Raw genomic sequence first — 114,578 nt, 5'->3', positions numbered from 1 at the left:
GGTCTCTTGGTAGAAGTTAGGAAATACCTCCTTCCAGGCACAGATTCAATCTTGGTCAACAATTCTTCTTTTAAAGTCTTTTTATTACAAAGTCAAGTGTCCATTAAGCATTCAAAATTTTGCTTCGCTTATGCTTAAATATTATTGATGTATCATACTTTTCAAATTCTGGATTTGCCTATGGTGTTGTGTTACTGTATTAGTTTATTGATTGGTTTGTGATTGTATAATAATCAATCAAATCAAATCACTAGTTAAATATTTTTTCTCGATTTACGATTTAGGGTGATTTTAAATTTTAATTAGTTGAGGCCTAGTTAAAAAATAATAGCTTTGTGACTTAAATTTTTGCAGTTGACTGAAACTTAGTAATCGTTTGGAGTGGCGACTTATCTTGTACCACAAAACATATACTCCAATTACACTATAACTGTACAAGTCAAATGTGAACAATTTTAATTTGTTAGCTAAGTGCTTACGTAGGTTATCAATGCCTTTGAACAATTTTTATAAGCATTTCTCTTTCCCAAGTCTTGTACAATATTTTAACCTTCAACCACTCCCTCAAATTTTCCTTCTATAAAAGAAGATCATGATACAAGACACAAACCACCACTAAAATTTCCTTTTAACATAGTAGTAAATTAGCAAACAATTAGAACCAAAGTTGTGATATGGCACAAGTGAAGTTGCTAGGTTTTTGGTATAGCCCATTTACTCACAGGGTTGAGTGGGCTCTAAAGATTAAGGGAGTCAAATATGAATATATAGAAGAAGATCGATATAACAAGAGCCCTTTACTTCTTGAATCGAACCCTATTTACAAGAAAGTCCCAGTGCTCATTCACAATGGCAAGCCCATTTGTGATTCTATAGTCATTCTTGAGTACATAGACGAGATATTTGAAGGCCCTTCCATCTTGCCTAAAGACCCTCATGAGAGAGCTTTAGCTCGTTTTTGGGCTAAGTTCCTTGATGACAAGGTAAATTCATGTTCATTCAATATATTCTTATTTGCATATAAAAGTAGTCGGTTCTGACTTATTTAAGATTGAGGTGTTGTAACATTATACTTTGTAGGTGGGAGCGGTGGTAAATACATTTTTACGCAAAGGAGAGGAGCAAGAGAAAGGTAAAAAGGAAGTTTGTGAGATGTTGAAAGTTCTTGATAATGAGCTCAAGGACAAGAAGTTGTTTGTTGGTGACAAACTTGGTTTTGCTGATATGGTTGCAAATTTGGTGGGACTTTGGATGAGCGTTTTCGAAGAAGCATCTGAAGTTGTATTAGCAACAAATGAAAATTTTCCAAATTTTTGTGCTTGGAGAAATACGTATATTAGTTGCAATCAAGTCAAAGAATATCTACCCTTAAGAATTGATGAGCTACTTGCTTTTTATCAAGATCGTGTTCGCGCTCTGGCTACAACTTTAGCTACTCCTCAAAAATAAATGAATACTCTTATATGTGTTGGATTGTATTGGAATAAGATTGTGATTCTAGGAAGACTCTCGTAGATTCAATTATGTATAAGTGTGCAAATAAAGAAAAGAAATTAAAATGTGTGTTTGTATAAGACTGTGCAAATAAAGAAAAGAAATTGAAATGTGTGTTTGTATAAGATTAAGAAACTACCTAATAAAATTATTTGTTAGAAAAAGCTAGCTTAGCCAACTAGTAACACACCAAGAAGTGATAAACATGGAATACGTGCACTGGTCAAAGTGTTTCACTCTTAATTAAAGGTCTCGAATTTGAGTATTGAGTATGGAGAAAATTCAGTTGGAAGCGCTACCACAGATAGGCCCTGCAATGTGCAATCCAAATTTAGTCAGAACTCCAATGTGAACTCAAAACACTAGATGTAGATAATAAAATAAGGCTAAATAATAAAATTTTATTAAATTATTTAACTATATTAAATTTGAACAATTTGAAATATAAACATGGGTGTACATAATACAATAAGTCACAACTCACAAGACTTATGATACGTGCCAATTGGAAAATTCAATGAACCCTTCAAATTTTTGACTAAAAATAAAGTAGAAAAAGAATCAATTCTTTTAATATGTATCAATTCTTTTAATATGTTGCCTACCCACACTTTATAAACGGAAGACATTAATCAACAAACATTTAAATAGATAATGATAATCACGAAAATTCGATGAAGCCTTCAAGTTTTTGGCTAAAAAAAAAAAGGGTAAAAGGAGAATCAATTCTTTTAATATTTTGACTACCCACATTTTATAAACAAATGACATTAATCAGCAAACATTTAAATAGATAATGATTATCCTGGCTTCACCGGTTTGAGTTTTCGATCATTTTTTATTTTTTCAAAATAATATTTCAAATTACTTCAGTATGTTAAAAAATAATATATATTTTTTATTTATTTAAAATGAGCGACGATAATTTGATTTCAGAACCTTTAATTGTTTCAATATTATGATGAAACGTATAATCATCTTATCTAGCCACTAAGAAAAAATATTTTTTATTATTTAATTATAATCTCGATAATAACGCTACTTTTTGTTTGTTAAAAGTAAAATATTACAAGAATTTCTTTTTAAAAAATAAATAAGAACCTTTCAACCACTCCCTCAATTTTTCCTTCTATAAAAAATGAAAGAAGATTATAATTCAACACATAACTATAACTATGTACCTTCAAGAATCGATGAGTTGCTTGCGTTTTACCAAGCTTAAGCACGACTTCTGCTACTCCTTAAAAATAAACCCCATACTCATATAAGTTTTGAATTATGTATCAAAATAAAATTGTGAATCGAGAACAAATCTTAATAAGTGTGTAGTTCTAAAATAATGACTCTAGATTTTGTGTTTTTCTTCCTAATAAAATTATTTGTTAGACGCTAAGCTAACACAGCCAACTAGTAACACACCAGTCACCACGAAGTGTATTGTTTTACTGTTCTAATGTATTGATTAGTTAGTGATTCTACATGTATAATTAATCAAATCATGAATATCCTCATTGAATCGGAAAAGAAAAAGGGAAAAAAAGAAAAGTATGGCACATTGTTTGATGAAATAGTGAGTGGCATAAGTCAAGAAATATTTAACCTATCAAATCATGACTTATAATATAATATGTGTAAGCCACTACGAAAATATATATAATTCATATGTAGTTCAAGTAAATGTCCAAAAAAAAAAAATCATTCTTTTCTTGTTTGACTCTATAGATACGAACATCATTTAATTTCTACAAATTCTCAAAAAGGCAAGACTATATATATATAAAAAACGAAAAAGGATCAAAAATATCCTTAAACTATCAGAAATAGCTTATATATACCCTTGAAGTATATTTCGGCTTAAATATATCTTACCGCTAAACTAGGGTCAAAAATACCCTTCTCATTAACAGAATAGATTAAATGCCATGTGGATGTCACATGGCATGCCACATAAGCCAATATAGTTTCATTTATGTCACGTAGACTAATAAACTTACCCCTAATTTCTCTCAATTTTCTCCATTTTTCGTAGAATTTAGAAACGATTTCACTAAAGAACATAGAACCCCTTTTCCTCATTTCTCCATTTCCTTAGAACGATTTCACAAAATAAATAAGTTCTAAGGGAAAGGGGTTCTATGTTCTTCAATAAAATCGTTTCTAAATTCTCAGGGAAATAGAAAAAATTGGGGGAAATTAGGGATAAGTTTATTTTCTACATGGCATGAGTGGAACTTTATTGAATTATGTGGCATGCCATGTGGTATCCACATGACATTTAAGTGGCATTTAACAGATCCTGTTAATGAGAAGGGTATTTTTAATCCTATAGTTTGAAGGAAAGGGTATATTTGAGCCGAAATATAGTTCAAGAGTATATTTGAGCTATTTCGAATAGTTCAAGGATATTTTTGACCCTTTTCCGCATATAAAATAAAAATAGATTCTAAGTCGTATACATAGGAATCTTAAAATTCTATGACTTTTATGTTACACAACAAAGACCTCAATTCAAGATAACTATACTCCTTGAGCGGTTCTAAAAATTGTTCTGAATATTACCTAATGATCATACGTAATAGGAGCTTAGTGCTTTAAGATGTTTTGATAATTTCCTCACAAGTCCAGGGACCTGATCCTTTGCAGAGTATGAAACTAGTCCTAACTGTCAAAAGTGTTGGACAGTTATAAATGTTGTTTGCGTCAGGAAGGTTGGTGAACCGCATAGTACTACACCAATCAGAAATGACTAGGTTGTTTGTTTGATAATAATAATCTTTCATGGTATATATATCAAACAAAGACAACAACATTACTCATTCATTCAAAAAGGGAAAATTTTTCAAGCTTCAACAACAACAAGAGAACTAGTTAAAGTGTATTTAGTGCTTTTTGTGTTTGTTGTATTTTGTTTGCTTGTAATTATTCTTATATTGTAGGATTCATTTCAGTTGTAGTAGAAACGTTTCAACCTTGGGTTAATCATTGTAAGGGCTTGGGTTACGGATAACTTAGACTTTTACTTCAAGTCTATATTAATCAAGTAGGATTAGTATAGAGAATAGTGTTGTATCTGCTCATTCTCAACTAAGTGATAGGGTGTATTACTTAGTGTGTAGATTAGCAGGTTAATCTTTTATTTTGTAACCGACTTTTACTTTTACTTGTTGAAGAATAGTGAAAGTGGTTTTGGAAATTCCTGTTGAGAACATGTCGTGGTTTTCCTCCCTTGAGCAAGGAGATTTTCACGTAAGTGATTGTCATCTTTACTTTTCTGCAAATTGTTCTTTACTGACTGCGGGTTAATCTATTGAGGACCTGGTCCCATCTAAGTAAGTGAACGCAGACATTCCAACAATACGTAAGCATAATGAGGTAGCTCACCACTACGCCAAGTGTGGATAATTTACCTAATTTGTTCACATTTTGCAACAAGGATGGTTAGATTGAAATTTTATGTAGTTCGGGAGCTCCAATTAAGTGTGTTATTGCAAAAACTATATGCGTTTTTAAGTTTCAATTTTAATTTTAACATTCGTCCAAAATTAGCTCAATTTTTCATTTTTACTAGTAGAGGGTGTACATGACCAAGTCAGTTCGGGTTTTTTAAATATCAAATCAAACTATTCGTGAAAAATTTTATAAATCAAACTAATAAAATTTGGATTTTTTTGGGTTTTTCAATCTCGGGTTGGTTCGGTTTTTTCAAATACCAAATCAAACATTGTGTCGAATTTTTAAATTTATAAATCAAACCAAACTAATAAACCTCAAATTTTTTTAGATTTTTAAATTTTTTTCAGTAAAATTTGAATACAAACATAATTAACTTGTGGTCCAGATATTTCTTTACTCCAATCAACATACAATTATCTAAGATATTTCTTAAAAAAATATTAACACAAAATATGAGATGAGTATACTAATGACACAATAATATTCAATAAAATAATAATGAAATCATCATATAAAATAAATGATATTGTAAAGTCATAATGAAAATTATCAATTTTAAAAGTACTAGATCATGCCAAAATAAGATTAGTAAGTATTAGTTACATTACTAAATATTTAAGAAAAATTAAAATTAGATTATGTATTTTAATTGTCTAAACCAATGTAAAATTAAAAAACAAATATTCAATATAATTGTCATTCTTAGTGTTTGATTGATTTTCTTTTGCATTAGCATTAATTTGATTTTGATTTAAGTCATATCATAGTTATCAACATCTATAACTATAATCTTTATTAGACCATTCCGAATTATAAGTTTTAAACTTGAAATAATACATTAAAAGATAAAAATATGAAATAGTATAAGAAATATTTTAAAATTATATCAAAATAAATATTACTATATAAAAAGAAATTAAATTACATATATAATTGAGTTTTTTTTTTTAATATCAAACCAAATCAAATCAAATCACAAGTCAATTTTTTTTTAATTTAACTCAATTTACGATTTAATTTATTTTTTGATTCGATTTGATACACCCTATTTTGCAGGATGCATTTACAACATTCAATTTTTGGTTAAAGCTGAAGTAAAAAGATAGGAAAAATCAATTTTTTAAATATTTTGATTACCACATTTTATAAAACAAAATACATTATCCTGGCATAGTTTTGACTTTTCAATCATTTATATTCTAAACAAGTTTCAAATTAATTTAATATCTTAACAATACTTAGACTATAATTCAGTAATCGTTTGCAGTGACGACATATCTTGAACAACAAGATATATACTCCTATTACAATATTTACAAGTCAAAAGTACTTAGTTTAAACACATGAAATTTCTTTTGATCTTATTATATATTCTCTCTATTCAACAATACTTATTCACTTTAAAAAAATTGTTCACTTTAAAAAAATTATAAGTAGATGGATAATTTTACTATATCATCTTTTAAATATAATAAATACAATATCTTACAAAATATAATAAGGAAATGATTGTAATCAATAATAAGGATAAATCAAAAACTAAATATGAAATTATCCAATTTAATTTATAAAGTAGATAATATTGTTGGACAATCACAGAGAATGTTATAGTTTGTCTTGACACGGAGTTTAAGAAAATAAAGAAGATTTTTTATCACGTGATCCTAAATTAAAGTTATATTAATTGTATAAAATTGTCCTTTAATCTTGTGATTTAAACATGTCACATGAAAAGTTATTACCATAAAAAAAGTTATTTTTTTTCCAAACACACTAAAAAGAAAAGGATATATATATGGAGAGAGAGTATTATTTATTTGTTAACTAAGTGCTTACGAAAGTTGTTCCATGCATTTGAACTAATTTAATGTAACCATTTCTCTTTCCAAAGTCTTGCACAAGTTTTGATTCGAGGTAAGAGAAAATATAATATTATAAGAAGAATTAAGAATAAGAAAAAAAAAAAAGAGGAAAAATTAGGAACCTTCAACCATTCCCTTAATTTTTCCTTCTATAAAAGAAAACCATAATTCAATAGAGAATCATCCCTAAAAATATCCTTTAACATAGTAGTAAATCAGCAAACAATTATAATCAAAGTTGTGATATGGAACAAGTGAAGTTGCTAGGTTTTTGGTATAGCCCATTTACTAATAGGGTTGAGTGGCTCTAAAGCTTAAAGGAGTCAAATATGAATATATAGAAGAAGATCGATATAACAAGAGCTCTTTACTTCTTGAATCGAATCCTATTTACAAGAAAGTCCCAGTGCTCATTCACAATGACAAGCCCATTTGTGATTCTATGGTCATTCTTGAGTACATTGACGAGACATTTGAAGGCCCTTCCATCTTGCCTAAAGACCCTTATGATCGTGCTTTAGCTCGTTTCTGGGCTAAGTTCCTTGATGACAAGGTAAATTCATTTTCATTCAATATATTCCTATTTGAATAATTTAGTCATATTAGTACATTTACTTTAGATCTTATTGTATAGAAAATATAGAGATTTTAAAACACTTTTGATAATTTTGTATTATGTGGATTAATGAGAATTTATATAATTAATAGTCGACTCTGACTTACTTGAGATTGAGACGTAATATCATTGTACTTTGTGTAGGTGGTTACGGTGGTAAATGCATTCTTAGGCAAAGGAGAGGAGAATGAGAAAGCTAAAGAGGAAGTTTATGAGATGTTGAAAATTCTTGATAATGAACTCAAAAACAAGAAGTTTTTTGTGGGTGACAAATTTGGAATTGCTGATATTGTTGCAAATTTGGTTGGACTTTGGCTTGGAGTTTTCCAAGAAGGCTCTGGAGTCGAATTAGTAACAAGCGAAAAATTTCCAAATTTCTGTAGTTGGAGAGATGAGTACGTTAATTGCAGTCAAGTCAAGGAGTATCTGCCTCGAAGAGATGATTTGCTTGCTTTTTTCCAAGCTTTCACTCGTGCTCAAGCTGCAGCTTCTGCTTCTACTCAAAAATAAAACATATTTGTACTTTATTAATGTTGTTCCAAATTATGTGTCTTGAATAAAATTGTGAATCTTCATTGATTTCAATTATGTATTGGTATGCAAAAGAAAAAAAATAAAATATTGCCCCCACTTACTTTACTTCTCACCGGTATGGATCTTTATTTATTGCTCCTATTAAAAAAAAAATTGCCACTGGGCATACTGTTTAGCGGCACGCGAAAAAATGAAAAAATTACACAACTATTGTAAAATGGCTCTTAAATGCCTAAATCTATAGTGGATCATAGTGAGGCTATACCTACTTCTCCCACAATTCATTATGGTGCATTTTATTTTTTTAAAAAAAATTGATTATAAGTCGTTTCATCAATTATTTATGGACTAATTCATACAGAAAATTAAAAAAATCGTCTAATTCTTTTAAAATGGCTTCTAAATATGTAAAAATTTCATGGATAGTGAGGCTATGCATACTGCTCACCCAACTCATTACGGAAATGTTTTTCAAAAATATTGATCATATGTCATTTTACTAAATATTCATAAACTAACCCACACGAAAATTTAAAAAAAAATCGTTAAATTTGAAGATGGTGTTATGTTTGATTTAAAGTGCCTAAGATAAGTTTTTTAATTAATTAATAAATAGAAACAGAAAACTCGAATAGAGGGTTAGATCTTATCTTACTAATTTTAATGAGGTAACAAATCTTTACTAAGTAACAAGCATGAAAAAAAGATATTCTATAATTATCACAAAATTCAAAATATAGTACCTAAATATAACGATATCACCAATAAAAATGTTTATGGAATGAATACAAGTATGTAAAACTGGAAATGTACCTAATTAATACAACTTTAAAAATGAAAAATGAGTTAAAAAATGCAACTTGTGTTTGTGTACTACAATATATGTGGAAGTCAAAAGTCATATAGTACTTCTTTTTGGTTTATGTAAGGAAGTTTCTAAAGTAGGCATCACGCATAGGACAATCAACAAATATGATATATAGCTATAAAATTATTAGTTATGATATTAAATTCGTTATTAATTATTTGTTTTTAGTGATAAAATTTATTTTTCGTGCTTAAATATATGAGACACATATTTTTAGTGATGAAATATAAAAATTCGTAATTTTTGTCCATATAAATTTCCAATCAAAAAATTATTTGGCGACATTTTGTTAAGTGGTGTTAGTCACGAATTTAAAGTTATTGGTGACGTATTGTTTCGTCACTAGTAGTGTATGTAATTCATGACAAACTACGACATCAAGTTTGTCACTAATTATTCTCTTTTAGTGACAAAATTTACTTTTCGTGCATAAATATATGAGACACATACTTTTACTGACGAAATATAAGAATCCGTAGCAATGTTTTGTCCACTAAAGTTTCCTACAAAAAAAATCAATTGGCATCATTTGTTAAGTAGTATTAGTCACGAATTTAAGGTTATCAGTTGACACATTATTTCGTCATTAATAATGTATCTAATTTATGACAAAATATTTTTTGTCTATAATTTATTAAATTTTGAACACAAAAAGATTTCATCTATAAAAATATGTTGTTACAAACTTACAATAACCACAAATTAGAGTTCGTAGTTAAATATTATAAATTTTAGCTATGAAAATTTATATTTTATTATGATATTTATTTCGTCACTAATAATATAAATAATAGGTGACAAATATTTTATTGTCTCTAATCAATATATGATTTAGTGACAACAAAAAAATTGTCACAAAATATGTAAGGTGTTAAATATCGAAGACTTAAATTTTTTAGTGAATAATTAAATTATTTGCTACGAAAAAAATGTATAGCTAAATACAATATTTTTTGCTACAATTGTTCATAATTACAAATGACAACTTATAAAATGAATAATACAAGTGCTTCATAAGAAGCAGACATAGTCCATTCGTTAACTGACAAGTGAAAATATTAAAATCAATGAATTTGGTCGATTTTGTAAAAACGAAAAAGTTCAAACTCATCTGTTTTCTTAAATTACACAATTATAAAATGCATCATTTGCAAATACAATCCGGGTTATAAATATTGTGAGTAGGCACGGTTCTACTTATAGATCACTGATATTTGTTAGTCTAACACTTTAGTTTTTTATTTGACACACTTTTATTGATAAGCACGATAAAAAAATAATTTGTCAAGTCTTTGTGCGAATTTTTTTGCATGTCTATTGATTTATTATTAGTAAACTACATAGATTAAGTCGATCTATATGCTTTTGTCTATAAATATGTACATGTTTAATAGTAATTGCACACTCGTATGTAGAGTAACTATATCGAGATAACATCAACTTACAAACTGACTCTATTAATTTTTTCCATCAGTATGAAAATTGAAATAAACTAAAAAATGAAAGCACATATAAAAGAAATGAAATAGTGAGGATTTCAAATATATTATGATGAAGTACTATAGTTATTGGTATCGATGTTCAACTTGAACTGATTATTCATTTTTTTTAAATAAAATCAAAAGTAGATTTTAAATAAATTTATTATCGTACTAAATAATATTTAAAATTTACAAAAATAAATAAATAAAATGAGAAAATTGTACAGAATATATTTAAAGATATTTAAAAAATATACAGTTTAATTAAAATATAATCTACATTTGAATGAATTGTGGGTGGTAAATTTCATGCATTTGCTTATAATGTAAAATTTTATCATATATACATTAAAAATAAAATGATTTTAGCTTATATCATTAGTGACGAAATTAAATTTTTTTCAGCTACAAAATATATACAACTTTAGATACAATTGATTTCGTCACTGATTGAAGTAAAATAATTAGCGATGATATAATTTTGTCGGTAGTAATAACCTTTTTAGTGACAAAACATACTATTAATTACAAAAAATATATTTTTTATAACAAGTAAATTTGTCACAAATGATTAAGCATTTGGTGACGATTTTTCTTTTTGTAGTTAATATAATACTTTTAGCGACGAAAGACTAAATCGTCTTTGTATACTTTTAGAGACACACATTTAAAAATGATTAAGTGTCAAATTATTTGTCCCTGGTAATCGAATTTGTTATAGTGATCTTTGAGTGAATGATGAGTCAAAAAGTAACGGTTAAATGCTTTCATATTTCTTTCTTTCCACTTGGGGTTGTTTATTGCAGTCCAAAAAGTTATATAAGTTCAAAACTTTAATTCATGACTTTTAGCTTATTTTTATTTGTTTTGGCTTGAAATTTATTGAGATTGATTTTTAAAAAGTAGCTTTTTAAATATATACGTTATATTTGGTTAAATTGAAATGATTTTTAAGTCGAAAAATAAAAATTAGGGCGAGTCTTATTTAGGATAGGTTTAAATTATCAACAATCTCAAAAGTTAAAAGAAACTTAAAAATAAATTTAATCAACTTTTAAATCAATCCAAACATGATATTAGGATTAGGACAATAGAGTAAAGACGAATTAGTATCCGGTGTAATTATTGAACTTGATTCATTGTAAGTAACAAAGGAAAGGGGACAAATATATGTTCGTTAACTTTACAAAAAGAATCTGACTGAATTAAGATTTGTATAGAGAAGTCTCACGCTGAGATAAGCACTTCCTATCAAAGGTGAATTCGTATTCAAGCTAAGGGAGCTTGAACCAAAAAAATTAAAAATAATATTTACTGCTCCACCGTAACAATTCATTGATATTGTTAATAATATTACGGAAACTAAAAGAGAATAAGAACTAAGTAAATACATGACTAAAGAATTTGGTAAATTGTTAGCTAAGTGGTTACGTAGATGCCATTAAATATCTTGAACAAACATGAATTAACTTAATAAGCATTTGTTTAAGAGTATTACGCAATTAACGTTTGATCCCAAGTAAAGGCAGATGAAATATATATTAAGATTTTCTTGAATTGAAAAATAGGAAATTTAGGAATTCTCAACCACTACCTCAATAGATTTTTTCATTTTATAAAAGACCATAATGCAAGACAGAACCATAGTAAATTAGAATAATAATCAAAGTTGTGACATGGCACAAGTGAAGTTGCTAGGTTTTTGGTATGGAAATTTTTTCAAAATGTCAATATTTTGATAGGATTCATTGTCAATATTTTTAATATTTAGTGAAAATGTCAAAAAAGAAATAATTATTAAAAACAGAAAGGAGAAATTAAGGGGAGAGAAAAATATTAAAAAGAAAAAATTGTTATCAGTTAAAAAAATTCAAAAATAAAGAACTAATTGACAATTTTATCAAAATACACCAACTTTCATCTCTTTCTTCTTCTTTCACCATGTTCTAAAAAACGCGCCTATCACCATTGTTCTAAAAATTCAACATTCAATTTTTTTGAAGCAGTTTATTCTACTAAGACATATTTTGACGTTATGAAATCATAATTTATCTTTAAAAATGTCTGAAATTTTATGAAGTTATTTGGCTATCATGTTAAGGTTATGAAGTTTATGTATCTCATTTTAAGAAATTTTTCAGTATTCTAAATACAATACTCATGTATTCATGATATATGTATTCATCCATCTTACATATGTATTTTATTTTGCTTATTTTCAATATTATTTTGTATACCAAATAGTTTGTATTTAGATTTAATTTTGTATTCGTCCTAATGTATACCATAAAATTTGTATTTAGATTTGACTTCGTATTCGTCCTAATGTATATCATAAAGTTTTGTATTTATATTTTGATTTCGTATTCATTCTCAACTTTATATAGGCAAAATACAATTTATTTATGTGTTCATTATATATGTAATTCATCCTAATTGCATCAGTCAAATAGTTTTTATTTTATTTTGCTCATTATATGTTTATACCAATTAGTTTATTTTTGATTTCGTATTCATTCACAATTTTTTAATAATCAAAATACAGGTTTGTATTTAGATTATCACTTTGTAAACATAAATTTGACTACAAACTACAGAACATTCAAAATACTTTCAAATACTTTTGCGAAACAACTAAATACCTAAAAAGTGCTAATGTGGATTCTACTAAATTTGAATTATAAAAACATATCATAAAAAAAGATCGACAAAAATTATTTTAAATATTAAAATTTGAAATACATAAATATTTGATGAGTAAATTAACAAACTCACATAAATTTTTTTTTAAAAAATGACGAAAAATCCTCAATACATATCCAAAAATTCAACATAATGTGTAATTTTGAAAATAAAATCTGGGAAAATAAATGATAATTCAAAAATACTTTTATCAATTGAGAGATTTCTTGATTAATTGATAGATCTGAACAACTTATACGAACTTGAATAATTAGTTCTTCAACAATGAAGAGAATAATGGTGAATTTTGATGAAAGAAAAAAAAAGTGAAGATAGGAATGGTGAAAACTGAAAGTTGATGAAAGAGAAAAAAAAGTGAAAAGTGAAAGATGAAAAATAAATTTAATGGTATTAAAACAAAAACGTAAATGGGTAATGGAGGTAGAAATTGATTCAAAGTTGGACTGTTTTGAGAAATAAATTTGAATACAAATTATTTTCTAAAATATTGACATTTTGACATTTTCAATAATTATTTAAAAAGTATAGTTACTTTTACTAATTAAGTTAGAAATTGTGACTAGTTTGATAATTTTTCCTTTTATGGGTATATTTTTTACTATCAATAAAAATAATTTGTACCTGTAATTCAGAATTAATGACTCTAGATTCTGCATTTTCTTCCTAATAAAACTATTAGTACTTGTTAAATTAGATAGCATAGCCAACTAGTCACAAACCACAGTATATAAAGTTGACCGATTGATCGAATTTATATCATAAATTTTTTTAATAATTTTTTTATCGTTTGATTTATCATCCACGTGGATTACGTTATTAGCTTCCTCATGTTATTTCGATTTCTTCAATTGTATTGAGAAAAAAAAAACAATAGAAGTAAGCCACATAATTATTTGATGAAATAGGAAGTGACATACATATAAGTTAATCTTATTATTCTGGGGATTAAATTTTTTATTTACTATCAATATAAAGTACTGGAGATAATGGTTCAAAACATATCTTAAGTGTCATATTTTATGTATTTATATCTAAATTATTTTACGTAAATTTTTATCTGAAATATCACTAACTATTTATCAAAACACACTTCAATTAGTATATGATGTTCCATAGTGTATACTCTCTCAACTCTTTATCTTATTTCGTGAAACACCACTTATTTTTAACTAAACTAAAAAATATAAAAACACCCACTTGTCGAGTACCAATCAATTTTATTTTAAGTCATCGCCTAAACTGAAAGCATTATTAAATTACGAAACTATATAGTAAAACAGGAAACATTAATGTATTTGCTAAGGAACTTCCATGTTTTTTCTCTATAAAAGAAGACTAGACCTCAAGGGAGATCACAAACACATAACATTACCTCAATTAGTAAAGCAAAAACATAGTAAACCAAAGTTGAGAGATGGCAGATGTTAAGTTGCTTGGTCTATGGTATAGCTTTTTTAGTCATAGAGTTGAATGGGCTCTAAAGATTAAGGGAGTCAAATATGAAATAATAGAAGAAGATCTACAAAATAAGAGCCCTTTACTTCTTCAATCAAATCCAATTCACAAGAAAATTCCAGTGCTAATTCACAATGGCAAGTCCATTTGTGAGTCTATGATCATTCTCGAGTACATAGATGAGACATTTGAAGGCCCTTACATCTTGCCTAAAGATCCTTACGATCGTGCTTTAGCTCGTTTTTGGGCTAAGTTCCTTGATGATAAGGTAAATTCACCTTCATGTTATACATTGCTATCTCCATAATTTTGTAAACCCTTTTGAGACTACTCTAATTTTCGATGTCATTATATGACATAGATAGTGAAAAACAAGATCTATGTAGGAGGTTAATGAAAAATTAATTAGCTCATGAAAATATGATCGATCCAATTGAGAGTGTTTGTGAATCATTTTTAATATGTTAAAGAGTACTATTTAAATCCTTGGGTTTTGTGTCTCAAAATAGAGTTAGCTAAGTGCTTACGTATATGTCATATAATAATGCATTTTAACAAACATGAATTAATTTAATAAGCATTTGCCTTCTCAAGATTTGCACAACGTTTGGTCCCATGTAAAGGCAAATAAACTATAAAAAGAATATATTTTTTTCCAACTATACTCCCTCTTTTAGTACTTTAATTTTTTGTCACCACTAGAATATCCTTTAACATAGTAGACTACGAAACAATTATAACCAAAGTTGTAATATGGCACAAGTGATGTTGCTAGGTTTTTAGTATAGCCCATTTAGTCTCAAAGTTAGAGTGGGTGACTCTAAATGTTAATTAAGGGAGTGAAATATGAATATATTGAAGAATATATATATATATAAATAATCAATACTGACTTGCTTGAAATTGAGACGTAGTAACTGTACTTTGTAGGTGGGAGCGGTGGTAAGTACTTTCATACGTAAAGGAGAGGAACGAGAGAAAGGTAAAGAGGAAGCTTGTGAGATGTTGAAAGTTCTTGATAATGAGTTGAAGGATAAGAAGTTTTTTGTGGGTGACAAATTTGGATTTGCTGATATTGCTGCTAATTTGGTGGGATATTGGCTAGGAATTTTTCAAGAAGCCTCTGGAGTTGAACTAGTAACAAGTGAAAAATATCCAAATTTTTGTGCTTGGAGAGATGAATATATGAATTGCAGTCAAGTCAAGGAATATCTACCTCCGAGAAATGATGAGTTGCTTGCTTTTTTCCAAGGTTGCGCTGCTGCGGCTTCTGCTTCTACTCAAAATTAAATATATTTGTATTCATCTTATAAAGTTTCGAATTATGTATTGGGATAGAATTGTGAATCTAGAACGAATTCAATTATGTATTTGTATGCGAAAGAAACGAATTGAAATATTGCCCTACTTACTTGTGCTTCTCACCAATGAGGATTTCTATTATTACAATTAATAAACTAATAAAAATTGCTACTAATAAGCACTCTATTTGTTATGAACTAGCATTGGCCCAATGTAGGTATTTATACGGATGTCACATAACTAGTTATTGAGTCAAGAAGAAGCAATAAAATTAGAAGGTCTTTCATTGAAAAGGTTTGGGATCCAGGCCCAATTAACAATTAAATAAAAGGACGATGGATGAAAAAGTGTGTTTTATGCGGATTGTTTAGAAAAATGTCTAGTCCTCTTATCCCTCTATTTGAGTATATGATTATCATCTCTCTTATAGTTATCTTCTACAATAGTTCTCTTTGTTAGTTCCATTTTTCGTTGTAACTTCAAGTTTAGTAATTATGATGTTTGAATGTTTTTGTAGTGATATTGGAGGTTGTTACACTATTTAATGGCATATTTACTTTTTTTTGCATAAGTGATTCTAGATTTTGCATTTTCTGATTAATAAAAGTTTGAGTGTCTACTTGTAAAGGCTGATTTGGGATTCAGGTCCAATTAATATCTAAGTAAAAGTATGACAGATGAGAAAGAGCGATTTATGCTTGTTGAGAAAAATGTCTAGTCCTCTCATCCCTTTCTTTGAGTTTATGCTTGTCATCTCTCTTAGCTTCTAGTTATCTTCTACAATTGTTCTCTTTTAGTTTCATTTTTCGTTGTAACTTCGAGTTTAGTGATTATAATATTTGAATGTTTTTGTAGTAATATTGGAGTTGTTACACTATTTAATGACATATTCACTTTTTTAGAATTAGTGATTCTAGATTTTGTATTTGCTGTTTAATAATAATTTGACCGCCTATTTGTGCACATCCTAAATTAAAGTGCATAGATGTCAGTTGAAGTCAAGTTAAAAAGTATATTTATACATTATATTTTTTTTATCGATTGATTTATCATAGTCTTAACTTACAATTGTTAATTTTCGCGAAATATCATATCATTTTGATCTTATTACTTTGTATCGGAAAAAATAGTAGAGTAAGCCAAGTAATTTGATGAAAAGTAAAAATAAGAAATAATGGTCAAAACCTATCTAAAAAATTTCAGTAAGCTAGTTTCATTTAATATTTGTGTTCGATCTGAAATATCATCAATTATATATTAAAATACAAACTCCACTAGTATTTAATAATGTAGTCTCAACTATTTATCTTATTATGCGATACACCACCTATTTTGAAAAGGAAAAAAATGACACTTTGTTATGATAGGAGTTAGGATACTATAATAAAAATAATTTTTAGTGGTATTAAATATTAATATTAATAAAAAATGCTAAAAATTTTATCGATATTTGCTAAGTGTCAAAGGCTTTAGAAACAGCATATATAAAGAATGTTAATTATCGCTAAAAATACATATATTAATTACCGCTAATGATCATATTTGTTGTAATGGAACAGAGTACCAATAGTATTCATTTTTAAATCTCCTGTCAATGTGGAAGCAGAAGCATTATTTAAATTACAAAAATAAATAGTCAAATATTAATGCATTTGGTGTATTTCTAAGAAACTTCCCTATTTTTTCCTCTATAAAAAGAAGACTAGACCACAAGGGAGAATAACCACATAAATTAGTATAGCAAAAAAAACAATTAATCAAAGTTGGGAGATGGTAGATGTGAAGTTGCTTGGTCTATGGTATAGCCCTGCTAGTCATAAAGTTGAGTGGGCTCTCAAATTAAAGGGAGTGAAATATGAATTTATAGAAGAAAATCTTCAAAACAAGAGCCCTCTACTTCTAGAATCAAATCCTGTTCACAAAAAAATTCCTATTCTCATTCACAATGGCAAGCCCATTTGTGAGTCTATGATCATTCTTGAATACATCGACGAGACATTTGAAGGCCCTTCCATTTTACCTAAAGATCCTTATGATCGAGCTTTAGCTCGTTTTTGGGCTAAATTTCTCGATGATAAGGTAAATTCGTCTTCATGCTATATACACCATAATTTAGTCATGTTAGTAATATATTTACTTAAATAATACTTTTTATAATTTTGTATAGTCAATTCTGACTTGCTTGAAATTAAGACATAGTATTTATCATGATTGTGGTAGGTGGGAGCAATGGTAAATACTTTTTTACTCAAAGGAGAGGAGCAAGAGAAAGGTAAAAAGGAAGTTTGTGAAATGTTGAATGTTCTTGATAATGAGCTAAAGGGTAAAAAGTTCTTTGTGGGTGACAAATTTGGATATGCTGATATGGCTGCGAATTTTGTTGGATATTGGCTAGGAGTTTTTCAAGAAGCCTCTGGAGTTGTATTAGTAACGAGTGAAAAATTTTCAAATTTTTGTGTTTGGAGAGACGAATATGTTAATTGCAGTCAAGTCAAGGAATATCTACCTCCAAGAAATGATTTGCTTGCTTTTGTCGAAGCTCGGACTCAAGCTTCTGCTTCTAAAGCATAAATACCTCCTCGTTCATCTTATGAAGTTTCGGATTATGTATTGCAATAAACTTATAAGTATATATGTGAGTTACTTTTGAAACGAATGATATATCAAGTATATGTTATTATCTTATTGTTCTTTAAGATCAGATTGTATTCATTGTTACAATAAAGAACTATATATTTAAAAACTATCAAATATCGAATATCTACCGGTAAGCCTTTAGTTAATGAAGGCGTAATATATAAATATGTTTTTTTTAATTTGGCTCTATTTGATATCTATGTCCTTTAACTTTGTATGCACACAAGTAAACACCTAATTGTATAGAGTTGAACAGATAGGAATACACGTTCAACGACTTGACGTCCCTACATAGTGATTCGCATTCTATGTACACGATATTCTATGTAACATTTTACATATATCATATCACATAGGATAATATACTTTTTCAATATAACATAAATTTAATTAATTATTTATGTACATTTAAAATTGAAAGGTACAGATCTCAACTAAATTTAAGTTAAAAATAATATTATGCCATTAATGAAGTTTGTCTACTTTTGTAGTTTTGTTTTGACTATAAATAAATGGACAATATTAAAGAAGCTATCCAAGTGCTTACTTGTTTCTTTCTTTCCACATCAGTGACATGGTTGGAAATTAAATAATCTCATAAATTCCAATAAATGATCTGACAAAGAGGATGAAAGCAAGAAACATTAATTTGACTAAGTATTACTTTGGGATTCATTTGAAAAGTGTATAAAGATAGTACCGACTATAATGTATTTTCTAGTTAATATAACATTTCAAGCTCATAGATAATGATTCGTGAAATAATCATATGTTCGAGCTCCCCTGTATTCAAAATAATGAAGAATGAAACTGAAATTACAAATATCAATAATTATCGCTTATGAAAATGTTGCATTACTAGGCTCACTCTAATTTGCATCCGTGTAAGTTGTTTGCTAACATGGTTGTGGTTGTGGACTAACATATATGTCTTATATATTGCACTATACATATAGTGACATATACATAACATGTGTATACATACAACAACATATCATTATGTATATCAATATATATTGTGTGTATTTTAAGTGTATATCAATGTATACAACTCCACATCATCGGTATATCAAGTATATACATTGACATATGCAAGTGATATACAAGCTATACATGGAGAAATGAAAATGTGCAAGTCATGGGAGAGAATCTTTCACTTTTGAATTAGCTAGGCTTGCAATAGATTTCAGTTGGGCCTCTGATCTTGTTATGAGTTCTAAATGGACAAAGCCCAAATTGACCTGTCTAGAACCAACAAAATTGAACATTTGAACTATGTGGTCCAAGTTACATAATGTCAAATCTTAAATGCTATCGACTCAAAATTCTATCTAGATTCGATTTATGTGATTCTTTTCTTTCTGATAAAGGAATTCATCGTTTTTTATTTAGCAAATATTTAACGACATCATCTTCATTTTACTCTTATTGAGTTTCATTGAACACTTTATTGTGAAGAAAAGTCAACAAAAATAATCATTAAAGTGACATCAATAAGGCAATTTAGCAAACATATCAAAGTCTTCTCTTATTTCTTAAATTAAATCATGTGTCTGATCAAACAACATCAAATAAATTGATAGATCGAGACTCGAGGCTATTACTAACACTTCTTAGGAATCATATTGCATAGTGAAACTTCTCTTGATGTTTTAGTCACATTTAAGTTTAATAAAAAGTAGTAATGATAAACTATTTTGATCTAAATCTTCACTTGGATGGAACAATTACACTTGCTATTGTGTGTGAATATATAGAAATGTTAGTTTTCCAACAAAAACATATATTATCTATGCCAAATATTAAACAATGTATTTTTGTAGAAAATAAATAAATTATTTGAATTTTGAATGTTGCATTGTTATAGTCTTCCTACAAGAAAAAGAAGTGCATATTTATTACATTCTATATTGGTAAAATTTTGGAGGGATCCTATATTCAAATACAAGGGTACGTTATAAAGTGATGAGTATCTTTACCTTTACATAAAATAAATTGTCTTTAACCTATGGTAGGTTATAACTTTACTTAACGGTCAGAACTATGAATTGTAGTAGTTCAAATTCCACTGTCAACTTTTCCTTTCATATGAATAACAAACAATATAATTATGTATATCTATAGCGGTTGAGAGGAGTATACTGATTGTTGCTTGTGGGTCGATATTCATATCAGAATTTGATTAAATTTAAATTTATGTTAAAATTTTTTATATTAATAGAATAAAACGTTCTCTAATAAAAACTAGTAGATCGATTATTCCTTTTTATATAACTTAATCTTTTGTTGTTTTCTGTTGGAACAACTAGCACTATCATCTAACAAGTATTCATTGGCATGGAGAACTTTAAATCCTTACAAGTAAAGCTACAAAATAAAGTTAAGCAAAAACTAAATACAAATTAAGTGGCAAAATTAAATATATGATGTTAAGAAATATATATTTCTTATATACTATGATTATATGTGGACCAAATCGTAATTTGCATCATTGTCAATAATGGCATTTTTAGTTGTATTTAATTAACCTCAATAATTTAAATTGGCGTCTGTATTGATCATAAATAATGATCTCAAATTTAGATATAAATTTTTTGTTCCAAAATATCACATTGGTGAAAAGGTAATAATTCTAACTCTAACCATATGCTATTAGCTAGGGAGTAGTTGATTCCTATTTTGGTCTATATCTTATTTATCATAGAGATAAGTACATATCTTATATTTATTTTTTAAAAGAACCAATTAAACAGTACATAAACACTTCTTAAAAAAATAAAAATAAAAATAAAATAGCTACGGACAAATTAGTTTACCTAAACAAAAAAATCTGTCACTAATTATGTTTGACGATAAGTTATATATTAAATCTTGTTTTTTATTTTATCAATTTTTTTTAGTTTGTTAAAAACAAAATCTAAAGTAATTTTTATTTTTTATTATTTTGCTAAAATATATATTTTTTAAATGATGTGTTCAATCAAATAAATTCCTAATATCATAAAATAAAAATGAAAGGAGTAATAATAGCTTTCACCGTCAAAAGTTATTGCCCTACCATCTAAAACAAACAAAATACGGGCCATTAATAAACAAACAAAATTATATCTTATACTAATAATTAACTTTTCCCTTGTCATTTAATGACGAGGACGACAATAAAATGTTCTTACAAAAAATTATAAAAATGGGAATTTTTTTAAAGGGAAATTGTAGCTTGATTTATGTTAAAGTTTAAGTCAAGTTTTAAACCATATTCCTTCATTTTAAATTAATTAAATTGTTTAGACAATTTTTATTTTTCAAATTAATTGACAATTTTCAAGGATATTTTTAGAATATTTTTTTAATTTTATCCTTTATTAGTTAGTATTGAAATTAATTATTAATTAATGTTTAGTTATTTTAATTATAAATTTAATAATAATTAATAATGATAAAAATAAAATAAAAATATATCTAATTTATATTTTAACTTTCTTTTTTTAAAAATTGCGAAACACCTCAACAATTTAACTTAATTAATCTCGTTGATATAGAGGCAAAATAGATTTTCAACTTTTTTCTTCTCCTTTTTATTTCAATAGTTTCACGAAGTATATTTACTTGGTTGAATTTATATAATAGTAACTAACCATTTCATTAAATTAAAATTACTCAGCATGTATTCTGTATTGGAAAAAATAGTTTGGAGAAGGATTGTCTAAGTCGAGTCCACTCATCTCATTATATATCGATGTCACGACCCAAATCGGGCCGCGACTGGCACCCACACTTACCCTCCTATGTGAGCGAACCAACCAATCTAAATCTTAACATTTCAATATAATATCAACAGAAAGTAATGCGGAAGACTTAAACTCATTAATAAAAATCAATTCAATACTTATAAAAACTCGACAACTATTATTATCCCCAAAATCTGGAAGTCATCATCACAAGAACATCTACTTCAAATTACTAAAGTTAAGAGTATCTAGAAGCTAAAATACATAAAAAGCTAGTTCATGCCGGAACTTCAAGGCATCAAGACATGAAGAGGAAGATCCAGTCCAAGCTAGAAGCATTAGCTCACCCTGAAATCCAGAGTAATGAAGACTGGCTAGAGTTGCGGTTGAGTTGAAGACGACGGCACGTTTGCTGCACTCCACAAATAATCAAAAAGAAAACATACAAGTAGGGGTCAGTACAAAACACGGGTACTGAGTAGATATCATCGGCCAACTCAAAATAGAAAACAGTATATATCAGATAATATCATAAATCAACTACAATACTCAATCTGTAGCAACACCATGTACAAGAATCTTTGATAAATAACGTCAAGTACATTCATGAGGACTCAAGCCTCCATATCATACTCATTTGGGAATTAGGTTCACTAGATTGAGTATATTAACATCTTTCAAGATTCATCACCTTTATTCTTGTGTCGGTACGTGACACTCTGCTCCCTTACTACTATGTATCGGAACGTGACACTCTGATCCCCTAGTTCTACGTGTCGGTTCGTGACACCCGATTCCCTAATTCTACGTGTCGGTTCGTGACACCCGATCCCCTAATTCTACGTGTCGGTTCGTGACACCCGATCCCCTAATTCTACGTGTCGATTCGTGACACCCGATCCCCTAATTCTACTTGTCGGTTCGTGACACCCGATTCCCTAATTCTACATGTCGGTTCGTGACAACCGATCCTCTAATTCTACGTGTCGGTTCGTGACACCCGATCCCCTAATTCTACGTGTCGGTTCGTGACACTCGATCCCCTAATTTCATTCCATTAATTCCTCAAGCCTTCTTTTATACAAAAGCATCATCAATCTCATTACTTTAGTTCATCAAGCCTTCTTTTATACCAAGGCATCATCATTAACAAGGGGTTTTCAAGATTTGGGATTCAATAGCTTCATCATGCTTATTTCATCACAATTATATAATCACATTCATGCGAGCATACAATTAAGCATATAGAAGACGTACAATACACCCAACACATATCATTCGCTATTAAGAGTTAACTACGAATAGTATAAAAGCCATAACCTACCTCCACCGAAGATTAGAAATCAAGCAAGCAAATTCCTCAAAGCTTTGTGTTTTCCTCTTCTCGTTCGATCCTCTCTCTCTTGATCATACGTTTCTCCCTCTCTCTGTTCTTTTCTCTTTTTCTTATTCAAACCCTCTTTCTTTTACCCTAATTAGCATATAATTAAGTATAAAAGATGGTGAATTAACCCATTAACTAATTCATGGTTATCTCTTTTAGCACTCAAATAGTTAAATTATTAACATTAACCCACTAAATTTATAATTTTAGCAGGAATAGTCCAAAACGTCCCTTAAAACATTTAAAGAAATCCGACCTCGCCTGGGATTACGCAGCCTGTGACGGGCCGTCGTGCCTACGACGGTCCGTCCTGCTGCTTCGTCACAGAGTTCAGAGACTCCATTCTATTAAAGGGTCTGTGACGGTCCGTCGTGCCCACAACGGTCCGTCCTGCCATTCCGTTACGAAGTTCAGAGAGTCGATTTCAGGATCCAATTTTCAGAATTCTAAGTGTTTTGGAACGAGACCCCCTCGACGGTCCGTCGTGCCCATGACGGTCCGTCGTGGGTTCCGTCGTCTCAGCCTGTTTTTCCAGAAATAAAATCTGCTGCTCAAAACGACTAAACAGGTCGGTACAACCAATGTGAAACTTTTGTCATTCTTTAACAATATATTATATCATTTTTCATTGTCACGTAATGTAATACACCCATAGTTTCAAGGATAATTTTAGAAGAAAAATAGAATTCAGAGAAGAACTACTGTAGAAGACCCAGACAAATAATAAGATAGAATTATTAGATGATAAATAAATTTGGAAGAAAAAAATATGACAATGCAATCATACTTAATCGGTTATTACATAAAAATGGATCTCTTCATTATCATATAGTGATGTTACAATGAGATTTATGTAACAATTAAAATAAATAATATATTTAAATTAACAACATAATACAATATAATAGTTAATAAAAACCATCTTGTAAATCGTTGGCACTAATTTAGGTATATTATAATTTGAAATTACAGCTTTTATTCTTTTATATAATTTGTATTGAATTTAAACTATATGACATAATCTGTCAGTTTCAATATTTTTGTCCTACATGCAGAAACAAACAAAATACAGGTACGTAGATTCTAAATAATATCCATTACTGACAGACCTTTAATTTGTAACAAAGATTAAAAGATAAGTTAAAAAAGGACATTAGTAGATTCACTGTAAGACAAGTTTGGATTAAGTTTTAAACCTTATTAATAAAAAATATAATAATGACAAAATTACACTTTAATCTTTTTATTTAATATAATAATTCCTCTTGTAACTTTATTCAACTCACTAAAAGTTCACAAAGTAATAAAACGGAACTGCCGGAATAATATTTGAATTAGCTAAAAACACATATGAAGGATTTATAATATATTAAAATGATCCATATTAATAGCCAACTATTTCTAACTAAAGTTTATAAATTTTAATCACATAAAGCAAAATTAATATATACATATTTTTATAACATTTGCATTCAAATCATCAAATCAAATTTTTAAATAAGTCTAAAATATTGGTAAACACTTTGCTCTTAGAAATCAATGAAGTTATTCTACTTAGATACATGAAGATAATCTTTTCAGTATCATTGCTCTCCGTGAATTATAGTCTTATCTAAGCTATTTTTTTGTACTTTAATATATACATCATTTTAAAAACTAATTTTCACGTCAAGAGACGCAAACAAATTTAATTTTCAAATAAGTCAACATCTTAACAGAAACTCTTTCTTTGCCTAATATTTAACTTCTCCTAATTTGACGTATAGAGATGACCTTTGCAATATAAATTCTCCCACAGAAACAAACAATTGTAGTTCTTAAGCAAGCTATTTCTTTTGCAGTTGAAGATATAAATAGGCTAAAATTTAATTAAAAAATTTTCAGAAACAAAATGTAATTTTGAAATAAAGTCTCAATCTCAATGAAAGTTCTTCCTTTGCCCGCTATTTAAGTTTTCTCATTTGGGTACACGAAAATTGCCTTTTCAATATCGATGCTCCCACTTAAACAAATATGTCTCTTATGTAAGCTATCGCCTTTCCATTTGAAGACATAAATAATCTAGAAAAAATATATATATCTTACCGTCTATATGGAGGAACAATAAATTTAATTTTTGAATAAGTCAGAATCATAACGAAAAATCTTTTATTATCGACTATTAAATAAGTTCTCCTATTTCGACACATAGAAACCGCCTATCCAACACAATTACTCCTATTATAACAATAGTAGCTCTAGTGCAAAAAAAATCATTTTAATATCTACAAAAACAACAAACCTAATATTCAAATAAGTCGGAATCTTATTAAAACCTACTCCTTTGCCATATATTTAAAATTAATTTATTTTTATCATATATATATAAAAAAAAAACATATTGTACAAATTATAAATTGATTCGTCAAGTACACGATTTCAACAATCCCTTTAATAATGTCACATAAAAGGAGCTCAAAAATATTGAATGTGTTTTGGTATTACACCAATGTAGTAAGCAATAATTATTAAAAGAGCTCTTGTTTAAGCAAACGCCTAACGAGTGTGACAGAGGCGCCTCATCTAAGCTACTTATTGTTTTTTTTCTTTCTTTTGATTTTTTGTATGAAAAATTTTCAATTTTAAGAATGTTTCATATTGAAATCTTATGGAAAAAGGGGTTCCTTTACAATTTCAGCCACAGCTCAAGCATTTTATTCCTATAAACACTTGTAAAAATTCCAAGAATTGTACCCTTTTTTCTGTATTCAAATTCCAGGTCTGCAATTCTATCAAGAATCTGTATCAAAAATCAAAAGGGTTTGGTAGTAAAAGATTTGATTTTGATGGGGTTGTAGAGGAAAACTCTGTTTTTCTTGATGATAAAATGGAGGTTTTGACTGAAAAGAGTGATGGGGTAGAAGGGAAAGTTGAGTTTTGTGAGGAGAATGACATAAAAATTGAGTCTTTTGTGTATGAGGAGGAGGGTATAGAGAGTAGTGTAAGTTCTGATTTCTTAGTTTCTGAAGGAACTGTGAATGATGAAGAACATAGTAGCTCTGAAGATTCATGTTCACCCCCTTCAATTGTTTGGCATGTTCAGAAGAAAGCCAGTTCTGAAGGAACGGAGCAACCCCATGTGGATAAAAGGAAGTTGGAGAAACAAGGGTCTTGTTTATCAGGTATGTTGCAGAATTGTATTGATGTTCATCCACGTTAGTAGTCATAGTATTACGTGTCCTTCGATTTATGTTACTATCTGTTGTTTCGCGTACTTTGATTTATGTTACTATCTGTTGTTTCGTACTTTGACTATAGTATTATTTCGTTGTAATACTGTTCTGCTGCTATATGTTGTTTATTGTATTTCGTGTTTCTCCTAAGCCAAAGTTCTATCGAAAACAGTGTCTCTAACTTTGATCTAGGGTAAGTTGTGTGTACGCTCTATCCTCCTCATATACTACTTTGTGGGACTAGACTGTGTATGTTGTTGTTGTTGTTGTTGTATTGTTGGAAAATTAGATTGTTTGGTTTGAACTTTTGCGGTTTCTGTAGAGGTTGAGATGATGAAGGAAAGATTTTCAAAGTTGCTGCTTGGTGAAGACATGTCTGGTTGTGGAAATGGGGTTTGCACAGCACTTGTAATTTCAAATGCTATAACTAATTTATGTGGTATGTATGTTTTGCTAGTTATTTGATGGGGTTGGTGTGTTTTTGGTGTTTTTGTTTTACTAATTGTAAAGAGGTGCCTTGTGTCTCCTATTTTTATTCTATTTTGCCCTTAGCTACACTTTTTGGACAAATTTGGAGATTGGAACCTTTACCTTCAGAGAAGAGGTTAATGTGGAGGAGAGAAATGGAATGGCTTCTTTGTGTTAGTGATTACATTGTAGAATTGACACCCTCTTGGCAGACATTTCCTGATGGCACTAAGCTTGAGGTAAATATGTTTATTGAACATTTGTAACTTGGATAAACACTTGATTTGTTGCGAGTAAATGTGATTTTTGGCGTTAAGGCAAAAGCTGAGAAAGCCTGTGTATATATTTAGGTATGAGTGACAATTCTTTCAATGTTACATTTGTGTTCATTTGTTCTTTCTATGTTTTGTTATAGGTGATGACTTCTAGGCCGCGGTTGGATCTTTATGCCAACCTTCCAGCACTCCGAAAACTAGATAATATGCTTCTTGTAAGATTACACGTCCTTTTTCCTCGAGATTTCAGTCGTAACTGCTGAATGATATAAGCTGAATATTCTGCCTCTTTACAGGAGATTTTGGACAGTTTTAGAAAAACAGAATTCTGGTATGTCGACCAGGGGCTCTCAGCTGAAGAAGCTGATGGATCGTCCTCATTTCGGAATCCTCTCCCTCGTCAAGAGGATAAGTGGTGGCTTCCTGTTCCAAGAGTTCCCATCGATGGTCTTAGCGAAAATGCAAAAAAACAGTTGCAGCACAAACGCGACTGCACAAACCAAATCTTGAAAGCTGTAATGGCAATTAACAGCAACACCTTAGCTGATATGGAGGTGCCTGAATCATATGTTGAGAATCTTCCTAAGGTACCATTTCCTTGAGATATTGACTCTTACGCTTATGCAATTAAAACCATCACATTGTTGCTAATTTGGCATTGGATTTTATCCCCCCTGCAGAATGGAAAAGCTAGCTTAGGTGATCTTATCCACCGATATATAACCTCAGATCAATTTTCACCTGAATGTTTGCTCGAATGCCTTGATTTGTCGTCTGAGCATCAAGCATTAGAAATAGCAAACCGAGTAGAGGCCTCAATTTACGTGTGGCGCAGAAGAACTCAGGCAAAATCCAGTCTCCTTCGATCCAATTCAAAGTCCTCGTGGGAAATGGTTAAAGATTTGATGATTGATGTTGATAAGAGGGATCTGCTTGCAGATAGAGCTGAAAGCCTTTTGCTTTGCTTAAGACAAAGGTTTCCTGGTCTTCCTCAGACCACCTTAGACATGAGCAAGATCCAACATAACAAGGTTTTCTCTTGAATCAACCCAACGTTTACTGTCATATTTCTTTCTCGACCAATAATAGTTATAATACATCAGTACTACTATTATTGTCTTGTTTAGCAAACTCAAGTTTGACAATTGTTGTTCAATGATGTTCTCAGGATGTTGGTAAATCAATCCTGGAGAGCTACTCAAGAGTTCTTGAGAGCCTAGCATTCAATATTGTGGCTCGTATCGATGATCTTATTTACGTGGATAATTTAACCAAGCTCTCAGACCAGTTTGTTCCAATCTCCAAAGTAGGCATCATTTCTCATAAAACCATTGGAACTCCAATCTCAGTACACATCTCAGGTAGTCAGATCAAAGCTCCTTTCACGACACCAATCTCGTCTTCCCAGCATATTCGTCCAGCAAAAGGAGACGGATCACAATTCCTTGACAACAACGTCAAGACTTCTCAGTTTGGTTTTGGCGTGAAAAAGATGTTGAATGATTATTGGAGCGTTGATTCTAATGGGAAGGACATCAGCAATGAACTTAAGAGATCAGATTCAGCAACAGCATCGGTAGGCTCTTCTTCCTCTGAATGTTCAAGAGAAACTGTAAGTCCATCGACACATGACTCACTCAGAGAAGCATAAGTTTTTATGGATAATGTTAGCTCATTCAAACATATATTGTCACTGATGATATACAAGGGTAACTCTAGTGTGATATACGTTCAATATTACATCATTTAAAACGTTCATTCAGCGATTTCTTTATGATTCAGCATTAATATTCTCTATCCTGGCAACATTTCTTCAGTGGTGGAGTTTGAATATTACAATGTATAAAACTATATTGATCGTCCCCGTTACCGTGTATATTTATCAGACATTGCTACTGCTACCTCAATGTATTTTTATTTCCAGTAATTCTAGTACTAAAGATTGCTTCTGTTTCAGCATTTTGTAAAACAAAAATATTATGAATAGCGAAAAAAAGTAAAAATTAATATTGGGGCATTCCGAGAATTGAACTCGGGACCTCTCGCACCCTAAGCGAGAATCATACCACTAGACCAAATGCCCAGATTGGTGATATAGCTTAATTGTTTTTTTATATTATTTAATCAAAAGAAAATTACCACTGAAACTTTTTTAACTCTTGCCATTAAAACTTTCTTTTGCTATCAGATTAGTTTTTTTTTTCATTCAATCCTAGTATTAAATAACTACGTAAAACAGTAGTAGATAAATTTAGAGTTTCAGATCATCATTAATTAAGTTAGTTTAGTCAGTACATCTCTAATTAAAATTTTTTTAAAGGGTGTATCAAGTCAACATGAGCCAAGTAATATGAAACCGTTAAAGTATTTACTCTAAAAAAACATTCATCTTTGGCTTTGCCTGTTGCATGCGCTAGGAATATGGAAATAAGAGTTTTTTTTTTTTTCTCATAACAACGGCTTCAATACGCGATGGCATTAGTCCTTAACAACAAAAAATGTTCATGCATAGTTTCATATTTGGGATTTGCAAAGAATAATGTCTTACTCAATTTTATCGTTACTTTAAGAATATAAAAAGACCGATATTTATTTAAAGATTTGATTTTTATAATTTAAGCATTGAACTTTTTTATGTTCGTGTTCTTGAACAGCTGATATCTAAAAAGCACTAAGATATTTAAATCACCAAGTCGTTGTAGTATAGTGGTAAGTATTCCCGCCTGTCACGCGGGTGACCCGGGTTCGATCCCCGGCAACGGCGTCTAACATTTCTTTTTAGAGGCAATTATAGTTATTACCTTTTAGCGATGTCAGATCAAATGATTATATATTTTTATAAGTTTTTGTGGGATATCTTATTTTTTCATATTTTCATCCGTAAAAATAATGATCTCTTATAAAAGAAAAGAAAAGTATAAAAAAATTATTATGTCTATTATGTCACAATAAAAAAAAAAAGACATGTTACTATGTTACTAATTGACATATATACATATATTTGTATCAATTATATAATTAGTAGCATTGATTGAACTTCATTCTCGTCCTCATATTAACATGTCTTTATCAAAAAAGAAAAAAAAAAACTTATAGATGGGATATGGAACAATTCAGTTAAAGTTATTATTATTATTATTATTATCCATAAGTCAGTTTTAGACGGTTAGTTGGTGGACAAAAATAAAATAGATAAGAAAATTATTGAAAGCATATGATTCCAACTGTAATATTAATTGTGTGTATTTGACAACCAAGAGTTCTTTATCTACACAACTAGTTTAAGTTCTCATTGGACAATGAACCAAAAAAAAATTTAAAAAAACAATAAACATTGGTATATCAAAAGACAAATTTTAGAATAAAATATTTATATCTAGAGAAGATAAGGTTGATCTTGAATAATAACCATAGAAGGAGGACAAATAGTTACATCCAAATGTTCTAGTTAACCAAGTCATTTTCATTGTGATGAGATCATAAATATTTTATAAAGAGATCTTTATATTCAGGAATGACTTTGGTTAATAGTGTTTTTTTTTAAAAAAAAAATAATTATGATAGGATGATAAAGATTTATATTTATAATACAGTGGCTTTTGGTATGGAATAAATTCTTTTTATTGTCACAATAAATACTGTTCTAAATTATAAGTGTACATTTATTTTTAATTAGAAGTTCCTGTATCGAGTCTTAAAAATAAAAACATCTTTGGCAAAAGCTACCTAATTCATGTCCTTAAATGAGAGTTCGGACTTAAAGAGTATAAAATATTAACAAAAATTTTAAAATGATATATAAAATTTTATATTAATCAAAACGATAAAATCGTTGAAACAACGATTTACATTACCGAAAAAAGCAAAATCGCCGCTACTGCAGCGATTTTGCAAAATGTGATGAAGGAAACGAGCTGAGATAATACAACCATACGAAGTGAACATACATTGATACGCCATCGATGAGCTCAAGTTAATTAGACCTAAGTTTCACTTATCAGATTTATTGTTTTGGAATTAAAATGAGACAAATTTAAAAAGTAAAGACCCAAACAAAAAGACACTCAAAAGTTCCTAAACATTGTCTTTGCATTATAAAGCAGAGTGCACAAGGTCTATAATCCTTTACATGTAAGAGTAAAATAAACACTAATTAACTACCAATTACATATACTAAATATCATTATATGTAGTGTTCAACCAAACTACTTGTCTACTTGGCTAATTACTAGTAATCATCCATCTTTAATATTTGTGGTAGATAACTGCTTCTCTATATATATTTAACTTCCTGCCAAAAGACACAGAATATAAATCAGAAAAAATTCCTCAAAAAAACACACATAACATTATAGGTGCAAAATGAAAAGAAGGTAAATCAACATATTGATATGTTTTCAGCATAAGTAAAATAATATCACATGGAATTTAAGGTAAAGATTAGAATCAACAAGCAAATGTCTACAAGACTTGAAGATTTTTTGCAATTGCAAACGCAGGATACTTTTCGCACCGGATTAGTCTTTTATTAAAAAGCGATAGCAAAGCCAAAGGAACTTCTATCAAGAATAAGATAAAACGATAACCGGGACTTTTGTATATACCTTTTGAGTATATGTAACATCCATGTCATTGATGGTGAGCTCTAGTAGTAAAGAGACCCTGCAAAATTAAAAACCATGTATTGTTTATAAATAATAAGAATGAGATTCGTCATACTCGGTCAAGAACATCAGGGGTATGTCATGACTCGTGAGTTTGAAAAGACGCAAGGGGACCTCTCTGTTATCGAGAAAAGAAAAACTCAAAACTATATACCTTGCCACCAGTTTCCTCGAGACGCACTGCCAGAATCATCTTCACCGTTATCTTTGTTGAACTGCTCAATCGAAATTAAAGAAGAAGAAAATTAGAAACATAAGAATAAGCAAATGACCTTAAGAACACAGGTGATGGTTCTAACCCTTGCCTAATCGACTCTGCCTTATAACTCTAATTAAAATGGGATAAACAATGAATTACAAGTCTCCCTCATATCGGCAGGGAGAAAAAACCGATCATCTATTTCTTCAACAACAGCTTCAGCACCTAAAATCCAGGCTTCCTCCACATGTTCTTGAAAAATAATCCAATCAATATCTGTCTCAAATACTTCAACTGGCAGATCAAACACCTAAAATCCAGGCCTCCTTGATGTTCTTTAGGTTTGAACCATGTGTTCGTGCATATATACAAAATTAAAGATAGTGAATATATAGTACATATAAATGTACATAATTGAACATGATCACTATGAACCCACAGACTCTAAATTCCGAATTCAGATACTTCTATCATGCAATTCAACAAAACACAGAACACAAAACACTAATGTTCTAACAAAAGCTACATCATCTTGCAAGGAGCAAAAGATGATTAACAAAGGAACCGTAGTATTTAGATCATATGGAACATTCGTAAACATAGGAGTGTTGCACCAATAGATCTAAACACCATGCAATTTTGTCTTTCTTTTAATATGCGGGTATATGAACTCACAGTTGTGCATGTAGAGCTCTGATTATTGTTTTGAGGAAATGAATAGACATCTTGGCCCCCGTAGTATATCGATGAGCTAAGATGGCATGGCTGTACTTTTTCATTCTGATAAAATGAGCTCGGCTGCTTGTTTTGTGCAGCTTGCTGGCCGACAGCTTCATTGCTACTAGGAGTACTTCCTGCAGTACGGAAGTGGAAGAAAATATGAATCAGGTTAAAATCGATGTTTTTATTGGTATGAAATATACAAGAAAAATGTCAAATAAACAAATATTTCGACATTTAGAGGAATTCACTGTATATACTCATCACTAAAAGAAATGTAACTAGCCATTAAAGCATAATTTCAAAGTGACTACTCTCACCACAAGCGGAAAGCTTATAGTTGTGCAATTTACATGAATCTAATATTGCTCGGATTCTTCAAAAGTATCGACAATAGCATGTCGGGTACTCCAAAAATAGCGCCTTTGCAGAGTATGCAACAACATTATTGGCGAGTCCGAGCCACATAGATTATTAGATTGTGATCAGGAATAAGTATTGATCTTCTTCAATCCTACTATAGACTAACCACAATACAAAATCTGGTAAAAATTTTGTTGTGTGCTCAAGGAATTACCCGAATGAAAGTTCCCCACCTACATTACAATACCTTACTCTTTAATACAGTAGGAGCTCTGGCTGAATATTTTACGTATCGTTAGCAATACACCTAATTTAATCATTTCCATTACAATATACAAATGATTGAAGCTAATTACTCATATGATCATTCAACTAATAGTTATTATCGCAGAAACTCGCATTTCTTCAATATATCTACTTTTATCATTTCCATTATGTACTATTATCGCAGAAACTCACATTTCTTCAATATATCTACTTTAATCATTTCCATTATGTACTACAATATACAAGTGACTGAGGCTAATTTCTAATATGATCACTCAACTAATAGTTATTATCTATGAAACTCACGTTTCTTCAATATATCTACACTACAATATACAAGTGATTTGAGGCTAATTTTTAATATGATCACTCAACTAATAGTTATTATCTCAGTAAGTCACGTTCTATCAGGTTCAAACCTATTAACTTCACTAACCTGAGTATCCACCTTTAGCATTTCTTTCCTGAATCACAGGATCATGCTTCAATTGCTCCGAATTCATCGATCCATGTCCCTTAGACACGACGAAAAGAATTATGAGATCATAGCCAACATAACATCCAAAATGCTAGAAAAGAACATTCTATTTCCATCAATATTCTAACACCTCCTTTTAAGTTTAGCATTACCTTTGTCAAAAAGACATCATCACTAAAATTAAAAGTACAAACCAAACAGAATATAGCAACTTCTGCTTTTCCTATTCTATTCTATTCTTGTCTAAAAAAGATTCTACACAAAAAAAAAATCAAAAATCAAAATTTAAGCTAAAATTCCATAATTCTTAAAGGGAATCAAGAAAACAATATTCTCAAAGCCCCCACTGTTTTCACTTTTTTAATTTTATTTTTTCCCCCAATTTTTTTAACCTAAAACAACAAAATATCACGAAAACATAAACTTGGAGGAAAAAAAATCCTTTTTTTCTCCCTAAACAACAATCAAATGTAACAAAAATATGAAAAGAAAAAAAAAATTCATAAAACCCCACAACATAAAATACCATTATTCATTACAAAAATTATTAAAAACCTAAATTTTTTTAATTTAAAAAAAAAAAGAAAAAAAGAATGATACCTTGGAAGGAGGAGGGAAAATGGAACCAAAAATTGCAGAAGATGAAGAAGCTGAAGTTTCTTTAGAACCAAAAAGATCAGAAGTAAATGAAGAACTGCTAGTTTTTTTTGTTCCTTCCATTTTTTTAAATTTTTTTTTAAAATTTTCTTCAACAACAACAAAATAAAATAAAATAAAAAACTTTGGTTGAAATTTGAAAGAGATTCAAGTGAGTTTTTATAGGAAAAGCACCGTCAAAAAAAAGGATCAGATAAAACGTAAAAGGCCCACAGCTTTTTAATTTCTCCAGAAAAAAAAAAAGAACAGAGGAAAAAGGAAAAGAATAAAGGAAGAGAGAGAGACACGTGAAAAGATGGATGACGCAATTTTAATTAAATCGTCTCTATATTATAATGATGAGAAAATTTGCAATTATACCTATGCTATAATCAAAATTTCAGATACGCATTTTAATTAAATTAAAATTTTATTATTTTTTAAAAGTATTATTTTTTTTTTTGAAATTATTTGTCATGTTATGTTTTTCGAAGTCAATTGATTAATTTTCAAAGTTAAGTTAGATCACATTAATTCAATATTTTAGATTAAAAAATTAGATGTTCTAAAACTATTTAAAAAATATTATAAATTACAATTTTTTATATATTAATATGATGAAAAATTACATCTTAAAATTTAGTCAAAGTTTTTATAATTTAACTCTAAAAATAGAAATAATAACAAATAATTTCGAACGGAGAGAGTATCTTTTTGTACTTTTGTGGACTTTTTTTACATCTAAATATATTTCACGCGCCTCAAATGCGTGGAGACACAGAGTGTTTCATGTAAGATAAAAGGTGCATAAAATTACAAAAAAAACTAAATTCAGAAGTAATAGAACTTTAGTATAGCTAAGTGTACCTCTGATACTTCAGTCATAATTTAGAGAGTACTTGTACATTTTTCCTATAATTTATGTGCTTCCTTCGTTTCGAAAAGAATATCCCTATTTTCTTTTTAGTTTGTTTAAAAAAGAATGACTCATTTCTTCTTCTTTTTTTTAACATTTTTAATTTTAACTTTTCAAATGACATGTTTAAGACCATATGATTAAAAAATATTTGATACATTTAACATAATTTTAATTATATTACAAAGTTAAAAAGTCTTTTTTCTTATCGAACCAAGCAACAAAAGGTGAGCCTTCTTCTTCATTATCCTTCTTGTGCTATTAGCAAAATTACAAAAGAATTGCGTATAACGTACAGTGAAGTTATGACTGACTTTAATTAATTGATTGTTCTATTATTTAGTTGGTGAGACATAGACGTGAGACATGTATCATACTAAAAACAACAAAAAAATATTAATACTTATTTTAGGATAATCTTATTAACGTGGAATTTCTAAATTATGATTAAAAAAATAAATTAATAAACCAGATAAAAAAATTGATTTTTAGGATCCGTTTGGTCGTGCAATATGATATTTGATAAATTGTAATATGATATGAGTTGAAATTAAAATTTTATTTGGACATGCGATATAAAATTTTTGTACTATAAATTTTCTTATAAATATAAAGATCTCATAAGTTGTAAAACTATTAAAATAGCTCAAATTGTTTATTCAATCGTATCAAATAAACAAAATTTATAAAATTGCATAATAAATTATTACAAATGTAGTTGGTTTTCACTTAAGTAATGTTTCATATAACTTTAATTTAATAAAAAAAACATGATTATAAATTTATAGTGTACTAGTCTTTAATAGAATCTTTTCACATAGTTCAAACAATTTTCAAACGTTGAACTTGCATTTCTCGACCATGTAACCGAGAAACGAACAACATTATACTTTGAATTATTTGTTGATCAATATCATTGACAATTATATTTACATGCTCATTGACCATAAATATTTCATCAAGATATTCTCGCAAATAATTATGTCCCACAAATTATGACAATTTTCAATGCATCAATTTCATCTGCTATGTTGTTCAAAATAGATATAACTTTAAGTTGTAATAAATATAAAACAACAGAAGTAATAAATAAGGTGTTGGAGTGAATAAAGAGAATAAATATATTACTCAAAAATTGGTTGGTGTAAATTAAAGTGACTGTATATTGGTGAGAATAATAAATTTTACATCGATGACAATAATAATTTTTAATATGCGACAAAAATTTTATTTACATATGAAATATTTAGTTAGTAGATATAAACATGGGGCTGTTTTAACAAAATATAAACTTGTGGATCAATTTTTGTATTAAAAATATCTCAAGTCATTATGAAATTTCCATATCATGAAATTTGAAGAATATGAAATCACATGTGAAATCATGAAATGGAATCAACATAAAATCGCATGTTCAAATGCTAATTCCATCTCACAAATGCATATCATAATATAATATCACATAATCAAACATTTGTATAATTTTTATGATAAACAACTGAATATTCAAACTAAAAATGTACAATTTAGTATTTTTGTGGAATATCAATAGATAATTAGGTAGTATTCTATCATAACAAAATACATATTATATAAAGTTAATTACTTCCTATAAAATTAATTTCATTTTCAAAACTCAAAATTTTAAACTCGCTCTAATTCGATGATTCCGCTGTTTTTTTTTTAAAAAAAAAGAAAAAACAATTTTGTTATTTGTCAATTAAAGAGGTAAAGTCCAAGATTAAGGTACAATGGCCAGGCTATTTGAGATATCTCTATTCATCTGATTTTATAGTAAAATCAATATGTAGAGGTTTAATCTTTTGATATATAATTTTTTTTTTATTTCTCTCACAAAATATTTAAAATAAAATAATACTATTTAATTTTTTCTTTATATCTATAATATAAATTTAAAATTATTCATTAAGATAAAAGCAACTCTAATTCATATTCTTAAATTGATCTATGGATAATAATATTTGTTCACATGTTTGATATGATCGTTATTTAATGTACAGCTTATCATCAACTTGTCATATTGCAAATATGAAACAAAATAGAACTGCCCCATTTAGATTTAAACAGTGGAAAAATCTGAAATTGGATTATCTTTTCCTAGATTTGGATATTGTGTTTTTTTTTTCTTTACCAAGTCAATAAAAAATGTTGATTTTATTGAAAATTTTATTTTTTATTGATTGGTTCGTTAATTATATGAATATTATTATGCGTGCGGTATTCAGCTTAAATTGAAAGATCAAATCAAATTAAATTGATTTTGATTTGGTTTAATTTTAGAGTGATACTTTATTTTATTTTATTTTTTTTATTTGATATATATAGAGAGAATTAAGTTGAAGTCAATCATTTTTATTATTTTTTGTTTATTGTCTTTTGTTGATTAAGTTTATATTTTATGTTTGAACATCTATAGTTATTTATTTATAAGTATTGTATTTTAAGTTTTGCTTATAATTTATATTAGAAAATTTACGTAAGAGATTCAATATATTACGGCTTCACCCTTAAAAAAATTTACCCCCTTGTTTTTAATCAGTTTGTTTTACTTTTTTTTAGCGTGTTCCACACAATATCTCTTTTTAAATTTTAGCAACTTTTTAATTATAATTTTTCACATGTCATTATCTAAATCATAAAATTAAAAGATTTTGATATAATTTATATATCTTATTTGTTACCATAAAATTTAAATTTTTTTATTATATTAAATTTGTGTCAAATTAAAATAAATAAATAAATTTAAAAAGAGCTTCTTTATATAAATAATCAAATTACGGATTTTGTCTCCTTTTTTTCGAATTAAATAATAATTAATCTTTACTAGTGAACAGATGTCTCTTTGACTGATCAGAATTCAAGGATATAGAAGCCAGAGATAGTGAAAAATGTAATTAAAGCTGGAAAATAAAATAAGTAAATAGGCAATTAAAAAGATAATGACCTAATAAAAGGTTAATAGATAACTATTAGAAACACTTCTGAATCTTTTCATATCTTCAATCTTAACAAGTGATTTAAATTTTTTATAAAAACATGAGATTTTTAATAAAAACTCATAAACATGTTGAAAATACCATTCTCATAAACTTGAGTGTATTTCATTATATTAAAAGATTGAAAGGGTATTTATATTTAATTAATTAAATAAACAAAGTCTTTAAAACTATTTTGAAAATAAAACTAATAATTTATATATAAATTTGTTCAATACTTCTCTCAAAAATTAATAGCGAGATGATCCCAACACAACTTCTTTCCTAATTTATTACTTCCTTAAAACAATTCGATAAATTTAAAGGAGAAACATCTGAAATATATTCGAATTTTAATTAAAATTATTATAACAATATTAACTTTGGGAAATGATATTTTACCTAACTACACTATTTAATAGTGAATTCTAAATGTATATATATGTTCCCCGTTGATATTATAAATATTGTATAATTATAAATAATAACGTATCCATATATAACTTTAAAATGTACTATTAAATAGTATAAAAATAAAAAATTATCTATAAAATTTAATATCGCAACAATAATTTCAATTAAAATTAAAAATTTTCAGATCATTTTCTCAAAATTTAACTATATCATTTTACAGGTAAATATAACCGCAGCAACATCCAACAAAATAGACAACGTAAGGATTCATCTGTTTCTGAGGATTTTTGATACGTTACACAAACAAATACTTCCAAAAGCTAGTAGAGAACGCAAATTTGAATACTAACAAAATTTATACGTACTCAAAATAGAAAGTATAATAAATAATACCTTTATTTATTTATTTCTATAAAAAAAAGTATTAAAAACACTTTAAACTTTATTTACCAAAATTAAATATATATTTGATCTTATAATATTAATAAAATTCATATCTAAATGATCGATAAATTTCGAATTGTCTTAAACATTTTTTCAAACTTTTATTAAAAATTCCATGTCGAATTTAAAATTACTTACTATATATAAAATATATCTAAAATTTAATATTTTAAAATTATTAATAATTGGAGAAGAAAAAAGGGTCAAAGATTTTGAGATAATATGAAGGGTCCTACTAAATGGATAAGTCGACAAGAAGCTTGAAGATGACACATTTGAAGATTACGTTACATTCGCAAAAATGTTATTTTATATTTTTAATTAAATAAATTTAAAAAAGGCACAAAAATCGAGGTTTCGCCGCATGATCTACATGTGTCCAAGATTTTGCCACATGTTGAATTACTATCCTTTTAATTTACCAATCCCCACCTCTTTCTCGACTACGATTTGGATCGTTTTTATGTATGTCGATTAATTTTATTATTTTCATGAACAACAAGGATTAGGTAAAACTATTTGTGTTAACAAATTGTTCTCATTATTAGCGCCAATAGTTACAAGTTTAAAATAGAACTTAAACAATGAACTCTTCTATTCGAAGACAAATCCTTCTGATTATTCTATAAAAGAAAGAGATTAGGGAGAGAGACGAGCAAAAAATTGTAAGATCTTAGGAAAACTTTTATATATAGCCATTTAAAAATATTTAATTACTTTTTATAGATAGTTTGATAATTACAATTTGTAGTTATATGTTACTTGGAGGAGAGAGGCGAGTGAGACTGGGAGAGAGAGTGAAAGAAAGGTGAATTGTTTATTATATTGGTTAGATAATTGTATATTATACATATGTAATTGTATATATAGCAAGAGAGATTGATAGAGGGAGGAGAGAGGAGAGTGAGACTGGGAGAGAGAGAGATGCGAGCGAGATCGATAAAGGCGAGCAAGAGACGGCAGACAGTGGAAGAGGGGTGAATTATATATCTATATATATATATCTAACTTTGTATTATATATATACATTTGTATAAATGGCAAGCGAGATTGGGAGAAGGAGGAGAGAGAGAGATATTGAGAGAGGGGGAATGAGGCTAGCGAGAGAGGGGATAGAGTGGCAGAGAGGTGAATTATATATGTATATAGGCTAAAACATTGTATATTATACATATTTATTTGTATATACTGGCGATTTATACATATACAAACATTACTAATTATATAAACTCAAAGTCAGCCCACGTAATTAATGTATAATGTTAGTCGCCAGTGGTAATTATAGAAAATTATAGCTATGATGAGAAAAAGGCCAAGTCTTTTGAGTTCGTTTACAAGTCCGGCCCAATTATCTAAATACACACTTGGGCCAGTCTACAGCATACATCCGGCCCAAAGTTTTATTTTCATCCAAAACACAATAAGTATAATATACACTCTTATAGTTAATAGATAATAATAATAATCCGACAATTTGGGATCAAGCAAACAACTTATAAGTAGCTTAACGTATATAATCTCCGTTTATTTTAATTGTCATGGTTTTTTTAGAGTCAAAGGATAAGTACTTTCACTAACATTTTACGATATATTTATTTTATCATATTGATATGCAAAAAATTATAATATATAGTACTTTTCATATGATTTTTTGAATATCTAAATTTTTTTATTTAAAATATCGAATTAATATAATTGAATTTTACTTTATAAATTAATTAAATTAACTTTTGAAAAGTACAACTTGATAATTAAAACTGCAATAATATGCATCTATGGAAATTATTGGCTTTTTTTTAAAACTATATAGCAATAAGTTGTTGTCATTAATTTAGTAGGGAGGAAAGGACTATTTCATGCTTGGTAGCAGTTGAGAATAATTCAAATCCAGTACAATTTGTTACTCTATTATGTAATTAATTTCTTATTTATTTGAGGAAAAACAAAACAAACTTGTGCTATCTAATCTTGCATATGACAGAGTTTCTAATAGTAAAATAAAGTCAAAAGCTCAGTGCCATAAGCACTTTAGCTCCATTTGTTTTATATTAGTCGTTAACATTATTACAAGTGATCGCTCAAAAATATTTGTCAAAGATACGTGATTAAATATACATTATAATTGCAATAGATCGGATATGTATTAGTGAGCGTAAATATGAAATTTAGGGATGAATATGATGCTTCGAATTTAAATAAGAAGACCAAGATAATATTTGTATAATATTTTTTTTTATCGATTTTTAATTGTTATGATTATCTTTTTTTAGAGTTAAACTATAAGAACTTTGACTAACATTTTATGATATGTTTATTTATCATATTAGTAAATAAAAAATTATATTTTTGGTTTTGAATGAATATGATGTTTGAATTTAAACAAGAAGACGAAAATAATTTTTGTATAATATTCTCTTTGTCGATTTGTAATTGTCATGATTATCTTTTTAGAGTTAAACTATAAGAAATTTGACTAACATTTTATGATGTGCTTACTCATCACATTGATAAACAAAAAATTGCAATTTATAGTACTTTTTATATGATTTTTGAATATCTAATTATTTTTTTATTTAAAATGTTGAATTAATATAATTTAATTTAACTTTAAAAATTAGTTAAATTAACTTTCGAAAAATGCAATGTGACAGTTAAAAATAGATCAAAGGGAGTATTATATAGTAATGTATATAAGTGTATAATCGGCCTCCTCTTATAATTTCATACAGTATAATATTTATATATGGGTATATACTATTGTATATTGTATTTTTTAAACAATGTGATTTTTTGAGTTTTGTACAATGTTGTGTACCAGATGAAAATTTTAACTTATGCTTATTATGTTATTTTCTATTCAAATTATATTATATTTAAATGAAGAAATTTTTCGTTTTTACTATTCTTTTCACGAAAATGAGTTGCAAAAATCAAGAATAAAAGAAGAAAGTTTCGCGTATACCAAAAAAGAACAGTCAATTTAGCCACTAAATTCAACTTCAAAAAAGTTATATTACTAATATCGATTCAAAATTATACAAGAAAAATAATAATCCATACCTCTTATGTATTCGAACCCTAGACGTTTGAAGCTTCGGTCCAAAATTAAGTAAACAAAGAATTCAAATAGTTCTGACTCAATATAATTATAACAAGTAAAATAATGAATCTTGAACTTTGCGCTTAATCTCAAAAATCAATTTATAAGGAAAAGATTGTCAAAGACCATATAAGGAGAAAACAATCTGTTCCTTCAACCAATATGGTACAATTTACAATTTGACATACACAAAATTTAAAAAAACCTATGAAAAATCATATGAATTTCCAAGGAAAACAATGAAGATTAGAGCAAGATCCATCCCAAGTAGCACTACACAATAAATCTTGATTTATTCCTTGTCCAAAATCTACATGATCACAACACTTGCAAACCATTCCAAGTGTCTCAAACACTTTCAAGTACTCTAACTTATTACTATGTTGTTGTTGTATAAAAATTGGTCTTCTAGCATCTACAAAACCAAATCTCGATTCTTCTTGAAATGAAAAATTGATAAACATAAGATATAACAAGAACAAATAAACCTTTAATGTAGACATGTTATGTATATTTTTTCTTGTTTCAAACTTTGTGATTATAGAAGGAGAAGAGACATTTATATATTTATATGTATATGTATGCAAGTTCTTAAAAAAAAAAAAAGGGATTAAAGTCAACTTTTAAGTACTCTTGAAGTTGAATGGGTGCAAAGTATAAATGTGGGCTTCTAGACTAGATGACAGAGTGTACATGTTGAAGTTTTCCTTTTTTTTTTTTCATAAAATATACAACTACTACAATACATAATTAATTATGTTGTAGAGTTTATCTACTTCCTCCTGCCTAAAATAATTGATGATTTAGGCTTGCATGCATGAAATTAAAGAATCATTTTATTTCTACAAAATAACTCTTTTTGTCCTATTTTATGCTCCATAGAAATCATAAATAAATAGGTTTTTAACTATTAATTTACCCCTTAATTATTTTTAGTACATTCTATTTATTTATCTTATTTATCTATACCAAGATTAACAAAAGAGGAGTTTTTTGAAAATTCAAAATATTATACTTAATAAAAAAAATTAAAAATAAAATCGTATGACTATAATTAATTCTATCTTGATTTTGTAAATTGACAAGTATCTGAAACAAATATTTTTAGTAATATGGACAAATGATATAAGATGGATGGAGTATAAAGAGTATTCCTTTCTTTCATAATTATCATAAATTTGTATATTAGATTAGATACGTGTCAAGCGAAAATTTACAAAAATAATATTTTAATTTTGACGTGACACGTTAATTTATTTTAATTTAGATTAACTTTAGAGATAACATCAATTATATTAGACAGGAGTAAGTAATAAATCTCTTAATTTACATACTATTTTTTTTTTTGGATGAAATAAAAAAAAATGAGAAGGAATTTTATTCCAAAACTTTAACGAAATTAGTTGGAGACATATTCAATATGACATATTCATTTCGGACCAAATATGATTAGGTATTCCTTGACATTTTCGGATCCATTAATTTTTTGAAAGGCACTCCCTGTTGACTTATTTATATTTAAACATAAAAATTGAAAAAAATAATATACAGATAAATTTTTTTATAACAATATTGTTTGTTTGAATATTTTATTATTATTATGAGAAATCATTATTATAAAATATATATAACATAACATAAAAAGAATTGATAGCAAAAAATCTTATAATGAAATAATGTAATATGTGATGACTGCTATAGAAATATATGATTATCTATACGTAAAAATATTTAGGGATAGGTCATAATATAAGTAAGATGCATGTTCAAAATATTTTGAAATTTTCAAATTTCCTAGTTAAAAATCAGTTAATTTATGATGTTGGGAGTAATTTTAAATTTAGGTGGTATATACTCTTTCATCAGCCATAAATAGGACATATCTGACATAAATATAAAAAGAAAAGGTTTGGCTTTACTTTCGAATATATCACAAGAACAAAGACTTATATCCTTAAAAAAAAAAAAAAAAAAAAGAGAGAAGGAGAAGCTAATAAATAACAAACAAAAAAATTTGCCTTTGTCATATTTGAACCTTGTAGAAGCATTAGGCTTTTGTCCGGAGCTTTTGGAATGGACCTTTAGCCCACACAAGAAGTTGTTGAAAGGAAACTTTCACATATAGCCACTTAAAAATAACTTAATTAATATTTATAGCTATACTTTAATAATTACAATTCGTAGCTACATGTTATATGGAGGAGAGAGGCGAGTGAGACTAGGAGAGAGAGGAGAGATAAAAGAGAGAGGGGGAAAAGAGTGGAACAAAGGTGAATTGTATATGTATATCGGTTAGATAATTGTATATTATACATATGTATTTGTATATATGGCAAGCGAGATTAGGAGAGGGAGGAGAGAGGCAAGCGAGGTTGGGAGAGGGAGGAGAAAGTCGAGTGAGATTGGGAGAGTGAGGAGAGAGGCGAGCGAGGTTGGGAGAGGGAGGAGAAAGGCTAGCGAGATTGTGAGGAAGGAGAGAGGTGAGCGAGAGAGGGCAGAGAGTGGGAGAGAGGTGAACTGGATATGTATATATATAATTGTATATTATACACATGCATTTGTATTATGGCAAGCGAGATTTGGAGAGGGAGGAGAGAGGCGATCTAGAGAAGGCAGATAGTGGGAGCGAGATAAATTGTATATGTATATAGGTTAAATAATTGTATGTTATACATGTATTGTATATTTTGACGAATTATACATATACAAACGTGACTCATTATACAAACTTGAAGTCAGCCCACGTAATTAATGTATAGTGTTAATCGTGTGTGATAATTATAATAAGCTATAGCTATGATAAATAATAAATAGTATAAATTTGCTTAACCGTGTAATTTTCCAATCTAATTATACACAGTTAATTTGACTTAATAGTGTGTGATCTTTTTAACCTCCTTGAAATAATATTCCACAATAATATTAGCAATTTTCTTTAGATGTTGTATCTCCTCAATGATCAAATTTAGTTTTTGTTGTGCTTTTGTTGTCATTAAGAGTGGCAAATTAAAAAAGTTTTGAAATTTAAGGAAAAAAAGTTACCTAAGTCTTAATAACTGAGTAGATTAGAGGTGACAATTTTAAGATTGATGCTAATGATATTATTTATTTTTTTTAAGTTCTATTATTATTTATACAGAGGGTCTATATATTTTCCCCTATCCACCTAGTTATTGCAACATGTACTCCACTTATAATAAGTTGATACAATTATAACTAATACATGTCAAATATGTAGCGTCGTCCACCCTGTCGTCCCCGATGTCATATACATAAGCACCATAATACGCTTCTCTAGGCACAGTCTGCTTTCTTCCGAACTGTCGCAAGACTCGAAACGGCGCGTAAGGGCGGATCCCTCGAATACCGGGTAAAGGAAGCACGACACATCTTCGACTTTCTACGACAACTTCTTTGGATATGAAGCGGTCGAGCATCCTTGAGGGTGTTCTTGTTGTCGAGAGTGTGCAGTTCTCGAGTTCCGGCACGCTTCGCCAAGTGGCTGAGAATCCACCATTGGAGGAGCAGATTACAGCCCTGGAAGTACCGATGTCCCTCTTTGCACTTACCCAAAGCGCGATATATGTCTGACAATATGACCGGGGCTACGGAGTAGTACTTTGTCGTTCCTTGATTCTCGTACCCTTTGAATAGCGTCTGGACGAGTGTTATGACTCTGGTGTTGATACTCAGGCTCGGGCCATGCGGGAAGACCATTGTTCCCAACAATGCTATGGCAAACGCCAATGGGCGGAGCTCGTTCCACTCCCTGTAGGAAATTCTAAATTCCCGATTATACGCGGCATAGAAACTCGCGTGTCCAAATCTAACGTACAGATCTCTGAACATTATGTGGGAATCTTGACACCAATAAGTGAAATCTTTTCTTAGTCCTAACCAATCCGAGATGTCCTCAACGGAAGGTTTGTTGGGGATAAACACGTCCTCTTGTTTTCGGGCTCTTCTTTCTAGGCCCGTTCCCACGGTGTCTATGCAATCCCTTATCTCTTCTAATGTAGGGGTGATTTCGGCCGTTCCAAAACGGAAGACCATTCTTTGGCTGTCCCAATACCCCGTGAGTACCTCTATCAACTCTGGCCAACCATTCATGTTGATTAGCTCGGTCAAGGCCCCTACATACTTGTTGAGAGTCCGCCTATGATCTCCGTCTAAGTCGTTGTGCCACATTGTTAGTTGGGGTGGCGCTGAGATGACCATGTTGAATTTGGGGAAGCGGTCCATACCTGCAAAACAAAAACCCGTTAGACTTTCCCCTACCCCAAGTTGGTTTTCACACATACACTTTCGAATGTCAAATAACATGATGCGTCGTGAGGTCGAAGACCTTAGACGCGATTTTGGTGGTTTTCTACTAAAATGGACTTAATACGCCTTGGGTATTAAGTCATCCTAGGCTGATGCCTAATTTTGGTTTTGGTTTCGCTCTAACTTAGGCTTTTCTAGAATTGTTTTCAAATAGACGGTTACCCGAGTCGGACAAACATCGGGGTGGAGCTATCGAATAACGTCGGATGACCGCATTCCAACTATTTATTTGATACTCCCAAATGATTTCTTGAGGTATTTCTGAGAGAAGTCGCGGTAAGCCGCGTAACTTCCGTTTCCTAATGCAGTCTATTTGCCGTTTGGCGGAAGTTATGCCATGAAATGCAATTATTCGAAAACTAAAGTATTTAAGCAAGGGAACAATTATCACAATTAGTCAAACAAGTTAGTCTTAAGGTTAGAATCCTCCAAATAGTCCCCAGCAGAGTCGCCATTTCTGTTTTATCAAAAAAATGGTGATTTTCGAAAAGAGTTTGTTTTCGACTTTTAGGAGTCGCCACTTAATTTTTAAGAAAAATCAAGAAAACTTTGTTTCTAAACAACCTAAACAGAAAAAATTGTTTTGAAACATTTTTAAGGGTTCGGGATTCTTATTAGTGTCTTAGGAAGGTGTAAGGCACCTAAGACACTCCGTTAAATACGGTTTTCCGACGATTAACTTATTTGACTATATTTTTTTTAAAGACTTGCGAATTTTGAACTACTTAGATATCTAGGCGAACTTTATAAGTTTTGAAATATTTTAACTTTGCAAAATCGTTTTAGGGCTAAGACACTTTATATTCAAATGAGTTAAAACATTTATCGTTTCGAGATTCCATTAAAGTTAAACCTTTTAAACTTAAGTCTAAGCGACTTTCAAATTCGAACATCTTTAAAGTTCCAATTTTTTAATTTCAAGTTTTGATAAAGCAAAAGGCGTTCAATGGGGGTTGGAGTTTTCTAATCCTCGACTAACGACATATAAATAAAAGCACGTAAACAAAGAGTAAAGAGAGAGAGAGAGAGGGAGAGAGAGATTCGGGTCCAAACTCGGGTTCTGTTCGCCTTGACCGAGTTTTGGACCCACCTGTTTTTTGGGTTTTGACCCCTTCTTTTCGTACCTGTCCTAGTCTAGACATATAAAAATATACAAAGAAAGTGAAACAATAAAGGCTTATGCCCATTACAAACAAAACACAACACAATACTAAAATCTTCTAATTCGCCTTTGGATTCTTCTTCAATCTTTCCGAAATTGGCTTCATACGTTTGCCTTGACTCGATAGAGGATTGAGCCTTTACGGCTCTTCCGGAATGCAAGGAGAGAAGGGAATCCCAAACGGACTCGAAGGAGTTTTCACATGCCACAAAAACAAGTGAAATAAGAATTGGCACCTTAACCAAATAACTAAAATAAATACAAAAAAAAGAAACATTTTTTATGTAATTAATCATTCAAAACGAACGTAAATTAAGCACATAATTGCAAAGAAGGAATTAAGACAAAACAATACACAATATCAACATACAAAACTCCCAAAGAAAAATGCTTGTTCGATCGAAACGGTATGCGGCAGTCCGACACCAAATTGAATTTTAACGGAAAACGAGAAGATGAGTGGCACTCGTCATATTTTTCCCCTATCTGACTCATGAATAGCACCAGATTGGGTCTATACTATATGCTATAGCTTCCACGAAACAAACTTGCATACATAAGACAAATAATAATAGCAAATTTTATTTGAGTCACTCACAGGCAAATGGAGGCAACTCTTTATCAGAACTTTGACAAAATGAAACATATAAAGTAACTTAGTAAAACCATTTGAATTCATGGAATGACAAAGTTTCGAAATGAAGAAAACTAAGGTAGACTAAGGAAGACAAGACACAACTACACCATGAGACTCCTCCAATCAACTTCGAAAGGTTGAACTTACATACATGACAATGCTAATGTCAAGCAGAAAAATCAATCACTGTATGACATTCATACAATTGAAGAACTCAACACGAACTCCATGCCGGCATCTCAGCTCATCCATCTATATGAGATGATGAGATGAAAGCTAGGACGTCGAGAGGGAAGCGACGACAGAAATTCATGTATATGCGAACCTATACTAAATAGAAGGTAGCAATAGTCCATGAGCAACCCAACCATCAATCACACATGCGAGTTTCAGACACTCTTAAACCAACAACGAGAAAAGCATGCTGTTCGACAGAAACTGCATAAAGAGCCAGCGAGGGAGCACGAATTCGCGGACTCAATAAAAAAAACACACAAACGAGAGCGACACTAACAAGGTATTTACAGGCATACAAACTCGACACGCTATTTCGATGGAAATGAAGATTAGACAGCCAAACCAAAACATATTGCAAAGCTACACAACCCATGTACTTAACGTTCGAATGTCAACAGGTTTAAACCCAAAACGAAACGAAAGAAACAAAAAAAAACAGTGATTCGATCAGCAGCAGCACAACAACCAGTAGACATATACGAAAAAAAAAAGGTTTCCAACACTCGCTCCACCATAGTGAGATCGGGAGAAGGAGAAAATTATATGAGAGAGTGTTTACCTGTTGAGGAGCAGCGAACTTGGGACGACGAGCGAGATGAACGACGACTTCCACACGCGAACCACGGCTGCGACAGATTCCAAAACGTCCAACCCACAGAAAAAAGAGAAGCCGAATCTTCTCGAGATTTCCTTTTTCAACTCAAATTTTTGTTTTCAAAATTTTCCCCAAGAGATTTGCTCTGTTTTAAAACAGAGAACAAAGATGAACCAGCACTCCGGTCAAACTCCCTGTGTGGAGACGGAAGAAAAGAAAACAGAAAACTTCCTCCAACAGTTTCTCAAGCCTCAAAATTATAACCGAAAATCTCTAACCCTTTTGTGTTCGAGTTTTATTTCCGAAAATCCAACAAAATGGTTAAAGTTCTCACCCTCTGAAATTTTGATAAAAATCCCTAAATATTTAACGATTCTTCAATTCCGAAAATTCCAACCCCTTTTCTGAAGGAGAAGAGGGGTTTAAATAGAAAGGAAAAAGGTTGCGGACGAGGGAGGGCGGGAACGTGACATTTGATTTCAAAATTTGAAATCTCTTCCATTAATGGTGCACCATCCCTTCTGAAAAGTTCGTCCTTTGCGGAAACGGAAAAAGGGGAAGGGATGGCTAGCGCGTCTGCCATAGCCGAATACAGGTCTGCCACCGCCGAAAGCAGGTCTGCTGCGAGGCGTACTGGCGAGGAGAGAGGAGAGGTGAACACGCGAAGGAAACGCGCGTCTGTTTCTGGGAAAGAGGGGGTCGCGTTTTCTGGGTTTTTGTCGCGTCTGGGGTTTCCGGGGGTTGTTCCTTATCTGTTTTGGGTTGGTGTGAAGAGGAAGAGGGAAGGGAAAGGGTTTGGGTCGGGTCGGGTTAATAGACAAAAGGGTTGGGTCGATTTTAGGTGGGCCGGACATGAGAGTGGGCCTGGGAGATTAATTTAGTGGGCTGAGGGGATTGAGGGATTAGTTGGTTTGAAGGGAATTAAGTTTAGTGGGTTGGAAAGGGAGGGAGGTGGGCCGCCTGAATATTGGATAGAGGCCCAAACCTGGCTCTTCCAAATTAAATGGAAAAAGGGTTTAATTTGAATAATAGCCAATTGATTTAAAAACGAATTTGGTATAAATTTATTAACGAGCTTATTTAAAGTAACTAGTTTGATAGAATACTTTCTAAACTTAAGATATACATATATATACATATACATATGCATACATATATATATATATATATATATTTTACTCATAACATATACAAACTATATATACAATTACGTAATATATATATACTTATCTACCGTTATGATAAGTAGCATAAGCTCCGTATATTATATATATTTTTTACTTATATATATATATATATATATATATATATATATATATGTATATATATGTATATATATATATGCATATATATATATATATGTATACGCATATATACATATATACATACTTTTTTTTTTTGAATTTTCACAAGATTTATAAAACTAATTAACTTAAATAATTTGAAAAACTCACGAAGCTCGATAATTAATTTATACCAACGTGGGTCAAAATTGGGTGTCAACAACTGTCCCTCGTTTTACTTGGGTTGATGCAAGCAACTCGAGGAAAATGAAATTGACCGGACCAATTTTGACCAACTCCATTCGTTTTAAAGAGAGGATTCGACACAGGGTTCAGGGGTTATGGTCGAACCCTGCGAACGGGTTTCCTACATATCTCCGGCTATATGAGAATTCAGGCCCTTGTAGTTCAAATAGATTGATTTATCGCACGATTTTGAAAGAATCAAAGCCACTTCGATACCGGATTATGAAGGTATTGAAATGCTCGAGAATAGAATTCGAGAGCGAATGTCGGAATGCAGCCGAGTTTTCAACATTGAATCCGCCTACATACCCTTAAACCTTCGGAATCAGGCTGTGTGTAGTTCGACTCGAACGTTGGAAAAGGAAAACTATTATGCTAGCTAACCTTCGGGTTTGGACGAGTGACACATTAAACGAGTATGAAAAAGAGGCTTGTAACCTCTTAGCCATGAATGTGGCGCGCTTCACACCCATAATTAAGAACTTACACGGACATAATTTCCAAATCTTTTGGCGTATTGTCACTCAGATTGGAAACTTGCTTCCGATAAAACAAAACTTTCGGAAGCGAGACAGAAACTGACAGAACTAGAGAAAACCCGTAAGCCTCGAGAGGGTGGTTCGATTGTGGTGGAAGTCGCTCCTCTGCTCGCGTCCTAAGAGTTTGACACTCCTCTTTGGACTGTGTCCCAGTTCGCTGCTAAGAAAAAGTTCCACGTTGTGCTGCATCCTTTTTGATGTCGTCCGCACCTGTGGTTTTGGAGAATTCATCCTTTTGGATGCTCTCGACAAAGACTGAGATAAAACTCGTCAGCTTAAAAAATGCAATTAGGATGGGAGACAGTGTCTTTTACCATGTCGACACTTCATTGTTCTCCTCCATGTTCGACGTCGACTCGATCGGTCTGACGTCCAGCAAATAAAGCTTATGCCCTGTGTTTTGCAATATCATCTTCAATGTATTCCATACTTGATGTCGAAATAAATAAATGAATGCTGATGCGATATTGATGTTTCTTTTGTTGTCATCTTCGATACTCTCCATGATGTTTGTTTTTATAAGAAATAACATAATGCAGTCGAGGCCAATGGATAAGTATTGCTCTTTCTTTATCCAAGTACGTCTTCTCGCGGGTCATGAATATCTTCCCGCGATACGTAAATTCCTGCGAGATATGAATCTTCTCGCGATGCATAACTTTTAGCAAAGAATAAAATCTTCTTGCGATGTGCAAATTTTGACGAGGCATGAATTCTTCTCGTCGTGCATAATTATTGACTCGCGATGCATGATTCCGCGATGCATGAATTCCAGCGAGGCATAAATTCTCCTCTCGATGTATAAATTTCGACGAGGCATGAAATCTTCTCGTCATGCATGATTATTGACTCGCGATGCATGATTCCGCGATGCATGAATCCCAGCGAGGCATAAATTCTTCTCGCGATGTATAAATTTTGACGAGGCATGAAATCTTCTCGTCATGCATGATTATTGACTCGCGATGCATGATTCCGCGATGCATGATTCCGCGATGCATAAATCCCAGCGAGGCATAAATTCTTCTCGCGATGTATAAATTTTGACGAGGCACGAAATCTTCTCGTCATGCATAATTATTGACTCGCGATGCATGATTTCCGCGATGCATGATTCCGCGAGGCATAAATTCTTCTCGCGATGTATAAATTTCGACGAGGCATGAAATCTTCTCGTCATGCATGATTATTGACTCGCGATGCATGATTTCCGCGATGCATGATTCCGCGATGCATGAGTTCCGCTATGCATGATTCCGCGATGCATGAATTCCAGCGAGGCATAAATTCTTCTCGCGATGTATAAATTTCGACGAGGCATGAAATCTTCTCGTCATGCATGATTATTTATATTGCCCCCGTGAACAGTAACGGCAAGACGACCTCCAAATAATATATCGACTTGATCGATAATGATAAAAATAATAATTGCATAGCTGTCTCTTCTGAGGTAATGCATTGTCTTGATCGACAATAATCATCTTGCTTTGATAACGCGATGCAAATAGCGTCTTCTATAGAAATCGTGAAATCTTCGCTAAGATTCCTTTTTGATCCACCTTTGAATCTGGCCAGGCACTTTGTAAATTTTATGTATTGGGGAATGGCTTGAAATAAACAAACACATTCACAAGCATCTTGGCATAAAGATATGAAATGCTTCTTGCTTTCAATAAAATCACCGGCTTTGGAGATAGTTTTCTCCTTCTCCGTATTCATCAGTTGGAAGAACTCGGCCGATTTCGAAGTGAAGCCATAAACCTGCATCCACAGAAAAATTGTCAGCTTTAAACATACTGATCTGTGTCGATCCCTTCGATTGTTTGCTCCTTGTCTTGACGTCCTCGGTTGATTTCCCGATTTCCCGACTCTCGATAGATAAGAAAATATCTTATGCCAAAACAGATGAAATATAAAAGGAAATTATTTTTAAGAGAAACAAGAAATTTTTTAAGAAATAGTATCTCGAAAAGTCAATGCCAAGTCATGTCATGTCAGGCTTAACGAGCTTCTTTGAGTCCGACGCTCGTCGAATGAATTTCAGAGGCATTCCGGACTTGTGGGGAAGTCCCATGACGAAATTTTGAGGCTGTCCTCAAAATTTCTGTCCCAGTTTAGTATCTTGCTCCTCTTTCCATTGTAATCGCACAAATCTCGGAATTTTTGAGATCTTCTCAAAAATTCTGTCCCAGTCGCAAATTCGAAATGTCTTTAGTTTGATCACTGAAGAGAAGGTTCCTTCTGGAGAATTTTTTGAGTCCCTCTAAAAAATTCTGTCCCAGTTTCTATTGTAGAAGGGGGGAATAGAATTTACGAGATATATGACCGAGCCCTTGTGGCGCCTACGTATCCCATTGCGGCAGGAATCAGGTCAAACGTAGTTCCCCTTAAAGGTTAACAAGAATAAAATTTACAAAGAAACCGACCGAGGCCGACAAAGGCCGCCTACGTATCTCATGCTTGAGAATTCAGGTCGAACGTAGTTCAAATGCAAAGAAATGATTAAAGGGGATAAATGGGGTGACCGAAGCCGACATGGGCCGCCTACGTATCTCGTTCTCGAGAATTCAGGTCAGACGTAGTTCGTTACAAGAGGGATAAGAATTCAAATTCGAACAAATACAGGCAAACAGAAGATTACAAGTAAATGATGGAAAATGCAAAACGAACTTCACGCGTAATATCTCTTGACAGCATCTGAGTTGATAGGCTTGGGCCATACAGCGCCATCCATCTCTGACAAGACTAAAGCACCTCCAGATAGTACTTTGCGAACCATGTAAGGACCTTGCCAGTTCGGTGCGAACTTTCCTTTGTGCTCGTCTTGATGAGGAAAAATACGCTTAAGAACCAACTGACCAACTTCAAAATTTCTGGCTCTTACTCTTTTGTGAAAAGCGCGAGTCATTCTTTGTCTATACAACTGGCCATGGCAAACAGCAACCATCCTCTTCTCATCAATCAAAGCTAGTTGGTCAATCCGTTTGCTAACCCACTCAGCATTACTTAGCTCAGCTTCTTGGATGATCCTCAGTGACGGTATCTCGACTTCAACAGGTACGACTGCTTCTGTTCCGTATACTAGCAAGTATGGAGTAGCCCCAGTTGATGTTCTGACCGTCGTTCGATAACCCAGTAGAGCATATGGCAACATTTCATGCCAACCCCGCTGCTTGTCAATCATTTTCCTCAGAATCTTCTTGATGTTCTTGTTGGCGGCCTCTACAGCTCCGTTCATTTGAGGGCGATAAGCAGTGGACCTTCGGTGAACAATCTTAAATTGTTCACATATCTCTTTCATCAGATGACTGTTGAGATTTGCACCATTATCCGTGATGATGGATTCTGGAACTCCAAATCGGCATATCAGATTGTTGCGGACAAAGTCGGCCACCACTTTCTTGGTTACCGATTTGTAAGAGGCTGCTTCCACCCACTTGGTGAAATAATCGATGGCAACCAAAATGAATCTGTGTCCATTAGAAGCGGCTGGCTCTATAGGACCGATGACATCCATTCCCCAAGCTACAAATGGCCAAGGCGAACTCATAGCATTAAGTTCGTGAGGTGGCACCCGTATCAGATCGCCGTGCACTTGACATTTGTGGCATTTTTGCACGAATTTGCAGTAGTCATGCTCCATAGTCATCCAGAAATAACCGGCTCGAAGGACTTTTCTTGCCAAGGTAAGCCCGTTCATATGTGTGCCACAGACTCCAGCATGTATCTGTTCAATAAGCCTCACGGCTTCAGTAGCATCCACGCATCTCAAAAGGCCCAAATCTGGAGTCCTCCTGTAAAGGACTTCTCCATTCAAAAAGAAATTGAGAGCCATACGACGTATCGACTTCTTTTGATTAGATGCGGCGTCTTCTGGATATGTCCCAGACTCCAAGTACCTCTTTATGTCGAAATACCAGGGCAAACCATCTGGTTCTGATTCAACATGTGAACAATGGACCGGATGTTCCTTCAAGTCTATATCCAACGGGTCGATGTAATCAGTATCCGGATGTTTGATCATTGACGCGATGGTGGCAAGAGCATCAACTAATTCATTCTGTATTCTGGGAGTATGTCTGAACTCGATCTGGCGAAACCTTTTACACAGATTTTGCACATATTGTACGTAAGGTACAATCTTCGGGTTCTTCACAGCCCATTCTCCCTGAACCTGATGAATCAAGAGGTCTGAATCTCCAATAACCAGTAACTCGTAGACATTCATGTCAACGACCATTTTCAAACCGAGAATGCAAGCTTCATACTCAGCCATGTTGTTTGTGCAGTTGAATCGTAGTTTAGCCGCTATAGGATAGTGCTGACCAGATTCTGATACCAAGACTGCTCCAACACCTTTACCCTGGTGGTTCACCGCTCCATCGAAGAATAATCTCCTACCTGGATAAGCTTCAGAGATATCTTCACCCACAAATGACACTTCTTCATCGTGAAAATATGTCTTGAGAGGTTCATACTCTTCATCAACGGGATTTTCCGCAAGATGATCAGCCAAAGCTTGTGCTTTTATTGCCTTCTGAGTCACGTACACGATGTCAAACTCACTCAACAGCATTTGCCATTTAGCTAACTTCCCGGTCGGCATCGCTTTCTGGAAAATATACTTCAATGGATCCATTCTGGAGATAAGATATGTAGTATACGACGACAAATAGTGCCTCAGCTTCTGGGCAAGCCACGTCAGAGCACAACATGTTCTTTCCAGCAGAGTGTAACGAGACTCATACGGAGTAAATTTCTTGCTGATGTAGTAGATTGCCCTTTCTTTCTTCCCTGTCTCGTCGTGTTGACCCAGTACACATCCAAAGGCGTTATCTGAAACAGATAAATACAGCAACAAAGGACTCCCTTCTCGCGGAGGAACCAATACTGGTGGGTTAGACAAGTAGCTCTTGATAGCGTCGAAAGCGGTCTGACACTCCTCAGTCCACTTAGTTGGGGCATCTTTCTTCAGCAACCTGAAGATAGGCTCACATACCACTGTCGATTGTGCTATAAACCGGCTGAAATAGTTCAACCTCCCTAAGAAACTCATCACCTCTCTCCTCGTTTTCGGCGGAGGTAACTCTTGAATCGCTTTGATCTTGGAAGGGTCGAGCTCAATACCTCTTCTGCTGACTATAAATCCCAACAACTTCCCAGCTGGGACTCCAAAAGCGCACTTGGCGGGATTGAGCTTCAAGTTGTACCTACGTAAACGTTCAAAGAATTTTCGCAGGTGTGTCAAATGATCCGAACTCTCGCGGGATTTAATTATGACGTCGTCCACGTACACTTCAATTTCCTTGTGAATCATGTCGTAGAAGATAGTTGTCATGGCTCTCATGTAAGTGGCACCGGCGTTTTTGAGCCCAAACGGCATCACCCTGTAGTGATATACCCCCCAAGGCGTGATGAAGGCCGTTTTCTCCGCGTCTTCTTCATCCATCAGAATCTGGTGATAACCCGCGTAGCAGTCCACAAATGACTGCATCTCATGTTTGGCACAGTTGTCAATCAGAATATGGATATTTGGCAACGGGAAATTATCCTTTGGACTAGCCTTGTTGAGATCTCTGTAATCAACGCAAATCCTGATTTTTCCATCTTTCTTGGCGACCGGAACGACATTCGCCAACCAGGTGGGATATTGCGTTACTTCTACCAAACGGGACTCTATCTGCTTGGTGATTTCCTCCTTAATCTTCAAACTCAACTCAGGCTTGAATTTCCGAGTCTTTTGCTTCACTGGCTCGAACCCTGGGTTGATAGGCAGCTTATGAGATACGACATCGGTACTCAGCCCCTGCATGTCACTGACCTTCCAAACAAACACATCGCTGTATTCGGCAAGCAAATGAATCAGGCTCTCCTTCTGAGTTTCATTCAGGTGAGTGCTGATCTTAACCTCTTTGACACATTCTGAATCTCCCAAATTTACCGTCTCTGTTTCCTCCAGATTCGGTTTATGTTGATTCTCGAACTGTCGAAACTCTTCTACTACATAGTCTGGTTCCCCACTTTCTTCGTCGTAGTCGTCAGCATCGTCGTCATTTACCTCATTTTGTTCGTTTAGCTCATGACATGACATGACGTTGGCAGGTTTGTAACTTACGTTACTGAAATCATAAACAGACAAAATTAGAAAAGTAAAATATAACAAGCAATCAAATAAAGAAAGTCAAAATAAGGAGGCTTTCATTTAAATTGAATCAAAAATGCAAATTTGGGTCATGGCACAAGGCCGTGTCGCCCTTTAAACAATCATAACAAAATTCAAAATCAAGAAATGCAGAAATGGTGGGTCTCGGGCCTCTTCCGAACGACCACCGATTTTGGCATGCACAAAATAACTCCATTCTACCACAGAGTTCGGGGCATCAGGATCGGCGTGGACGCCCAATTTTGCAGCATCTCCCCTAGTTCAGCATCACGAATGCCTGCTGGCTCAGCCTCCTCCTCGATGACGGCGTTGATCTCCTTGAACAGGTCACGGATTCCTTCCCCATCGTCTGCAGACTCGGCATGCTCCCGGACTGGAAAGGAGTGATAGAGATGTGGGATCGGCTTAGTAAACCCTTGATCCTTTCTCCTCTTCATCTTCAAATCATCATCTGTGGGGATGTACCCCAAACCATACTTTGATCCTATAGCAAGGACCGGAATTGGCTCGATGATCCCTTGTGCATTCCTTCCTAATCCGAAACCTGGTTCGAATCCGCTCTGCAGCATTACCGTGGCAATCATTTTGTACACGGCCGGCATGGGAGTCTGTGGTGCCAGGCCCTCATCGGTGGCATTTACCAACTCCACTGTGTAGAAGTCCGAAGTTTGCGGCGTCTCGTCCAAGATCGGCACCTGCTTACCTGAATGGCTCCTTTCCCCGTGAATAACTAGTTCTTCATTTCTCCATACTAGTTTCATCACTTGGTGAAGAGTGGAAGGGATGGCTCCAGCCATATGAATAAATGGTCTTCCCAAAAGGAGGTTATAGCTGGTGTCGATATCCAACACCTGGAATTTTGCCTCGAACTCCGCGGGGCCCATTTGGATGATCAAGTTCACCGCTCCTAACGTCTCTCTCTGCACACCATCAAATGCTCTCACATTGACCTGGTTTTTCTCCAACTTTCCAAGGTCAAACCTCAGCTGCTTCAGCGTGGACAAGGGGCATATGTTTAGGCCAGATCCGTCGTCTACCAAAACACGGTTGACGATCTTTCCGCGGCATACCACGGTGATGTGTAGAGCTTTGTTGTGGGCTCTCCCTTCGGATGGCAACTCATCATCGCAGAATCTGATACGGTGTCCCTGAAGGACTCGGTGAATCATAGCAGCTACATTGTCGCTGCTTGTGCCTGAGGGCACGTATGTATCATCAAGAGCTTTCATTAAGGCCTGCCTGTGGGACTGAGAGCACATCAGCAGGGCCCACACAGATATCTGAGTTGGAGTCTTCTCTAAATGTTTGACGATGGAATAGTCCTTCGGCTGCATCCTTCTCCAGAACTCTTCTGCTTCCCCCTCGCTTATCGGCCTCTTAGCATGGTCCTTCTTCTGTCCTCCGAGAGCAAGCTCGTCAGGAGTGTAGCACCTTCCGGACCTAGTCATGCCTTGAGCCACGGCCGTTTCTATCACAAACTTGGGTTTGGGGAGAGTCTTTGAGGGCACCAAGGCAACAGCCTTTGCAGGTGTCAGAATGACAAACTCTCCTTTCTCCCTGACGCTCAAAGAAGCGACAGCCCTCTCCAAGTCTTCCTGAACAATAGGAGTAATTCTCTTGGCTTCACGCTCATCATCATCAATTTCTATCATGTTGATGTTCCCACCCCCATGATTTGGCAACGGATTCGTGTTGACGTTTGGCGCCGCGGGCTGAAGAGAGACCACTTCCTGGTCAATCAAGTCCTGGATCTTGTGCTTGAGATTGATACAATCTTCTGTATCATGTCCAACACTGTTGGAATGGTAAGCGCATCTCTGCTCCGGTCTGTAGAATCTGGAATGGACATCCACGGGCTTGGGGCCCACAGGGTGGATGTATCCAGCCGCGGATAACCTTTCGAACAATTTAGTTCTGCTTTCAGCCAACACGGTGAAGCTTCTAGAGGGCTTCTTCTCAGACCTGGGGTGAGGGGGATCATACCCGCCCTGCTGTGGGGGAGGGACTTGTTGGTAATTGCGGGCGTTTGGTCGTGGAGCTTGGGTTCTGGGGTAGGGATTTGTTTGGTGGTTTGGCCTTGGGGCTTGGTAATTTGGATGGGGGCTTTGATATGCTGGGGTTTGTATTTGATATGCGGGGAATGGCGCTTGATAGCTTGGCTGTACATTAGCGCAGCTGGGAGCGACATTCTGGTAGTGGGGAGGGACTTGATAGGCTTGGGGGTAGTTTGGAAAATTTTGGGGAATCGAGGGTGGATTCTGATACGACGCAATATGGGCTTCTGGATAAGTGGGGCCGACATTGTAGTGGCTGGAATGATTTGAGTTTGGACGGTAGGCTTGATGAGGCTGTGATGGAGGGTAAGGGCGGCCTTGGGGACGTGGTAAGTTTCTGGGGGCCTTTCTTCCCCCGTGGGAGATGGCGTTAACCTCTTCTCTTTTCTTCCTTACCAGTCCGGAAGACCCAGGTGATGCAGACACTCGGGCTATCTTCCCCGACTTCAGGCCATCTTCAATAGTCTCACCCACCTTGACTATCTCGGCGAACTTGGCGCCGATTAATAAGATGACTCTGTCATAATACTCGGGCTCCTGCACCCGCACGAACACCTCCACAATCTCCTTCTCAGTCATTGGAGGCCTCACCCTCGCTGCCTCCTTCCTCCATCTGTACGCGAACTCGCGATAGCTTTCTGTGGGCTTCTGCTTCATCTTCTCCAAGGAGTACCGATCAGGGACTATTTCGACGTTGTACGCGAATCTGTCGATGAACTCCTTAGCCAGTGCACTCCAACTGGGCCACTGTCGAGTCTCATGTGACGTGAACCACTCCAGGGCTTCACCGCACAGGCTCCGGCTGAATAACCTCATTAGCAAGGCTTCATCTTTGCCAACTCCCACGAGTTGGTCACAGTACGCTCTGAGGTGTGCCATGGGGTTGCCCGCCCCACCGAAGGTATCAAACTTCGGGATCTTGAACCCTTCAGGCAGGTTCAAGTCTGGGTGGATGCATAGTTTTGCGTAGCTTAACCCGGCGACGTCTGGAGTACATTGCAATTCCCTCATTGCCTTCCGGATCTCCTCCTTCATGTCTACCTTTGCTTCTTCCCTCGACCTCCACTCTCTTTCTTGCTCCTCATAGTGGTCCAACTCGGAGCCGTGCACCTCATGCTCGACTGGGATTGGGACTTGAAAAGTGGTTCTTTTGGGGAGGGGTGGAGCTATGGAAGGGCTTGGAACGTTCTGTGCGGTTTGATAATTTTGCGGAAAATTTTGTGGATTGGTATTTTGGTTAAAGTGGGGATGCGGTGTTTGGGAATTGACGGCGGCGGGATTTTGGGTTTGATTTTGGGGTAATGGGGCTATTGGATGCTTTGGGGGTGTGGTGGTATTTGTGGAGGATTGTCTGGGGGTGGTGAGGGAGCCTGATAGGAGACTGACGCGTATTGGGGGTTTTGGGTGGTTATATCTATTCTGGAGGGGTTATGCACGGGTGTCGATGGACGTTGCTGAGTAGGATCCGAGCTGGACGAGGGGAAGTATGTAGGGGGTCTTGCGTCGAGAAAGTTGGGGCCGAATCCGGGCGGAGGGGTGTCTTGCCTCCGTTGCATCTCTACCCTCATGTCAGCTATTTGCTGCATCAACTGCGCAATAAGCTCATTCTGCTCTGCCACAGTTGGCTGAGCCACCACGACATCTGTGAGGCTGATTTGTTCATTGTTGTCGCCCATGTCTGTATTTGCGTTTAATCTGGGGAAGGAATCTGCGCGACCTTTTGATCTGGTGAAGTAGTGGTGATCTGCCAGCTTTATCGACACAGATTAGTAAGAGGTACCTGTGATGTAAAAACAACTCCAAGGCAAATTTGTTAGTGCATATCCGGAGTACAAAATGCATAATATCGCACATAAAACAGATAAACACACAAGTCACTTTGTTTGAGGATATCTTAACCCGCGAATGAGGACGGAAATATATTTTGAACAAACAGGAATTTGTTTGTTTTGACGTCATCTCGGGAAAGCTGAATCACGTTGAGCTATGGTTTTCTTGCAGCTGCTTTTCGTCGTCCGTTGATCTTATCTTCGTATCTCCGAAACACGGAGGAGAATGAAAATTTTTGGTGATAGGGGCCGGGCCGGGAAAGGCTGCCTACGTATCTCGCGAGGAGAATTCAGGCCCAACGTAGTTCGAATACAAGGATGAAAATTTTTCATTCATTCTTTCATTGTGATTACAAGGGAATTGGAAAACAACATTGAAATTTCTGGAAAACAGCATTTGGCGATTTCTTGTCTTGTGGTGGCGTCATTCCTTTCCTTTCAGACAGTCGGAAATGGAGGCTTGTAGACGATTTCTTCTTCATCGTCCTCCTCAATTACTTCATAGCCGGGGCTACTGTGATCTGTTCCCTGTTCACGGGCGGGATGTTTTCCGCCTTTTAAGTTGCTATGGGTTGCCAATTCTTCGTCGAGTGCCGCACTTCTGGCCAACGACACGGCAGTCTCGATATCTATTTTCGCTTCTCTCGCCTTTCCTTCGTGTATCTCCAAACGAAGCAGGTTCAACCTTTTCCTTAGGCTTTCGGTTTCCATCTCAACCTCCTTCTTTCTCTTTATCTGTGACGCCAGATCTTCATCCAAGGTTGTGACCGCAGCTTTGTAGATCGTCGTGGTTACGTCTACTTTGAGTCTTTCTTCTTTAATTCTCTGAATCTCTCGAGTGATTCGTTCGATCTTTCTTTGTAGTTCCTCCTCAGTGAGCTCCATCTGGACGTTCTTGCCTTTGTCCATAGCGGTGATTCAACTTCCCTGGGATGATAAAGCGGTATTTAGGATTTGTGGTGGGAGATGGATTTTGCGTGAGAAACTAGAGACTCGGAAATTTTGGTCGGACATTTTAATAGTGGCTTCTGTATACTCTTTAGAGTTTTGGGCTTGGAGTGGGTTTACAATATCTTCATTCAAAGCAACGTAACACATAAGCATTTAAGTGCACATAGGTAACGCGTCCTAATCATGCATGGGGACCCTTTTGTGCCAAGGGTAGGCCTAACGCATTCGAATGATGTACGTGTGAGTTTAAACCAGTCAAGTGATTCCCCCCAGAATAACATTTAACAATGAGTGAAATGTTTTAAAAGGGAAATAAACAAACCCACGCAGGGGCTATTTAGAAAGTGCGATAATATTGGGCCCACGCAGGGGCTAAAGCAATGCGAATACAACAAGGAAAAACCCGCGTAGGGGCGATATCCACTATGCCGCTCCGGACGATCCCGCTCCGTCGTCGTTTTTCTGGTTTTTGTGCTGTTGGAACATGTACCTCAGCATCAACAGAAAGCCTTCGCCCAGACGCCCTTTGTCTTCCAGGCTCTCGTATCGCATCCTCTCAATTTTCTGCTGGATCCAGTTGTCGAACTCTTCATACCCTTGCTTCAGTCTCTCGATCTCTCGAGTTGCCCTTTCGAGTGCGTCTTGATTCTCTACGAATTTGGCGTAGACCTCATTAGCTTCTTCCTTTAATTCTCGTAATTCAGCCTCTGCTTTGGCCTCTTTGTCTGTCACACTACGAAAGCTACGCGGAATCTGAAAGGAGATGTTTTGTATATCCCTCTTCAACCATGCTTTGTAGCCTTCGTCACATCCAGCGTTGAATCGGTCAGGGGCGATACTGTCTTTGCCCATGCGCTTGGCATTCTTCCATTCTCTGAGCATCTCTGTAGCGTCGTCCACCCTGTCGTCCCCGATGTCATATACATAAGCACCATAATACGCTTCTCTAGGCACAGTCTGCTTTCTTCCGAACTGTCGCAAGACTCGAAACGGCGCGTAAGGGCGGATCCCTCGAATACCGGGTAAAGGAAGCACGACACATCTTCGACTTTCTACGACAACTTCTTTGGATATGAAGCGGTCGAGCATCCTTGAGGGTGTTCTTGTTGTCGAGAGTGTGCAGTTCTCGAGTTCCGGCACGCTTCGCCAAGTGGCTGAGAATCCACCATTGGAGGAGCAGATTACAGCCCTGGAAGTACCGATGTCCCTCTTTGCACTTACCCAAAGCGCGATATATGTCTGACAATATGACCGGGGCTACGGAGTAGTACTTTGTCGTTCCTTGATTCTCGTACCCTTTGAATAGCGTCTGGACGAGTGTTATGACTCTGGTGTTGATACTCAGGCTCGGGCCATGCGGGAAGACCATTGTTCCCAACAATGCTATGGCAAACGCCAATGGGCGGAGCTCGTTCCACTCCCTGTAGGAAATTCTAAATTCCCGATTATACGCGGCATAGAAACTCGCGTGTCCAAATCTAACGTACAGATCTCTGAACATTATGTGGGAATCTTGACACCAATAAGTGAAATCTTTTCTTAGTCCTAACCAATCCGAGATGTCCTCAACGGAAGGTTTGTTGGGGATAAACACGTCCTCTTGTTTTCGGGCTCTTCTTTCTAGGCCCGTTCCCACGGTGTCTATGCAATCCCTTATCTCTTCTAATGTAGGGGTGATTTCGGCCGTTCCAAAACGGAAGACCATTCTTTGGCTGTCCCAATACCCCGTGAGTACCTCTATCAACTCTGGCCAACCATTCATGTTGATTAGCTCGGTCAAGGCCCCTACATACTTGTTGAGAGTCCGCCTATGATCTCCGTCTAAGTCGTTGTGCCACATTGTTAGTTGGGGTGGCGCTGAGATGACCATGTTGAATTTGGGGAAGCGGTCCATACCTGCAAAACAAAAACCCGTTAGACTTTCCCCTACCCCAAGTTGGTTTTCACACATACACTTTCGAATGTCAAATAACATGATGCGTCGTGAGGTCGAAGACCTTAGACGCGATTTTGGTGGTTTTCTACTAAAATGGACTTAATACGCCTTGGGTATTAAGTCATCCTAGGCTGATGCCTAATTTTGGTTTTGGTTTCGCTCTAACTTAGGCTTTTCTAGAATTGTTTTCAAATAGACGGTTACCCGAGTCGGACAAACATCGGGGTGGAGCTATCGAATAACGTCGGATGACCGCATTCCAACTATTTATTTGATACTCCCAAATGATTTCTTGAGGTATTTCTGAGAGAAGTCGCGGTAAGCCGCGTAACTTCCGTTTCCTAATGCAGTCTATTTGCCGTTTGGCGGAAGTTATGCCATGAAATGCAATTATTCGAAAACTAAAGTATTTAAGCAAGGGAACAATTATCACAATTAGTCAAACAAGTTAGTCTTAAGGTTAGAATCCTCCAAATAGTCCCCAGCAGAGTCGCCATTTCTGTTTTATCAAAAAAATGGTGATTTTCGAAAAGAGTTTGTTTTCGACTTTTAGGAGTCGCCACTTAATTTTTAAGAAAAATCAAGAAAACTTTGTTTCTAAACAACCTAAACAGAAAAAATTGTTTTGAAACATTTTTAAGGGTTCGGGATTCTTATTAGTGTCTTAGGAAGGTGTAAGGCACCTAAGACACTCCGTTAAATACGGTTTTCCGACGATTAACTTATTTGACTATATTTTTTTTAAAGACTTGCGAATTTTGAACTACTTAGATATCTAGGCGAACTTTATAAGTTTTGAAATATTTTAACTTTGCAAAATCGTTTTAGGGCTAAGACACTTTATATTCAAATGAGTTAAAACATTTATCGTTTCGAGATTCCATTAAAGTTAAACCTTTTAAACTTAAGTCTAAGCGACTTTCAAATTCGAACATCTTTAAAGTTCCAATTTTTTAATTTCAAGTTTTGATAAAGCAAAAGGCGTTCAATGGGGGTTGGAGTTTTCTAATCCTCGACTAACGACATATAAATAAAAGCACGTAAACAAAGAGTAAAGAGAGAGAGAGAGAGGGAGAGAGAGATTCGGGTCCAAACTCGGGTTCTGTTCGCCTTGACCGAGTTTTGGACCCACCTGTTTTTTGGGTTTTGACCCCTTCTTTTCGTACCTGTCCTAGTCTAGACATATAAAAATATACAAAGAAAGTGAAACAATAAAGGCTTATGCCCATTACAAACAAAACACAACACAATACTAAAATCTTCTAATTCGCCTTTGGATTCTTCTTCAATCTTTCCGAAATTGGCTTCATACGTTTGCCTTGACTCGATAGAGGATTGAGCCTTTACGGCTCTTCCGGAATGCAAGGAGAGAAGGGAATCCCAAACGGACTCGAAGGAGTTTTCACATGCCACAAAAACAAGTGAAATAAGAATTGGCACCTTAACCAAATAACTAAAATAAATACAAAAAAAAGAAACATTTTTTATGTAATTAATCATTCAAAACGAACGTAAATTAAGCACATAATTGCAAAGAAGGAATTAAGACAAAACAATACACAATATCAACATACAAAACTCCCAAAGAAAAATGCTTGTTCGATCGAAACGGTATGCGGCAGTCCGACACCAAATTGAATTTTAACGGAAAACGAGAAGATGAGTGGCACTCGTCATATTTTTCCCCTATCTGACTCATGAATAGCACCAGATTGGGTCTATACTATATGCTATAGCTTCCACGAAACAAACTTGCATACATAAGACAAATAATAATAGCAAATTTTATTTGAGTCACTCACAGGCAAATGGAGGCAACTCTTTATCAGAACTTTGACAAAATGAAACATATAAAGTAACTTAGTAAAACCATTTGAATTCATGGAATGACAAAGTTTCGAAATGAAGAAAACTAAGGTAGACTAAGGAAGACAAGACACAACTACACCATGAGACTCCTCCAATCAACTTCGAAAGGTTGAACTTACATACATGACAATGCTAATGTCAAGCAGAAAAATCAATCACTGTATGACATTCATACAATTGAAGAACTCAACACGAACTCCATGCCGGCATCTCAGCTCATCCATCTATATGAGATGATGAGATGAAAGCTAGGACGTCGAGAGGGAAGCGACGACAGAAATTCATGTATATGCGAACCTATACTAAATAGAAGGTAGCAATAGTCCATGAGCAACCCAACCATCAATCACACATGCGAGTTTCAGACACTCTTAAACCAACAACGAGAAAAGCATGCTGTTCGACAGAAACTGCATAAAGAGCCAGCGAGGGAGCACGAATTCGCGGACTCAATAAAAAAAACACACAAACGAGAGCGACACTAACAAGGTATTTACAGGCATACAAACTCGACACGCTATTTCGATGGAAATGAAGATTAGACAGCCAAACCAAAACATATTGCAAAGCTACACAACCCATGTACTTAACGTTCGAATGTCAACAGGTTTAAACCCAAAACGAAACGAAAGAAACAAAAAAAAACAGTGATTCGATCAGCAGCAGCACAACAACCAGTAGACATATACGAAAAAAAAAAAGGTTTCCAACACTCGCTCCACCATAGTGAGATCGGGAGAAGGAGAAAATTATATGAGAGAGTGTTTACCTGTTGAGGAGCAGCGAACTTGGGACGACGAGCGAGATGAACGACGACTTCCACACGCGAACCACGGCTGCGACAGATTCCAAAACGTCCAACCCACAGAAAAAAGAGAAGCCGAATCTTCTCGAGATTTCCTTTTTCAACTCAAATTTTCGTTTTCAAAATTTTCCCCAAGAGATTTGCTCTGTTTTAAAACAGAGAACAAAGATGAACCAGCACTCCGGTCAAACTCCCTGTGTGGAGACGGAAGAAAAGAAAACAGAAAACTTCCTCCAACAGTTTCTCAAGCCTCAAAATTATAACCGAAAATCTCTAACCCTTTTGTGTTCGAGTTTTATTTCCGAAAATCCAACAAAATGGTTAAAGTTCTCACCCTCTGAAATTTTGATAAAAATCCCTAAATATTTAACGATTCTTCAATTCCGAAAATTCCAACCCCTTTTCTGAAGGAGAAGAGGGGTTTAAATAGAAAGGAAAAAGGTTGCGGACGAGGGAGGGCGGGAACGTGACATTTGATTTCAAAATTTGAAATCTCTTCCATTAATGGTGCACCATCCCTTCTGAAAAGTTCGTCCTTTGCGGAAACGGAAAAAGGGGAAGGGATGGCTAGCGCGTCTGCCATAGCCGAATACAGGTCTGCCACCGCCGAAAGCAGGTCTGCTGCGAGGCGTACTGGCGAGGAGAGAGGAGAGGTGAACACGCGAAGGAAACGCGCGTCTGTTTCTGGGAAAGAGGGGGTCGCGTTTTCTGGGTTTTTGTCGCGTCTGGGGTTTTCGGGGGTTGTTCCTTATCTGTTTTGGGTTGGTGTGAAGAGGAAGAGGGAAGGGAAAGGGTTTGGGTCGGGTCGGGTTAATAGACAAAAGGGTTGGGTCGATTTTAGGTGGGCCGGACATGAGAGTGGGCCTGGGAGATTAATTTAGTGGGCTGAGGGGATTGAGGGATTAGTTGGTTTGAAGGGAATTAAGTTTAGTGGGTTGGAAAGGGAGGGAGGTGGGCCGCCTGAATATTGGATAGAGGCCCAAACCTGGCTCTTCCAAATTAAATGGAAAAAGGGTTTAATTTGAATAATAGCCAATTGATTTAAAAACGAATTTGGTATAAATTTATTAACGAGCTTATTTAAAGTAACTAGTTTGATAGAATACTTTCTAAACTTAAGATATACATATATATACATATACATATGCATACATATATATATATATATATATATATATTTTACTCATAACATATACAAACTATATATACAATTACGTAATATATATATACTTATCTACCGTTATGATAAGTAGCATAAGCTCCGTATATTATATATATTTTTTACTTATATATATATATATATATATATATATATATATATATATATATATATATATATATATATATATATATATATATATATATATATATATATATATATATATATATATATATATGTATGTATGTATATATATGTATATATATATATGCATATATATATATATATGTATACGCATATATACATATATACATACTTTTTTTTTTTTTTGAATTTTCACAAGATTTATAAAACTAATTAACTTAAATAATTTGAAAAACTCACGAAGCTCGATAATTAATTTATACCAACGTGGGTCAAAATTGGGTGTCAACAAACCATCCAAGCAAACAGAGTGTAAGTAAAGTAAAAGCACCCTGAATTCACAGTACAAAATTCAAGCTGCAATACAACATAGTTATGTGGTTAAAAGAGCCACAAGGTAGCAACGGCACAACTTTATTTCTCAACTAAGTCCACCATGCAAGCGCCTCATAAGCTCTGCCATAAATAGGATGTTGACATTACCCAACACAAGCCCAAGGTATGCTTCCTACACAATATTTATATGCTAACAACTTCTAACAGATTTTTTTAGTTACCAACTGAAAGTAGAAAATGACTGAAATTCCCTTCTTGTAATTACTTTGGAAAAGAAAAATATTAATGTACGATTCGATTTGCTATTGTTTCTATTGATATTTAAATCCATATGCACAACATATTTACAGATATTGACTCTTTTTTCAGTGGGCAATTCTAAGCGATTTTTATAAATCACGCTATGAAAAAATGAAAATTTATCGAGTAATGAAATGATAAATATTTCTTTGCCTTTCATCAAAGTTTTCAAATTCATCTCTTGAAAATTAGCCCCGCCCTTCAAAAGTTTGTGCTACTCCAATCTCTTGATGGAATTACGCGAATTCAAATTAATCGGCTTGGTGAGTTAAAAGATAAAAGAATATGATAAAACCGAAAAAAAAAACAAAAAAAAACAGAGGATAGGCAGAATAGTAGTACTAAATAATCTCTATAAATATTATACTTGATACTTATATATACAAAATTACAAAAATTAAAAACCCTTTCATACAAAAACAAACCAAAATTGAAAAAAAAAATCATTGAGATTTCCATGGAACACACTTAAGATTAGAACAAGAACCATCCCAAGTAGCACTACACAAATCTTGTCCAATATTATCACCATCACAACACTTGCAAACCATTCCAAGTGTCTCAAACATCTTCAAATATGAAGATAACTTAATAGTATTATGTTGTTGTAATGAAATTGGTCTTGCAAATCTTGATTCTGAAAAATTGATAAGCAAAAGAGATAGCAATAGAAAATGAACCTTAAATGATGACATGTTATGTAATTTTTTTATTTTTTATTTTTGGTTCAAACCTAAGGGAAAAACAATCTATTTATATGGTGCTAATGATTATAAAAACCAGAAGACAAATAGTATTATATATATATAATACAAGGGGCATGTTCTTAGATGTTCCTTGTGAAGACTTTAGAGGAAAGTGATATTTAATTTTTTAAAAAGTTAGATATAAAGTCATATATTTAAATCTAGAATTTGTGACCACACTAGTGCTCCTCCTCTGTCTCTAACCAGAGACAAGTGGACTACGATTAAAAGTTACATTATATATATATGATTAATATTTTTATCGATATTAAAATTATTTTATTTTTATGTTATATTTGTTTTTAACTTTGTTATTGATTGAAAATATCAAGTTCGAACTTTGAGTGTGTAGTCATTCACAAGAAAATGTTTTATTTCTAAAATAAAAATATTTTTAACATGAACTGAATTAATCAAACTTTAATAGAGATACGAATAATGAATGGAAAACCAAGAAAATGTTACAAAATTTAGCATAATAATGTTGAGCTTCTAGAGATGAGATTTGAGAGATTTTTGGATAAAAAGACAGAAAATCAAGGGCTCCACACGTTTATCAAAGGTCCAATTTTCATACCTACTAATTACTATGTTTTTTGTTTAACATGTGTAGGAAGTTTCCTTTAGCTTATATTATTACTTGTATTATTTTTCTCTATTATACCGCCCTTCTAGATCCAATTGCTTGTACTAATAATACACATAACAACAAATAAATTATTCATCTGTCTTAATTTTATATGTTATAATTTGATTTAACACAAATTTAATATAGACAATTTTATTTTTAATATTTTATGATCTGAAATAAGTTATTATATTTATGTAATTATAAATCATTTCATTAATACATTAAAGTTAATTTGTTATAAAATTTGAAAATATGTTATTTGTTCTAGACACACTAATAAGAAAAAGTAGAGGGAATAACATTTTTATATATATAATATTGAAAAAAACAATTAAGTAGCTTGTCTAGAGACTAGAAGATAAGCTGTTGTCCTAAAAGAACTAAGAATTATTAGGATCAAGACAGTACGTATACTTACTATTATATTATTAAATCCAAATTTATAAAGTACGTTAATTATTCTGGAGGTGGGTTCCTAGATACTTGTGGTGTATGCAGTTTGGGTGTAACCAGATAATTCTGTTTATTTGTCTTAGTTTGATTTGAAACAGTAATTTAACTAAAAAGTAAAATTTATCGTTTTAAATATATGAAAAAGTTTATATGATCATAGACTTATTTCATAATTTTCGACTGAATGATAAACCTAGCAAAAAAAATGGAGAAATAAAAACGTGGACGGCAGGATTCGAACCTGCGCGGGCAGAGCCCACATGATTTCTAGTCATGCCCGATAACCACTCCGGCACGTCAAACTTTGTGAAAGTTTTCTTTTTAAGACAATTTAACTACTGATACCACCAAAATTACAGAAGAAACGGAAAAGGATTAAAAATACTCTTAACATATCTCAAATGGTTCAAAAATATCCTCCTTCCACCTTTTTGTTTAAAAATGCCTTTAATATTTTTTTTAACGTTTAAAATTGTCCCTTTTTAACAACTGGTTGACATAGGAAATGCTGAGTCATTGAATTAAAATAAATGGTTTTATCTTATTGGTCCACCTATTTTTTTTAAAAGTCCAACCCAAGAACCCGACCCATCTATGCTACAATAACTCAAATCCACCCATAAACCCATTTACACAAACCATTTTTATTCCTCCTGATTGATTGTTCCTTTTTGTCTTACCCATTTTGGCTAATTGCCGTTAAAAAGGGACAATTTTAAACCTTAAAAAAAGGTTGAAGGCATTTTTAAATCAAAAGACGGAAGGAGAACATTTTTAAACTATTTGAAATACGTCAAAGGACATTTTAAACCCTTTTCCCGCTTTGATTTGTTGTTTGTTACTTCACAAATTATTTTGACATAAAAATGGACAGGTAGTTAGCTTCACTATGAGGTGTTAAATGGAGTCCGGAGCCTAAAGGGTATAAAATATTAACAAAAATACTAAAACGGTATATAAAATTTTATATTAACCAAAACAGCAAAATCGCTGGAACAACAACGATTTGCTTCACCGGAAAAAGCAAAATCGCTGCTACTCCAGCGATTTTGTAAAATGTGATTTTTTTTATAAAAAAAAATTCAAGTATTGTAAGAAAAGTTAGAATATATGTTGAGTATTAGTAATATAACAATATACTACACAATATTTTTATAAGTAGTTTTCTTTTACATGTATGTATATGAATTTTTCGTGTATAATGAAAGGTTATTTTAAGGACATGAGAACAAAAAGCTTTTATAGGTTTATTATAATTAGTTTTTTGATAAAGCATAAACAAATAGATCGATAATTGAATTAAATGAGTAAATTTATCACGTGAAAAATTTGAATTTATCATTCAACTGAGCATGAAGTGCAACAAAGATTTAGATTATATTTATTATGGTTATGTGGTGGATCAATATTTTCGGAGAAATCTAATAATAATATTAATTTGGACATTTTGATTGACATGAGAAATTTAGATTTAATGTCAACTCAAGCATGGGGAGCAGCCGCATTATCACATTTTATAATTGTTATGTCGTGCATCAATGAAAAAATCAAATGAAGTTTGTGGATTTTTCTCTTTAGTGCAGGTATACATGTTTTTTAATTAAATATTTTTATATACTAGTAATATGCACTTTTAAATTTAAGTGTATTATATGTAATGTGAATTTATTTATTGTAGATTTGTGCATGGGAAAGAATTATTCCCCTACAACCATTGACAAAGCCTCTAAGGACCAATCAACTTGAGGCTTCAACTGCGCTTGCACGTAAATGGACTCAACGTAGAAATCATCAAAATGAGGCACGAACTGTAATTGGTGTGATTAAGAATGTATTAGATAATCAAACTGATGAACAGATATTTAATATTATTAGTATTTTAAATTATTCATATTTTATTTTATTTTAAATAAAAATATGTTCGGTAGATGTTTAAATGAGGCACTTATGGTACAAAAAAATTATTTTGTAAGATTGTTCGTTTTCACGTAGATGTTTTTTTATTTTTCTGCCAATATTGTTTTTATAATTATCTTATTTAATTACTTTTTATAGTTTATTTGGCAACCTTGTTCGGAAGATGTTATTAATGGATTGCCTGAGTGGTATCGGTCGAGACGACGTGTCTGGATGGCACAGGTGCCATTTATTTATGAAATTTATCGTGAGTGACACATGATTGATCGTGTTGTGAGACAGTTCGGTTATTTACAACTTATTCCTGGACCGTGTACCTAATTTTCTGAACATCATTTTAAGTGTGATAAACGATCCAAAATAAAACAAGAAGATATAGATGCATTTAACTACACAAAATATATATAGGAACAACGTCAAAATCGTATATTTGACCTCCATTTGTAAGTGATCAAACAAATTACTTTCTTTGGTACATGAGGCATACCCGCATGTTCATTGGAAATTCACAACATGTTGTACAAAAAGGGTATCAACACATGGTACGAAGACATAAGACTTTAGTATGTATATCATGTAAATTTTAAATTATTATGTTAATCTTTAATAATTTTTTTGTTATTAATATTTGTTTATTCATTATAAGCTAGGAGTCATGAAATGCAATATCGTCGAGCTCGGATGATTGAAAATGATGAGAATCAATCTAATGAAATGAGACAATATGTAGAGGAAGTCGTTCTTATTACAATGGAGTTAATGAATACGGCCTTCCAGGGAACGCAATTGAGCTTTGATCCTGATTACAATCCTCCCACTCAATACGATGAACCACCACCAGTACAAGTATCTCACCGATCACGACAAACAACACCGAGAGAGGGTGCACGTCGAGGTAGAAGGAGCGCTGGTGAAACATTTGATTTTTCTGCAGGGCCCTCTAGCACTAATGTGGCGACTCCCGAGCCTTATTATCCCACATTTGATTTTTCTACAGGGCCCTCTAACACAAATGTTAATTTTTCTAGTCAGCAATCAGTTGGTTTTGTAACTCCAGAGGTTTCAATATCTGATTTTGCGCAATTTAGTGGATCTCAATAAGGTATTCAACATGGTATGCGTGAATTTCCTATACAGAATTCTCCATTTGGTGGAAGATTGAATTTTTCTAATGTAAGTATAATAATTTTCTTAGAATTTTTTTAACTTTTGTAATTTTTTAAAATTTTATTGCTTGTTTATTTGATTATATTATATTGTATTGTATTATATAGTTAAATGTGTCTGATGATTCAAAATTTAATGTTGGGGCTTTACAAAATTTAGTTCTTAATAGATAAAATCTACCTCGGAGAACATCTAGGCTACATAAATCAATTAGATATGGAACAGACAGTCACTATCAAAATGAGGAAGATTTTGAAAATGAAGATGAAAATGAAGATGTAGAAGATTCGGATTTAGAAGAATAATTTTTATGCACCTTTATTCTTAAAGGCTGAAGATTCGAATTTTGAAATGTGTAAATTTTGTTGTTTCGTGCAAGTTTGAACAAAGTAATTAGATACTTACGCAATGAGATTCTTATGCAGTGAGAGTTTGAGGATTTATTTTTTCTTTATGTCATTGGTCAAATCAATACTTTTTATGTTAGGTCAAATCATTATTTTTTAATAGAGTTCAAATCAATAATATAAAGATATTATACTTACAATATTTAAAATGCAGCAAGACTAATTAAATTCATGTCAACAAATGAATATAAAAGATATATCATAATATTAATAACAAGACGATAAAAATACATCAATCTTAAAAACATAGATAAAATATTTAAAATCGAGTAGGACATCGTGTCTTTGTGTGACCTATCTCCTTACAAACACTAAATTTTCTAGTCATGCGAGTCGGGGCTATATCTATATCATTCTTAAGTCGGCTTCTTACTTGCGTACCACTTGTCCGCAAATATTCAGTATTTGCAATAAAATTAAAAGAAGCTGGTGGCCAATATATTTCATCACCCACTGGGTTAAATGTCTCAGTGTATGTTCTTTTGTAATATTTTGTACTGTAGAATTTACTTACATAAGATTTTGGCTCGATTCCGCAAAGTCCACAAAATTTGATGGCATGCGAGCAAGGCATATGATAATTTCTCCATTTTCCACAAGAACATTTCTTACCTTTTGCAGTAACCTTGTGGACATTTTCACCTTTACCATCATGAGCAAAAGTAAGAATTTTCAAAAACTCCGTCACATGTGTTGTAAGTCATCATATCTGTGTGCTCTTGAGCTCTTTGATAATAATCATTAAATTTTTTATCTATCGCAAGAGGCCATGACATATTACTTTGAAGTAATGCAATTGCAAGATTGTTTCTTTCGACAAAACGATCAAAGAGAGCTTTGAACATCATTCGACCCATGACAGTCACAAGAAGCCCCCGAGATTTTCAATACACCATTATATGATTCAGACACATCTGTCGTCATGGCACTCCATGTACGACTACCATCCTTATACATTGTCCATTTTTCCAAAGGAAATTCATTTAACCATTCATATGCTGCAGGAGACAATGTTTTGATTTGTTGCATCCGTTGCTCAAACTTTTTCTTCTGATGCTCAGTAGCAGTCAACCACATTAGTTTATTAGTTTACTATTTACAATTTTTTTAATTAAAATTTGCTTTTAAGTGTCGAACACAAAATCTATGGTATGTGTTGGGTGGACTCAACCAATCATAAGATTGAACACACTGCAAGATTCCTTGATGACGGTCAGAAATAAGACTAATTCCTTGTCGTTCACAAACTACATGTGTCCATAATAACTTGAGAAACCATTATCAAGACTCAAAATCTCACGTGCAACTAAAGCATATGCAAGTGGAAAAATATTTCGTTCGCATCAATTCCAACCGCAATTAACAGTTTGATATCATACAAACCATAAATATGTGTGCCGTCGATAGAAATGATCGGCCTAGGTAGCGATTTGAATTTTTTTATAAAAAAAATCACATTTTTCAAAATCGCTGCAGTAGCAACAATTTTGCTTTTTCCGGTGGAGCAAATCGCTGTTGTTTCAACAATTTTACCGTTTTAATTAATATAAAATTTTGTATACCGTTTTAAAATTTTTGTTAATACTTTATACCCTTTAGGCTCCGGACTTATTTGAGATGAGTCAATAAATACACACGTTCAAAGTTACTCGAGTTGCCACCCATTTTGGTGTTGTAAAAACACAAATTTGTTATAGCTCCTTATCCAGAGTGATGTTAAGCATGTTAATAACTTTGGATTAAACAGTAGTTAGTTTTGCTCAAGTAAAAGTTACATAACTACAAAACCACCAGCAAACTGTCCTGTAATGTTCCAGCCAGGCGTAAATTTGAAGTTGAGCAAAACTTATATACATCGTTGCCTAACTCGAAATACTCAAATCTGCAGTTCACAAGACTAACAAAAACAGAAAAAACAAGACCAACTGTATCTGAGTTTTGTCTTCCAAACTAGTCTATATGAAGTCAGAATCGCCGCCAAAATGTGGGAGATCTGGATGAGGCTTCCCTCCACCTCCAGGCCTCCTTGGGTTCCTGCATGCGGATTTTAGATGACATTAGAGAGGCAGAATAACTTTTAAGTGTATTCTCAGAAGCAACTCGCAAGCTAAGATTATTTTCAGTCAGCAAAATAATTTATCAGAGTTCAGATTGTAATCATCTTGTGAACCAATAAATAGCAGCACACATATATGTATATTCTTTTTCGAGGAGAAACATCGAAGGCACCCAAGTTATACTTGCAATTTTGAGTTCACATTTAACAGGTAAAAACTTGATGGGAAATGCAGGACTTCACCAAAAACTAATAGGTAAAAATGTATGTTTCAACAAATTACCTGATAAAGCGACCTGGTTCAAAGCCAGGAACATCTGGTGGACCATATGGATCAAAACGGGCACCAGGTGGAACACCCCTGTGTATGCAGACAAAATAAATCAATCTTATCTGTATAATGGAAGAGAGAGGGGAGAGAGGGGGGGGGGGAGAGACTTACGGCAGTCCACCAGGTAAACGAGGATCCCCACCCATTCCACCAAAAAAACGAGGGTCATTAGGCCCTGCATCATAAAACATAAACAGCTCAGTTTGCAAAAGGCACAATTTGGAATTTTACACATGAACTGGACACGGCTAGTCACAGACCTACAAGCATGCTCCCACCAGCTCCTGGTTCGCCTCTACAATGACAGATAGGGTTGGTTGAGGGGAGGAAATAAGATTAGTTAGCATATATAAAGTTCAGGACACACGGAATGACAAGTGCCATTCATCATGACATATCAAACTACGAAAAAGATACCTGGTTGGGTATACTCCGGCACCAGGCCCGGGGAAAAGATCACCGCCACCAATACCAGGAATGGGAGGAACCACGTACCTGTAAATCCAGGCAACTTAAGTAAAAATTATGCACCACCTCTAATAATCAAGATATCAAACTTGAAAATTGAAAAAAAAATTCCCTGATGGGGTAAGTTTAATGCCTTCGGGAGTTTTTTTTCCTTTGTGGTGGGTGTGGGTGGGTTTGTGGGGGTGGGGTGGGGGGTTGCTGTTCAATACCAATACTACACGTATTTCTGCTGACTAACAAACATGCTGGCCGTACTTTGAGACATAGTATATTCTAACAATTACCATGGTTAATAGTCTAAGTGGGACATTGTTTGAAAATATGCATCGTAGAAGCATTCCACAATCATTTACATGAATAATAGACAACACATATGATCACGTAGAACATATAATACTTCCCAAAAAGTGAACAACTATCTTCTCGCATGTCGGACTCCAGCTTTCTATGGGAAAATCTCAAATTTATTGCTGCACTCTCCTTCAATACTTGGGTAAGAAATGTTTGAAAATTTGTGTCTTTTTTAGGTAGAAAGAGACCTAGAAGAACAAGTTCTTGATAAAAAAAAATGTAAAATCTATTTAAAGGCATGTTTTCCTATCCAAAACCTAGACAAAAATGTGTTTCTTTCCTCTCTGCCAAAAAAATAAGATTCCGAGTTTAATTAAATATGGTCACAAAAGGAACAACATAATGAACTTGAAGCTTGAGGCTTCTTATTATGGAGATAATTCAAAAATCTCATCTGAATTATTCTTACCATACCAAATGATAAATCATTCCACTAGAAATTTGTAATTGCACTACGCCCTTTATATTTCAAAATTCTCCATTAAATAGTTATGTAATTTCTCATGTTAATATTACAAGTACTAATCAATAAAATAAATAATTGATGCATTTTATTCAATGCTTAATTTCCTTTAGAGCACTTTTTGACTTATTCCATGCATTGGATTAAATAGGGAATTTGGAAATATAAACGGAGGAATGCAATTATGAATTTCTAGTGGAATGATTTGTGATTTAATATGGTAAGAACAGCTAAAATGAGATTCTTGAACTATTTCCATGGAGTGGATAGGAAATGTAAGGAATACCTGTGGGGAGGTAAGAGGAAGGTGGCCTTGGTAGCTTGGGAAAAGGTCTGCTTTCCAAAGAGGCAGGGAGGATTAAATATTAAAGACTCTGGCATCTGGAATGAGGCATCTGTAGGGAAATTAATATGGCAACTGGCTGTAAATAAGGAGTCAATGTGGGTGAAACGGATACATGGTATATATAACAAAGAAGGGACATTTTGGGAGCATAGTGCACCTTTAGACAGCAGCTGGTATTGGAGGAAAATAAATTTTCTGAAGAATAAAATGAAACACTGGTATACACAAGGTCAGTTTAACCTAACTGGGACTGGAAAGTTTTCAATCACAAGTGCTTACAATGAGCTGAAAGGTGACAAAGAAAAGTTGGAAATTGCGGAGCTAATCTGGAACTCGGTATCAATGCCAAAGCAGAGGTTTATCATGTGGCTAGTAATACAAAACAGGCTGCTCACAAAGGAAAGGTTGCTAAGACTGAATATACATGTAGAGGACAGTTCATGTTGTATGTGCCAATATTCAACCATGGAGACAAGCAATCATTAATTTGTTGAATGTGAATATGCTACAAAAGTAAGAGATGCAGTAACTCAATGGATAAAAGTCTGTCTACCTACAAGAGGTTTGAAGGAAACACTAGAGCTGATCAAGATAAAGCATTGGAAGAGTTTCAAGAAGCAAGTGATAGCAGCTGTGTGGGGAGTAATGGTATATCATATCTGGAAGGCAAGGAATTGGAAACATTTTAAAGGAGTGCATATACAATATACGGAGATAGTGAACACAATTAATAGAGAAATGACTGAGAATATTAATGTTCAATAATACAAAAAAAGCAAGTAGGTGTAGTAGTTTTTTGGCAAAATTATGTAATTAGATGTCTTTACTTTTCCTCAGTATTTTGAGGTTTGGATGATTATAAGCCTGTTTTGTGGCTTTTATGTTAATAATATTCACATTTGTTGCCCACAAAAAAAAATTATTTTTATAATAGGGAGCCTAAGTAATTAATTTTGTGGTCCCTGTTGTGCCCATATTTAACTAAAATTAGAAATCTTATTTCTTGGTAAAGAAGGAAAGAAACTCATTTTTGTCTAGGTTTTGTACAAGAAAAATGTGTGTATGCATTAGGATCTTTCTAACCTAAAAAGACAAGGTTTTGAAAAATACTGGGCCACCCAGGTATCGAAAGAGTACGACAATTAATTTGGGCAGAAGACTGCAGAGCTAGGTCCAACTTGCTGGAAGATATTTGTTCACTCTTCTCTGCAGAAGACTGCAAAGCTAGGGTCCGACTTGCTGGAAGACATTTGTTCACGCTTCGAGAGGTATTTCACAAGTTATATTCTAGCATGTTTGTATGTTCTACGTGATCATATGTGTTGGCTATTATTCATGTAAGAAGTATGATTATGTAATGCTACCATTGTGCATATTTTCCAACACTATAATGGTCATTACTGGTAAACCAGTTAAACTTTATTAGAAATTTGAAACCCCAGTGGCACAAATAGCATCGAAATATCGAAGAGCAAACTAGCTCTTATTTAGTTTTCTTTGGCTTGTAGAATCTTTTGCCATTCCTAGTTGTTGTGCATTCCATGCTTTCTAGGATGTGGTTGTACAAAGTTCTATATGTGGAGTAATTATTCAAATAGGAATTTGCTAAGTCATTTTTTTTCTATTTTGAGCATGAAGAGGAAGGAATGGCATGCACAGTGAAATCCCACAAGTGGGGTCCAAGGAGGTTAGAACGTACCCACACCTTATTACTACATTGTGGAGGTAGAGATAAGGTCTCAAGTAAAGAAGAACGAGATAGTGCAGAAAATATAGTAAGTAGCAAGGAAGCCAGGGAGATTTCAAAAAAGTCCTGCTTTTTCACATTACAAAGTGCATAAACAAGGAAGCCCAACAGTGAATGCTATTATCAATGTAGCTCAAATCTCTAAAGGAGCAACTACTTGGAGTAATTGAAGAAGAGGCATGGCCATTTAGAGGTCCAGGTGTCTTCTCCAAGGCAAGTGGCTGCCGATATATATGGACCCTTTAAATGTGTATTTCGAGGTGAATAGCATCTGGGGCTAGGTTGTCCACTACCGATCAGTTCACCCCTTTTAAGGCCTCAGGGAAGAGAAGGAAGTACAAAAATCAAGGATACATGGATAGAAGAAGAAGAAGAAGTCATAGGGATTCAAGAGGAGACTGACTGCTTTCATTTACATCTTTTATCTTTAACAGCTTGGGATCCTTCCGTGCAGTTCTTAACTTTTTCAAGGTAGAGCAGTATACACTCATATCACACAGAATATGATGATGTAATTTATAGAAAGTGAAATCAAAGAATTTGTTTTCTTGAGAATTGTGAACCTACTGCCGGTAGGTATGAACAACCAATGAGAAAATCAATATATACATATATATATATATATATATATATATATCAATAATTACTGATAGGAATAACAACTCTTCTTTTATCTAACATTACCCTGAGGGAAAAGAACCTGCAGGCTGATACGGATAGTCAGGTTGGCGTTCAACATTAGGAGGGTTGTTGATTTCTCCCTTTTCAGAACTGCATACAAGGAAGTATAATTTATGAATTTAATGGTCACATCACTAAAACACGAATTGAGAAACAACCCAATTGAATGTACCTTGAAGTTTGAGTAGAGGAATTTGACATAGAAGAACCAGTATATTTAGTCAGGATGGCTTTGTTCAGTTCTCCTACCAGCTTTCCCAAATTCTTGAACTGGGTGTTGTAGTTAGTTCCCCCATCCTCGACAATGTAGTCCTCAACACTGCAAATTACCAAGATGGACTCGTCGGAACATACAGAATGTAATCCCTGATTAACTAGCAACTAGCAATGGAAGGGGGTAAAGATGCCTTCTGTTCTATCCTTTGTAGGGGGCCATAGGGAAGACCGGGAAGATTGCTGATGTAAAGGAAGGAAGTTACTTGCCTTAGTTCAAGATGTAGAGGCTCGTTATCGCCATCCCTGAATGCATCTATAAGCAGCTTATTGTTCATTGCGAGGCACTTCACCAACACTTTTTTGGAGCTCTTCTCAGGCTTTGAATAAACAAATGCGTAACAATCCTCAAATTCATTCCAATGATCAATACCCACCTCATCTACTAAAAAGGAAGACACACAATCATTGCAAATATATATGATGTGTACTAAGCATTCCAATTAGAGAAGTTGGCATCTACTTATGAAAAAGATTAAGGCAAAACTAGATGAAGTTGACATCTAGACCTTTGTTTTATTAATTGATCAAGGAAGTTGACATATAATTCTTTCAAATAATTCAGTCGTGCACCAACTGGTTGCAAAAGGAAACCCCACTGTGATTCGGAATACATAGAAGAAGCTGAAGTACTTGAGTAGCAATCCATGAAGTACACCTGAGCTGATACTTAAATGGCTTTTGAGAAAATACTCATGGTTGACAGTTCAAGTTTGTCGTTGAACAAACTAGCAAGAGTACCTCCCACATCAAAAAAAAATGCATGTAAAAATTGATAATTAGGCTGATTATATAATAAATAAATAATCTCATTAAGAACGGTAAAACCCGAAGAAGTCGAGCCGTGAAGTTGTTCATTGACCCGGAAATGATTTGGAAGATAAAAGCTCCGGTAAAGGTAGCAATTTAGCATGCATCGGTTGGATAGCAACTTGGGAGGCTTGTTTGACTCAAGATAATTTGCCAAAAAAGGATTTTAAGTAAAGTAACCAATGCTAACTTTGTGAAGGAAATCTGAAAACAGTGAATCACATTTTCCTCCTAGCAGAATATCTAGACAATGCTGGTATTTATTCTTAAATATATGCGGCATTTCTAGGTCGACGCCACAGATTATAAAGAGTTTGTTGGTAGAGTGGCTGTCCCGAAGGGTATCCAAAAAGCTGAAGCAGATCTAGAGGACCACCCAATTGTGCATATTTTCAACCTAATGGTTGGAAAAGAACAAAGCTTGCTTTCATAGGGCATAGAGATCACATCTCAAGAATTAAGAATAGATGTACTCATAATCTATATTATTGGGGTAAATGCAGTTCTACTAGATCTGCATCAGTTCTATGGACAGTTCTATGGATTTCCTGGACTTGTTAGGAGAAAGGTGACCAACTATACATTTTGATGAGTCAATACAAACCACAAGAAAGATAACCTACTAGACCAAATTCAATAGAGAACATGATAACATGAATGAAGAGGATCAAAATCAAAGTTATGTCACCAATTAGAGCTTCATAGAAAAACCTACAAATTTCATCATAGAACCCTCTAAATAAAGAACCAAACTCATGATCTTCAGTTTGTAAGCTCTTAAATTGAGCTTCCACATTCCTTATCCAGGCACAAAAAAGAGCTTTAGTACTTCTTATTTCCAATTACCAGCACCACTTCCAATCAAAACATCCCCGAAAGTAGCTTTTCCATTTTAAAACAGAAGGCAACTTGAGACTTCTTATGGTGCTAGTTTCCCTATAAAGTTCATCTATTCATCTTTACAAATGAAAAAAGTAATCAATTCCAGTCTTTAGCAACATGGAAATAGCATCTCTTTAAGAATACTAATCATTGAACCAAAGCCTTGATCTTTTAAATGAGAACAATCAGTAAGCACTCAGCTTTCCAAGTTTGATCATATAAACTCAAGAAATTCCCAAATAAAAAACAAGACACAAAATACTGGACTAATCCAAAAAATAAAATAAAAGACATAATCATCACCAATCACAACAATTTCAAAAACCCAATACTCAGGTAAAACCCTACCCCCAAAAACTCCATAATAAAGGGGAAACTTCAAAGTCAATAACAGGGCAAAATAAACGTACCAGTTGAGGTGGAAGAAAGAGCATCATCAGTTGAAGCGGCAGGGCCAGTGGCATGGAGAACAAAGCCAGAAGCAAGGAAGGCAGCGTGAACAGCAAACGCTACCTTGTCGTGGGGATTACGGAAAGTGGGTCTTGCTGCCCGTATCACCGGCATAACAGATTGCTCCGTAGCCATTGTTATAGAATTGATGATGTGAAGAACACCGACTCTGATTGTGTTTTTTTGGTCTCTTTCTAGAAAATGAACTGCTTGTGGAAGAAGAAAAGGCAATATCTATATTTACCGCACCGAGTTCGCGTAACATCGTAGACCGCCGTATTTTACGTGGCGCCGTGGTAAGATTGTTTTACTCTTGCTCACAGACATGTTCGAGTCTTGTAAGTATAAAAAAAAAATCTGATTTAATTGTATATTTCCTACCCAAGTCTCTTTTTTCTTTCTCCTTTTCTCGTTTTATACAAATTCAAATTATATATAATCGTCCTATTCACTTATAGTTATACAATTCATTTTATATACTTCATTTTATACAATTCTCTGCCAAAGTCTCTTTCTCTTTTTCACGTTTTATACACTTCATTTTATACAATTCTCTTCAATTGTATATGTATATTGACATTACAATATATTCTTAATAAGTTTCTAATTACATTAGTCCTTTTAAAGTTAAAAAAATCGAATATAATAATTAAAGCTCGAAAAAATATTTAAAACTGACTTGATACATTAATATATAAATTAGATACATTAAAAATTACCTTGAATACATTAAATACTAGCTCGATTACATTTAAAAATAAATATTTAATTTTTTTAAAAAAATAACAGGAAATAATGAAAATAAGTGAAATAATGTATTTCACTATTTCCATAATATCAAGACAAATAGTGTTATGTAAAAATCAATATATTCAAAATTAACATTGTCTAATTTGGTTTGATTTTATTTTTAAAAAACTGAAGAAATAAACAAGTCAATTATATAATTATGTATTTTATTTATATTTTCATTAAAAATTTATAATTTAATTATGGAAGTAAAGAAGAAAAAAAAAGATGAGAGCGTTAATTTTATCGATTTACATATACATTTTTTTAAAAAAAAATAATAGATTTAATTGAACTCTTAAATTTTGTGAAATAGTTCAAATTTCTCTTATTTGCTATAAGTGCAAACTTTTCAATATATGAATTATTTTAAGGAAAATGATCAAAATTTATTCTTGAATGATATGAAATGGTTGGATTGGATTTGTTTTTAATAAATTTTAAAGAAAAGGTTAATATTTCAATAGTGTTTTAATATCATTTTCTTCAATGACAGTGCCTCCAACAGTCAAGCCCAAATCCATCACTTTGAAGGAAAAATTATATGGAATGACAACATTTCTAAGTAATTATATAATAGGGTATAGTTTAATTTATTTACTTTCTATAATTATAACTATTTTGTTTTCGCTATAATTAATGGGGTTCACCACCTATTATATAACTAATAGTATAAATTTTTTTTTTTAATTTTGTATATAATTTTACACAAAACAATATTATCTCTTTTATTCATATTTCACCTTTTTCTTCTACAATTAATACTTCTATCCGATTTAAATTTCAAATTGTCCAAAATTCAATTACTCCCTCCCGAAGTTGAATTCATTTTTCGTAGGTACTCCTAAATTTTAGTCGTTTTCCTTTCTTCTTTTTTTCTTATTCAACAACTGTATATGTATTGTGTTTCTTATGTTTTTTCATATTTTTTTGATGAAATAATCGATTGTTTGTTCTTATTAGATCTCAAATTAGTCGCAGAATGAATGAATCATCTTCATCTATGAGGATTACCAGAGGTATTCCATTGCATGTCAATTTTGTTGACAATTTACCATCGTTTTCAATGGGTTTAACTCGAGATTTTGGGACTGATGTAGGGTTAATGGTAAAATCAAAACAAGTTCAACATGAACAAACAATGGAGAAGTTGAGATCAAAGAAAAAATATGACCATATGGCAGTTCAAGAAGTTATTAACAATGCTAAAGCTAGAGGCATTAAAATTGTACAAGGAGGAAGAAAGAGGAAAGCAGTAAACATTGTTTCAGAGAAAAATGCATGTGAAGTTGACGGATCTGAAGAACATCATAATCATGAGGTAGTGGCTTAAAACACAAATTTAGATACAATTTTTTTGTTACTTATATGTCAATATACAAAAAATTATTGTTTAAGTAAATTTTGTATTCACGTAATTGTATATAGTATATTGCATGTTTAGTACACACATGTTTTAGTTATATATTTGTATATGTGTCTGTAGATTTGATTACTTTATACATACTTTAAGTTATGTATAATGAATAATATACTAAGTCTTAATAGTGGTAGTAGCAGATTGTATATTAAAGGCTCATTATTATTTTTGTTTTTGTAAATATATACAAAAAGTAATTGGACTTAGTTATACAGATGAAAAAAATTTCATATATGATTATAATTTGTATATTTTATTAGTTATATACAAATTATTGAAGTTAGTATATATTAAGTTTATATACATATACAAAAATTGTAATTTGTATATTTTAGTAGTTATATACAAATTATTGAAGTTAGTATATATTAAGTTTATATATTATTGGAGTATATATAAAGTTATTTAGACAGTTGTATATATTGTCATGTTTAACTACTATATTCATGTACACATATTAATATACAAAAAAGGTAAGTTTGAAGACATATACAAAAATTAATCTGTACATGACTTCTTTTAAAATTGTCTGTTTTTGTATATATTATACAATCAAATTACTGATTTGATTTTATACTGATATTCTTTTTAATATACAAATACTACATCAAAAAAAAGTATATAATTGTATCAAAAGCAAAACACTTACTTTATGGCTATATACAATTATCACCAACGATTACCTGTATTCGCTTACACTGATCTTCTTTATAATATACAAATACTACATCAACAAAAAGTATATAATTGTATAGTACGAAATTTCTGCTTAAAATAATCATATTTTGAAACCAGTTTTTCAAAAAATAAATAAATTATGACATCACAATAACGAACGCACATAAATCAAAATTTGTAAATCCAATAGAACATTGTATAATTATTGCAATAATAAACATGAATTTTCATCCAATGAACACTTACCTGAATTCGATTACAAAGAAAAAATAAAAAAAATTGATGAACTGCTGTTTCATAAACAGCAAAAACAAGTTTATCTTTTATTTCAATTGCTGTATAATTCTTATTTTTTTTAAAAAAAATTAAATTTGAATGTTTACCTTAAAAAAAGGATGTTTACAGTAAATTATGGCATTATCTATATTTATTGTTAGCATATTTAACGCTTCAGTTACAAATCACTTTTTAAAATAAAATTCTATAAATAAAAAACAAAAAAAAACCTTATATACAAAATTAAAGATACCTAAAATAACTAAATTATACTCATAGAATGTAATTAGGTAAACTATACCCATATAATGTTATTAATCAAATAAGTTTGCCATATATGAAATTTTCCCCATTTTCAAACATTAAATTATCTCAAATGAAACTCGAGTGTAAAACATAAGTATTTTTATTTAATTTTTATACAACAAAAATTCCAAAAATCATAATCGACTAATGGTATCTTTACAATTTTCTATCAAAATAGGGTTTAAATAATTTTTCATCTTTCTTCTTTTCACCTGATATCTAATATCTGCATTAAAATCCAATAATTTTAGATTCGTATCGCATAAGGCTCCATTCAGAAAGACAGACTCTTTATATAGAATTTTTTCATTCTGAAAAAATGAATCATCATACTATTGATGATGTGGCACTAGGGGAACTAGGCTCCACATTAGTCTTCCTTCTAGTAGCTCTAATATAACAAAATATTGCCACAAAAAAGGTTGTTGCTAATCCTCCAAGAATAACTCCACCTCCAAAAATTGACTTATCAATTGAATCATGATGATGTTTATTAATCTTGATTTCATCATCATTATCACCTTCATTAATACTCTCTTGTTGATGTGGAGAACCAATTAACACTTCTTTAGGAATAATAATATTATCATTATCAATACCCTTCTCTTCTTCTTGATTGTGTTTTCCAAGTTTTCTAATTGAAGGTGATGGACTAGAACTAGGGGATTTAGCAACATTTATTGCATTTTCATTAGCCATGACTAGACACACAAATGATTGTGTTAAGATCAAGAAAATAACAATAAACTTAGCCATATTTGTGTATATATTCTTGAAATCTTGATGATTTTTTTGAGGTAATGTTGATTAGGACTTAATGTGTTATATATAGAGATCTCATAATTAGCATGTGGTTGGATGGAAAGTTCCATTTGTATTTGATTATATATATATATTATATATTAATGTACAATTTAATTGTTGTTATGAAATTGTCTGCAAAGTAGGGGAAATCAAAGAAGATGCACGTGGAACTTATATAGAATATTTGGAATACCAACTGGATTTTATTAATAAAGGGAACATGATGTTTCTTTGTAATGTATTTATTTTCAAATATTTTTTATGTTACGATGATTAAATTACTATAGATCGAATCTATTCAATTTTTACAATATGGTGATTGATTGTCTTTGAAGTTGTTATTATAATTAATTGGTGAACAAAAAAATTAGTATGGAACAGTAACGAAATATAAGAGTATAATTATTTATAATATCTCAATTATTTGATTTATGTTTGTTATGGTCTATTAAAATAGATGTTAAGTAGTTATGTTACCTAAAACTTAAACAAATTAGAAAAACAACTTTACTTTTTTTGGTCATTTGAATCGTGATTTTAAATTTTCGTTTGTTTAGTTGACTATTAGATCACACTATTACAAGTGTTTTTACTTATGTAATATTACTCAAGTACAAACCTTAATAAAAAGTAAAGTTTTGAATCGTGATTTTAAATTTTCGTTTGTTTAGTTGACTATTAGATCACACTATTACAAGTGTTTTTACTTATGTAATATTACTCAAGTACAAATCTTAATAAAAAGTAAAGTTTTAAATCGTGATTTTAAATTTTCGTTTGTTTAGTTGACTATTAGATCACACTATTATAAGTGTTTTTACTTATTGTAATATTACTCAAGTACAAACCTCAATAAAAAGTAAAGTTTTGAATCTTTTGTTGGGGGATGTGGCCTTCCTTAGTTGGTTTTTTCAATTGATGTCCAATTAACAGCTGTGTCTGTCTTATAGTTAAAATTAATAATTTTGACAGTTGTAATCTAGCGAAATGCAGTAAGATTTGTCCGTACTAATACGAGTCCGGAGTTTAAAGGTTATAAAATATTAACAAAAATTTTAAAATGGTATATGAATTTTTATTTTAGTCAAAAAGACAAAATCGCTAGAAGAGCAGCAATTTTGCTCAACGGAAAAAGCAACATCGCTGCAATAGCAGCTATTTGCAAAAAAAAGATTTTATTTTTTAAAAAAAAATCTAAAATAATTTTTTTTAAAAGATTTTTAATAAATCGCTGTCTAAGCAGCGATTTTTTTTAATTTTTATTTTTTAAAAAAAGAGAAATTAAGAGCACTTTTGTCTCCAATTTTTTTTTTATATTTTGTAAAAATTTTGATTACTACTTATTTTAAAAAATCATAAAAAAAAAAAGTAAAAAATTGGAGACTTGCTGCGATTTGCTCTTAATTTCTTTTTTTTAATTTCAAATAAATAATTAATTTTTTTTAAAAGAAATCTCTGCTTAGGCAGCGATTTATTAAAAAATCATTAAAAAAAATATTTTGGAAATCGCTGTCAAGGCAATAATTTCTTTTTTTAAAAAAATCAAATTTTGCAAATCGCTGCTATTGCAGTGATTTTACTTTTTCCGCGAGCAAAATCGCTGCTTTTGGTTAAAATAAAAATTCATATACCATTTTAAAAATTTTGTTAACATTTTATACCCTTTAAGCTCCGGACTCAATTTAATACTATAAATATTGAATACGGATAAATTTTGAAAGGTTTGGAAGCTTTTTTTCTCAACAAATTTCCAATATGAAATTATAAAAGTTGAGTAACTTATAATCTAACAATGGAAACATCCAACATTAGTAGCAATGGTAATTGAACCAAGAATCTAAGAATATTTGCAAATTGTACATTTCATCGACCAAAAACATAAATTGATAGACATCATGTTAGTGAAAAACATTGCAAATACTAAACGAATATCAAAACATGGACCAAATGACAATCTAATATAATTGATTTTCTTGTCTCATTATCAATGTACTACTATCCCATATGATGCCGTAGAAATAGATTTAAAATTTGAAATTTAAAAATTCAAAATTAATCAAAACATATTAATTCAATGTAATTTCTGAAGATCAATATATAATTTACACACGAATTATGAAATTTTATCGAACGTATACTCCAAAGAGAAGATTCATCCCTCGTCAAAACATTGTTGTTTTGTTAGTGTTGAAGCAGTGTATCAAAGAAATCTAAGTTGTGATAATAACAAACAATTTTTTAACATTTGTAGCCAATAGGAAATAACCTTTTGTTTATGGATTTGACTAACTAAGATGTCTATTAAATGGGAAACATTTTATGTATATTAAAAAGAAAAGACTGAAGATACCATCATAATTTCATATAAAACTTATTGCATATAATTTTAAGCTGAGATATTTGCTGGCAAAGTGACGAACAGCTGAAGATCCTGCAATTTTTATAATCAGCACGATTCGTTTGTTAGTTGCACGTACACACCTATCGACATATTCAACAGAATTTAATAACTTTTGGTCCAAAATTCAGAATTCGTAAACTTCAAATGTTTCAATTAGGTAGCAATGAGACAAATGACCACATGATCCTATAAAGGTGGAGCAAAAGAAACAAAGAGCACTTCTATAAAGCATCTCATTATTCAACTTTTGAATAGAAAATCAGAGACAAAGACCAAGTATACCAAAATTTGATGAAATGAACTGAGACTAAAATTGGAATTAGATGATTAATTCATGCTTAATAGGTTGAACTAATAAGTTATAAGCTACCAGCTGACAAATTATATAGAAGAGGAAGCAAAGAGGATACTTCATTGCACCAACCAAATGATAAGAGCAAAACTAGAATTACATTAAACATACACGATATAATAAAACTCAGGTTTAACTGTAACGTAAGCCTGATATTCAATTTTCATGCTTCTATCGGTACCTCTTAGAACATCAATAGTAAAAAATCCAAGAACAAAAAGGAAACAAGGATTTAAAAAAAAAAAAAAAAGTGCCAACAGGACGGCAACTACTTCAGTCCAAGCCTCAAAAGTGAAGTTGAGGCCCATCATGCTGCAAAAGGCTCAACATTTAGATGAGGAGCTTCTCAATGGCATCCTGCATAAGAAGAGAAACAGGGATTTGAGTATTTACACGAGGGAAAACGGTTGTTGATATGACAAAGAATAAAAGATTTGGAATGTTACCTTTAGTTGCTGTATTTGAGATTTCAACTGGCTTCCCTCGTTGCTTGTCACTGAACAAGCAATGACGGGGCGGGTAACACCACATGCTCGCCCAAGAGCTTGCTTTGAAGGGACAAAGACATAGGGCACATTCTGAAAGAATTGATGGAAGGAGAAAAAGTTAGAACTCATTACTTGAAACAAAACTCCCTTGTTATTATTTGAACACAGTAGACTGTAGACGCTAAATTGAGCACCAAACGAAGGATGATACAGTTGCAGAACAGAGCAAGACTGATGTTGGAAAAGTGTGCCAAAAGTTGAAAGACATGAATGAATTCTCACATTGTTGTTCAAGGACAACACAATTCTATTATAGAAAACTATAACTAAGACAATGTATATGCAACTAGGAAACAATTCAAAATAATAAAAAAACTGAATAAAGCTACAAATAAAAACTTTGAGTAAAAGAGGTCTGTATAGCTCTTATACTGATAATGGCATCCTTGCAACTGTATAGTTCTAACAAGATTTCTCCTTTGTTCACCAACCAGGGTTGTGGTAGAATGTATACGATGCTCCACTCTTCACTAGAGATCTCGCTTCCGAGCCCTAAGTAGGGAAAAAATCCTAGTACCCTTTGATCGGGATTTGACACTATTGGAAACTCGCAACATTTGACACCATGCAATAAAATTGATAGAAAATGCCAAGACATTGGAAGAATATGATTAGTCAGGCTTGGTCTTGCAGCTTTAGATGTATTTTCAAGAGGAAAAGAAATATCACATGCCAAATCATAGAATGAAAAAGCAAATAGCTACAATACTCTCATATAATACAGCTCTTCAAAATGATGAGTTTATATAGGGGAAAGTGCATAATATGTACATGGTTTCCAATTTCCATAGTCTGAAATCAGAACAATGTAACCTCACCCAGCGTAACACAAAAGAGTAACAAACACAACTCTTTGAAATGCCAATAACTAGACCAAAAAAAGAAGAGACATGTATAAATCTTAAAATTGCCAGAGTCCCTCATATATACTCAGTATTCACTACCTCTATTTGGAGCTGTTTAGTCCAATACTCAATTAAAAAGGGAAAAACATCAACAAGGGCGAAAGAATAGAACTTCTTGAAAAAAAGGAAAAATAAATCACCTTATCTTCGGCAAGGAGTGGAAGGTGAAGAAGGATTTCAAGGGGCTCAGTATCTGCGGCCATGACAACAAATTCTGAAATTCCTCTGTTGAGTGTCTTTGTAGCTGAAACAAAACAAAGATACAGTTCTCTTTCAGTTGAGCAAAAAAATAGGAGCAACACATTACCGATTTATCACTTAAGGGTGGTAAAATCAAATCTTGATGCCTAATTCTTTTTCCATGGGATAAATGAAACCAAACCCAATTCAAAATACTACTGTAAAAATCTTTCGGGCTCTTATCACCATGAAAAATGAAAAAAAAAACAGAAGTCCCTTTGGGGTGAAACAGAACTAACCCAGTTTTCTGTATCTTCAGTTAAGCACTACACATAAAAGTAACTTACTAAGTATTAACCAAAAGATACTACTGTAACAATCTTTCTAGCTCTTATCCCATGAAAAATGAAAGAAAAAAAAAGCTTCTTTTGGGGGTTCAAACAAAACAAACCAAGTTTTCTCTATCTTTAGTGAAGCACTACACATAAAGAGTAACTTATTCACCAAAAGACCATATAATAAAGTTTCAAAACAAGTAACAATCTTTACAACTCTCATTTCTTTGGGGCTTGAACAAAACTAACCCATATAACATATTCACCAAAAGACCAAATAATAAAGTTCCAAAACAACACAAGTAACAACCTTTCTAGCTCTTATTCCCCACCACCACAAACAAAAAAGGTTCTCTTTGAGGCTGAAACGAAACTATCTTAGTTTTCTTAATCTCAATTGAAAACAGTAGATACAAAAATGATTGGCAACATAATAATAAAAAGTGTAAAAAAGTCAATAACCTTCATTAGCACCCTTTTTAAGCTGCTTATAATTAGCAGCTTGTTGAACCAAATCCATTATCGTCGTTGTAAGCTGTGAATCAGCAAGTGGGTATGCTTTTGGGTTCACAGTTTCCGTTGCCTAATTAATTGTATATTAGAACAGAAAAATCAAGCAAAAAGATGACAAATTTCAAAAAAATTAAGCAAAAGTATGAACTTCGAAAGCAAAATTATTAGAGAGAGAGAGAGAGAGAAAGTACCATGGCAGCCGCGAGTTGAGAGAACTGTGAGAAGAAGAAGTTTAGGGTTTAGGTGAAGAAGATGCTAGGGTTTAAAGGAAAAGTTTTGACTATAAATAGGAATATTTTGCACAAATACAAAAATATCCCAATTTTTTTATTTCTTTTTTATCTTCTTTTTTTCCCAAATGTTTTTTTTTTTTAAAAAAAAAAAACTTGTTTAATTTAGAGATTTTTATTGGTTGCAATCTCGACTAATATATGTATTTTTAGTTTTAATCTTATTGATATTGACTTCTTATTATAAGAAATCGTCAATCTTAATAAAAATAAAATATACAATATTGATAATGTTTATCCTCAAATTACTCATGAAACTTTATGAGAAAAAGTATCAAATTTTTTATGTTTTTTCTTTTTTTATAGTATCAAAAAAATAGTCTTTTTTATTTACCATTGGTTTAGCATTTGTATTACTTTTTGTTGTCTTTGACATTTAATGGATAAATAAAGAGTAATTGTTCAAGAAAAACTATTTTTTAATGATAAAGTTATGGTTAAAATTATTGTTGATCCACTGTTGAATAAAAAAGAAATATCTTTTTATTGATTGAGAAGAATATATATATATATATATATATATGTTTTATGATTTCAAGATTTGATATATTTAAAATTTAATATCGTGATTGAAATATAGTAATTTAGTAAAAACAAAAAAAGAAAAAAGAAGAAGCTATAATTAGTGTTCCAAGGGGCACTTTTGATCCTTTTTAAAGTATTTAAATTATCAATTACTTATTATTTTTTACTTATGTGTTTATTTGATATTCATAATATTTTCAATATTTATTATGATTAAAGATATTTACTTTTGTTACGTATCGGAAAAAATTTGACCCAAAATACTCAAGCAAAAAAAAAATGTATTGCACCAGCCGGGAATCGAACCCGGGTCTGTACCGTGGCAGGGTACTATTCTACCACTAGACCACTGGTGCAACTTGTTAACGCTGTCTTATTTAATTATTTTGAATTAAGATAAGTATGCATATTCTCAAAATTCACAGATTGCCATAAGAAAAGATATAGATGAGTGTAGAGAAGACGCCGGAATAATTTCAGTTGAACGGCGAATCGACTGCTTCGAAGCTCTATTCAGGTCACCTTAATTTCTCTCTTTCTTGATTTATTTTGTCTCTGCGCCTTTTTCAGCTAATTTGTGAGTTTTCGAAATTTTTCTCTCTCAAAATCTGTTTACTTTTTTATATCTGGAATGTTTCTCTGTTTAATTTAGTATCCTAGTTCAAAAAAACAATGGAGATATGAGAAAAAACTAAATTAAGATTATTTTTTTATTTTGATTGGTACAATTTACATAACTGATGCAAATAATTTGAGATTGAAACTTGTAGTTGCTTGTTGGGTGTTAATAATAATAAATATATGGAGATAATATGTCAAATGGTTACTCAACTTAGGGTAGTTCATCCGATATCTCAGATAGTTACTCAATGTAGGGTAGTTCACTTGTTGACGATGATATTCTAAGTGGGGTGAACTGATCTTGCGATGGAAAATCGTCTTACTTATGTAATTACTGGGAGAAGAATTTTAATGATAAAAAGATAAATGTTGTTTACTAGGAATTGCAATTCATTTGAGCCAAAGTAACTCTTTACAAAGTCAAGTCAAGGTGGAGAAATTAGTTTAGAATCCTGAATTTATGATACAATGTGTATCATTTTCGACGTGATCTATTTTATTCTCTAGCCATGTTCAGTTATGAAGTTTCGGGTCTTGTGTTTACAGGAAGAAAATGTCTCTCCTCAGCTCATCATTCTTAGTTTCAGCACCTTGTAAGAGTATATCTTCGTCCAAGACAATTTTAGGGGAATCCCAGCTCTTCCTCTCCACCAAGTTTTCTTCCCTTAGTCTAACCACTACCACCACCACAATAACCAATGTTCCTTACAGAAAGTTAATAATTAGGATGGGTGGTGGTCCAAGAACGTATCCTGGAGGCGTTTCAAAGTGGCAGTGGAAGCGTATGCAAGCTAAGAAGTCTAAGCAGCTCCTTAAGGCCCGATTGGCTCGGGAACGCCAAATTTATGAGATGAGGAAGCGGGCTGAGCTGAAAGCTGCTGTCTCTGAGCTTGAGAGGCCTTGGGAAGTGGTTGAAAAGGCACCTACTTTATTCTCTGTGAGTGCGGATGAGCATTTGAGAGTCTTGGCAGATCGGTTTCAAAAGCCTGGAGGGTTTGATATGTGGTCTGACAAAGATGGGCCAGAATTGTTCAAGCCTGAAGATGGATTACCCTCAGCAAGATTTTTCCCTAAGGGGGTTGTTCATAGCATTAAACCCTATGGAAATGTTGAGAATACTGATCGTGGTTCTGATGAGTTCTCAAATTTGGGTTCAGATTCTCAAAGTGGAAGTGATAGATTAGTTCATGCTCAAATGCAGGCGGAGTTAGCAAAGAAAGAGGTAGAAAGTGATAAGAAGGTGAGAATGAAGAGTGCTAGAAATGAGCAGAAAAATTCAACAAAACTAAGAAGTGGATCCAATAGAGAAGGAAATGAGGGTTTAGTTTCTAATAATGTGTCGAAAGATGGAAACAGTCGCACGGGCATGCAGAATAAGCTCAGGAAGAGCACAGATCAGAGGAAGTTGTCTGTCCATGCTGAAAAATTTAATTCAGCGGAAGCTGGGAAGTCTAGAGTAAAGAATAAGGGTCATATCCCAGTTGATAGTGACGGAAAGCATGGAAGGTTTAATCTGGTAGACATGTTTGATGATTCAGATTCTCCAGTGTTTGAATTGAGTCTGCTAAACGATGGGAGTTATGAGCTTCAACCAGACAATTAAGAGTTCTGATGTAGACAAGCACAAATTTGGTAGAGAGAATATGTAAATCATCCTTGTTCATATATATACTTTTGCATCTTTAACAGTTACTCATTAGATCCACATCGGAAACTAAAAAGAACTTCGAGTTCAGCACGTGAAGTGTGAACTGGGGATGTGAAGCTTTTGTAGGATTCAAAAGGATGTACAACTTATTATGAATTTGATCTTACATTTGCTTATGATTGCCCATAGAATCCCTGATTACTATCCTCGCCTTTCCCTCAAGGGTGTGAAGAGGGAAGATAATAATTTGCTACTTTCGTATCTTCTACTATTAGTTTCCATTAATTCGAGCTTGCTGTGAACCTTCCATTTGGTGAATGGCACATCCAGGCTTTCCTGTAAGGAATAGAGATGAAGATTTGAGACCTCAATTTGTTTTGGGTAAGTCAGTATAATATATAACAGTTTGCTTTCAGATGACTTCATGTTATTCTCTACTTGGAAGTTAATATGTTTTTGTTGACTAGGAAGTTCTTCAATTTTATTGTTTGAGTACTGAAATGATTATTTCAATTTCATTGTCTAATGTCGAGGTTGTTTAGTTCAAAACTGAGTACTGAGTTGCATAACTCATTGGTTCACATTATGTGGACGCAGAAGAAGAATGCTAAAATGAGTGCTATTTCACCAGTCGACAAATCACTAGACTCTTGGTTCCGTGATTGTTTCTCTTTCGGTAAGTAACATTTTGTTTACCAAATAGCAATATTTACAAGAACCAAACTCAAAGTAAGTCTGCAGTGGACAGGGCCCAAAGCCAAACACTATGCTATCACTTCATCCTCCTCACAACTAGTTAGCAACAACTAAGGATAAAAATTAAGAGTCTTAGCTTTCTTCCTTGTTTTGGACTGCTTATTATTCTACACAATACATCCTGGATTACTTGTCTAGCTATCATCACTGCTGACCTGAGTCCCTTGGGAAACTGTAGTATTTCGTTTCAGCCAGACCTAATAAAGGCATCTTAGCAAGCACCAATTTATATAGTTCAACTCCTGCACTTCCTGTCATAACTATCTCAGCCATGTCGATTCCCCTGCCATTTTAGTTCCTGCTTGTGGATTCCCTGTTATTGTAGCAACTTATTCTAGATTTCAGCAGTCTCAGAACATTTAAAGAACAGTCTATAGTTTCTGGTTCTGTGTTGCAGAGTGGGCAAGGCGTAAGTGATCCCCCATTTTGCAAGTCTATCCCCAGTGGATGATTTTCTGTGTGCAGCTAGGTTAAAAAACAAAGTGCCACGAAGGAGATCCCAAGTTGTTACAAACCAATTTCCTGCGGGAACTCCCCTCTCATCACTTGATATTACTTCTTGATTGAGGAGGAAGGCCAGTGTAGCCATTGATTCATACTCAGTCCTATATCTTCAACGTATAATCGTGTTTTGATGATTTTCCAAACAATCCAAGTTTAGCTGCAATTATGATGCCCATCTTTCCATAGCACTCATGTACCCACTGTATCCAAAGTTAATCCTTCTTCTTGCATAGGTTCCATAACAACTTGCATATGGCTGCTTGTTCCATATATAAACATCCAACACATTGAACCCTCCTGCAATAGTGGAACAACAAATTTTATGCCATGCTAACTTTTTTTAACATCTCAACACCTCTTGTCCAATGAAATCTTCTACTGTACATTTTTTTTTATGACTCTGGTGTCTGGGCCAACTCTCGTGCACCTCGACTATTTCCACTTGACATCTGCAACCTCCCACCGGCAACAGGTAACTTTGTCCATCAAAGTTAGGATATATGGGGAGTCTCGGGTTCAAAACTTCCTGCATGCTTGAGCAGCTATGACCTTCTAGCATAGGATAGGAGCTTTGCAGTCTTTGGAGTTGATTCTTCCAACCATTTTCTCAAGTATAGGTCGAGACTGGACAATGAATATTCTTTCACTCAAAAGGTGAGGTTTTAACCAAAATAAGCTATTATATAAAGTTATTCACCAAAATAATATGTTTTTTTAAAATTTTACAAAATTAGTATAAATGTATTCCACAGTAACGTTTTAGGATATATTTTATTTTTTAAAAGTTGATGGCGTCAGATTGATATACGTTACTCACAGTAACATTTTACTCCTAAAACGTTATTGAAAATAACGTTTTAAAAGTAAAACGTTACTTGCAGTAACGTATATCAACCTAATGTTGTTAGTTTTTAAAAAATAAAATATACCCTAAAACGTTACCATGAAATACGTTTATACTAGTTTTGTAAAATTTTAGAAAAATATATTACTTTGGTAAATTGTTTTATATAATGACTTAGTTTGGTTAAAAATTCCTCAAAAGGTACTCCCAAGTACTTGACAGGGAGTTCTTCCTTAGCAACACCAAGCACCTGTAATATCTGATGTAGCCAACACCTCCAAAATAGATAGAGCTTTTCAACAACATAAACCTTATGCTTACCTTTCTAGGATAGAGCGGTTGTTTCCGATAAATGACATTCACTTGTATAGAAAATATCAAATAATTATATTACGACTATTTTACTGCTAATCCTCAATCATGTATAACAATAATATAGATTTCTTCATAACTTATATTATACAAATTAATATATAGTTTCTAAATTGCAAATCAAATAACGTATTACGTGCATTGAATATCATATTTATAACAAAAGAATGCTATCAAATATGATATTACATATACAATATTTAATATAGCAACATTTTAGCTTCTAATCAATTACCAAACAACTAATGTACTAGACACGAATATGGATTGGCTGCTTTCTACTTGACATAAAAAAAAAAAGAAGGTTCAAAGGATTTGATTCTTGATAAAGATTACTAGAAGTCGAATCTTGCTTAGAACAATAATAAAAAAGGCTAAATTAAATGAATTATGTTCTTTTATACCTATGTTTGAAAAATATATTAATTAAGTTACTTTAAAAGAAAATTTTCAATTTAAAGAATAAGTTGAATGATCTTTTTTGATTCTATCTATCACCAATGATAAATCACAAATAAAGTGACACATATAAAAGTATCGGACGTATATAAGTTGAGTTAGTTAATAGTAAGGACGTTTTTAAAGTTATTAATAATTTTGAGACGAAATTAATAATCTACACCAAATTTAATAGCATTTTCGATACTTTTATCTTTCTTTTAATTCAGTGGATCAACCAAAATGAATCATCACATAAGATAAATGAGAAAATATTTTCTTATTTTTCGAAAACTTCATCTTTACAACAAGATCTTGAAGATTTCCTCTCAACAATTAATCAAATTTATATCTTTTTGTCTCGCTAATCACTAACATTTACACCTTAAAAGCAAACAGTTAATCAACCGCATTAACCTTCTAAATTGTGATTATTTAAAACAAAGTTTTAAAGATGTATACTTTAGAAGTATAAAGTTTTCAACCAGTTGTTAGATGTTATATATAGTTCGATCATATTAATAAATTAGTTGATCCAACTATACATATTCGTAAAATTTCCATAAATTAAAATATGCAGAAATAAGATTGGGTATCTTATCTAGTGATAGCAGTGGATTTCATCAAAGTAAAATATTAAGGGGAACCTAATATATTCCCACTATAAGGTGATTAGCAACTTAAGACATTTTCTAATTTTAGTAAATTGAAGTTAATCATGATTCCATTAATTTTTAAAATGTTGGTGATAATCATACATAAAAATCTAGATTAAAGGCAAAAGAATTTATAAGTGTATAGTACTTTCATGTAGTATCTTCTTAGTTTTTATTAACATTATAAAACAATTCCTATCCACTATGATTAGTTATAGAGTTATACTGCCAAAAAAATGCATAAATACTCCCAATTTATGTTCAAAATTCTAGAGATACACTTATATTATATTAAGGTTTTATTATCTTCTGAACTTATTTTATAAATAATTTTCTATCTCTTTTTGGCCTACGTGGCACTAACTTGAAAAAAAATGTCAACACGCGCTAGGCCCACAAGATAGTACCACGTAAGTCGAAAAGGGATGGAAAATTATTTATAAAATAAGTTTAGAGGTAATAAGACCTTAGTATAATATAAGCGTGTCTCTGAGATTTCGGACATAGGTTGGGGGATACTTATACATTTTTTTCATATACTGGCATCTAATTTTTTTTATTTTTTATTTTTATGATTGTGGTGTTTGAATAAGCTTTTGCACACCTATATATATCCACGAGATACTTGTTAGTTTGCCGCCACCCACCAATAACAGGTCCTGATATTTAATTTTTATTATTAAAAATCTTATAATCATGCTCGATTTATATATACATAAATATATATATATATATATATTATTGATTGCTACTGATAATTTTATTGAGAAAAGTTGTGACCAAATCTATAACGTTCAAAGCCTTAACCAGATGACTTCTAAACAAAGTGGAATTTGCTTAATTATATATATTTAACATGAGCTATCTATCGATAAGGGTTGTGGTGGAGTGATAAGTACTCCTACATCCTTAATCAAACAGCCTTAGGTTTGAGCCTCATTGGGTATAAAATTGCTTTTGTTAAAATGTGTTTTACCCTTTTATGTGGAATTTTTAATGTAAATTCAAATTTAATCGAGCTCCAACATAAATACCAAACACTAAGTAAAAACTAAAAACAAACACAATCTTCAATTTGAGTTGAAATTTCTCATTAAAACTTAAATAACTCTTTAACCCTTTTAAGAATTTAAAAAGAAAATGTGAATAGACAAATTTCATAAAAATAATAACAAGGATAATATATACTCGTATTTAATAAAGTTATTAATAATAATATAAATTAATAAAACTACGTAAAACATTGTCCATTCAAATTAATGGTCCTACAAATGTGAAACATATTCAAGCTCTTGAATCTTGATAAAACAATCTATTATTTCCAATTAATTTTATGTGGCATTTCTTAATTTAATACGAATTTAAATAAAAAAAATAAAACTTGTGATATGTAAAATGATTCTTCAAAATATTTATATGACTCTAAATTATTTTATTGAAGTTACGATATATGAGTTAGAGTCCTTTTGTTCTTTAAACAACTTGCATTTTACGTTTATATTTACGTCCACGAGAAGAAAGAAGTAATCTATAATATATAAAAAAGAGTACACAATATCAAGAATACACAATTGAGTGCTTACTGTCAGTTCTATTCCTTCTAAATTTTCAAATTTATTCTGATTATTTAGTTATAAAATTTTATTTTTTTCCCCAGTATTTGTAGCAAGAAGTTTATGAGATAATATTTCCAAAAGGGAAAAGGGTCAAATATGCCCCTAAACTATTTAAAAAGGTTTAGATATACCCTTCGTTTAAAGTTTGGTCCATTTATACCCTCGCCGTCCAACTTTTGGTCTATATATGCCCTTTTGGGCGTTAGTTGGTCAACTCGGAATATCCAACTCATTTTACTTTTATTTAAATGCCAAATGTATATTCCACGTCACTTTTATGTATTATCCCTTGACATTTATATTCAAGGGAAAAGGGTCAAATATGTCCCTAAACTATTCGAAAGGTCTAGATATACCCCGTTTAAAGTTTGGTCTATTTATACCCTCGCGTCCAACTTTTGGTCTACATATGCCCTTATGGGTGTTGGTTGGTCAACTCAAAATATCCAACTCAATTTACTTTTCTTTAAATGCCAAATGGGATTTCACATCATTTATATATATTATCACTTGACATTTATATTAAAAGACAAAGGGGTCACTTATGCCCTAACTATCCGACCCAATTTTAAAACACATATACGACCGTCTTTTAAATGGTTCAATTATGCCCCTAATCCGACTCATATATGTGTGAATTATTTTGTTATTTACATCATCATCGCCTGCTGCAGCTTGCAGTTGTGTCTGTAACGTTGTTGCGGTGAATTCCTCTGCTCTAGCCCTTGCCTGCCAGATTTGCGCTTCCAGCTCTGCGTTGCGCCTAAACGCTCTTCAAACCTCGACTTCCTTTTCCTTTAGTTGTCGTGCCGTTGATTCCTCGGCAGTTCCAATCAGAGCACGATAGTGTTCGCCATTTAAATGGTTCAATTATGCCCTAATCCGACCCATATAGGGTATTTAAAAAAAAGGGTCAGGTTGTATAGATTACTTAAAAGACGGGTCATATATGTGTTTTAAATTAGGTCGGATAGTTAGGGGCATAACAGACCCCTTTCTCTTTTAATATGAATGTCAAGTAATAATATATAAAAATGATGTGGAAAATCCATTTGACATTTAAATAAAAGTAAAATGAGTTGGATATCTCGAATTGACCAACTAACATCCATAAGGGCATATATAGACCAAAAGTTTGGACGCGAGGGTATAAATTGACCAAACTTTAAACGGGGGTATATCTAGACCTTTTGAATAGTTTAGGGGCATATTTGACCCTTCTCTCTTGAATATAAATGTCAAGTGATAATAATAAAAATGACGTGGAAAATTCATTTGACATTTAAATAAAAGTAAAATGAGTTGGATATTCCGAGTTGGCCAACTAATGCTCAAAAGGGCATATGTAGACCAAAAGTTGGACGGCGAGAGTATAAATGGACCAATCTTTAAACGGAGGATATATCTAAACCTTTTCAAATAGTTTAGGGGCATATTTGACCCTTCTCCCTTTCCAAAAAAAAAACAATGAGAATGACGCTGGATTTGAACTAACAAAAAAATTAATTGGCTGAAGCATATCATCACATTAAATAGTGTTATAAAGCTGAATATAATATCTTCATATTATAATGGCATTTTTTATTTCCTCTATCCTATTTATTTTATTTTTAAAAAATATTTATCTTCCAAAGGATAGAATTTTCTTTAATACATACAGAATTCCTTAAATTATTGGTAAATACTTTTGGACACTTAAATTATGATTGTCTCAATTGATCAACTGAACACATGATAAAGTACTTTTATTAAAAACTAATTTCAATTTAAGTTTTAAAAAAAACTTTTACATCGTGTATTCACAAATTCATTACATAAATAAATTAATCTAATAAAATTATTATCTTTTTTATATACACGTCAACTTCATATTCTTTTACATATCAAATGTCTTCTTCAATTAATCTGTTTAAAAAATTATATCACTATATATTTCAATGTAGCTAGTTTGGCAAAAAACATTTTGTACGAACATAATTTAAGGTTGACATTAAACTTATCTATGTCAATCATACCGTCCTCTATATGTGTATGTCCCTATTATATGACAAATAATTATTATCCATGACAATATTTATATTAAATTGATAAATTAAAAAAAAACTCATTTAATCATTATTAACTACTATTTAAGAGATGTATTTTACATTCAAAATTAATAACTAGTAGATGTATTTTTTTAAAAAAAATAATTTATAAATATTGAATATAAATAAGTCTTTGTTATCTTGATAAGAAGATGTAAGAGAATTAATTGACATCGAGTATCACGAATATGCTTGCACAACTAGAAATATATTAATTTTGTAGCTAGCTAGTTAGGTCTTCTTTGAATTTCATATCATTGTTAAAGTTTAAGGATATTTGAATGGTAATCAGATGTGAACGTATTTAAAATTTAAAATTTGAAATTGATCACTTCAATTAGGGGTAGGCATTCGTTAATTCGGTTCAGTTTTAGTTTTTTTTCCAGTTTTTTCGATTTTCAGTTTTTGTACAATGTGTACCGAACATCGAACCAAAATAATTCGGTTCGGTTCGGTTTTTATTATTTTAGTTCGATTTTGTTATTTCGATTTTTTTAATGGGCCTGCTTAGTTGGGCTTTTAAAAATTTACAAATTTTTTTGTTTGGTTTTTCAGCTTAATTGGACTAAAAATAGTTACATCAAAAAGTGTCTTTTACTTTTTAATTTTTTATTTTAAATCATAATATTTATTATTTAACATTAATAATTAATATAATATAAATATTTAATATAATATATTTCGATTAACCGAAATACCGAATAACACAAAATTACATACCGAAATCTGAACCAAAATACCAAAAAATACAAAAACATATATCGAATACCGAATCGAAAACCAAAAAATCAAAACCGAAATATCAAAAAAAATTGATTCGATACGGTATTTTAGTTTTTCGGTGTTTGTGCCCAGCCCTAACTTCAATCAATATTTATATATAATTATTAGTGAATTTAATTTATAAACTCATAAAAATTATTTAATATGAGTTTATAAATCAAATTCACACAAACTCATTTATTATATACATTAGTTATATAGTAAATTTGTCATTAATGGCTAGATGCATGGATGGAATATAATTTAAATGTATCATATTTGGATGTGATATAATATAAGTAAACTATTTAGGGATATATTACTTCTTAATAAGAGAGAATCAAATTCTTATATATACTCATGAATCACATTCGATTGACTTTTGTACACCATGGATGAAGATTTTATTAGCCACCTTAGTGGTGGTAATTTACACTGCTCAACTTTACCTTAAATACTCCTAATTTTATATAAAATATTTGTTAATTTAATCTGAATCAATTTTGACTGAAATTATTATAATTATATCAAATTTTATGGAAAATATTTTACTCTCTACAATATTTAATAGTATATTTTAAAGATATATATGTGTCTATGTGGACACATTACTATTTATAATAATGCAATATTAATTTATGATGTCCACGTGAGCATATATATATATATCTTTAAATACACTATTAAATAGTGAAAGGAGTAAAAAGTCATTTCCAAAATTCGATATTATTACAATAATTTTAGATATATTTCAAAAAAAATCTCAGTTAAATATTTGAACACGTTATAAAATGATCAGAACATTCTATTTGATATATTCAATTCAAATTTGAGTTTATTCATTTGCAAGTGTTCTCATATAACGATCATTAAATTTATAAATTAATTTTGATATACATCACCTTCTTTAATTGTATAAATTAATTTTAATAAATCGTAAAATCTCACGCATGTCTCAATTACAGATGACAATTAAAGAAAGATGATATGTTTTACAAAATTTGTAAGGTACTTAATTATTTGATCCGTCGAGAGCACAATTTGTGTCACTTGTGAAAGTACAAAATATGGAAAAAAAAATAATATAGAAATGTCATTTGCTATTTTTATTATACTTTTTGATCGAAAATAATTTTTTTATATATATATTTACTAGTAATAACGTAACGAAGCATATATAAATTTTATCCAAAATCTAATTCAGATCTGTTAGTACTTGTGAGTACATAGAGATTTTGGTCTTAAAGGATTCCAACTCATTACTTTTATTCTTCAATTTAACTATTTACGATTTTAAGATATTCTTTTACTATTATAAATACATATTTGAAGACTATTTAGGCAATTAATTGATGATATTACGAATTAAAAAAAAATTAATGAAAAAATTATATTCTTATCAAGAAATATTTTATTTTTAGGTTTCGATTCAGAATTTTTCCTTTTAATCTTATTAAGAAAATCTTTATCATTTTATAACACATAATATTATATCAGTAAAGTGTTTCTATGAAACCTTAATCCTTCAAAAGTAATAATAATCTACTCCATTAAGACCACACGAGTTCTTGTCTTATGCAAGCTAAACTACTAAATTAATTAATTAATATTTTTTCCTCTTAGCACTACCCTTCAGATATATTATTTTAATTAATACTAGCACCATATAAAATAATAATTAACCAAGATTCTGGTCTTTTAACAAAATTTAAGGTAGAGATTTGAGCAGTAACAAACAAACGTTGAATATATTTTCTTCTTCACAAAATAGATATTAGTTCACCTTATTTAGCTTTTGTAACAAGTATAATTAATTAGCTAGTGGTGTCTTTTTAAAAGCAAATCTAAGCTATGGATTTAAACTACTACACTATTATATGTAGCTGCCACGACCAGTAATAATTAAGTAGATAAATTCAAGAAGAGGCTATTTTTTCTTGATTAATATAATGTTAGTATTGATTTAGTTGGTGCCTAAATTGAATAATAGCCTTAATTCATTATTATCGACGGATTAAAAATTTAAAATTTATGATCTCTGGTATTTTTAAATTAATTAATATGTAATAATAATTGAGTTTATAATCAAATATTTAGTGAATTTATTTTTATTTTTTTAAAATTTATGTGACACTTTTTTTTTTAATTCGTAGCATCATTCTATTTTACCTTTGTTAGATCGTCCCACTTAACATTATCTTGTGAAGAAAAGTCAACTGTAAATAAGCATCATATTTAATAAAAGCAATTTAATAAATAAATATAACAAATTTTTCTTTATTTCTTAAAATTTATATCTAATAAATGATACCACATCAACACTTTGTTTGGATTATTGTTACCTATTGTTTCATAATATATTGTATTGTATTGTACTCTATTTTATTGTGTATGGTAGACACAATGTTTGGTTAGATTGTATTGTTTTTTGTTGTTTAGTAAGATCTTAATTGTTTGGTTTGATTGTATCGTACTGTATTGTAATTTATAAATTTACTAAATTATTCTTAATTATTTTAGGGTAAGAGGTTTATCTATGTTCAAATAATTAAGGTAACGAATAAAATAGCATATTGAAATGTTAGGTAAAGATATAATTGGAAAAAGAAATTAATACCAAATTGGTTGTTTCATATAATAGAGATTTTTATTGTTACGTAACAACAAAATTTAACAATACAGTACAATACATTTTAAGTAAAAATCAAAACAAATATTATAGGTATAATAACGATAAAATACTATACAATGGATAACAATGATCCAAACATAGTGTAACTAAAACGAAGAAAATACAAACTTTAAACAAATGCTATTAAGTTATTGTGAAATCATATTATCCATAATCTTCTTCATCCTTGTACCAAAACGGAAAATTATAAAAAGAGATATAAACTTGATGTGATTACTGAACACAGATTAATTATGTACATTTAGACGACAGAGAAGAAATTATGATTTAATGAAATTATATCAATTATTATATGAAAATCTTTGACAATATATCTCAAGTTGCCAACCAATAATTGTACTCTTTGTCAATATATGTAAACCTACTTGCATATGAATACTGTCCATATAGAGGCATGTTTCACTTTATTGAAAAATCAGAAGTCAAACATATCCATGCAGGTCCACTTTATACAACTATATATTATAATTACCAGGGAAAAGGTCTGATATATTTCTCGATTTTGTCATTTGGAGATGATATATTCCTCATTATGAAAATGACTTATATATACCCTTTATCGTTATACAAACAACTCACATATATCTCTGCCGTTACAAAATGAGCTCACATATAACCTTCATTTAACGGAATTTAAAAATTAGTTTTAAATTTATATTTTTTTTACTTTAATTTTTTTAAAAAAAATTATTCAGGAGTATAATTATTGAAGTTTCTCATTCTTATTTTATTTTTTCTTTCATTCCTTGGCGTAAAGAAAAAAATTTAAACTATTGGTTTTGTGTATATATAACTTTATTTTTATATTTGAAGAAAAAAATTTGGTCATTTATAATAAATTTTACAAGAATATTAGTGAAACATAAATAAATTTGATTATCAAAATAATAATTCTAAATTAGTGATTGAAACAAAAAAAAATCAAAAAATATGTTTGACGAGGATTAAATTTTACTCATATGGAATTATATTTTTTAGAAAAAAAATTATAAAAAAATCAGATTAATTTTTTTTTCATTTCCGTTAGAAGAAAATGGTATATGTGAGTCATTTATTTATAAGTAAGAGTATATATAAACCACTTTCATAACAATGAATATATCAGCTCTAAATGACAAAGTTAAGGGGTGTATCAGACCTTTTTTCCTAATTATTATTATCATTATCATTATTATTATTATTCCTTGATAAAATCAATTATTAATTTGAGATTTTATCGACACATCCAAACTCACGGGGCAATTTTTTTAGATTCACTATGTGTCAGCCCCATAATCGATTGAAATATTGATACATGTTGTTGGACTAGCTTAGCCTAAGAATATATTTGATACACTGTGATACAGGTTTCATTGATCTATTAAGAGTACTATACCTATAATATATATGTAATTTGATTATTATTTTTTTTAGTTATAAATACAACATTTTGTTCAAATACAAGACATATATTACTAAAAATACTATCTTCACAACGTGTTCTGCACCTTGTACGATTACTTATACATAAACATTTTCTACACCTAATTAAACATGTGAAAAATGATCTTTGAAGCTTGTTTTGTCAAAGTAAAACATTTAATTCCCATTATTACTTAATTAATTACGTCAACCAAATGAAAGATGGATTGCTACAACTCAACTAATATTGATTTTTTAGTTCCTCTTAATTTGGTGATTAAATCTGTGAATATACATGTAGACTGATAAGTACTTATCTCTAGTAAATTTGGTCATAGTAATTATAGGCTACATCGAGTTGCAACGATTTTCCCATCAAAGAATGTGGTACAGTGAACGAATGTTTCTTTCTTAATCAGAAATTTTGATTTTGAGTCTTGAATATGAAATTTTTATTTTTTTTTTGATAAAAAGTGTTTTCCCCTAAATAATACTTCATACAACATGAATTCAAATTAATCAGACTCCAATATAAATAAAAAAATATTCAACAACGTCACCATGATAGTTTTTTTTTTTTTAGTCAAATGAATTCCTAAAAGAAGAATCTCATTGATTGACAACAATATGGATGCTATTCCTCCTATAGTTAAAGGCTAATGATACAACTTTAATTTAGTGGAAATGAACTGTTTCCTTTTCTTTTTAACTTTTAATTTGCTTAATCTCGATATAATCATTGACAAAGAAATTTTATTTTACTTCAAACATTATATTCTTTTTGTATAAGGGGTGTCTGGAAGCAATAATAAAGTTATATATTACAAGTTTGAACTGTGAAAGCAGACACTAATATTATAATTATCAGGATAGACATTACTTAGAAGTTAGAGAGCGGAGTTTCTCGAACCCTGACAATCAAAAGTGTTTTGTCCATCTGACTGTCTTTTTTTTTTTTTTTGTTTGGTTATATTCATTTGGCTCTTCTAATCTCAAAAGTCAACAGGGGATTTCTCCTCTCTATTTAAGGAGAATAAAAGCAGCCAACTTAACCAACAACAATATATCTTCTTTTATATTATCTTTACAAAAAAAATTTGAAAAGATGAATGTTGAGATGGATGAGATAAAGATTAATGAAACAACAGAAATTGATGAGCAAAAATGGGTGTATGATTCTTCTGTTGATTACAAAGGCAGAGTTCCTCTAAGAGCTTCAACTGGTGGCTGGAAGGCCTCTTTCTTGATTATTGGTAAGAAAAAGATTTCATCTAATAAATGTCATTTTAAGATAAAAGTTTTCATTTTTTGGGTTTTAAAATCTCAATGATCGTGAACAAAATGTATACAAATTCTGTTTTATTGTAAAAAGTTTTTCTTAGTCGTAAATGGTTTCTATGATGTTGGTGAGTATTGAAAATACTGTTGAACTCGTCTAAGTTATGATATACATGAAATTCATCTTATATTTACTGACAGTATAAATGATTTATTTTACGTAAAAAACGGTAAAATTTGACTTGTTTTAAAAGATTATTCCTCTTATTTGTGAGTTTACTTTTTCTCTTGTTATGAAAGTTACCTTTTATCTTACTTGACACTTGTACTAAGTTATATCATACTAAGATTAACATAACGAGGAGTGATAAGTACATTTTTATCTTTAATTAAAGATTTTCGATATGAATGGTCATGGATATAGGTTAAAAAGTGTTTTACCCCTAATATAAGACTTCCTGATGTAAATTTAAATTTAGTCAAACTCAAATATAAATACCGAACATCGAAACAAAAACCAAAAGTTTTAGCATAAAAAAGAATTAACACCCACCACAAGACTTGATTAGTTAGTGGTTCCTCTGTCCATAAAAAGAATAATACCCCATTAAGAAAAGTCACTAATTAATAAGAACCACTAAAAAGTTGTTATGATCACTGTAATTGTCCTAGATTCCATCTCCAACTGGACTAAAACCTAAGTGAGGTGTAAACAAGAAGCAACTATTTTTTGTTCTTATTATATAAATGAATAAGCAAAACTAATTGCCACTAAGTATAGCTTTATGACAAAGCTTACCACCACAATTACATGTGATTTTGACTTGATTAAACATAACTTTTACCGTCCTAATTTATCAGACGTAGTTTGACTTGATTTGAAATTTGAGAAAGAAATAAAGATTTTTGAAATTTATGATCCAAAATAATTAAACTATAGATATTTATGTGGCTATAAATCTGTGTAATTGCTTTATTTTATGAAATTGGAGAAACTTATGATTTGTGTTGATTTTGAATGTAACAGCAATTGAATTCAGTGAGAGGTTGAGTTACTTTGGTATAGCCACAAGTTTGATCATTTACCTAACAAAGGTCATTCATCAAGACCTTAAAACTGCAGCAAAAAGTGTTAATTATTGGACAGGAGTTACTACTTTGATGCCACTGCTAGGAGGGTTTGTTGCTGATGCATATTTAGGCAGATTTTACACAGTTCTTGCTTCAACTATTGTCTATCTCCTGGTAATTATCTCAGTTTTTATAGTAATCACATTTTGAGCTATACGTAGACTACGCTGCTCTGACTCTTCATAAAGTCAATCGGTACGTGTCAGATTCTAAAAAAATAGCATATTTTTAGTGAATCCAACACTGGTGCAATATCAAAAGTGAAGAGTTCGTGCAACATAGTTCACACCTAATAGACAACAAGTGTTATTTGAATTACTAACACACTGAAAAAACTTGATTATTTCTTCCTTTGTTTCATTTTATATGATACTCTTTCCGTTTTAGTCTGTTTTCCAAAACAAAACAAAATATATACCTTTCTATACTTGAAAACTTTTAGATGTTGAACTTCTAAATGATATACTCTCATAACCGTAAAAATGTCATGACATGTTTAAAGACAACAAGTTCCAAGATGATCTTTCTTTCTGAAATTTCGTGTTTGGTCAAATATTAAGTTATAAAATGAATCAAAGGAACACACTTTAAGTTATCACTTAAATTTTATCCAAGAATCATTAAGTTCTTCATTCTATTTAGTTAACCAAATCATCATTTATCTCATCTCATTTATGTGTTATTTGTTAAACAGGGCTTGGTTCTCTTGACAATGTCTAGTGTGGTACCAAGCTTGAAGCCCTGTGGTAATGACCTTTGTGAAGAACCTAGGCAGGTTCATGTGGTAGTCTTTTTCTTTGCTATCTACTTGATCTCAGTTGGAACTGGTGGACACAAGCCATCTTTAGAGAGTTTTGGAGCTGATCAATTTGATGATGATCATCCTCAAGAAAAAAGGAAGAAAATGTCTTTTTTTAATTGGTGGAGTTTTGGACTTTGTGCTGGTGTACTACTTGGTGTCACTCTGATTGTTTATGTACAAGATCATGTTAGTTGGGCTGTGGCAGATGTGATTCTTTCACTAGTTATGGCTACTAGCTTACTCATTTTTTGTGTTGGTAGACGATTCTATCGTTATCGAAAAGTTATTGAAAGTCCCTTAACAACAATGATACAAGTTGTTGTTGCTGCAATCAAGAAAAGAAATCTTGCATATCCTTCTAGTCCTGCTTATTTACATGAAACTCAAAAGTCAGAAACTAATCGAAGGAGGCTATGTCATACCAAAGGGCTTGAGTAAGATTTCGACTTTATGAAATGTCCTACACTGCTTACCTTATTAGTTACTTGAGTTAAGGGTCGTTAGGATACAGTCTCTCTACCTTTACAAGGTAGGGGTAAGGTCTGTGTTACCTTCTCGGACCTCCAATTTGTGAGTATGTTGTAGTTGTTGTCGTAATGAAAACATTTTTTGCATTGATACTTGTAGGTTTCTTGATAAAGCTGCAATCTTTGATGAGGCAATAGACGAAAAACAGAATCCGTGGAAACTTGCAACTGTGACAAAGGTGGAAGAATTGAAGCTAGTTATCAACATGATCCCCATTTGGCTAACCACTTTACCATTTGGTATTTGCATAGCACAGTCTTCAACATTTTTCATCAAACAAAGCGCAACACTTAACAGGAAGATCACTCATGACTTTATGATCCCACCGGCTTCAATGTATGCCCTTGGAGCTATTGGCATGATAGCAACTGTCATTGTCTATGACAAAATCCTCGTACCTCTCCTAAGACGAGCAACAGGAAACGAGAGAGGCATTAGCATTCTACAAAGGATCGGTATTGGAATGATCCTCTCAGTTGCATCTATGATTGTTGCAGCATTAGTTGAAAGAAAAAGACTAAACATTGTTCAAGTTAAGGGTTCAATGTCAATGAGTGTGTTCTGGCTAGCCCCTCAATTCCTTATCGTTGGTATTGGAGATGGATTCGCGCTAGTAGGATTACAAGAGTACTTCTATGATCAAGTACCTGATACAATGAGAAGTTTAGGCATTGCATTTTACCTAAGCGTAATCGGTGCTGCAAATTTCTTGAGCAGTTTATTGATCACAATCGTGGATCATGTAACAGAAAAAGGCGGTAAGAGTTGGTTTGGTAAGGATCTAAATAGCAGCAGATTGGATTATTTCTACTACTTGTTAGCTACAATAACAGCAGTGAACTTGTTCATATATGTTATTGTTGCAAGGAGCTATTCTTATAAGAATGTGCATAGTAGAAGAACAGCAGATGTGGCTAATTGCTACGAATGCGATGATCGCGAAGCGATGGCTTAGAAGATTGATCAATCTCTAGTAAATTATTGAATTAGTATACTCATCAAGCTAAGAAGAGCAAATTTACTCTGTAATCATATATGATATATATTTTTGTTCCTAATATATATAGTTCTACTCATATTTTTGTTATGGTAGGAGCAAAAACACTCCTTTTTGTAGGCTGAGATTTGCCACTCACTCACTCTGGCTAAGGCCTAGACAATATGGGCTGAATTATTTTTTTTATAACTTACCGAAATTCCATACATCTGGGGCTAATTTATCTTATTTCGGAAGTTTTTTCAATTACAAAAGTTTTGGGTACAAGCAAATGATGCATTATTTAATGGAAGGGATATATCTGAGAATGTATCTGAGAGGAGATAGGGATGTATTCGAGAGCTTTGTAATTCTTTCTTGAGAAATATCAAATGGTAAAGTATTTTAGAGAATATGGTATTTTAGGTTATATATTTATGTAATTTATCTAATTATTTTTCTAATTGACCCTCACCTTATTATGGGCTAGTTTCTCAATAGAATGGCCCATGTAAAAGGACTTGGATCTTGGATATTAATAATATGGATAAATTTTAGGAATCATGTAGTATTAATATAAAATTATAATTTATCTCTCTTTAGTTTGTAATTATATTAATCTATTAAAAAAAATACAAATCGGATACATTAATATGTAGCTCGAATACATTATAACATAAATCAAATACATAATTTGTAGCTCTGTTACATTACGAATCAGCTTGGATACATTAAAAACTATCATTATTATAAAAGGAGACATTTCTTTTCTTTTCTTTTTTAATTTCAATAACTTAAATTGATACATTCAGTAGAATAGAATCTATAATCAAAAAATTTAAATAAAAGTTGAAATTAAACAAATATTATCAGAGACTCAATTCCCGCTCCTCTACTCCCCACACATTGAATCTATCAAGTCTATTCATTGCGATTATCTATAATAGAATGGTGTACAATAATCTATCAATAGCATGACAAAAAACTTTATAGTAAATGTTTATGGCTTAAGTCATATACGGCCACCTAAAGTTGTCCATATTATTCACTTAGACACCTCAATTAAGATTAGTACCTATTAGACACTTTAATATTAATAAATATGTATCTATTGAACACAAAATCGAAACCAACGTTAAAAATAATGTGCGTGTAGTTCACACGCTGTGTCTTAAAAAAGACACAAATAAAACTATGACATGTGGCACGTGGGTCCAATTTAATCATAAAAATGAATTTTCAAATTTAAGAAATAAAAAACAATTTCTACCATTAAACCTGTGGTGTTTCTTCTTGGTTCTCACCACTGTCACTCCGTTCTCACCTCTTCTAGCAAGATCCATTTTTTTCTTATTATAAACTATGGGATTAAGCATGATATAAATAGTGGAATATTATAACGTATGTGTAGTTTAGCGAAGTGACGTTTATGGAAAATAAATTAATGTTAGTGAACGACGGCGTAGAGAATCCAGAGTACTCAAGTTATTTCTGTAGTTTTTTCTCTAATATCACTTGAATAAATTTAATGGGTTTATATTTTAATTTGAGTGGTGATATTTGCTTATAATGACCAGATATAGAAAACAGACGGACGTTGGCTAACTTTTTAAACTCCTATGTCGAAATCTTCTTTCTTCTTACAAAGTTAATCCATAGATTCAGATTCTCTTGATATAAAGAATGAAAAAAAAAACCCAGAAGTTTGAGATAAAAAATGGAGAA

At 32.1% G+C, this 114,578-nt stretch overlaps 10 protein-coding genes, 4 non-coding genes and 1 pseudogene across 18 annotated transcripts; 8 read left to right on the top strand and 7 right to left on the bottom strand.

Annotated features, from left to right (window-relative positions):
- The first annotated feature begins 477 nt into the window (after nucleotides 1-477).
- On the top strand, nucleotides 478-1,658 carry LOC101267638 (probable glutathione S-transferase). Its single transcript, XM_004246338.5, has 2 exons — nucleotides 478-983; nucleotides 1,081-1,658. Exons 1-2 carry the CDS (start codon nucleotides 675-677, stop codon nucleotides 1,447-1,449), a joined length of 678 nt encoding a protein of 225 aa, XP_004246386.1. The 5' UTR covers nucleotides 478-674; the 3' UTR covers nucleotides 1,450-1,658.
- Nucleotides 1,659-6,772: 5,114 nt separating this feature from the next.
- Nucleotides 6,773-8,010, top strand: LOC101267923 (probable glutathione S-transferase; annotated as a pseudogene).
- Nucleotides 8,011-14,269: 6,259 nt separating this feature from the next.
- On the top strand, nucleotides 14,270-15,873 carry LOC101268216 (probable glutathione S-transferase). The gene is made up of 2 exons (XM_004246339.4): nucleotides 14,270-14,734; nucleotides 15,397-15,873. Exons 1-2 carry the CDS (start codon nucleotides 14,426-14,428, stop codon nucleotides 15,754-15,756), a joined length of 669 nt encoding a protein of 222 aa, XP_004246387.1. The 5' UTR covers nucleotides 14,270-14,425; the 3' UTR covers nucleotides 15,757-15,873.
- A 1,540-nt stretch (nucleotides 15,874-17,413) lies between these two features.
- LOC101268500 (probable glutathione S-transferase) lies at nucleotides 17,414-18,519 on the top strand. Its single transcript, XM_004246340.5, has 2 exons — nucleotides 17,414-17,847; nucleotides 17,989-18,519. Exons 1-2 carry the CDS (start codon nucleotides 17,539-17,541, stop codon nucleotides 18,337-18,339), a joined length of 660 nt encoding a protein of 219 aa, XP_004246388.1. The 5' UTR covers nucleotides 17,414-17,538; the 3' UTR covers nucleotides 18,340-18,519.
- Nucleotides 18,520-25,710: 7,191 nt separating this feature from the next.
- LOC101268788 (rop guanine nucleotide exchange factor 7-like) lies at nucleotides 25,711-29,399 on the top strand. The gene is made up of 7 exons (XM_004246341.4): nucleotides 25,711-26,678; nucleotides 27,052-27,168; nucleotides 27,282-27,436; nucleotides 27,613-27,687; nucleotides 27,769-28,059; nucleotides 28,153-28,503; nucleotides 28,641-29,399. Exons 1-7 carry the CDS (start codon nucleotides 26,165-26,167, stop codon nucleotides 29,121-29,123), a joined length of 1,986 nt encoding a protein of 661 aa, XP_004246389.1. The 5' UTR covers nucleotides 25,711-26,164; the 3' UTR covers nucleotides 29,124-29,399.
- An 84-nt stretch (nucleotides 29,400-29,483) lies between these two features.
- TRNAP-AGG (transfer RNA proline (anticodon AGG)) lies at nucleotides 29,484-29,555 on the bottom strand. Its single transcript has one exon. It is a non-coding gene; the product is annotated as a tRNA-Pro (tRNA).
- Nucleotides 29,556-30,164: 609 nt separating this feature from the next.
- TRNAD-GUC (transfer RNA aspartic acid (anticodon GUC)) lies at nucleotides 30,165-30,236 on the top strand. The gene has a single exon. It is a non-coding gene; the product is annotated as a tRNA-Asp (tRNA).
- Nucleotides 30,237-31,542: 1,306 nt separating this feature from the next.
- LOC101243814 (uncharacterized) lies at nucleotides 31,543-35,157 on the bottom strand. 4 transcript variants are annotated; one of them, XR_011211386.1, is made up of 7 exons: nucleotides 34,764-35,157; nucleotides 34,122-34,200; nucleotides 33,011-33,189; nucleotides 32,436-32,670; nucleotides 32,291-32,351; nucleotides 32,077-32,134; nucleotides 31,544-31,763 (listed from the first exon to the last, which is right to left on the bottom strand). XR_011211386.1 is itself a non-coding variant. In NM_001317852.1 (6 exons), exons 1-5 carry the CDS (start codon nucleotides 34,881-34,883, stop codon nucleotides 32,118-32,120), a joined length of 456 nt encoding a protein of 151 aa, NP_001304781.1. In that variant the 5' UTR covers nucleotides 34,884-35,062; the 3' UTR covers nucleotides 31,543-31,763; nucleotides 32,077-32,117. The 4 variants fall into 4 exon arrangements, 2 of the variants coding, with proteins under 2 accessions (NP_001304781.1, XP_004246391.1); XR_011211387.1 differs by having other exon boundaries at nucleotides 32,442-32,670; NM_001317852.1 differs by lacking the exon at nucleotides 32,436-32,670 and having other exon boundaries at nucleotides 31,543-31,763; nucleotides 34,764-35,062.
- A 17,884-nt stretch (nucleotides 35,158-53,041) lies between these two features.
- Nucleotides 53,042-61,587, bottom strand: LOC138338267 (uncharacterized). Its single transcript, XM_069289056.1, has 8 exons — nucleotides 61,348-61,587; nucleotides 58,059-61,099; nucleotides 57,258-57,813; nucleotides 56,989-57,182; nucleotides 56,261-56,904; nucleotides 55,199-56,173; nucleotides 54,579-54,763; nucleotides 53,042-53,455 (listed from the first exon to the last, which is right to left on the bottom strand). Exons 1-8 carry the CDS (start codon nucleotides 61,585-61,587, stop codon nucleotides 53,042-53,044), a joined length of 6,249 nt encoding a protein of 2,082 aa, XP_069145157.1.
- Nucleotides 61,588-71,290: 9,703 nt separating this feature from the next.
- TRNAS-AGA (transfer RNA serine (anticodon AGA)) lies at nucleotides 71,291-71,373 on the bottom strand. The gene has a single exon. It is a non-coding gene; the product is annotated as a tRNA-Ser (tRNA).
- A 4,882-nt stretch (nucleotides 71,374-76,255) lies between these two features.
- Nucleotides 76,256-83,627, bottom strand: LOC101244518 (probable proteasome inhibitor). Of its 2 annotated transcripts, none has more exons than NM_001319064.1 (9): nucleotides 83,380-83,627; nucleotides 81,488-81,662; nucleotides 81,177-81,323; nucleotides 81,008-81,094; nucleotides 77,366-77,443; nucleotides 77,209-77,243; nucleotides 77,060-77,123; nucleotides 76,901-76,978; nucleotides 76,256-76,595 (listed from the first exon to the last, which is right to left on the bottom strand). In NM_001319064.1, exons 1-9 carry the CDS (start codon nucleotides 83,552-83,554, stop codon nucleotides 76,517-76,519), a joined length of 918 nt encoding a protein of 305 aa, NP_001305993.1. In that variant the 5' UTR covers nucleotides 83,555-83,627; the 3' UTR covers nucleotides 76,256-76,516. The 2 variants fall into 2 exon arrangements, with proteins under 2 accessions (NP_001305993.1, NP_001305992.1); NM_001319063.1 differs by having other exon boundaries at nucleotides 81,488-81,659.
- Nucleotides 83,628-90,474: 6,847 nt separating this feature from the next.
- On the bottom strand, nucleotides 90,475-93,357 carry LOC101244799 (uncharacterized). Its single transcript, XM_004246345.5, has 5 exons — nucleotides 93,118-93,357; nucleotides 92,876-92,996; nucleotides 92,039-92,142; nucleotides 90,892-91,023; nucleotides 90,475-90,802 (listed from the first exon to the last, which is right to left on the bottom strand). Exons 1-5 carry the CDS (start codon nucleotides 93,118-93,120, stop codon nucleotides 90,776-90,778), a joined length of 387 nt encoding a protein of 128 aa, XP_004246393.1. The 5' UTR covers nucleotides 93,121-93,357; the 3' UTR covers nucleotides 90,475-90,775.
- Nucleotides 93,358-94,026: 669 nt separating this feature from the next.
- TRNAG-GCC (transfer RNA glycine (anticodon GCC)) lies at nucleotides 94,027-94,097 on the bottom strand. The gene has a single exon. It is a non-coding gene; the product is annotated as a tRNA-Gly (tRNA).
- Nucleotides 94,098-94,128: 31 nt separating this feature from the next.
- LOC101250044 (putative DEAD-box ATP-dependent RNA helicase 33) lies at nucleotides 94,129-96,430 on the top strand. Its single transcript, XM_010327522.4, has 2 exons — nucleotides 94,129-94,258; nucleotides 94,909-96,430. Exon 2 carries the CDS (start codon nucleotides 94,916-94,918, stop codon nucleotides 95,963-95,965), a length of 1,050 nt encoding a protein of 349 aa, XP_010325824.1. The 5' UTR covers nucleotides 94,129-94,258; nucleotides 94,909-94,915; the 3' UTR covers nucleotides 95,966-96,430.
- Nucleotides 96,431-108,884: 12,454 nt separating this feature from the next.
- Nucleotides 108,885-113,080, top strand: LOC101245087 (protein NRT1/ PTR FAMILY 5.6-like). The gene is made up of 4 exons (XM_004246346.5): nucleotides 108,885-109,391; nucleotides 110,444-110,661; nucleotides 111,242-111,783; nucleotides 111,977-113,080. The coding sequence occupies exons 1-4, from the start codon at nucleotides 109,244-109,246 to the stop codon at nucleotides 112,830-112,832; spliced, it is 1,764 nt and encodes a 587-aa protein (XP_004246394.1). The 5' UTR covers nucleotides 108,885-109,243; the 3' UTR covers nucleotides 112,833-113,080.
- Nucleotides 113,081-114,578: the final 1,498 nt, after the last annotated feature.

The sequence above is a fragment of the Solanum lycopersicum genome, chromosome 9, assembly GCF_036512215.1.
Source record: "Solanum lycopersicum chromosome 9, SLM_r2.1".
NCBI classification, from domain to species: Eukaryota; Viridiplantae; Streptophyta; class Magnoliopsida; order Solanales; family Solanaceae; genus Solanum; species Solanum lycopersicum.
This window is presented reverse-complemented; position numbering and strand designations above follow the sequence as displayed.

Bases quoted from the DNA above. Each gene is read 5' to 3' on its own strand.
- LOC101268500 (XM_004246340.5), top strand. From the start codon at position 17,539: ATGGTAGATGTGAAGTTGCTTGGTCTATGGTATAGCCCTGCTAGTCAT. The intron at 17,848-17,988 runs GTAAATTCGTCT...TGATTGTGGTAG, and splicing joins CTAAATTTCTCGATGATAAG to GTGGGAGCAATGGTAAATAC.
- LOC101268216 (XM_004246339.4), top strand. From the start codon at position 14,426: ATGGCAGATGTTAAGTTGCTTGGTCTATGGTATAGCTTTTTTAGTCAT. The intron at 14,735-15,396 runs GTAAATTCACCT...TGTACTTTGTAG, and splicing joins CTAAGTTCCTTGATGATAAG to GTGGGAGCGGTGGTAAGTAC.
- LOC101243814 (NM_001317852.1), bottom strand. From the start codon at position 34,883: ATGGAAGGAACAAAAAAAACTAGCAGTTCTTCATTTACTTCTGATCTT. The intron at 33,190-34,121 runs GTTAGTGAAGTT...TCCGTACTGCAG, and splicing joins TGCTAAAGGTGGATACTCAG to GAAGTACTCCTAGTAGCAAT. The intron at 32,352-33,010 runs GTGAGTTCATAT...TCGATTGAGCAG, and splicing joins AGAGCTCTACATGCACAACT to TTCAACAAAGATAACGGTGA.
- LOC101245087 (XM_004246346.5), top strand. From the start codon at position 109,244: ATGAATGTTGAGATGGATGAGATAAAGATTAATGAAACAACAGAAATT. The intron at 109,392-110,443 runs GTAAGAAAAAGA...TGAATGTAACAG, and splicing joins GGCCTCTTTCTTGATTATTG to CAATTGAATTCAGTGAGAGG. The intron at 111,784-111,976 runs GTAAGATTTCGA...TGATACTTGTAG, and splicing joins TGTCATACCAAAGGGCTTGA to GTTTCTTGATAAAGCTGCAA.
- LOC138338267 (XM_069289056.1), bottom strand. From the start codon at position 61,587: ATGGGCGACAACAATGAACAAATCAGCCTCACAGATGTCGTGGTGGCT. The intron at 57,183-57,257 runs GCTAGTCCAAAG...CATGAGATGCAG, and splicing joins ATTACAGAGATCTCAACAAG to TCATTTGTGGACTGCTACGC. The intron at 54,764-55,198 runs GTCCTATAGAGC...TATACGGAACAG, and splicing joins TTGGGGAATGGATGTCATCG to AAGCAGTCGTACCTGTTGAA.
- LOC101268788 (XM_004246341.4), top strand. From the start codon at position 26,165: ATGGAAAAAGGGGTTCCTTTACAATTTCAGCCACAGCTCAAGCATTTT. The intron at 27,688-27,768 runs GTAAGATTACAC...GCCTCTTTACAG, and splicing joins AACTAGATAATATGCTTCTT to GAGATTTTGGACAGTTTTAG. The intron at 28,504-28,640 runs GTTTTCTCTTGA...TGATGTTCTCAG, and splicing joins GCAAGATCCAACATAACAAG to GATGTTGGTAAATCAATCCT.
- LOC101250044 (XM_010327522.4), top strand. From the start codon at position 94,916: ATGTCTCTCCTCAGCTCATCATTCTTAGTTTCAGCACCTTGTAAGAGT.
- LOC101267638 (XM_004246338.5), top strand. From the start codon at position 675: ATGGCACAAGTGAAGTTGCTAGGTTTTTGGTATAGCCCATTTACTCAC. The intron at 984-1,080 runs GTAAATTCATGT...TATACTTTGTAG, and splicing joins CTAAGTTCCTTGATGACAAG to GTGGGAGCGGTGGTAAATAC.
- LOC101244518 (NM_001319064.1), bottom strand. From the start codon at position 83,554: ATGGCTACGGAGCAATCTGTTATGCCGGTGATACGGGCAGCAAGACCC. The intron at 77,244-77,365 runs GTATCTTTTTCG...CTGTCATTGTAG, and splicing joins GCCGGAGTATACCCAACCAG to AGGCGAACCAGGAGCTGGTG. The intron at 76,596-76,900 runs GTAATTTGTTGA...ATCCGCATGCAG, and splicing joins GAACCAGGTCGCTTTATCAG to GAACCCAAGGAGGCCTGGAG.
- LOC101244799 (XM_004246345.5), bottom strand. The intron at 91,024-92,038 runs GTGATTTATTTT...CAATTCTTTCAG, and splicing joins CACTCCTTGCCGAAGATAAG to AATGTGCCCTATGTCTTTGT. The intron at 90,803-90,891 runs GTAACATTCCAA...CTTCTTATGCAG, and splicing joins CTCAAATACAGCAACTAAAG to GATGCCATTGAGAAGCTCCT.